The sequence below is a fragment of the Caretta caretta genome, chromosome 2, assembly GCF_965140235.1.
Source record: "Caretta caretta isolate rCarCar2 chromosome 2, rCarCar1.hap1, whole genome shotgun sequence".
Lineage (NCBI taxonomy): Eukaryota > Metazoa > Chordata > Testudines > Cheloniidae > Caretta > Caretta caretta.
Window position 1 is genome coordinate 82,915,100 of NC_134207.1, and position 117,904 is coordinate 83,033,003.

General features: G+C 39.6%; 1 protein-coding gene and 2 long non-coding RNA genes across 6 annotated transcripts; 2 read left to right on the forward strand and 1 right to left on the reverse strand.

The window, feature by feature from the left end:
* Positions 1-5,067: 5,067 nt before the first annotated feature.
* Positions 5,068-103,161, reverse strand: MIB1 (MIB E3 ubiquitin protein ligase 1). 3 transcript variants are annotated; one of them, XR_007355283.2, is made up of 22 exons: positions 102,549-103,160; positions 97,871-98,042; positions 93,013-93,142; positions 90,478-90,582; positions 85,034-85,100; positions 83,977-84,181; positions 81,592-81,775; positions 77,735-77,879; positions 75,238-75,371; positions 74,008-74,115; positions 73,668-73,865; positions 69,918-70,069; positions 44,626-44,758; positions 43,577-43,663; positions 31,835-31,996; positions 26,547-26,728; positions 23,997-24,189; positions 22,310-22,388; positions 20,177-20,290; positions 18,711-18,811; positions 11,322-11,527; positions 5,068-8,434 (listed from the first exon to the last, which is right to left on the reverse strand). XR_007355283.2 is itself a non-coding variant. In XM_048840447.2 (21 exons), exons 1-21 carry the CDS (start codon positions 102,775-102,777, stop codon positions 11,387-11,389), a joined length of 3,021 nt encoding a protein of 1,006 aa, XP_048696404.1. In that variant the 5' UTR covers positions 102,778-103,160; the 3' UTR covers positions 5,068-11,386. The 3 variants fall into 3 exon arrangements, 2 of the variants coding, with proteins under 2 accessions (XP_048696404.1, XP_048696405.1); XM_048840447.2 differs by having other exon boundaries at positions 5,068-11,527; XM_048840448.2 differs by lacking the exons at positions 5,068-8,434; positions 11,322-11,527 and adding an exon at positions 14,989-15,249 and having other exon boundaries at positions 102,549-103,161.
* On the forward strand, positions 20,884-23,772 carry LOC142071044 (uncharacterized). The gene is made up of 3 exons (XR_012666995.1): positions 20,884-21,276; positions 22,286-23,083; positions 23,364-23,772. It is a non-coding gene; the product is annotated as an uncharacterized LOC142071044 (long non-coding RNA).
* Positions 57,968-65,658, forward strand: LOC142071043 (uncharacterized). Of its 2 annotated transcripts, XR_012666994.1 has the most exons (3): positions 57,983-58,425; positions 58,535-58,632; positions 59,912-65,658. It is a non-coding gene; the product is annotated as an uncharacterized LOC142071043 (long non-coding RNA). The 2 variants fall into 2 exon arrangements; XR_012666993.1 differs by having other exon boundaries at positions 57,968-58,632.
* Positions 103,162-117,904: the final 14,743 nt, after the last annotated feature.

Here is a 117,904-nt window from a genome sequence, read left to right on the forward strand (position 1 = left end):
ATGTCGTTATAAGAGGAGGTACAGTGGGAAGTGGGAACTGCAGCCAGCCTATGGAAAGTCAGTCATTCCTACCTGATCCTCTTCACATCCCTCTGGAAGCAGCTATAGCAAAACTCAGTGGGATCTAGGTTTAGCCCTCTCTCAGGGGGCAGCGTTAACTTCTCTTCTACATACCACTGCCATTGAGATGGAGGGGGCGATGACAATCGTCATATTCTCAGGGGACTAAAAGTAGAATGAGTTCATAGTGGAGGGAAATCTCACTATATGCAATTCAGGAATTTCACATTTCACTATATGCAGTTTTAGAGTGAACTAATATGTAGAAAGAGGGTCCTACTCGCCCATACCAAGACACCTGGTCAGTCACACTCTGAGGCAGCTGGAAGCTGAAGATGCAAGGAAATGACTTTGAGAGGAAAGGAGTGAAAAATTCTGCTACCCATAGTGAACAGGTTGACAGAAGGAGGCAGAAATTGAGGAGTCTGGAGAAGGAGTTTAGAAGAACTGAAATAGGAGGATGGAGAGAAGGCAAGGAATAGAAAAGAAAATGGTGTAGCTCCCAGAGTTCTGAAGATCAGGAAGCCCTCTCTCAACTCACTGCACACAAAGAAGTATCTGAAGTAGATGCCTGTGCCAAACTGAAAACCTCTCACAATTAAACAGACTCAAGCACCTTTTTGAGAAATGACTTTGGTGTAAATTTTGGGAAATTCTCCTGGTAGCCTTGTCGTCTGGTCTGCTTGACTTCTTTCCATGGGATAGAGTGGTGCAAATGATAAGAGCATTCACTTGAAACAGCTGTCTCCAGGTGCCTTGCACGCCCAGAGAGACCTAGAGAATTTGGACATTCCTTCCACTGACTAGGCTGATATGGTTCAAAGCATGTTTAACCATTAGTGGTGTCACTATAGAATTGGAGGGGTGGAGGGAAATATTAATCAGGTCTAAGCCTCTATGAAGTTTTGGGATACTCTTTGGAACATACAGGACACAAATGCAGGAGAAACCGAAATCAAGTGTTCCCTTCTCCTATCCACTGGACAGTCTTGTTTGAATCTTATCTGCTCCAACTTCTTGCTTCTGAAAAAATATGTGCTAGACTAAATGAATATTTTAAGCTACAGCTAAAGGTAAACACTCCATTGGAACTTTGCCCTAATCAATAGTAACAATGTGCATGTCACATGGGAGTCAGAGGATAGACTATGGCTGCTTACTAGTCAGCAAATAAGTTAATTATACTTGCTCCTGCTTGGAGAATGGGACATGTGAAGGTCCAGTCCACCCATATTAATGCAATCATCATTACCCTTATACTTTGTTTGCTTTGTGATTATGACACAAAGATCTAAGGTTCTTGTCACAGTGGAGTGATGTTACTGACCCCTGGTGGAAAAAACACATTAGTACAGTCCAAATGTGTGCAATTTCCACCTAGAAAGTAAGTTCAGGTTTTAATTCAAGTTCACGGTTATCTCTTGCAGAATATTCGGCTTTTATTAAAAAAGGAAATCCTCCAAAACAGGCAATTTCAATTTCTTGTGATGTCCAAGGAGATGTTACATCCTCATAAGTGGATTTCCCAGTCTTGGACAGATTAGCACAAATTAAATGTCACACTAATCTGTGCATGGCAGGAGCAGCAAATTAAGTTTAAATGAATTCACATCACTATAAGTAGTTGCATTAAGTATGCAGTGGTAGAACAGTGAAAATTTTTGTAGCAATTCTGAACTGTTACTTTCTCAGTTGGCATTGCTCTTGATTTTTAAAGTACCATAAAACATTTCAGAGGGGTAGCTATGTTAGTCTGTATCAGCAAAAAGAATGAGGAGTACTTGTGGCATCTTAGAGACTAAAATTTATTTGAGCATAAGCTTTCGTGGGCTAAAACCCACTTTATCGGATGCATATAGTGGAAAATACAGTAGGAAGATACACACACACACACACACACACACACACACACACACACACACACACACACACACACACACACACACACACAGAGAGAACATGAAAAAATGGGTGTTGCCACACACTATAATGAGAGTGATCAATTAAGGTGAGCTATTATCAGCAGGAGAAAAAAACCTTTTGTAGTGATAATCAGGATGGCCCATTTCCAATAGTTGACAAGAAGGTGAGAGTAACGGGGGGGGGGGGGGGGGAAGGGGAAGGGGGAATAAACATGGGGAAATAGTTTTACTTTGTGTAATGACCCATCCACCCCCAGTCTTTATTCAAGCCTAATTTAATGGTGTCCAGTTTACAAATTAATTCCAATTCAGGGAGTCTCATTGGAGTCTGTTTTTGAAGTTTTTTGTTGTAATACTGTGACTTTTAGGTCTGTAATCAAGTGACCAGGGGGTTTGAAGTGTTCTCCGACTGGTTTTTGAAAGTTATAATTCTTGACATCTGATTTGTGTCCATTTATTCTTTTACATAGAGTCTGTCCGGTTTGGCCAATGTACATGGCAGAGGGGCATTGCTGGCACATGATGGCAAATATCACATTGGTAGATGTGCAGGTGAACGAGCCTCTGATAATGTGGCTGATGTGATTAGGTCCTATGATGGTGTACCCTGAATAGATATGTGGACAGAGTTGGAAATGGGCTTTGTTGCAAGGATAGATTCCTGGTTAGTGTTTTTGTTGTGAGGTTGCTGGTGAGTACTTGCTTCAGGTTGGGGGGCTGTCTGCAAGCAAGGACTGGCCTGTCTCCCAAGATCTGTGAGAGTGATAGGTCGTCCTTCAGGATAAGTTGTAGATCCTTGATGATGCGTTGGAGAGGTTTTAGTTGGGGGCTGAAGGTGACAGCTAGTGGCGTTCTGGTCCTTTTTTTTTGTTGGGCCTGTCCTGTAGTAGGTGACTTCTGGGTACTCTTCTGGCTCTGTCAATCGGTTTCTTCACTTCAGCAGGTGGATATTGTAGTAGTAAGAACACTTCAGTAAACGACAGTGGTTTCAGAACTAAAAAACCCCTGCTCTTCTAAAAATTAAGAACAAATTTAGGATTAAAGACAGATTTTTTTTCAAAGCCACTTGGAACCTTTGGACACATACTGCATCTAAATCCCCTGCACAGCTTTGAAAATCTCAGCCAAAATCTTTTAACATTAGCAAAACTACAAAGATGCTTTATTCTTAGAACAAACAAGAATCCCCAAGTCTAAGCTACCTCACTGGCTTGAACAGAGCGTGATGACAAGATCTGTTTTCCCCACCTCCCCCAATGTATTCTTCAGAACCTGTTGAATCTTTTTATAATGTAAGGAGCACTGTCCAAAAGGAAGTTCTTTCTGTTTTGCTCTTCTAATCCTGGAGACCTTTCATTCTTACTTTTAAGGAAGATCTTTCAGTTTATGCCCAGGTATGACTGTGAACTGAGTGACTGTGATCTTTTTCTTAAAAGGATTTTTAAAAACCCTTCGTTCCCAAAAGATAACAAAATATGTACCCCATCTTCAATTCTAATACAAAAATTTAACAGTGACCTCACATGCTTTTATATCAGTTATATCAATAGTTTAGTACATCTGACTGTCACATACTCCATGACGCTCCTGAGGTCACTGTTAAAGTTCTCCATTAGAGTGCAAATTTTAGGTACATACTGCTTTTTGTATCTGCTGGCAGAAAAAACCTTCTGGAATGTGTTATCAACAGTGTTGTACACAACATGGAGGGTGAATTGTCGTGACAAATCCCAAAGGGACCTTGTCTCTTTGCGGATAGAGCACTTTCCAGATTGATCTCACAGGACACCAGAATAGCCTTTTGCAAGGTTTCATTGGTCATTTTCACCTCAGCAGCTGAGACTCTTGACCATGTTGGCTACAAGGACAACTGACCAGATTGTCACAGGTGGTCAGCTAATACGAAGGTGCAAAGGAATGCACAAATCTTTTCCCTGATTTCCAGTCTTTTAAGGTTTTGAGTTGACAGGTGTTTATTGTCGCAACTTTAACTGCCATTAAACTGGTTTTTGGTTGCCAACTACCTAGGGATTTGTTTCGTTTGTTTTCTAATATGGCTTAGGTGTACCTCAGCGAATAGCTTCCCAGAGGCAGGAAGAAGGGGAGCTATACTGTGCTGCTGACGCTGATCCTATTTCAACCTCATGAAGAGCACGATGCAAGGACATGCCACTGTAAACTCTGTATAACTTTTAAACAGGGATAAAATGTTATTGAAAGTGCACCAATATCAACCCTCCACGTTTGCTAACCTGTCCGCTGGAAGCAACTGCCGTGAAGGATTTTGTCTCATTATTTACCTCCCAAAATACCCAGTAGCCTCTCAAACTTCCAGAAATTTGATATAGACAGAAGTGTCTGCATTACATAGGCAGGTCTGTAACATGGGCACAGGTCTGAGTTGATCACTTGGCAGAAGTATGAAAATGATCACCCTTAAAAGTGCTAAAACTGTGTAAGCTCATCTATGACAAACAAATGGGAGAACATATGAAAATTCTACTGCCTCTGTGCAGTAGTGTGCAAAGAGCTACAGAAAATGTGCATTTACACACAGATTTAAAATATGAAGAACATGATCAAGCCTTTTATTTCTCATGCATATGGCACACTCTAAAGAAACTCAGGAGAAGATATAACAAACCAGATGGTTACTTATATGAATATGTTATTCTAGTGCATTCCAAGTCAATTTCAGTCACTCCATGTTTTTCATGTTGCTGTAAATGCACTGTTCAGTGGTATATTTAAACAACTCTGGTTCTTTAAAACACAGTCTGGACAAGGAGCTTTCTTCCTATTATACAGCCATAGTGCCTAGCCTGCTTTATGATGTGAAATTCTAAAGCCCAGAAAAGATACCAAACATTTGCTTAGATTACATTCTCAAAGTATTTTAAAATTTTAACTTTTTGTTGGGGTCTAATGCCAATAAGATTTCTGATTTTCAAGAACGCTGTAATCAAATGAGCAGAAATGAGCTGCCTCTCCCTTTCTCATAACCTCTAACAACCTCTAATAGGTGTTAGTTCAGTGCAACAAGTGTAAGTCAAAGCTTGTTTAAAAAAAGTCAGAATGAGACTCATTATATCATAAGTTTTATTAACAATACGGTACATTAGCATTTGTTTTGAAAAGCTTAGGTCTTGCTAAGCAGTTTTAATCAATGCAATTATGTAAAGCTATTTGCAGTACAGAAATCAACTACATTCACACACACACACAACTTGAATTTAATCCAGTCAACAGTCATATCAAATCTACAATTTACCAAAAATACAAAGTTGATTTTCTAATAAAAGCAAAAAATGTTGTTGTGGTTCAGTAAAACCCATTTCTACTACAGAATAAGTTGCATCCATAACTAAGCTTGGGACAAAGAAAATACTTTCTAGGAGCCCAGAGTAAGACTTACACTTTCGTAACTATGAAATGCCATGCAAACTTGTTTATAAAAAGATTTGCTAGGTCTGAATTATTAAGCTAATTTTTGCGAGAAGTTGGTTTATAAAATGATTCTCCTTTCATACTAAAAATGTTATTATGTAGAATTTTCTATCCACCCTCTCCCCCAAAAGCTATTTGTCTGATTTGGAATACCATCCTCAGGCCCTATCACATTTGCTCTATTGATGTAGTTATCATAAACAAGACTTAACAAAAGCATAAAAAAGCTAAATCTGCTAACTTTCCTTTACAGAAAGACAAATAAATGGCATAAATGCAACACGTATGCTACATATACATTTATGCTGCATAAACCCAGTTTGTAGATTCATATGTACTTCCATTCTGTAAAGGATCTATGGCTGCTGCCAATTCAATTGTTCTATCAAGGCCACTATACAACCATTAAACCTCTAATATTCTCCAAGATGCACTGAAGAACATTTATGAATGTGTTTAAGTTGTTAAAAAGCCCTCATACTTACTGCAGCTATAGCTATAAAAATGGCACACAATAGAACTTTATAGACAACAGTATTTTACTCTGTGAACAAAACACATTCTGCATTGTAAAAGGAAAATAGTATATGAATTCCAGCAACTTAGGGAAGGGAAACAGGAATGTACAGTACTATGGGGAACGATACATTCCTCCTGTACATTATTTATACAGTCAGCAATAATCCTTTATGTCACATCTAGTCAGGCACCAAAACTGATGTATCAAAACTAAATTGTAGTGTTTAAGAAAACTCCCACTCCGTTCTAAAGGTAAAGAACAATTACTGTAGAACTGAACACTTTGACAGAAAAAAGGCAGAGTTACTAAAAGTAACATTGTAGTGGTCTGTAAGAACTTCATAACACAAGTTATGGTCCAGGCTCTACACAATTCACCAGCAACTACGAACAAAGCAAAATGTTAACTTTTGACATTTGCAATATTGTAGAGAAGCTCAGCGAGACCAATAACTCAAAGTAACTTTCTCAAACAATTTAGTGTTTACACTAGCCATAAATTGTAAGTAATACTGTTATAAATAAGTAGGGCATACCTTAGTAAAACTCCATCTCTAGGTAATATCTACACAGTATCAGTGAATATTCTTATCACAACATAAAGGCAATATCAAATCAGATTCTTTTTGAAAAGCTCGTTTCACAAATCTTTAGAACAAGATTAAAAACATTTTAAAGACTATGTTAACAAGGCACACAATTTTTCTATATTCCAATTTGGCCAAAGTTTATAGTTAAACTAGTTTTTGAAGGAATTTTCACATTTACAAAGTAACTTGTGTTTATTACCTTTCCAATTTAAATTTTTTTTGGGGGGGGGGGGTACCTATTCTTTCTTAAATGGGATTTTGTCCTCATCTAGAACTACTTAACTAGTATTTTAACAAAACATGAAAGTATGTAGCAGTGACTCAGATCCTGCAAAGTGCCAAATGCCTTGAATGTAGAGCAAGAGATATTGAATATCTTTAAGCAATGGGCCTGAAAAGTCATGGTACATAATTGGGGGGGAAAAGCTGGAAAGTTAAGTGATTAAGTTCTGACATCTTTAAGCTATTTAGCTTATTGTACAGACCCCTCAAATTTAAAATTAAGGTCTCTTCATAGTTCCTTTACAATACTATTGTGTATAGCAGCCATCTCTAATTTAATCTGATTACCATACAGAAAGGAAAGCTGTTCAAGCAAACTTTTGAACACCCAAATAATAAAAAACTTTTGCACTCAAATAATAAACTATAATGTAGATATCTTCTTGACTGTGTAACAAGAATACATTGAAGTTCCTCCAACCAATTGCATTCCCAAACAACTCTTAATATTGGGGCATTGTTCTAAGAATAAGAAAAGTGATATCTGAAATTCTCAAACACGTACATTAAATCCAATTGTCTGTTTACTGATTCTTTTTTCTTTTATCGAGTACTTGTTCCCGGTTTCAGTAAAATCTGTACAGTGATTCACTCACAGACATACACTGACCCATCCTCATCTTTCCCTACTTGCCATGACCCCCACCTATCTTCTGAGCCTATGATTGTTTTAAAACAGGAAAAAAAAAATAAAAGGTATCATATAGAAGTATGCAAGTATCATATAGAAGTATGCAAGCCTTTCAGACAATATCAGGCTGCAGACATACTGTTGCTAAGTAATGTGAATATACTGTATAAATATGGTCTGATACAGCTGGTTTCTTCAAAGCTACCTAAATCTTTAGCTTTAACATACATCACAATCTGAAGAGATAGTGTACAAGTCTAAACACCTATTTACATATGCTACAATGTTTTGGCAAACATTTCTTAAAATCAATTAAAAATCATATTGAAAGTACTATATCTGACTTCATAATGTCAATTGGGATAAACTCTCATCTGTAAACAGAATGCCAATACTAGCACCTTAAACAATAAGTGCTACAAAGTTAAACTGCTTAATTACTTATTTTAAAAAAGCAGTTGTCTAATTAAACTATTTGGCTTGACTTTGTGATAATATCCAGTTAAATTTTTGACATGGAATCATGCATGCAACACTGCTCAACCAAGTTGAATACAAAAAAAGAAATATATAATGAGAGGTCTGAATGTGTTGATAGGGACAAACCAGGGACCATGGTGTGGAAAGGACAGCTCTTGGAGCAGCACTTTTATTCACTTTATTTATATACATAGCCATAGATTTTATATATTTATGTCTTACAGCAGCTATAGTTTTGTAGCTGAGGAACTGTTGAAAAATATAAAGCCCACTGTGAACTGAACTCCTCTATCACCTACACACCTGACATCCGACTGAACTCCTCTATCACCTGACATCTGTGCTCTCCACAGATGAAGTACGCTCAGCATTTTTCTACCGGTTTTCTCCCCTGGATGCCTTGATTTAGTCCTTTAGGAAAATACTTAATGCCCAGTTAAATTCGGTTCAAGTATTAGTTGCATCATCAGATGGTAACACAGGATCAAATTAATTCAGACAACCTGAAAAGATCAGACACAAAAGACATGATAGAGGGTGAAATCCTGGTCCCAATGAAATGAGAACACCCACTACTGTAGTAGAGACAAGATTTAATTCAGACTATTTAAACAGCTGAACATTGCATGAAAAAATAGGATCTTACCACTGGCTTGTTCCAATGCTGAATGCAAACAACCCCCCCCCCAACAATTTACTTAAATATTATAAAAATATCGACTGCTATGTAGTAAGTAGTGCATTGAGCTACCATAATGGGGTTTTGAGTGAGAACTGCATTTACCAAGAGATCGTGCAGAAGTGGTGATTAACTGTTAATCAAGTACTTTGTACTGAGCCTTTATGGAGAGGCCTTTCTGAATAATTTAAGTACGAAACAGTGCTCAAAATGATTCTGCCCTGGGTTAAAGAAAACCATGTCAGAGACCTGAAACAAGAGAATGAAATTCATAGCAAGGGGTTCAGTGTTGCTCTGTATTAGACAGAACCAGTTCTTTTGGAGAAGGGTCAACAGGGGGACAAGAAGCCAAAGGGTCCTGCTGTGCAACACCAACCACAGAAGCCAGGTGACCCTTATGTCAAGGGAGAAAAAATCTGCAATGTATGCAGCATGGGCTACCACACCATTTCCCCAAAAACGTTGGAAAAATCATACCAGAATTATTCTGATTACACAAGAACACAGAATGTAAGAATTCTCTCAGACTGGAATTCAGAAACCTCAGCTAACCAGGCTGCAACTCCAAAAGTATATAAAATTCCTAGAGCTAAAGCAATTAAACCAGTTGTGGGACTGCTAAACTGAGGACAAGATTTACTGACAACCAAAGATTTTATTTAGAAGCTACTGGGATCTGCCTATTTTAGAATAGGGACTCAAAACACCAGGCAAAGCAGAAAGCTTTGTAGATGACCAAACACAGAGTGAGATATGATATATATATATGACTGCTGGAACATCAGAACAAAGAATACTGGATTGGATTGAGTTAAAAAGAGCAAGAAACATCTCTACCTGTTGGATCAGAAATTTTGGGGCATGGACTGTTTTGTCAGCTAATGCATTATGTATTGATTTTCTAAGAAACCACTGTAGAGTTTTCTTCTACCATACAGGTGTTCTAACTACATGATCAACACTTAAAAAGCATTGGTAAATTCTTCTGAGATTTTGGCTGAAGTGTGCAGAATTCCAAAGATCAACACAAGCTTATCACACACTTCAGAAGACCATGCATTGTGTAAGCACGTGACAGAAGACCATGCATTGTGTAAGCACGTGATTTTCCAGGTGAAGAATGCTGACTATGAATCACTTCATTCTCACCTTGATCTTCCCCAGACCAATTCCCACTTTCATGTCCCTGCCATGTGTAACAGGAGTTAAATGAAGGAGACCGGTGTTAGCTGCAAGTAAGGCACCTAACTGAATCCACTGTGTATTTCACAATCCTTGAAAGAAATTGTCCAAATCAAGGCTAAAAGACAACAAGCACTGATTTCATATTCTATTCAATCAGTAATTCAGGTAACTGCTGAATTGCTTTTATATGCCATCATTTGGCTGTAAGAGCTCCAAATTTAACTCCTTTCCTGAAATCCTGACTACAGTCCCACCACCAAAGCCTGAAGAACATTTGGATTGTGCTCTTACTCATGTTTTGGAGCTGCTGGTAGTAGTCAAAAAGCCAAGAGCATCTATAAGTGCAATACAAATCCTAGCTAACTCCGACAACCAGTTTCAAGTAACCTATAAACCCACTGACTTATCACCACTCCCTTGCTTAATATTAGCTATTAAATGGTCACTGCTGGGATTTGAAATTAATACTCCATTGCGATGAATGGGCAATATATAGTTTACCTCCTTTGCTGTTACTATTGTTTCCCTATATTTATTCTGTAAGACTGGTTTAATAGAAGACCACACTGATTTATGTAAAAAATGCAGTCTGCAACAGAAAAGATGATTTAAAGAACAGCTGATTTCTACAGAATCCAAAGGAAAAATATATCACCCAGTTTCCTTAGATCATGAGACCCATAATTTCCCTACTCTCTGGTTATACACTTGTTCCCCAAATATTTTAATCAACTACACTCTTTAGGTGTGAAATTGATAACTGATCTACACTTATTTTTCAAATACCTTGTAAAGAAAAACAATCAGTACTCTCCACTCACAATTCTATATATTAGGTTTTTTTGTTGACAGGATTAAGAAGTTCCTTATTTAGTTTAATTTGATTCTGTCAGACTGAAGTACAGGTTTGGGGGCATAACATTCCTAAAGCAAACTTGTGTTTCTTTCCACTGACATTCTCCTCTAAACCCACACTGAGCATGTAGGGCACATTACAGTCAAAGTTATCCACGTGGTTATATTCTGATGTCATCTTATAGGAATGGTATGGTCCTGAATACTACTTGGATATATTGTGCTGATTTTGCATTACTGTACCTTTCAAGACAATAGTACTATGAGGCATAACTTTCTCTGTCATTTGACAATTAAGCAAACGCTAAAGAGGTGTCAAACTTGAGCTAAAAAAATAAATATGTGAAAGCAACTGGCAGTACAAAATCTACATTACTTGATGGCTGATATTAAAGTCCATACATACATATAAAAACTTTAAAGATACCAAAACAGAAAATCAGGATTGTCCCTTTACACTTGGTGCTTTAATGGGGTGGGGAGGGGAAAGACTTGCTTTATTAAGTTAGCCTTATCTTAGCTGTCTCTTGATAGTACAACTAAAAGTTGACTGTTCAAATACTGTTTTCTTTTCTGGTGTGTTTAGTCTTTAAGCAATTACAACATAGCACATATGTATTGGAGTATTAGAAATGTTTTCATTAGAACCTTAAATTGCCTTTCAAACTTACAGAGATTTGATGACCAAAATGTACTGACAATTTGATAAGCTACAGATGACACTTGGTTTTATTGTTTAATACAAAAGGATTCTTCGTTCTATAGCCTTGCGGCATATAGGGCATTCACTCATTCGGTCTCCACAAAGCTGACATGTTCCGTGGCCACAGAGAAAGATCATATTCTTCAGACGATCCAAACAAACCGGGCACATGGTCTGTAAAAGATTTTGACAAGTTAGGTAGGGGAGAGCAATGGTGAGAAAAAAGTATCAAGTATGCATTCTATTAATTGTAGAAAATTTAATATATGCAACTGTTGAGTGAACAGAGATCACTGCGATAGAGAAACCAAGCCACAGAATGACAACAGATTCAATAACCTGCCTTTTGACATTAAATACAAAATAGAAAATTCACTATTTAATTTAATCCTCAGTTTAAAATATGTTTCATGAAGGGATAACAAGTGAATTTTTTCAACTCCTTCTCCACAAAATGAGAAAACCAACCCCACAGTAGCTTTCTACACAAATCTGATGGCATCATTTAAATTCACAGCAGAGTAAATAAGCAATTTTCAGTTGCATCCCCCTTTGGTTTCCTTTATACAATGTTAAGGAAACAGGGAAATCTACCAAGCACAGACATTTATGTATGTAATTCAATGAACAAATTATTTACCACCCATGCCTCAAATTTCTACCTACTCATTTACCTCTCTCTCTCTCTGTCTCTCTCTCTCACACACACACACACACACACACACACACACCTCTTGGACCCAGAAATAGTATGAATATGGTTTTACTTTAAAAAAAAGTTAACAGTCCCAACATACATGCTAAACACCATAGATGTGAACTGACTTTCAATTTTCTTCTTGGAAGTAATTTGCTCAATGATTTGGAATCTTAAGTAACTCAATATTTTCAGAAGCTTTACCAACAACAGGTAAGGTACCAGCTTTTTGAAGAAAAGGAACTGGTGTACTCCAATGTATGCTTTAATTCTGTACTTTCAATGTTAATTGTAAAGGAATAATCATTACTTGCATAGGACCATATCCTGCATGTGTTCTGTTTTTTAGAAATACAGATAACATCTGTGAAAATTTAATGTTTCAATGGAGGGCTGCTCAACTTATCTGAGCTTTTTACCCCTAACTCAGATCCACACAGCAACCCTTTAAAACCAGTTTTTACTATTGAACATAAAGTGAGGCCAATACCCAAAAGGATCTCTTACAACTGTTCACCATGAAAGTTTGTCCCTTAGAGAACCATCCTTGACTGTGCCTGCAGTGTCCTCCACCTATATCATATGCAAAAATTCAACTACAAGGCACATGTTTGTTCCTTCACCATAATCACATTAAAGTTTCATTTATAAATGGTTTATAAAGGGGTAATATATAAATAGATTTTTAATAAATAATCGATTGTTACAGATTGTTAGATCAACAGGTTGCTTATAACCACAACTTTTATCTACTGAGGAGTTTCTACTCATGTTCTTAAACTGACATCTATAGTGTACTTATAACCACCTGAGACACATACTAATGTCTGTAACATGCTTATAACTGAACAGATGTTGTAAACCCTTTATAAACCATGTATAATTGGACCCTTATTAACTGTGGCCCACATTTCAAATACAAATTTATTTCACCATCACCTTGCACTTGTGCACTGTTTTTTCTGATCTACTCTTTAAATCACTGCAGGTTTACCAAAGTAGTGTTACACCAGGGAAAGGTGTACATATCCAGAGTAGTGTCCACACAATGAAATGTAAAATTTAAGGCATGCCTTCTATGCAATCAACTAAATGCAGGGACAAACATTGTTTAGTAAACTCCTGGTTATCACGGCTCATGACTTCAACATGTTTACACAGAGTTTAAAATCAGAATTTGGCCAATTATCTCTTATTTCAATCCGTGTGAAATCACCGTATCTAAGGAGCTGCCAGAAGGTATCTTCTGGGTAGAGCTACACTGAAGTAAGAAACCTGTGGCATAGCCAGGACTGGCCTGGGTCAGTGAATTCAGACTCGCTGGGCTAAAAATTACAGTGTAGGGCTCAGGCTGGAACCCAGGCTCTGAAACCCTCTGGTAGGTCTCAGTGTCCAGGTCCCAGCCCAAACCCAAACACCTAACTGCAGTTTTTTAGCCCTGCAGCCCCAGCCTAATAAGCAATGAGACCTGAGCTCTGAGATTCATGCCAGAGGTTTTTTATTGCAGTGTTGACACACCCTCTGCCAGATAAGACCTTGAACTTTTTGAATGAATTTGCAATTATAAAAAATTATACATTCTCAACAAGCATATTTCATATTCAAATGTTGTCGGGGGTAGTATGGCATCACCATATCTATTCATGATTTTCAATAATTCAAAATGTATGTAATTTTCTTCCACTAAAGCACGGCAAGGGACTGATTGTAAATCAGTCCATCCACCCTCTTCCTCACCCAAGCCAAATCCTCACCTGGTACAACTAAGTATCATTCTTATAATTCATAGTATTGTAAAATCCGAAGTATGGGGAAATTCTTCATTAATTACTTATTAACATGAAATAGCTTTCCTGTGGTGACGGTACATAATTTAATAGTCCTAAAGTATCCCTTTTAGAAGGGATACAGGGTGTAAACCCTAAATTTCATCTTGCAAGAACAGAATTCAAGTCCTTCTCACTGTATGTTCTTTACTCCTATAGTTTGCTTTGGGGTCTGACTATATATCTTACAATTACAACAAAAAATCTGTTTCTCTCCAATATACTACAGAGTAATTTGAAAATATATATGCACATCATAGGACTCTATAAAAGTGTATTCAGCCTAAGCAATGGGGGTAAAAATTTTGTTTCATTTTGTTTACTCATTTCATTGCCGCACACAATTTAGAAGAAATTCCCTGGTGGCATCTCAAATCAGAAAATAGGTCTTTCTTCAATTGTATGGCAGCACGAGCAGATCGTCCAGATTCTTCCTGCTTATCATAAAAACGGTGAATATTTATTTGTAGAGACCAGTTTCGTTTCAGTGTCATACATGGTTTAGTTTATTTACCTTTACATGGCAGCAGCTTTAAGTAACTTTGCACAGAACGATCAACCTACCTGCCTGCTCTCCAACTGTACTCTAGTTACATGACTATCGGTGACTTACACCCTGCTTTGTAACAAGAAGAACAGCAAACAAATGGCAGATATTTTGACTATACTTTTAATTTGGCCTCATGCTTTGGCACCAAAATTTGATGTCTATCACCTCAACCCTATATGAATAAATTAGCTGGAGATCTTTTGGGGGAAACAAATGAAAATTCTGTGCCTGGAGAAAGTATTTGATTTCTTTTTATATATTATGTATTCTTGCTTCTGAAATACCACCATAAAGGCACCCAGTCAGTTCTAATCAGGTGTAATCCAGAGACAGAGTTAAGATAGTATGGAAAGGTCTTAGCAATAACATGAGATTGTCACTCAGGTATGATATTGCAAATAAGTCAATTTTAGCAGAATATTTTAGTTTTTGTCTGATATGGGTGTCATATTAGAACCTATAACAATCTTTTATTACTGATGACAGTATGTTTCCAGGCACAAGATACAGGTGCACAGTGACATTACAAAACTTTAATTTTAAATAAAAAGAAATGACATACGTATGGTGAAGGAACATATATAAGGTATTTATTACAGACAGATGAGGGCGATTACGTATGAAATGTGGTGGCGGGAACTGCAATCACAGTCAAAGATGGTTCACATTCAGGGAATCCCTGAAGAATGATGTGGTCATCGTGTGTGGACTTTGCTGACATCAGGCCTCGCTTCTGCTTGGCACCAGAAATTGTTTTAAAAGGTTGCTGCACTAATGTATTAGATTATCATTGAAGACATGAGTTGAAACGTAGGTATACCTGCTGAAAAGAACAAATAAGAAGTTTTAAGAACACATGAATACTGAATGTCACATTAGGAGTGCAGCTTTAAAGCAGAAAATGAAAAAAAATGTTTAAAATGGAACTCTGGGTATAACTTTAGGCACATATTTAAGGTACAACTGAAGAATCTTTTTTTATGAAAAATAGCAATTAACTAGAATCCGCCACCCATTAGCCCCTCTCACAACAGTATACAGAAAAGTCACCTAGAAGACAAATTAAAAGATTCCAAACAAGACAGGTTCAGCCAGTTCCCTAAGAAACAAATTACAATTTCAGACAAGCTAGATTTCAAGCAGAATCATTTCAACAAAGTAACTACTTGACATGGCAGTCAATTAGGATACGGTCAAAAACATCCTGCTGAGGAGCAAAGAGAATAGTTAAGTGACCATATTTTAATATCAGCCTAAAAATAGAGTACTGGGCAGTAAATGTACTGCAAAAATCCAGGCAATAGAGAATATTAAAAATTAAGAAGATTTTATTTTTGTTAAACACTATCAACTTTTTGATGACCAGAAAAGTAGAAAATCAACCCAACAAAATAAGACACTGTTCTACTCTCACTGATAAACGCATCTGAACTTCCTGTTGATGTAAAATCTTTTCTTAAGATGTGTGAAAAGAAATACAGAGGATGGTAGGGACTAATGTGTGTTTTGGAATACCGCTTCTGAATACAATATTTGAAGTAAAAAACTGAGATATAATCACTGAAGGGGAAATTTTTTTAAAAAATTGAACAGTTGTGCTCACACCAGTACACACATCTATTCATTGCTGGAATCAACTCACATTAATTTAAATAAAGCATTTAAATTTCTGCAGAAATATTTTTATAACCTTAAGCTCTGTAGAAGAGTTTTCATGGTTTTTTTTTTTTTTTTTTACACTTCCAATTAAACAGATTTTTGAATTTAAACTTCACATTTGTAATTGGAACACTTTACTGCTCAAGAACCAGAAAGTAAAAACAAACTAAATGTATTCTTACTGTCCAAAATGAATGAAATTAAAAAGAAAAATAATCAAAAGCAGATTTTTGAAAACATTTTCAGAGTTAATAGCCTCAAATGTTATTGGTGAGAAAGAAGTATAGTTTTTTAGTCTACCTGTCCTTATACAGACAGAGATTAGGTTGGAAACTGCTTTGAGTTGAACAACGATTTTCAATAATGAGGGTCTCAGCCAGTTGCCAGGGTGAGGGTAACAATTATTGATAGGTTTGTCTCTGAGGTTAACTGTGGTGGGGTGGTGTCCCACCCCCATGCCAGATTGGGCTTCAACAGGCCAGAGCGGCTGCGCAAGGCAGCAGCCAATCAGGGAGGGCCTGTTAGAGAGCTAATCAGGGCCAGTATTACAGCCAGCCAATCAGGGGTAGGCTAGGCCCTATATAAAGGCTGCCCAGGAAGGGAGCAGGTGGTCTCTCCCAGGCCTTCAGAGGGTGAAGGTCACTCTCCTGTGCGAGGAGACTAGCACCAGGGACAGTGCAGTGCTGGGCAGGCAGGGGGAGCAGAAGGGAACTCCCGCCCGGTACCTGCCAGGCTGTGGGCCCTGAGAAAAAGAGCCTCGTCAGTGCAAAGGGGCCGAAGGGGAAACGGCCCAGGAAGAGAGACGGACAAAGGGAGAGAAGGAGGGCAGGCAGGAAGGCTGCCACCAAATGGTCCCTGGGTTGGGACCCAGAGTAGAGGGCGGGCCTGGGTCCCCCCCTTCTCCCTTGCACTTCCACCTGGCTGTTAGGAGTGGCCATCACGGATTGCACTGGACCCCTGCCAAAAGGGGTCAGACTTTGGGGTGTGCTTGGCCATTGTGGCTGGGGTGAAGAGAAGGACTGCTGATAACACCAAACCCCCGGAAGGGAGTGAGACCAGAGCAGTGGGCACTGCCAGAGGGCAGCGTCCTGAAGAGGACGCCGCAAGCTGGGAGCAACGCGGGTCGAGACTCCAATCTAGGGTGAGAGACAGACAGGACACCACCAGCAGAGGGTGCTCCGCATGAACTGAGCTAATTTCCAGAGTGAACAGCAGGAGGCGCTGTGGTGGTGAGTCCCAACCCCGTCACATTAACATCTGACAGTACATCAGGTCTCAAATTTTCAAAGGCATTTACAGATGTGGCCCAGAACTAGGTGATTCAAAATCTTCTCTCTGAACTTTCAGGTAGGGCTGTCTGGATTAGCTCAGATACCAGCCATCTTTGAAGCATTATACACTACTCTAAATCCACAAGAGATAAAAAGACAATTTAAATGTGAATTAAGTTCTCATCAGTCTCTTCTATTCACCAAAACATTTCAACTGTGACAAATGTAGGACAGTACATCTTTAAAGGTAAATCTCCACTGCTGCTGAGCATGCTTCCCAGCAAAGGTATATAGACATACAAAAATTGCAGTGTAGCTGAAGGCGGGCAATGGTTCAGGACACATAATGTTGCATGATCCCAACAGACAGGAAGAAAAACAATTTTTGGGAGGGACTTTAAAGGGAGAGAAGGGGGAAAAATTTAATAATTCACCACACAAAATATTTGTCCTCCATGTTAATAAATATTTAATCTATTCTGTACAAAATATTAACACCTGGAGTTAAGAGATTTTTGGCTTTTGCATATTACAGAAGACAAAGAGAATAGTTGTTGCTTGTCTGAATCATTTCACATTAAGTAATTTAAAAAACAAGATTGGGGTTGTAGGTCACTATTTTAGCACTATTTAACACTTGCAAAGACATCCATATTTAATTTTTCTTTTGAAAGGCTAAATCTATCCAAGATTTTTATAATTTTCCTCCTTTTCCAAGCACAGAATTTAAAAAGCCTTATATTTAAGATATTGTAAAATCTATATAATAAAAGATTTATAATTACTGCATCTCAAAATTATGTATGCAATGTTTTACACCTATCAATATTTCATATTGTAGCCATACAGAAATATAATTCTCATTTGAGCGTGCTAATGCATTGGGACTGCACATCCTCCCTAACTGCCAACTAGTGTTCAAAAGTGGTTTGTTACTGAATAGGCAGGCTCACAACTCCTGCATCAGCTCAGTGCGTACAGTTTTGTGAAGAAAAATGCCCATATTTAATGAAGTTCTTTGAAAAAAATATCTTCACTGTACATCGTTATGAGGTCAAAAGATAGAGATAATATTCCTTGCCTCCCTTCATTCCTATATTTATTGTTTGGGTCACGTATGCCCGTTCAGTTACACTAAAATAGGTGGGTCAAGAAATGAAATGTCATTAAGAACACTGTATGCATAAAGTCAGATAAGTCACAAAAAACCTTTAGCCACACTAGAGCTCATCTTTACTTCATAGAACAAAAATGGCTTTGATTAATTAATCAAAAAATAAGAACTGAAGAGTTTAAACAGATTTCCCTTATTTTGTTTTGGTGTTCAATATAAAGGAACATGTGGCACTTTTACCTGTTCCTTTATGTCTTGTAACTGCTGCTGCAGCTTCTGTACATCTGCATTGACATTGGTGTTGTCCTTGTCTTTCTGTAAAACTGGAATGTTTCCACTTGCTAAAATGCAGAGGAGAGTAATATTAAAAGCCTAGAACACGTTATGCAGCACTTACAACATAAAGAATAATTACTTTTGTCTGCTAATCACAAAAATACTATTTCCATTTATCTGAATTATTGAAGCATTATTTCTAACAAATATATTTTGATAATCAAATTATATTTATTATGACTCACTAGAATTCCATTCCTGAACTAAAAGAATTTACTGGGAAGCTTTAATTACAGTTTTTGACAAATATTTCCCTCACTGTGGCAGTTAAAATGCTAGCAACTACCTGGAGCCCCGTCTATACGAATGCCTTCATGGTTGCTAACCACAAGTGATGCTCCACTGGTGAAAATTCTTGGGCAAAAAATCCCAGTGTCTATTGCTACATTGTTTGGTAATTCCAGACTGGGACTGAATCAATACTGCTAAAAATATCATGCAAATATTTGTCCAAATTGTTGAAAAAACTTGGTTTGGCTATGTTTCCACTTATTTCATATTCACTTTGTGAATGTTCAGGAATCAAGTTTACTGACAGAAACAGCAAGTTTAAAGTGGAAAGTTTCAAAAGGCAAATTTTGAATTTTTAAACTTGAATGTTCACATTGGAAATGTGATTCTGAGTTATGCTCATCCCGTCAGGGATCAAATATATCATGTAGCTATTCCAATTTAAATTAACCAACAGCTCAAATTTCAAGTATAAAATGAACCACACACAGACACACACTACAAAAAATTATTCATGTAACTTGAAATAACTCAGAACAATTTAATAAATTCAAGAAAATTATAAACTGTTTAAGAATTAGTCAAACAGAAAAAGGCAGAACTCACTGAATAATTCTGACATCGCAAGTTATTTGGACAGTTTTATTCTAGACAAAATGTTCTATTTCCCACTTCTACTGGGACTCCTCTAATTAGTCAAAGAGGCCAAGAAGTCAAGCTAACATTTGTAATTCGTGTGGGGCCATGTGCGTAAGTTTATTTGTGTATTTCAATTATATTCACTGGCAATTCTTAGACTTTGCTCCATGTGTCACATGGCTATATGGCCATGAAGTTCTGGAAGTTAAAGAGAAGGGTTCAAATCATCACTGACATATATACACACTTACAATGTTTCAGCTTCTGGTATCATGCTTCTTGGATATTGAAACAGCCCTTTTCAGACATGGTCTATGCTACAACAGCATCTACCACTATCCCATATAGCGAGTGACAAACAGTAGGTGGAAGGCTGACACAAAACTACTTTCTTTAAAACTTTCCTTCAAACGGATGATGTGAGGGATATACGGTCAACCCCCTTTTTTTTTCCAATGAAAGGAGAATGGAAGTATTAGAGAAAAAAGAAAAACACTCACAAATGTCATCAGTGGTATCTTCTGTACCTTTCCCTCCGCAACACATAATGAAAGGCACTCTCCGCTCAACCACTGCCCGGCACTGCACACACTTCTTCATCAGGCTTGCACAGTCTGGGAAAAGCAGAGAATTTACTCTCAGTAGCCTGCTAGTCTCTTTATTCTTGCTTCTGCGATTCTATCCATGAGTTTAATCAGTTCGTTTCATTTTATCCACAAATAGACTACAAAAAATGACATAATGTGTAGTTACAACACCAATGGCTGTGTTTGCAAAAAAATAATGTAAAAATAAGCACAAAGCCTATTCAAAAGTTAGTTAGGACCCAAAGAATCTATAAACAATACACTGCATGTGACCTACAAAAATTCATATGTTTGTCTTTTTTTATTTTAGTGCATTTTGAAAGAATAGATTTTTTTTCTGCAAGCAAACTTACTCTTTCAAGAGCAAGAAATCCACAATTTGGAATAAATACCACCTCATCTTTAATTACCTCTATTTTACAATGGTACTGCAGAATTTAAATGTAAGATCATGTGCATTTCTGAGATTTTTGATAATCATGGTGAAAATTAAGGACAGACTGGCAGTTTTTACTTCAGCTGCTTTCGTGACCTTATTAACAGTACTGGAATATTTTTTCTATTTTCCACTTAACCTTTTTAAAAAGCTATACCAAAGAAAGTGTATGAATGGGAAAACACCTACTTTCTCCCTCTATCTAAAAATATCCCTTGATTCACTTACATCCAATGGGCAAATGGGTATCAGTAATTACTACAAAAAAGATCAAACCCTTTGAAGGGTAAATCTGTATCTTTTGCTTACATTACAGGAGAAAGGCTGGAATTCTATAAGAAGACAATGATGTCACATGATTGCAGCAACACTGTACTGGGACCCAATGTAAGAGTTGTAAACAGTTCTCAGTGAGTGCTGGGGCACACATTAACCCTCTCACTCAGCAGACTTACTTTCCTTCCTCAAATGCGACAGGAAATAATCTGAAAAAACTCTTCCATGTTTAGAACCTTCACTTCCTAATACAAAGCAGATATTGGCAACATGCACTTCAATGATCACACCTTTCACCATGGTAATCTATCTTCTTGCTATCCACCTTCTGGGGAATTAACCGAAAAGCTCTCTTCCCCCACCCATGCTCTCTCCACTGCACACAATGCAAAGAGTCTGGAGCTGGATGCCTGTGAAGGTAGTGAATATGTCAGACCTGAGTCACATCAATGCAGTAGAGATAATGCCAGATTTCCTTAGCAAGATCAATTAAGCCACTGTTTATGGGGAGGACTACCTTCCCTCTCTTATGTAACTCCATAATGTCAACAAATAAATATTCTATAGACAACTGACCATCAGCAAAGCCACAGCAAGATGTCCCAAAAATTCTTGAAAGTTCTGGTGACAAAATGATCACTACATCCTCATCTTATTAAACAAAGGGGGGAAAGTTTCTGGAGGCTCCTTAAGTGTTTTCTTTCTCCTCATCGGTTTCTGTACCATACACATCACATCACATCAGAGTGATCTGTGTGGCAGCAGATTCTCTTTGCAAACATGCTCCATTCTAAATCTTTGGGGGAAAGACAGCTCTTGCTGGAATCTTTGTATGTGGTGTTAATGGAAGGTTTAGTCATAAATGTCTTTTAAAAAATTGTTTGGTTTCTATACCAATTAAAGTTTAATTATATTTACACCGCTAGATGCCCTCACAAAACTGTCAAAGGAATCACATGTGTTCTAAAGATCTCAAAAAAAAAAAAAATGAATGCTAATTTATTTACAGAAATGTACAACAGGACTCTGACTACCACAACTCAGTCAGAATAAAATAATGCAGGTAGGTGAAATAAATCTCCTCTCTCAGTTTTCCAGTTAAACAGCTACAGTTCTGTTATCTGTCCTCCAAATAATTAAACTTTATTACAGGCAGGTGGTTTTACTGCATTCCAAGTAACGTCAAAGCTCTGATTACCAGACCAAAGTCAATTTACTTGAATAGCCTGCAATTAAGTCAACGTTTTAAAAGAATTTTTAGTGACTATTTTTAACAGACATCTTTTGTTGCATGATCATTATTTTGAAAGGTATTACCTGCCAAGGCTACTTACTCTCACAAGCACACATGTGACCACAAGGCTGGAAGAGTACTGCTGCTTTCTTGTCTGAACATACCACGCATTCTTCAATCTGCAGAAAAGAACAGTAAGGAATAACACGGGAAAGATTCCTTTCCTTTTTGTATCTATTCAATTTATATCTATTTGCTTACTTCCACCCCTTAGCAGGGCAAAGGGAATTTAACAAGCTCTGCTTAGTGCCATGTTAGCTACAACAAAACTATTTAGGAAGAAAAAACAGAGTTGATTCGCCACCTAAAAGTGGGATTTAAATGGGAGATTACCATATCTGTATCCAGAAGTCCTAGCTGGCAATATTTATGCTCTTTGCATTACTGGTTATCTAGGAATTATAAATCATACCAGCTAGGAGAATAAGGCCACCAGGCTGGTACACACATTTTTCTTGGCTGTACGGTGCTCAATTAGTTTAGAAGGACTTTCTGCTGTAATCCAACAAAGTGGTATAGGACAGGATTTCTCAACTTTTCTCAAGGGTGAACCACATCTTAGAGAAATGGTCACACGGACCACCCATCTACTGATTCATGAATGCCCGGACCACCACTCCTCCCATTCATACAACATCCTTGTGACAACTAGAGCAACTACTTATGCAGAAAAGTAAAGTAATTGGTGTACTTTTTGCTTTCGTAACACACGTTAGCAACTGGAAACCTCCTTTGATCAACTCCCAGTGTGACAAGTGGTGGGGCTGTCTGGCTGATGGGGGAAGGGCACCCACAGAGACAACAGGAGGTGGAGGTAAGCTTTTCTGAACCACTCTCCACCATTTTAAAGCCCCTCCTCTCCTCCCTTCCCCCCCCCTTCAGGCTTACTAGTGGCATATGTTATCAGTTTGACACTCTGTATGCATGAGGTAGCTTGCTATATGTCATATTAAGGGAGGGGGGGTGATAGTTACAGCTATCGGGGGCACACCTGGGCTTTGAAGCAACTGCATGGTTTGCACTGTGCAGGTACCTTTGGATTTTGAAGTGACTGCATAAGCACGTAATATAACTGTTTTGTCTTCAATTCACAGGATTACACGTCCGGTGGCTGATCCTGGTACCATGGGCTACATTTCTCTCAACAGAGAGAAAATTAGGGGGTGGCGGGGGGATTTGGTTGATGCTCCCAGCACCACAGAAATCATGCACCTTTAATGTAAATATAGTGTAAGCCACACTTTGCTGGAAAAGGAGATTCGATTTACATGGAGGCCAAGGCATTTGTATGAGGCCTGATAGATCAGGCAGTGGTCTCCATGGAGTTGGGGCCATGGTACAAGACATTCTTGGTAGGCCTGGATGTGTCAGGATGCTCTGAATTTGAGCACTGAAAAGGTGGAAGACTGCTGACTAGTTTGGGTGGCTGTGGCTCCCCCCTTAAGATTACTACCTTTCGGAATTCTTATAATAAAGTTGCTGCCACTTCCCTAAGACAGATAATTCTTGTCTCTGTCCTCATTAACCCTGTCATTTGCAATGTGCAACAAGAAGCGATATCAGATAAATGCTGCACTCTGCTCTAACCACTGACAAACTAGACATGTGAGAGAAACCATGGCAGCTGAGACAGTGTAGTTTGTTAGTACAGTCAGTCTCTTCTTTTCACAAAAAAATCACAACTGCAGGAAGAATACAACGGGAATATTAAAAATTGTGTTAAGTACCTTTGTTCTGGACTGGACTTGCTCTTTACAGATGAGGCATTTCTTGACCCGTGGTGAGCAGAGGGAACAAGTAGCAATATGTCCACATGGGCCAAATAACGTATCTCTCTTCATGTCTGAACACACCATACATTCTTCTAAAGTTTCTGAGTCATTGCTGATCATAGACGGACTTCGAGAGCCAACCTGTCCACTAAAAAAAACACCTCATAGTCAGGCTTAAGGCAGCATTACAACTTTGTGCATATTCTGAAAACACTTTTGTAAATCATACTGTACTTCAAGCCCCGAGTCATTTTCTTATGTGTATTACTCATTCTAGTTTGTGCACAGATTGTATCACCCCTTCTGTTAACTTGTATGTAAAGCTGCTGAGGCATTTGGGGGTCAGTGTCATCAGTATGGAGATTACAGTTCTAATTTTACATGAGGTACAAGCAACGTAATTTTCTGGCTGACAGGAGCATAGCTACATGCTTGGATAAATCAATCTGCAGAAAAAGTTGAAAACAGTGGGTTGGAGACGCATCTAGAGAGTGTATGAGGAGAGAACACTTCTACTCCCATCTTTATGTCAATATTTATCTAGGCTTGGGGGCCCGATCGACAGCACCCGGGGTGGCGTGGCCAAAGCCAAAGCCTGATCCCCACTGCCCGGGGCAGGCAGGCCAAAGCCCAAGCCCAAGGGCTTCAGCCCCAGCAGGGAGCCTGCAACCTAAGCCCTGATGCCCTAAGGCTTTGGTCCCGGGTGGTGGGTCTCTGGCCCCAGCAAATCTAAGCCAGCCCTGGTAACTCCCTTAAAATGGGGTTGCGACCAGTGTTCCCTCTAATTTTTTACATCCATGTGCGGAATGAATTTTGTTATGTGAACCCATATGGAGGTATGTGACACACGTCACCTTCATATTGGTGCACATAACAAAATTCATGTGGTAGGGGTGGGGCCAAGGGATTCGGAGTGTGGGAAGGGGCTCAAGGCTGGGGCAGAGGGTTGGAGTCGGGTGAGGGCTCTGGCTGGGAGTGCAGACTCTGGGGTGGGGCTGAGGATGAGGGGTTCTGGAGGTGGTTCAGGGCTGGGCAGAGGGTTGAGTGCAGGGGATGAGGACTCCAGCTAGGGGTGAAGGCTCTGGAGTGGGGCCGGGGATGAGGTGTGGGGGGTGCAGGCTGCCCATTGGCTATGGTGGGGAGAGAGAACTCCCCCCAGCCCTCTCTCAGTGCAGTAGCTCAGGCCAAGGGACAGGTGCCTCTCCCTGGCTGCGGCAGTTCCAGTGAGGGTGGGCTGGGCTGAGGGAGGGGCTCCTCTCCTCGGCAGCTCCAGCAGACCTGGGCTGGGCTGAGGGAGGGGCACCTTTCCCCCAGCCACTGCAAGTCTGGGACACCTCGGCACTGGGGCTGGCCCAAGGGAGGAGCACCTCTCCCCCAGCCGCAGCAAATCCAAAGCAGCTTGGTGCTGGGGCCAGGCTGAGGGAGAGGCCCCTCTCCCCCAGCTGGGGCAACTCGGCGCTGGGGTCAGCAGGGAGGGGTGACTCTCCCCAAGCAGCGGCACCTCGGTGCTGGGGCCGAAGGGGCGGGGCGCCTCTCCCACAGCAGCGGCAGTTGGGGCTGGTGGAGAGGGGCGCCTGAACCCCTGCGCTGGGCTTAATAGGCAGCTGCGTGGCTGAACAGCTTAGAGGGAACATAGGTTGCAACCCACTTTGGGTTCCAGTCCCACAGTTTGAGAACAGCTGAACTAGGACTTTTTTTTTTCTATGCTGCTGCACACCCAGCAGAGGGAGCACATGTTAAACAAAACTTTACTTCCAGCGGGCTAACTACACCAATAAAGGTGCTTGTGCACAAACAAAATAGCCAAATGACTCATGTTCCACGCAGACAGGAAGGCTGAGAAGAAAATACCTGCCAAACCCGGGCAGACAATTTATAAGAAATTTCCTTTTCATTTTATTTAGAAATTTAAAAATCAGAATACGGAGATAAAAAATGTACAACTCAACAGAGATGGCTATATGGATCTGAGAATTAATGAAAGGAGCCTTTGACCTCTAAATCACTAATGTGAATCTAACCTGGACAAGCAGGAACTGGAAACTTACTATTTAATGGGTGGCTGATGGCATACATAAAATATTGAAGTCAGTCTACTTCCCAGAAGATAGCCTACTTCCATGCCCCACTATTTTTAAGTATCAGTACTTGATGCAGAGAAAGAACACTGAAAGGGCATGGATATAGAATTACTCTATAAGATGAGGAGGGACATGCTGCGCATGCCTCAAGCAGAACAGGGAAGCTTGCTCTGTACTGATGCTCATTTTGTACTTAATTCGTTGACCTCAGTTTCAACTAATTATTTTGTAAATAACATTCAAGACATATGCAGCAGAATATAACTACTTACCTTTATCTTGATTTTCAGTAGTCTATTATGACTAATAATTGAAAAAGAGACTTATTGGTTTTTTTTAATTCTACTTCAATTGATCTATCCCAAGGAAATGAAGACCTGTAAACAGGATGCTCAGAAATTCCATATTGTATTTATATACAAACCTGACTTTTTCTTTGTGACATTTAGCCAATGCTTTGCAGAGGCTAGGATCAGGGCAGAGGTCAAGAGGAGACTGACCCTTCTTATTACGAATACTGAGGTCAGCTCCGTTTGCTGCCAGAAAGCAGGCAATAGATGCTGCACTCTTCTTCTCTGCTCCTTGGGTACCAAGTCCCATTATTAACTGAAAGAAAGTAAATAGACAACTGACTTGAGATTCTCTATTTAAATACTTGAGAATATAGTCTTACTACTCAAGGAAAACAGACCATTTAACATGTGCACATATATAAGAATATATTTTCTAAATAGTAGTTTGATTATATCTGAGCATGCATTTTTAGCTTATCTGCAGTTCTAAGATGAAAATCATTGTACAATTACCCAATTTTCAACCAGATAAGTTCCCTGCACAGACTAATTCATTAAAGGCAACAACATCTAAGTATTCAAAACACAATGTAATCTCTGTGCACCTGTATTCTGGGGTTACAGAACCAGTGCTCTCCAAATCTAACCCTAACTCTGTCACAAAGCTTAATGGTAGCACATAATTCCCGTCAGTTTTCTTTATACCAGTTTTTCTAATTATCCTGCTTTGACCAAACAGTTAAGGGAAAGAATGTAAGGCCTTTTATCTAATGTGAGTGTGGATCCATTATGCCACCTTAAGCAAACTTCAGCCTTTCGATAATAAAGATCTTCTATAGATTTAAAACCTGCAGAGTAGGAACTAGAATAACACACAACCTAACATTGAAAATATGTCTATCCTGGAAGACTATGGACAGGTGGAGAACTAGAAGGATAACATCACAAGTACCAAGGAAGAAAAACAGCAGAAATGAAAGAGGAAGTGATTTCCCTTTCTACTGTGACACTTATTTTGAATTGAATAAAACATCAGTAAATTGGGAACTGAGTAAAACATGAAGGTCGCTATTATAACAAATACAATAACAGAACAATATTATATTATAAAACAGCCAGCTATGGAACACTTAATTTTAGTAAAATAAACTTTTCACATTAACAACTTCCACTATGAGCAATGGGAAAAGAAATAGGTGAATGTGCTCCATGAACATCAAGAGGGTTTTTGTTTGTTTTTTTGAGAACCTGCTGGCCACCGCATCATGTGGGGAAAACAAACCAAGACCCTTTACCTCAAAGTAGACTTACAGCATCCAGTGTAACTGTAGTCTTGCTTCTGCAATAGCTTAGTCAGTTGTAACATTTCATATCTTGATCACCATTTTACAGACACTGAAGTCACACTGAAGTCTCAAAGGACTGACAGCTTTAAAACTTTAATTTAACCTCAGTGCTACAGTGGAGCAAGAAATCATCTTTTCATTCTAAATATTTCGAAGATCTTTTAAATCTTAGATTCACTGTGTAATATGGGCTACAGAAGTCTCTGATGGCCCACATTCAAAAAAAAAAAAAGCAGCTATTGGATGATTTTAACAATGAAGTTACTAAAAATCAGATTTCTCAGATAAAAATCAAGAAATACAGATCTACTTTATGCAACTTAATGTTGTCTGTTAGCATTTAGTGGTCATTGTCCTAATGTGAGGGAGGATGTAATAATGTTGCAAACACTACTACTTAAAAGGCCAAATTCTGGGATTACAATTAATCTTCTTTCAAAGGTTTTAATCCAACTTCGGTATTCATATTACTATCCTACTTAAAGATATAATACAAATTCTTCATGAGATGGCCTTAAAACTCCAGTAAATACAATACAATAAAATTTGCATATATTTTACATGCGTGCACATAACTCCAACGGACTTGAATGGGAGCAATATACACTCATGAGGGTAGACTGTGAACCTAAAAAGGCTTGTTATTGAAACAATAATTTACAGTTAAATTTGGTTTTTAATAGTAGAGGAAATAAGAAAACACCAGCCTTCTGCTGTACCTAAACTATTTGATATTGTAACGTACATTAATTATTGTATATTAGCCTTATTTAGGCAATAACAGATGGGCATTGAGATGGCCTCCTTAGATTTGATACATTTCTGCAGGATTAACAATATCAAACAATATTTGGAGAATGATTCAAGATAGTTTCCAGGCATGCATTAGCTAGACTTCTCAAATGGGTACTGCTCTCATTATATGAAGTGGACAATTCAAGCAAGATTACAAAATCCTTGCATGTAAGCACCAGTCTCCTCCACATCCTGCATGCTTCCCAAATATTTCCTTTAGTTATGCAAAAGTTCTTCTTGTGACAAAGGATACATGTAAATATAAGTGGGAAAAGCCCAGACCCATGACTGACCTCAGTGGGAGCTGCTGCTGGTTGCTCACCACTTATTTAGGTGTTTAAATATGTATTTATGAGCTTAACTTTCAACCAAGATTTTAAAAAAAAAAAAAAAAAACCTTAAGTTCTGTTCTGACAATATATTACTTCCAAGTGAAGTACACAACTCAAAGAAATTGGAAGACTACGGAATACAATAGTTTGGCAACCCAACCTCTCTTAAGAATGACTTAACCAGGAAATCTTAAGATGAGGAGGAGAAGACTGGTAGCCAAGAAAGAAAGAAAGGGGGGAAAAAAAGCTTCAATTTCATGCAGATGCTGCCAGTGAAAAGGGGTGGTCACTGAAAAACCAATTCAATGCAGCGCTGAATCTGAGAAAGAACATTCATGTGTGTCACGCTTACTGTATGCTTACTTCAGATGTAACTTCTCAAACACAAAGCATTTTTAGTAACTTGTCACAAAGTTCATTTCAGACCACGGAACTGAAACTGACCCTTTATTGTTCTTTTATCCCACTTATTTAAGAGGAGTTCTGTGTAATACTGCTCCAACTTTTCCTTACATATGCCAATCACTTAGGAGGAACAGTAAATATTCATTAAAAAATAGTATTTCAAATCCTTCTATAGAACACTCAGGCAAGTATACTTCAACTGAGTTAAGAATGTGTATTTTTTCCTAATAGCCCTATTCATAACTTTTTGATCTTGACAGGTATGCCTGCTTGATACATCCAATTTTGCTTCCTTTTATTACTTGTACAGTGGTTACTATTAAAAAGTTATTAAGTATCACACAGATGATTTTCAGAGTTAACAGTTACATCCCTATCTTATTTATATAGGTTGGTACATTAGTAAATGTTGACTTTTTAATGATGTACAGTGAATTTAGAGTTTTGAATAGCTGCCTTTTTTCCTATAAAACTTTTGTTTAAATGAAACTGTCTCTGGAATATTATGTACAATTACAATAAAAAATGACTACGTAAAATAGGCACTTTGTTACTCAGCAAATCTGACCCTTTGGTATATTCTGAATCAAATATTTTAGCGACAGAAAATAGTTTTTACTTCTGTTTACATCTGTTAGCCCTACAGAGTCAACACAGACATGAATGTGATGTATGAATTCTACTCCTGGTTTCCGTAGCAACAAAAATTTTACTTCCAATTGCAAGGTAAAATTCAATCTTATACCAACAAAACCCTACTGTTTTAGCAGGGTTTACAGGAGTAACTGAGGGAGGAAATTCTGCTTTAATCAATCAAGAGAGGGAGTCGCAATTGGTGTACGTTTGGTCCCACAGATTCTTTATTAATAGAGGTGAAGTTGCATGATCAAGAAAGAATTCCACCCGACTTTCAGATCCCAGGTGAGTTAGCAGAACTGGCCATGGTGAAAAAAGCCAACTATTTTTAACTTTAAATTGAGCAAGTTTGAGCTAGAGTCACTGAGAAAAACATTGTTCTACTATACTGTCTAGAATGCTTTTCAAAGCAAAACTGAATTGTAATGTTATGATTTAAAACAAGAGTCAAGAATTTTGACTGAGGCACCCTATAATTACACTATGGCATGTTTACACATCACTCAGTGATGTGTTAAGCAGTATCTCTACAGATATGTGGATGTGTAGAAATATTTTATGCATCAAGTGCAATAAAAGCAAAAATTTCTGAAATGTAATGTACACACAATGACAAATATACACACACAATAGCAAACCAATGGTAACAAAATGATCATTTTAAAATGTGATTTGTTTTTAAAATCACCAAAGCACTTAACATTCAAAAAGGACTAGTCTATAAAATTTTTCTAAAATGAGGCAATATAGCAGTCAAGAGCATTTGACTTTTTAAAAGATGTGTCTAAGAAATAACTTAAAAAAAATTCATCTCTAGACAGAAGCATTGTGCGTCGTTTTTTTAATCAGGAAGAAGTGTAAGTCTCTCAATTAGAAGTTTAATTTAAATAACCTCCTTTGCCTTAATTATAACATCACTAGTAGGCGTAGTTATTATTCTTTGTACTAAGGTATGCCAGTTCAGTCTAAGAGGTGTGAAAAAACACCCCCCTGAGCGTTGCAAGTTTCAGCGCTGTAAAGTGCCAGTGTAGACAGCGCTCCCAGCGCTGGTACCTATTCCCCTTGTGGAGACAGCATTTTTAGAGCGTCGTGAGAGCTCTCCCAGCACTATGCTGCGACTACACGCGGCAGCGCTTTAATGTTGCCAGTGAAGACGTGCCTTTAGAAAGATCTCTCCTATTTCTCCATTTACTGTATATGGATTTACATCCTTGTAATAATATTTAAACTGCAATTTTATCACAATAAGATAGTTGCGTTATTTATCTCTTTCCCCTTCTCCCCAACATCAATGACCATCCTTAGTTTTCTGGGCATTAACAATTTAACTTTGATCCTTGTTTTTCATAGTTGGTGAGACACCAGCCGCATCAGAATGGACTTCTGAAATGAATTTGTCAGGACACAAATATAACTTACTAGGTAACATGATTAAGCTACAGCTAAATGCAAATAACCTGCATAATTTCTCTAAGTTTTAGAGCTAAAACACAAAACATAAAACATAATACATGAAAGCTACAAACAAAGCCATGCAAGATGTTAAATCAAAGCATATTTTATTCTTAATCTCTGTACTATATTACTGCTCATTTGTTTCTATTAAAAATAATTTCTTCCAAATTCCTGGAACTCATACAAGTTCACTACCAAAGACAAGTCTATGATAATATTTTTGGGCACACACACCTTTTTCTTTAAAACAGATGAGTTAATGAAATAATAATAATAAGCATAAAAAAGTGCATATGTAACAATTTGATTTTAATATGGCCCTGCAATTTGGTGAAGAATGTCTCTAAATAAATCTGTGCTGACAACAAGCAGTTCAACAGTACAGAATCTTCAGACTAGACTACAGAAAGAGGTGTACGGGAAAGAAAGTAATAAACAAATTTTATTTACTGTGTTCTTTGATGGCTCCCAAGCAGTATCTACCTTGCCCACATCTTGCATGTCTTGGAGCTGGCGAAGCTGTGACAAAGTATGATGCCTCAGGGCTTCATGTAGGGGAGTATCCCCATCTTTATCCTGAATATCCAGTTTAGCACCTGCACGGACTAAGAGCTGAAAGAGAAAGAATCTTATTTAGATAACACAAGGAAAACTACCAATATTGTTTTAAGGAAAAAAATGCAATGGAAAATCAGTTCTTTTAATTACCCTAAAAGGCCTGAAAATGATAAAGAAATTCTGATTATTTACCTTACAGTAATTGATCGAGACATGTTGTCCCTATGTGTATTCCACTTCAGGTGCAAACGCACTCAATACACCTGAGTACGGAAGACTTTACATTAGTAGTGTCTGATGGTCTGTGCTTGTGCCCTCTACCTCTGAGCTGAGGGCACAAGGGGCAGCAAGGACCAACCACCTCTCCAGTTCCTTCTCTATCACAAATCACTTTAGGAAAGAATCTGAAGTGGAGAGAAAGGAGAGTGGGTAATGGAATACACGTAGGGATTACACATCTCAAACTCCAGTTACCATAAGATAAGTAACCAGAATTTCTCTTCTATGTGATGGGCCCCAGGGTATACTCCACGTGAGGTGACTCTCGAACAGTATTCATTGAAGAGGACACAGGACCCCTGCTGTATCACAGACTGCAGGACTACTGTGCCAAAGGATGTGTCTGCTGACGAAGCTTGTATCAGGGCACAATGCGTAGTAAAGGTACAAGAGAGGCCCATATTGCCACACTACAGATACCCAGAAGGGGAACATCCAAAAGAGAATCTAGCCTGGGCTCTCACTGTCAGCTTATAGCAAAAGCAAGCTGCAATCTGAAATCCACTTAGAATGTCTTTGTGAGGAGATTGCTTCCCATTTAATCTGTTTAATAAAGGAGATAAAAAGCTTCAGAGATTTCCTGAAGGGTTTGTCCTCTATATGAGGAGCATCCAAAGAATGAGACTTCCTGTCTTCTCCAGTTGCATGAAGTTTTGGGCAGAAACCAGGTAGGCTATGATCTGATTTAATGGAATTTAGAGAGAGTCTTTCTAATGAATACAGGGTGCAGCCTGAAAAAGCCTTCTCCTTACAGAAAACTGTGTAGGGTGGGTCTGCCATAAGGGCCCCCAAGATCACCTACTCTTCTAGTGGACCGCAGTCACAAAGGCCATCTTTATAGACAGATGAAGAAAGGGGCAGGAAGCTAAAGATTCCAATGGAAGATTCATGAGCGCTGACAATATGAGATCAAGATCCTAAGTCAGCATAAGTTTCAATACCCAAGGAGAGGTTCTGGCAAGGCCTTCTACCAGAGGACGGAAAACATTAATCACTGCCAAGTGCATTCGCAGCAAGCTGTGAGACAGACCCAGTCATTTTAAAGAGGAGATAGTACAGAATGATAGGAATCTGTGAGACCTTTGGAAATATCAGATGATGCGGGGACCAGATAAAATTTTATTCCATTTTGCAGCGTACCACTTTCTTGTAGAGACTTTCTGCTATTATTGATGATGGATTGTACCACCTCTGAACATGACCTCTCTAAGCTTACTGTTCATCCAAATACTGGGCTTTTAGATTGAGGGATGCTGGGATTGGGATGGGAGATTTTTTTTTTGTCCTAAGTCAGCAGGTCCAACACAAATGGATTCATATGCACAGATAAGAAGCCATCTGAAAGGATGCTGCTGAAACAAAATTGCCTCAGAAAACAGGGTGCCACTTGGCCTACCGATGCTTTACCCTGCTTGATTTTCCTCAGAAATCAAGGTAAGACAGAAATGGGTGAGGAAATCATACATGAGCAGGTCTGAACACTGCACTAGGAAAAATGTCCCCCCAGGAGTTGTGCCCCAGAACTGCTCACAACCAGTAGGCCGGGTATTTCTTGTTCTCTCGGGACACAAAGAGGTCCCATGATGGGAATCCCCGCTGACAGAATATGCTCTGTACAACTGAGTCATGAAGTTTACACTTGTGGTCTCTGTGGAAGTGCCAACTGAGGCTGTCCACAGAAGTGTATATTATTACTGATAGGTGCACTGCCAAAAATGGTGATCTGGAGTCAGCTACACCTATTCCAGAGCTTGATCACTTCTATGCAAAGAGGCGTGGATCTTGCTTCTTCCTGTATGTTATATAATATACTGTAGTCACACCGTCCAACATGACCTGAATGTATAGGGCATGGATGAAGAGCAGGAACCTTTTGCAGGCTTTGTGTAGTGCTTGCAATTTGAGGAGATTGATGTGAAGCTTAGATTCTTACTGGGACCAAGCGTCTTGAGCCACAGTTTGTCCAGATGCATTTTCAATTCAGTAGGGAGGCATCCATAATTAGCTTCTTTGTGGTTGGAATGGGCTACAAAGGAAACCGCTATCCATACAGTTTCTCTGTCTTCCTACCAGGTGAAGGATGTCAGAACACTGGGAAATTGAGCAGAGACAGCCTGGGCAACAGAGTCTCAGAGAATAAACCGTCCATAAGCATGCCTGAAAACACCAAAGATGAAGCCCTGAAAAGGGGATTATTCTCCCATTTTTGAAAGGGAAAGGCAATGCCCTAGTGTGCCAATTGCCACAGCATCACTTTGCTTTCCATTCCAAGCAAACTGTTCATGCTGGTTCTTCTTGAGCATGTTAAGTCTGGTATAAGGAATCTATACCACCTACAGCAAGCTGCGTTTATGCCCGGCCAATCATCCACAGAACATATTTTTACCATTAGACAAACTGTTGAAAAAGCCTAAGAATTTTGGCCCAGGAAAGAGAAGGCATGCATATAGCCTTTATTGATTGAAAAGCTGCCTGACTGTTGATCATTGCTCCCTTGGGCTCTGCCTGCAAGCTGCTGGTGTGCCTGGCTAGCTCCTCAACCTTCTCATAGAGATGTACCATGAAAGTGAGAGCTGTGTTCACTGAGATGTCCAACTGCTTTGAATACAACAAACAACAACATCCATCAAGGGTGCATGGCTGTACCGATCTGTTCAACACAGTTATTGACCAAATGAGGGAAACCGTCACTAATTGCATATCAGAGTTGATATTGCATGACTTCTGCATAACAGACCTGGAATACACAGATGACTCAGCTATATTTACATCCCCACAAACTAATCTCATCAATGCCCTGAATATATTTATAGAATACGCAAGTAGGCTTGGTCTACTTGGAAGAAGACTGAACTGACAAAAGTGGCTGATGGACTTCTACCCCTACCCATAATAATCAATGGACAAGAAGTTGATTTCATTGAGTATCTTAGCTCTGTTGTCACCAAGGGAGGTTGCCTTGCTGACATGAAATATCAAATCAGCAAGCCTGTGGGTGTTATGCAGACTCTTTGGAAGCCTCCATGGCGTCAATGCCACATATCAACTCAGACTAAGATAGCATCTATCAAGCAGCAGTGGCTTCTGTCCTTTTATAAAGCTCTGAAATCCAGGCCACCACAGACACAAAAATGTGCCAGCTAGATGCTTTCAACATGAAACAGCAGTGATGTATTGAAGGCACATGGTGATTTCATCATGTTACACAAAAGGATGTCAGGTGTTGGACCAACCACCCTCCAAGTGTTTTCCCAAGTGACTCAAAGCTGGCTCAGGTGGCTTGGCCAGAGTCTATATCCATGCCAGCTTGATATGTTTGATCCAACAAAAGCTGGAGGGACAAGACCCCACAGGCTACCTCAGACACACTGGAGTGATGTCATGGCTTCCAACCTCATCCACATTATAGTCTTATTACGGAGCAGGCTACAACATTGGCAGGAGACCAGGCTCTCTGGACACGGGTGATCCAAAGGATTCTATGCTCCATGAGTGGGAAAATTAATGAACGGTGTCATATAGGTACAGGAGGCCACATGGCGTAAGAGGGGAAGGCAGCATCAGCATCACTGTCATCTGAGAGCTGAGTCGAAGCTGGATGATGAGGTCCCTCACAGCTTGGAATCTGTCCTGGTCTAACTATGCTGTGGCTGTAATCAAATCCAAAGTTGCTTCAATAAAGTCTATCGTTTGTGTGGCAATTAAAAGGGACTTTTCTTGTTTTACCTGGAGCCCTGAGGATTGAAGGAGGCTGAGAAGTGATAGGGTTGTTCATCATATATCTCAGTATGATCAACTTGTAACCAGCCAATCATCAAGGTAGGGAAATACTGGCAATGCAGGTAAGCTGTCACCACGGATAGCACCTTCTTGAAAACTCTAGGGCCTGTCAAAAAATGGAAGGGAAGAACTCTGCACTGGTAATGGTCTAGGCCCACTGTAAATCTCCTGTGTGCTGGGTGAATGTCTATCTGAAAATAGGAGTCCTTCAATCAAGAGCTGCAAGCCAGTCACCTTTGCTCTGAGAGGGAATTATAGAGATGATCATTCTGAATCTTGAAAAGCAAATGAACATACGCACTTCAGTCTCTAGAATGGGGTCTCCAGTCTCCAATCCTTTTGGGGATGAGGAAATACCTTGAATAAAAAAACCTTCCCACTATGCTGAGGAAGCTCTAGAGCTCCTAGCTGAAACAGGGAGTCTACCTCCTGTCTGAGCATCCTCTCTTGAGACGAGTTCATGAAGAGGGATGAGAGGAAGGGGGTTTTTATGGTAGGAATAGAGAGAAATTCTACTGTATAGCTGATGACAATGATTTCTAGGACTCGTCACCAGGGAGAAACAGGCGAGACAGTCACTGAATGGAGAGTGGATGCTGGGTGATATGGGAACTTTGTTTGTAGCTCTTGAGGGTCCCATCAACAGGGTTTCTTGGCAGAAGACTGGGGAGAGAACAATGGAAGGATCTTCTCTCAGCTGCACTGCCCACTCTGGCACTTTCTGGGAGGCTTGTAAGGCTTTGGTGGTAAAAAGGCAGAGGACCAGGGTACTGTTTAAATGGTGGTGATTTGGAGCATTTTCTCTGAGGTGCTGTCACATGTATACCCAAGGAGCAAAGGGTTGCATGAGAATCCTTAAGGATATGCAGTGACTTATTCGTTTTGTCACTGAGCAGACCGTCACTCCTGAAGGGGAAATGCTCTGCCATAGCTTGAATAATCTTGGAAAACCCCAAGGACTGGACCCATGAAGTCTGAAGTAGTGTCAACTGCAACTACTGAACCTGCAAGAGTGAGAGGGTGCCCAAGACACCGTGGAACCTTTTTCAGGGCTAATCTTGCATCACAATACGGCCAGTGTAGCCAATGTCTTCGTTTCAAGCTCACCAGAGAAGTGCGAGTTCTCAGAATTCCACACGGGGAGCCAATGGTACCGGATGCCTAGTAACGCCTCAAATGGCCAACAATACTGGAGAATGACAGCCCAATGATGTGGGTACATCCCTAGTGATTACCAGTTCTGAGTGTATTGGTGAATCCAGGTCAGCATACACAGCCAGGTCATCGAGGATATGATATCCAACCCCTGATGATGGGGAGTGGCAGGGAAGGTGGAGCCACTGTGCAATCACTAACTAGGAAGACCCAAGCAGGCCATGCAGCACTTGAAGGCGAGATCTAGGGCATGCTAAGTATCCCAAATGGTGGAGTTATTGAGGGAAATCCCCCAGACCCCTACTAATAATATCTAACTCACTAAAAACTATCTAAAAGTGTTTATTTACAGAAAAATAAGTCAGAGCAGGATTGCTTGTAAAGCTGCAGACACTGAACAGGTTCCTTCTGGTACCATGGACAATACCAAGGAACTGGACAGGTGATTGGTCTGTGCCACCCATTGTGATCTCAATTCAAAGGACAGGGAAGCAGGGGGCACAGGCATGGGCCGATGGATAATGCTGATGAAAAATCTCCCAGTCTCAGGCTATATCTATGCTACAAACTACAGATGTGATTCACAGATCGCATACACATGCTAGCTTGATGAGAGCTAATGCGAGACTGTGTATGTGAACTGGGAATCACACCTCTAGTTTGTAGTGTAGATGTAGCCTCACACACATGAAGTGCACATGTGCCTCGAGTGGAATATGCGTAAGGACAACCACTTGGAGGACTTTATTTTACTGTAATTTAAATAGAATATTCACATTTCATTCTGTATTTTCCAGGCTTTGTACTCCAATTCCAATTAGGATTTTAGTTATATTCAATTGCTCTATGTTTTATTTCAGCATGAACTTGATTTCAAGCTGTATTTTGATGGGGAGCTAGGATAAAAACCATGCCAGAAGACCCACACCATGCTTTTTAAGACTTGAGAGATATCCTACATGTAAACAGTGCAACACTACAGAAGCAATATATCAGAAATAAAGGAAGGCTAACAAGGTGAATCTCCAAATGGTTTCCATAAAATTGTTCAGAATTATTACATTTTTACATGATATGTATCTTTATACCATAAGAAAGTTACGATAGCCTCAAAATCAACAGAGCAATTAAATGTGTGCATACGTCTATCATTATTCAGCAAAGCACTTAAGCACCTGCTTAAAGTTAAGGAAACACTTAAACCCCATTGAAGGCAGTGAGATTTAAGTATCTTTTTTAAGTTAAACAGGTGCTTAAGTGTTTTGCTGAACAGAAATGGACTGCTGAATCAGCCCCTCTATGATTAAGGAGTACAATTATATCCTGCACTGAGGCTTGAAAAGTGGAAAGTGCAAGTGGAAAGTTTCCTTAGTGAGCATGTAGCCTAAAGCCATCACTCTACACAGAATGCAAGGTTTCGTTTAAATTTTTTTCTTCGTAACAGTTTTCTAGTGAAGTCATAAGCATACATGTGATACATATCAGTCTAACACACATTTCCAAAGTAAATCCAAATAAAATCAAACTCTAAGAAAAGAAATGATAAAAATAACGAAGATATCCCATATCATTAGCAACTTATACTGGCATTGTACATTATAAAACAACCAACTGCTGAAGAACTGAAAAATTCACCATTATATCTCCTGACAATACTTAAAAATTCTTTACTCTTAAAGAAATTAAGTTGCTAGCCAATATGCTTGTGAAGATAACTGTCAAATATGAGTTGATGCAGCACTACTTTCCCTAGTCCACAGATAGATCACAACAGCAGTGTGAAAAACAAGATGGTCAGTTTCATCGCTGCTATTAAAAAAAATCTGTTAGCAGTTAAAATGTCAAAATATAAACTTCAGACTTCTAAGAACTGGCAAAAACCATGAGTAGCAGCAGAGGCAAAAAGACCCCAGAAAGCAGAGATATGAGGAGGAGCAAGAGGAACAACCCTCCCCTCCAGCAGCCACGATACTCTTTGAGAGGAGTCTGGTAGCAGACAATCCCCCACCATAAAACACAAGAGCCAGAAGGGTCTAGAGTAGGGGTGGCCAACCTGTGGCTCCAGAGCCACATAGGGCTCTTCCAAAGTTAATATGCGGCTCCTTGTATAGGCATCAACTCCAGGGCTGGAGCTACAGGCACCAGCTTTCCAACATGCCAGGGGGTGCTCACTGCTCAACTCCTGGCTCTGCCGCAGGCCCTGTCCCCATTCCACCCCTTCCCACACCTTCCCCGAGCCTGCCGTGCCCTCACTCCTCCCCCTCTGAGCCTCTGCAAGCCACAAAACAGCTGACTGGGAGGTGTGGAGAGGGAAAGGGAGGCACTGATCAGCGGGGCTGCCAGTGGGCAGCAGGTGCTGGGAGCAGAGGAGGGGGGCTGTTGACCTATTACTGATGGGGGGCTGTTGACTTATTACTCCGGCTCTTTGGCAATGTACATTGGTAAATTCTGGCTCCTTCTGAGGCTCAGGTTGGTCACCCCGGTCTAGAGGAAAAGACACCAAACAAATAAAGCTCCTTTCTCCCTTCCAGACCCCGGAGCAATTTGGAACTTAAATTTCCTCAGGACCTAATAGCCAGAAAACGATGTACAAGACTGCCCTTCCTATCCGCAAAGCAAGGTCCAGGGACAGCAGCCAGGTAAAAAACCCTAGCACCTTCCCCTTTACTCAGCAAATGGTGTTAGACAGGCTTCTCAATGGGTTACCTCTGGACCTCACAAGTGAGTCCCATTCCTCCTTTCCTTGTTTTCCTTCCCAGTAGCCAGTGACTGGTATGTTTTTCTCAAGCTACTGTTCCCAAATGAGGGGGACAACCTGCAAGTTCCACTTGTAGAAGTTTCTCTTTAGTAACTGTTGGGTTCTGCTCTCCTTCCTTGCAGAACGGGTAGAAGTAAGCCCTCTATGACACCAAACATCCTGAAAACTGCATGGATCTCGGGGCAACAATGGAAACCCAAATCTCTGCACAACAGCCTAACCTACCCTTTCCCATGACAACAGGGCTCTTAAAAGAACCATACTACCCTTAACTTCTACTTCATAGATGCATAAGGCTACAACTTTGGAAGGAACCCAATAGGAATTAATAATTTTGATTCATGGGAGCCAATATATTCTTTGCATGGCTGAGTAAGTTATTTTAGGATTTTTAGTTAATCCAGCTTTGAGGTGTGGATGCTCTTCTAGGGTTCCATTTCCACATTCTTGGACATAAGCACTCCAATCTGATACACCACATACTACTAGTTCTTCAACATGCCTATTCTCCTGCTCATCTTTTAGATTAGCATTGTGCCCACAAAGTATCATGCCAGCTCTAAAAGGGCACACAGGCTCACCAAATATAAATTTAGAATAGCCTGAAGAATGCAAGTGACATTGATTCTATGAAAAATATTCTTCTGGGGGCAAGAAGTTCCAGATATAGGGCCATATCATATGCTTCACTGCAATGGGATCACATCTGTCAACACTTATGGGTAAGAAAAAATATTTTCTAATAACGATAAATACAAGTACAAGCAAGACAGACAATATTTACCACTCATCACAAGATATTTTTAAGAAAAAAAAAAGAAAGAAAAGAAAGCTAGTTACGTAGGTTAGGTTATACGAATAATGGAGAAGCTCACATGCATCAAGTGTTCTCTGCATTGCCTGTGTCCATCTTATTGATGTACTATGGATTTTTATGGTCCAAAAAATGGTGTCCAGATATCACATTTATACAGGTTATCTACTCAATCTTCAGTTTGGTCCAGTAGATGATCTGCCTAACTAAAATTTCCACTGCAGTTTCAACAAAAAAGTATTCTTCCTACCTGTCCTAAATTAGTATTGCATTTCTCCCTGGAAGTGACAGCATTTCAGTAAAGTTTGAAAAGTACTATATAAAATTGAAGTAATTACCCTATATGCTAAATATCATTGTTCTAACTGGATTTTAATAATGATGGAAGCTCTGCATCATTCACCCTTGGGAGCGATGAAGTTTTCCTAAACGGGTGCCATCAACTCTCATTTCAACAAGCAGTTTTGGGCACACATGATTTAAAAGGTAATCTTCCAAATATGACCCGAGTCTGAACAGGTGCAGTATTATTTTATTAAATCAAAACAGCTGGGAATAGCTCCAGCGCCTCTGTTGCTGCTCATGGCTTTACCCAGGTGCAGAGTGAAAACTGCACCTATTCAGAACACTAAACAGCTGTGAAATGGACAAGAATCAGGTCACAGCCTTTGGGAAAAGTGGCAATACAGGTATTTTTCATCCTGGTCAATAGGCTTAGCTCTCTAGCCTAGTAGGTGTTGGGTAAATTTTCATAATCCTGGTTATTGCGACCCTATTTTGGGAATCATGAATATTACTGTTTACTACCAAGGCCTGATTTTCAAATTAGGCCTCTGTTTGTGGTTATAACTGTGTTTGCACTGCATTATCAGAAAAAAGTATTTACAAATGGCAAGCACAAAATGGTAGATATTCACAACGCACACAAAATTGTGCCCCAACAGGATGTTCAATATGAAAAAAATAAAACTTTAACTTGTTTCTTTGGCTATTAGGAGACAAACTTTTATCATGAGTGTTAACCTGAATAATTTCACTATCCATCTATTGGCTCTGTGAAGTCTGAACAAGCTGTGACAATAAGTATTCCAGTCTTTTTTGTTTTAGTTTTATCTAGCAAAGAAATGCTACTTGTGAAAAATCACAGATTGGAAATCATAGAATCATAGAATGTAAGGGTTGGAAGGGACCCCAGAAGGTCATCTAGTCCAACCCCCTGCTCGAAGCAGGACCAATTCCCAGTTAAATCATCCCAGCCAGGGCTTTGTCAAGCCTGACCTTAAAAACCTCTAAGGAAGGAGGAAGGAGGACACTCCATGTCCAAATCTGACATCTGTAGTAGTTTCTCCTTCACAACCTTCATCTCTCATTCTCCCTTTCCTCCCCGATTCTTGTCACATTGTGGGTTTGTACCCTCCGCAAACTGCAGACTACAGGTCCCCGCAGAGGACATAACCACAGAACTTAAGGTCTCAAAGTGACATTCCACCTAGCAGAGATTACTGTTTAAGAGGTCAGAGACACAAACTTAGCACCTTATATATAAGCTAACATTAAACATACTTAGTTACTTTTAATTTTAAATGGCTTTACAAAAATCATTTGTAATGTATATACTAGTAGTGCCAAGAGACCACAGTATGGACTGGACTCCCACCGTGGAAGGTATTATATAAAACACACAAGCCCTGCCCTGAGGGAGCTAGCATCTAAGACAACCAGAGACATATGAAGAGATGGGGACGAGGAAGGATGTGACAAATGAGATGGTAGTGGCCTGATGGATTTGAAGGAGGTGTTGTGTGTTTAAGGAACAGAATGGAAGAAAGCACTGAGACTGTTGTGGGAGAAGAATGAAGAGACCTCTTTGAACAGTAAGATTATCCAATTAACTCAAAGGGTAGCAAACAGCATGATAGAGAAAACGTGTGTGTTCATTAATATAAAATTATTTAATTAATAAGTTGGCAGTAATAATCTGTGAACTAGCTCAGGAACAGTGTTTCGGAGGAGGGTGGGGGGTTGCCAGCATGCATACATGGAACATGAAAGTAAAAATGGTTATGGAAGAAGTAAACAAATGGCATCTCTAGCAGAGCAGAAGTGGAGGGAACATAACCACCAACAAGGTGAATAAGTACACAGAGGAAAAATTACATAAGGCCCTGAAGGCCATCATAATAAGCTTGAACTTGATGCAGTGAATAAGGGGAGTCACTGGGATTTTGAAAGAGAAGATGGTAAAAAAAACCTGTAAGAAGGTATTTTTAGCAACTGCATTTTGAGTGAACTGGAGAAAGATGATGCAAATGTCAGAGAGGCCAAAGAAATGGCGGTTACCATAATCAAGGTGGGAGATAAAGACACGGATGAAAGAGTTTCAGCTGTGTGGACAGAAAGAAGAATCTGGATCTGTTATGCTAGTTATGTAAAGAAATTAATGCTTTTCTGCATCCAAGCATGCACTTCTAAACCTTAAGTGGTAGACAAATACATGATTGATACTAAATGTATCTTTCAACCTTGCTGCCTCACAAAACATGTTTCTTGATTGGTTGATACTAGAAATTATTTCTTGTATAGAAAGCCCAATGAAAGTAAGACACAATTAAAGTATCTGTCACCATAAGAGCATAAGTGGATGGGGTATTTCCTTTGTCACTAAGTATGCCAAGAAGGTTTAAATAAAGTTGATCTAAATTCAGGATACATCTTAATTATTCTTAAAGGCTAAAACAAGTGGTTATACTAGTATAAATAAGGCTCTTGAATTCCACCTTCTGTTAATGACTAAAGTCACATTGAACAGAATAAAGCTAACCCACATAGCTTATTACAGATATCTTACCCTAACTATTTGTGTGTGCTGTCGTTCAACGGCAAGGTGCAATGCAGTCTGCTGGTTGACATTCTGGATATCCAGGTTAGCATTGCCCTGAAAAAGACGTTAAGAATGTCAGATTTCAACAGTAAATCTAGAAGTAAGGTAGCTAATTAGAGCAAATAACAGAAAAGTAAGAAATAGAGTAATAGAAAATAGAAAAGTAATAGAAAATAGAGAAGTAAGGTAGCTAATTAGAGCAAATTCTGAATGTGATACCTCCTTGATTTGGGAGATTAGAAAAAATTACCAGGGTCAATTTTTCTAGTGCACTAAGCTTCCATCTAGGCATTGATATGAAGTAGCTAGCTTTCAGAGGTGTTTAGCACCCAACAGCAACTCCAGATCCCTAAATGGGAGATGCCCTTTTTTGAAAATACAGTCTCAATTTTAAGTACAGAGAACTTTTGAAAATTTGTCCCTACATGTTTAATTTATGGGATTAAGTTAAGGAATGTAAAACCATTCTCTAAATTGAAAACCAAGAACCTCACAATTATAAGTAGAATAAAGGGGAGAAGGTTGAAGGCTTCGATTAATAGCTTTTAAACTTTAACTGAAAAAACTATAATTAGTGAATCCTTAAATTATAAATAAATGATTCATCCTCAGTCACCTCATTTAATAGGCTCAACATTCTTAACCCTACAATTGTACATTCAGGATGCTATTGAACTGCCTGCTGGATTGTCCAACTGGACTGTGAAAGAGGGAAGAGAAAACATTGATGATCATTGTTAAATTAATTATAATGATTTTTTAAATTACTCACTGCACAATTTCCAAGTTGCTGACTCTAAAGGGTTAAATTTGTTTAGGAAAGTACTGGAGCAATTTCATCTCTCTGCACCTCTTACAACTAAGCCAATATAATAATGATCCCAGGGGCAAACTTGGCACATAGCGAAGGGAATGCAGCCCAATGCTATCTCAGCTGCTTTGGCAAGGCATCTGCTTCAATAAGGTTAATCAAAGACATGTGACATATTTCAATCCTCCTGAGAGGAAAGCCTTACCTGATGCACCAAGAGTTCAGCCACTTCCACGTGATTATTGAGTGCTGCCAAATGTAAGGCAGTATAGCCGTCATCCTTCTTCTCATCCACAATCCATGGCCGTGGTAGCTTGGACAGCAATACACGCATTGCACTGAAATAATTATAGAAGGGTGTTACAGGAACATGGGCAGAGATATCTGTTGAATAATAACTGAACTACAACACAGAATCACAAATATATTATTCGTATATCAGAACTATAAACAAGTCACTAAGTTCAACTAGCAAATTTTAGAAGTGTATAAAAAAAGTATACTGAAGAGCTTTAAACATAAAAATCCCGAATTAAGCTGCTTGACTTAAAAGGCAAACACCAATAGCAAGAAAATGTATTCTGTAAAACATCTGAAGAGTTATGGAGCCAGCTTAAATTTTTCTTCTGAAAGATCTAAGAGCAACTGCAATTACATGAAGCTAAAATACTTATTTTCTTTGATAGACATACATAAACCTTCCCCTTTCCAAAAATTTAATGTAATTCTATTTGAAAATATCAGTATCTTCTTTCATTTAATTACAAATAAGCGAGTTTTGTTGCATTATGCCACTTTAAAATCTCAGATTTTAAGACTTGACTAGGCTCATTATGACTCAGAAGGGAATGATGACAGCCTCTCACTGAGAAAGATCCTAAGTGCTGAGGTAAAATGGGGAATAATTCAGACAAATAAAAACAAATGAAATTATAGGTTGAGTATTAATGCAATATACGTATTGTCATAATAATCAGGACCAGCGGTCGAACTACCTCAATATCCTATCTTACAGTAGCCAGTACTAAATGTGTGAGACGGTTGTGAAGAAGCTCGTGATAGTTTAATGAGGTTTTGATAACATTTTCAAGTTTGTGAGAATATAGCAGTTGCCTTTTTAAAATAGTTTCTATTTGACACTATTTGTGACTAGACTCCAGGCAATTCTTCAAAGTAACCCCAACCTGTATCATACATGAATACCATTACTGGATTGACTAGCTTTTGAAACATACTAGATATGTACTTTTGAAACTATACACAGATATCATAACACACTGAACTCATAAGGCTCATACCTGAAGCTGACATTTTTTACTGTGATTATTCTAACCCTAATAATAGTATTTTAAACTAACATAACTATGTTAATTATAGTAATGTTATTCCATAACAAGTGTTTTTAGAGCCAGTGTATCTAGAAGTGATGACACTGAAACTGAAGCTGCATTGCTGGGGGGGAGGGAACAATTCACCAGTATAGAATATCATTTGTTCTCTCTATCAAATTTCTGTCCCATGTCAACCTCTTATAGAATCACAGAATTGTAAGACTGGAAGGGACCTTGAGGTCATCTAGTCCAGTCCCCTGCACTCATGCCAGGACTAAGCATTATCTATCTAGGCCATCCCTGACAGGTCTAACCTGCCCTTAAAAATCTCCAATGATAGAGATTCCACAACCTCCCGAGGCAATTTATTTCAGTGCTTAACCACCCTGACAATTAGGAAGTTTTTCCTAATGTCCAGCTTAAACTGCCCTTGCTGCAATTTAAGCCCATTGCTTCTTTTCCTATCCTCAGAGGTTAAGGAGAACAATTTTTCTCCCTCCTCCTTGCAACAACCTTTTATGTACTTGAAAACTGTTATCGTGTCCCTGTTATTATGGTTAGAACATTCATGCTGCTCACATACCACCCAGTCTGCTCCACTCCACCAGATTGACATTGCATATCTTTCCCCTCTTAACACACAGGATTCAGTGGTAGCACAACGTGATGCAGCCAAATGTCAACACTTTTTGCTGACTCGTTCTTTAAAATAAAGGTAGTGAGTAAAACTGATCTTGATTTTAATTTTTTATTTTTAAAGTTAGCTGTGTTGGGCTCCACCTAAAGGAAACCCCACTCCTATTTTTAGGGATAAACATCAATCTCTACTGATATTTGCTTACTATGTCATCACCAGATAGACTGGATTAGCAGAAGACCCAAGATCTGAGTTTGGGAGCTGGATGGGGTGCACACTTCTCCCTCCCTCTAGCATGGGCTAGCCAAACGGGTGTGTGTGAGAGAGAATCACTCCTGCCCCCAAAATAGGGTGGGGAGACTGTTCAAGAAGGCCAAGTAGAATTAGGGAAGCTCTGCTGCCTGGGAATTCAGAGCCAGCAGCAATGAAGCCACATAGCTTAATGAGCTCCCTCACTCTTCTCCCTGTATGGCTACGTGTAGTAGCCTGCAGCATTAGCCTCAATTCTGCTTCCACTTCTCTCCTTACCCAGGCCCAGGGGACTCATCATCCTCCACCTGAAGCAAGAAATTGGGGAGGAAGGACCACTTGGATTCCTTGTAGTGACAAATCAGACACCTACAGAACAAATTAACTCAAATCGGTAGAATGGAGTATGTCAGTAGAACAGGCAAAACTTGCCACACTGGACTCACTTTGAGCTCCAAAGCAGCACTCTCCCCATTGTCCACTTTACTGATTTAGTTCTAGGGTGGAGTAGGAATAAATTGCCCCATATCCTCTCGCTGTCTTGTCTTTGGGAATGGTATCTGGAGAACTGCCCCTATAGACACCAAAGATCATCTAACAGCTGTGGCTTCTAGAAGCAGCAGTAACTGCTAGAATCTTGTGTTCAGGCAGTCTCTGCTGACGTTGCCCCATTCCCTCCCACCTGTCGAGACTGTATGCATCTCGTAGGCTGCCATGCAAAGTAGACATTGGTTGCCACACTCTGAAATTCAAATAGCTTTCTTAACCCTGCAAAATGGAGATCTAGGCTCTTCTAGATGTTTCATATAATGGACCCTTCCACAATGAACCTCCTGGCCTTTTGTATTTAAACAAACAGCACTCCTGTAAGGAATTCTAGCTGAGAGGCACAGTGGAAAGCAATGCTCAGACGCTTAACCACATCACATACTCACGGATTTACTTCAGACAGAAAACAATAACAAACGTAAGTTTCTTGATGAAACTGGAAAAATGTCGGTACCAACGATACCAAACAATCTTTTTTGTCTTGGTCGGGGCTCACTGTGGCTCTCTTCTTAGAAGCCTTGCGAGGTGGCTCATGGTTGTCTTCCTAGGCCCGGGCATGTCTTCACTGGCAACGTTAAAGCACTGCCATGGCTTGTGTAGTCGCAGCATAGCCTTGGAAAAGAGCCAACACACCTACAGTGGAGCACCCACAGGGACACTACTCGAAGAAGAATGTATGTTTCCTGTAGCATTTAACTATGTGTTTAAAGTCCATTTAAGTGGAGATGTCCACAGACATGAGAAATTTTAGTTGTCAAAATTACACTTAAGGCTTTAATAGATTACATTTTTCAGTCTCTGTCAATTTATGAGATACCAATTGTTGTAGGAACACGGGATTTGAGGGATGTGCCATTTTATTAGAATACAAAATTAAAATAGGAGCATAGTGTGATACTCAACCATCTATTGTGGGAACTGTATTTCTTTTGGCTAGGTTAATCCTGGATTTCATGTCAAAGATACACGCAATCCAGTGTTGTTGTAGCCGTGTTAGTCCCAGGATATTAGAGAAACTAGAAGAAGTAAGAGACAAGGTGGGTGGGACCTGAAGATAGCCCTATGTAAGCTCAAAAGCTTGTCTCTCTCACCAATAGAAGTTGGTCCAATACAAGATATTACCTCACCCACTTTGTATTTCGAAGATATGCACAGTCAGCTAAAAAAATAAGCAAAAAGCAAAAATAAATTGATGAGCTACCTCTCCTGCTAAACACATACTAAGAGAAACCCAAGTAATTGCTATGTAAGCCTAGTCTAGATACTGGTACTACTTACTAGCTCATGCTGAGCATTCTTTAGTTTGGATGGACAATGGGCCCCACAAATACAATTCTAAAGAATTCTTATTTTTCCTCAATGTTCAGCTACACTCTAGTTCTAATTTTAACTGTTATACTATTTAACTTCCAAAATAAAGACACTGACAGAAAATGGGGGTTTTCACAAAAACGAGTTTTTCCACAAGTTAAAAATAAATGTCTCCATGGATTTTCCGTTTTTTGATGAAAAGTTAAGGGTTTTTTTGCTAGGAAGAAAACATTTTCTGGATCAGTTCTACTAAGAGCCTTATCAGATTTCCTGAGCCTTGGCAAACAGATATCCCGGAAGTAGATTTTTAATATGGGAATATTAGTGTTCAACATTCAAGTCACAAGCTCATTTTCACAAACAGGAAGCAATGAAGGACTTCCTATCTCCCTGTGGCTCAATCATTTTTAGGGAGCAGAAAAACGAAGGACTGCTGCAAACAGATCCAGATAAGCAATCACAGTTGGAGTACCAAATACAAATAGCTTGATCAGGAAAGATCATTTTTTATTTAAGCTCCATACCTCACAAACCACCCAAGCACCACCTTTTCAGCTGCCAACTATGAACTCAGGCTGTTTGGATCCCTTCCCCTCCTCTTGTCAGTCAGCTCAACACATCAACTCTTTATACAAGTGGCCAGTAAGGAATGTTGCAAAGATTTTTTCTTTTTCCTCCATGACATTGAAATCCATCCATTTCCGAGTCCTCAGAACACTTATTTTTTCAATTAGAGTTAACTACCACATTCATTTCAAGGGCAATGAAAAGACAGTTTTCTTAGACTACTTGTAGAAAGTGAGTTGTACATGAAGAATTCAACTTCAAGCACGGAATTATATTTATAAGCACAATTCTGTATGAGAAAGCCTGGCTGAGGTGCAGGCAGGAGCAAATACTGGGACAGAGTAGTGGACAAACATATATATCAATCTTTCCTTCACATTATATTTGACAGTTTCACAATTATTTAGTTTAAGAAAAAACTAAGTTAGTTTAAGTTTTTAACTAATCTTTAAGTGAATTAGGGAAAAAATCCAATTATGCAATATTGTGGGTGGGGACTGAAGAACTCCAAAATCAGGAAATTCCAAGTTACAGTTCTCACAACCGTAACTTGGCGAGATAGTGCACTCAGCCCACAAATGAAATCAACTGTCACTTCACAAAGACCCTGGCTACTGAGTAATGAGCAGCTCTGACTGGCTCAGAAGGGATTCTATTCCAGCCCTTTTTGTCCGTAGGAATGGCAAATGTAAGGTGTGTGATTTGAGAGATTGAAGGGTGGTTGGATAAAAGCAGAAAAAAATTGAGGGGTACATTCTTAATCTTCAACAGGGGCACTAAGGAACCCTCAATACACCACTTTCGGAAAAGTAGGAACAAAGTTTTGGAACAAAGTTATTATGCCTACAAGAAGTGAACAAACAATACATACATGTTTTACATTTATTTTATTCATTTAAAAAAAGATTTTTATATACACCATGCTGTGCGTTAGCTGTTAAGTAACAATCTTACTGTTGTTACTCCTGTCACTCCTCCTTCAGCCCATCCCCACTGTTTTGTTGCCCCAAACCTCCAAAGTATCATATCTGAAGTTAGACTAAGCTCCTTGGTGACTATGTCTTACTATCTTGTGAACTGCCTAACACACCTGTGTGCTGTAAAATACATACTGAATAGGTTTCTATTGTGTAATGAAAATTATAGCATCCAACATTTATGGTTAATAGCAGGTGAGATACTTCTACTTTGCTGCTCTTAGTGAACAACTTGCAGGTGCAGCTGTACCTCTAGGTGGATTCCATCCCTGCAGGGACAGGTTGGAGGATAGCATCTCAGGATTTCTTTCAGCCAGCACTAAGCAGTTGGGTGAGAGGATGGAGTTAAGAAGGATGTATGACAAAACCCCTTGAATCTTGCAAATATTTCAGCCAGAATGGCAAATTCTATCGTATTTCCAGTGGTTCTATTACCTTTCCTAATCACAATTTAATGTAGCTCCCCTTGTCCCATAAGTCCCCTTGTCCCATAAATCATACTACTTTAGCTTGTTGGACTTTATACCGCTCCTACCAAAATTCTAACCAGTAGCTGGTCACCATTCAGAACAGTATTAACTTGGACAGCCACGTGTTATACTAGAAGGCAACATAATTTCGATGAATAAATGTTACTTTCCTTTTACGCAACAGTTGTTTCAGCATTCAATTTTCAAAGTAGTAATGAAAACAGCCAACTTTTATTACTGCATTTACCAGGAACATAATCCTTACGTATATAAAACCTTGTTTTCATATCTCACACTTGCAAAACACACAAAGTATTCTCCTAAATACTGTTTTATAGAGTAACAAATCTAGTAATAACCATAAACAAAGTTAGCTTGTGAAGTATTTTATACAGCCTTCAGTATTTTCAACCTGTGTCCGTTATACTGCTCATGTAAAATTTTTGAAGATTCTAGATAAGATTTTTCAATGCCTTAAAATACTAAATTCATACCATCCTCAACTAAAATTGCATTTAAAGATTATTACAGCACTAACGTACATTAAGAACATAAGACCTGCCATACTAGATCAGATCATGGCCCATCTTGGGTAGTATCCTGTCTTTGACAGCAGCCAGTACCAGAGCGTCCAGTGGAGTGTAGAGAACAGGGCAATTATGGGGTGATCCACACTATCTTCCACTCCAAACTTCTGTTAATGAGAGGTTTAGGGTCACCCCAACCGTGGGGTTGCATTCCTGACCATCTTGACTATTAATCACTGATGGACCTATCCTCCATGAATGTATGGAGTGTGGCTGTAGCTATGTTGGTCCCAGGATATGAGAGAGACAAAATGGGTGAGGTAATATCTTTTATTAGACCAACTTCTGTTGGTAAGAGAGAACGCTTTCAAGCTACAAAGAGTTCCATGTGATTAGTTGTGCCTTGTGTGAAAAAAGTACTTCCTCTTGTTTGTATTAAACTTGCTGTCTGTTAATTTCATTGGGTGACCCATGGTTTTTTATTTTCTCTTTCACACTTCTCTATTCACTTTTTCCACACCATTTGTGATTTTATAGACCTGTATCATATTACTCCCTCCCCAGTTGTTTCTTTTTTAAACTGAACAGCCCTATTGTTTTTAGTCTGTCCTCATATGGAAGCCGTTCTATATTCTTAATTATCTTTATCACTCTCCTCTTAACCTTTTCCAGGTCCACTATATCTTTTTTGAGAAGGGGCGACCTAATACTTCCTAACATACTGTTAGCCTTTTTTACCCCTTCTGCACACTGTGTGGAAATTTTCAGAGAACTATCCACGGTGACTCCAAGATCTCTTACTTGAGTGGTAATAGCTAATTTAAAACCCATAACTGTATATGTGGTATTATTTTTTCCAATGTGCATTACTTTGCACCTATCAAGGTTGCATTTTACCTGCCATTTTGTTGCCCAGTCATATAACACAGTTATGCTTTAGTGTATAAAAACATCCTCACTTTTTTTCATGGTCTGTGTGTATAAAAACATCCTCACTGTATTTTCCACTTTATGCATCCGATGAAGTGAGCTGTAGCTCACGAAAGCTTATGCTTAAATAAATTGGTTAGTCTCTAAGGTGCCACAAGTACTCCTTTTCTTTTTGCGAATACAGACTAACACAGCTGTTACTCTGAAACCTGGCTTTAGTGTTTGTCAGCAGGGACCCTATTTATAATTAAGGTTGAGTTGAAGTTTCCATTGTAAGCCTCCTTTTTCAGTTGGCTCAACTTTCTAAAATTCTTTCTAGTCTGAAATTTTCCAGACTTGATTACAATATGGTTATTTTAAATGAAATCTTTAGCAAAATTAGATCAGCCGCTTTTGAGTAACAAAAACATGAAGAAAACCTACCATGATTTTCTCACATGTTCCAAACACAGACAGCTCAATTGGACAACTCAAAATTGGCCAAAGCTAGAAACCTCAAACATGGCCTGTTTTACAGTCCACACTGAGAAAGAGCGAGCTACTTAATATTTTTCAATTTTCTGGTGTATAAAATATTCATTTGTACAAATTTTTCTTAGAAGTCTTTTTGATCTCCTTCCTCTGAAGGATCAGTGATGGCCACAGATGGAGATGAAACATTGGATGGTTATGGCCAGGGCTCTGAGAGGGCACCAAGCTTCCTCTCTCAGATGCTTGGCTGGCTGGTTCTTGCTGACATTCACAGGGTTTAACTGATCACCATATGCAGGTCAGGAAGAAATTTGGCAGTGCCATTAGAACAGTTTCACCATCCTCTGCAGTGTGTGGGTACGTGTCACTTGCCAAGATTATCTGGATATATCCGACTTAATCATTTCTCTGCCATTATGGGGGCCTTGGTGATCCTTCCTTTTATTTGCCTGTGGCACATAATAGTCTAGTTTCCTGTGGGCTGTAAAACACTGGTCTAATTTTAGTTGTTGGGTTGAGTATGCAGGTGCTGGGCAATGCTAGTGGCCTTCAATATACAAGAGGGTAGACTAGATGATTTGGTGGTCCCTTCTGGACTTAAACTCTATGATTTAGACCATGTCTACAACTTACAAGCTTACAGGGGCACAGTTGTATCAATACAGCTGTGTTGTTGTAAGAGCGCTCATGTACTATGTAGCCAAGTTATACTGATAGGAGAGAGCTTTTCCATCGACATAACAAAACCAGTTCAACAAGCAGCGGTAGCTATGTCAGCAGGAGAGCGTCTCCTGTCCACACAGCACACGAGCACTTATGCCGACAAAACTTATGTTGCTCAGGAGGGTGTTTTTTCCACACCCGAGCAGCAGAAGTTTTGACAAGGTAAGTGATAGTGTAGACATGGGTTTAGTCATTTTTCCAATTTAACCTCGTGCTATCTACTATAACTCGTTAATATTTTCTGAATTTTGGATTAAAATTCAAATATCCAATTCCAAAAAAGGAATGAATGTTTGCAGAAATTTCATTTCTTTTTTAACCAACTATACAGAGCGGGCCAAAGCTTTCAGAATTTCCAAGTTTCGGTGAGAAAGATCGTGATTTGGAGGGAGTGAGAAAACTAGAGAAAAACTCTAGTTTTTTTTTTTTTTTCGTAAGGGCAAGAACCTCATGAAAATGAAACCTACTCCCCACCTGTTTAGCATGGCTCTAACAATTTCAACATATTGCATCTTCTGCAATATCAATCAACAGATAAATATTGCTTAAACACAGTTTTTAGCTACAGACTTTTTGGTAGTGTTTATCAACTGTATATGAGCATGTCACATACAGTAATGAATTCATTATTCACACCCTCTGAGGTAAGGAAGTATCTCCACTTTCTAGATGGAGAACTAAGGCAGAGATATTAAGTGTTTTACCCAGTGTCGTACAGGAAGTCTGTGACAGGGTATGCATACCCCCTACTGAGCCGGAAGGGATTAACCCCACACTATGGGTGGAGGAAGTCCCACCCCTCAGCCTGTACTGGGCATGCTCCAAATGCTATGCTAATATAAAAGGGGGCAGCCCGGCTCAGTCTGGTCTGACCATCAGAGAGGAAGGACCTTTGGCTGAAGCTCCAGCTGAGGAGCCGTCACAGCCCTTGCCTGCGGGAGCCGGAGATCTGAAGATCCGGACCGGAGATCTGTGGCCATTGGAGTCCCAGGGAGTTACCTGCACCGAGGTGCCAGGAGACTCCGCTGCCCCATGGACTGCAGCTTCAGGAAGAGCAGTAGGATGTGACCCAGGAAGGTTGAGCGAGGAAGGGTATCTCGTACCCGTGCAAGGTCAGAATGTTTCGGTGGGATTCCCTGCTGACCCAGTGGCGGACCATTCCGCCACTGTTAAGGCCCTGGGTCGGGGCCCAGTGGAGTCGGGTGGTCCCAGACTACCACTCTCCTGGTGATGGTCCCCCAGGTACTGGCCACTAGGCCACACTGCCCCATATCTGAGGGCTGCCTTATTGACTCTGGCCACTAGGCCATGCTGCTCTATACCCGAGGGCTGCTGCTTAGACCCTAATCATAGAATCACAGAACATCAGGGCTGGAAGGGACCTCAGGAGGTCATCTTGTCCAACCCCCTGCTCAAAGCAGGACCATCCCCAACTAAATCATCCCAGCCAGGGCTTTGTCAAGACTGACCTTAAAAACTTCTAAGGAAGAAGATTCCACCACCTCCCTAGGTAATGCATTCCACTGTTTCACCACCCTCCTAGTGAAAAAGTTTTTCCTAATATCCAGCCTAAACCTCCCCAACTGCAACTTGAGACCATTACTCCTTGTTCTGTCATCTGCTACCACTGAGAACAGTCTAGAGCCATCCTCTTTGGAACCCCCTTTCAGCTAGTTGAAAGCAGCTATCAAATCCCCCCTCATTCTTCTCTTCCACAGACTAAACAATCCCAGTTCCCTCAGCCTCTCCTCATAAGTCATGTGTTCCAGACCCCTAATCATTTTTGTTGCCCTCCGCTGGACTCTTTACAATTTTTCCACATCCTTCTTGTAGTGTGGGGCTCAAAACTGGACACAGTACTCCAGATGAGGCCTCACCAATGTCGAATAGAGGGGAACGATCACGTCCCTCGATCTGCTGGCAATGCCTACTCATACAGCCCAAAATGCCATTGGCCTTCTTGGCAACAAGGGCACACTGTTGACTCATATCCAGCGTCTCGTCCACTGTAACCCCTAGGTCCTTTTCTGCAGAACTGCTGCCGAGCCATTTGGTCCCTAGTCTGTAGCGGTGCATGGGATTCTTCCGTCCTAAGTGCAGGACTCTGCACTTGTCCTTGTTGAACCTCATCAGATTTCTTTTGGCCCAATCCTCTAATTTGTCTAGGTCCCTCTGTATCCTATCCCTACCCTCCATATCTACCTCTCCTCCCAGTTTCGTGTCATCTGCAAACTTGCTGAGGGTGCAATCCACACCATCCTCCAGATCATTTATGAAGATATTGAACAAAACCGGCCCCAGGACCGACCCTTGGGGCACTCCACTTGATACCGGCTGCCAACTAGACTTGGAGCCATTGATCACTACCCGTTGAGCCCGACAATCTAGCCAGCTTTCTATCCACCTTATAGTCCACTCATCCAGCCCAAACTTCTTTAACTTGCTGGCAAGAATACTGTGGGAGACAGTGTCAAAAGCTTTGCTAAAGTCAAGCAACACCACGTCCACTGCTTTCCCCTCATCCACAGAGCCAGTTATCTCGTCACAGAAGGCAATTAGATTAGTCAAGCATGACTTGCCCTTGGTGAATCCATGCTGACTGTTCCTGATCACTTTCCTCTCCTCTAAGTGCTTCAGAATTGATTCCTTGAGGACCTACCTGCTCCATGATTTTTCCAAGGACTGAGGTGAGGCTGACTGGCCTGTAGTTCCCAGGATCCTCCTTCCCTTTTTTAAAGATGGGCACTACATTAACCTTTTTCCAGTCGTCCAGGACTTCGCCCGATCGCCTTGAATCTCATTGTGGCAAGACCCAAGGTAGTCTGGTAGGCTGTAACCACAGTATCAGCACACACCCTGCCCACCCCAACAAGGGACAGGGCATGCATACACCGCCACAAAATCTGACTGACATTGGAAGAGACCCCAGATCTCCTGATTCAAAGTCACATACTTTACCAAAGGCATCCTTCCTCTCTGGTTAAGGTTCTAAAAGAAGATGGAGAGTAGGGGAATATTCTCTTTCACGAATGACAAAACCTCCCAATAATTTATTTACATTTTGAGGTCTATCATAAGGAAAAGGACTAAAGACTTGTATGAATGAAAGATTAGATCTCCAATCATTTTACACTCCGTATTAAACTTGTCAGAATGATGAGTCACAGCAATGTTCCTATTTAAAATGTTAATAACTTTTCAGCTTTGATTAATCAAGTAATCTTTGGTATCATGCACTGGATCTCGGAGAACTGAAAACTAAAATCTAGGTTCTCTTTTTTTTATTTATGTGAAAGTTCTTAAAAAAAACTTTTAGGATACACTTGTTTAGGGTGTTATCTTTCAAGAACCCCTTGTACAATTTTGTTCAAATTTGGTAGAAATATATATTCGCCCTAGGCCTAATCTACTAATTTGGAGGCCTCTGTGACATGTGGATTTTGAAAGAGGTGAGGGGAAAGACACTGGGTTTATAATGAAAAGCTCAGATGAAGCCTCAGCTACGGAATAGGATGTTGCTGCACAATGTGATGAATTCAAGTTACACTCCAAGGAGCAAAGAAAGGGGAGGGCCTCAGGAAATATTGGTCTCTTCCAGTCAATCTTTTGCATCTCAACCCTTCTATCTTGAAAATACTGTAACTCAATTTATTAAAAGCAACACTTATGTATATCAGGATGAGGTAATGATGGAGTGGTTTCTTATATTTATGGAGCTAGGTTTAATCCTAAACATTGAATTGTTTGGTTATATTTGGCATTTACTCTTTTCTTCCTGCTGGCAAAAGTATTCATGCTGCACCTGAGTGCATATAACGGTTTCCCAAAGAACCATAAAGCATATTCTTCCAAAGCGATTTTTGTCTAGAAAGACACAGGAAGTCTTAACTGAGTTATTTTGGTTTTACTTACTACTGTCTGTGGTACTTAAATGAAGATGGTCAGCAGTTATTCCTAGCTATTCTCTTCTGGAGCAAATAACTGTTCCATATTAAAATTCAAAAATTAGTTTTCAGATTCTGAAAGTATAGCAACTGTATTTGTTAAAAGAGAGTTTATATGAATGGAAATGAAATCTGCAGAATGAATATTTTTTAAATTTCTTCACCAAGAAACATTTTAAGATTTTCCAAAATACAGGCACTCTGCTTGTTAGTAGTTTTTTAAAAAGCAAATTTATGCAGATTAGTATTATAAACACATTACATAATGATCATTTGTTTATTAATAAAGCACAAATATTTTCCATTTGCCAAACCATTTCTTATTTTGCTCGGAACAGGCAAAGAGCACAAAACTTATCTGTCAAATAAAATGTAAGGTTTCTAGAAAAAAACTTAAAACTAGTTATATAATTAAACTACAAGGCCACTTAGGCCTGAGGCTAAAAAGCCTATTGTTATTCACAGCACTTTTGACTGATCAAGGAATCAGGTTACACAATCTTTTTGTGGCAGCAGAGGGATATTTATGATTTCATATCTGCCTAAAGACCCTATCTTGCTACTACCAGAGCTTTTTCTTTTTGCTCCGCAGTGTTTCTAAGTATAGTGACAGCCACATCAGGCTTTACTAGTAGCAGTGCATGCTCAGTGAAAATCTGGGAAATATAAGTGGAAACATGAGAGACGGCTTTATTTGGCAGTGCTAAAAAAATATCAGGACAAATGGCTAAACAGTGTTGGGACAGCAGGATGAATAATCAATGAGCAGAGAGCAAGATAGAGGCTCCCTCAGAGTCTGGATCGACAATCGACAGCTGAGAGATTATTTTTTGCAATGGTTGACTAAATATGGTCAGGGAAGAGAGAGGCACAAGAGAGCCTGTTTGCCTGGGAGTGCATGTTTCAAATGCTTAGCTGCCTATAAAGCTGTAACAGTTTTGCTCATGCCCGCTGAGTGGGAAATACAGTTAGTTTCTTCTACCGTGTGCATGTGGGAGCCCTGACCTCACAAACAGACTTGACCTCTGGAGATGGAAAGTAGCTTCAACACAGATCTGCCTATAGTTAAGCCTGGAAACTTAACCTCAAGCAAGAACACATGCAGTGCAATATCTAAGGAGCTGGAAGAAATCTCTTTTTTTTGGTCACTCCAACTTTTTCTCTGATTATTTTTATCTGCCAATGGGCTGAGTTCACCATCCCAGGGCTTCCTAGCATCTTTCCTTGGACACTTAATTCTTAGCCCAGCAGCCACAAGGTATTCATTTCTACGCAACATCATCCATATTTTATCAACCCAAGAAAGGTAGCAGCACCAAGTAAGCTTCACTGTTCACACTATTTTGCTTTGAAGTTTTATCTATTTAAGGTGGTAAGGTACTGTATTCACTGACACTTCCCCCCTACTCCCCCTCGCATATAATGAAGAGCTGAATCAGACGGAACACTCAGGATGAGATGGCTGCTGCTGATGTATCTTTCTAGGTCATTACCTCTCTTCCAGCTGCATGATACTAAGCTTACAGGTAATGGAACAACAGGAGGCCTGTGTTATTCTGCACATTTAAAGGATACCTATGACTTTCTGCATGTTTAACTATTATTTACTAGATTGTTTTTATTGTTATACTCGTACCTCTATGCTGGGCACAGCTTAATTTCAGTGTGTTAAAGTATCAAACATTTGTAGTGTAAAGAGCAGGCTTAGCGAAAACTCTAGTCCAAATTTCACAGCAGATACAGGACAGATCTTTTATCAGATATGCTTTGGTAGTGTACTGCCATGCAATGATTTCAAAAAATCAAAATGACTTAATTTTAGTGAAAAGCATCACCTTACCTTACAAATCACAACTAACTCAAACATTTTAAAACTGTTTTTAAAAAAGTCAATAGTACAGTAATTCACTGCTTAGCTCCAAAATATATTTGTTGGATTTTTACTGATCTACCTTAGATGTACAAGAAAACAACCCATTTTAAACCTAGAATGTGCGTGCTGTAATTCTAATGCTGCATTGCTGTTTCTCCTTGTAGTTCTGTGCTAGCTACTGCCACACTCTGATTTGCTCTCTATCAGCTGCACTAGCTTTTTGTCATGGGCTGCAGAAATTTTTACTTCCACTGCTCTCCCCTTTTCTCGGGGCTATTAAATTTACTAATTTTTAAGCTTATTTCAAATTAGCGTTTCTAACACGGGAAAGACAAAGGTTACTCTTACTATAACGGACACCAACTTTTTTTTTTTTAAAAAAACACCTACTAACTATAAATTAGGTACTCAATCTACTTCTGGCAGCTCTTTAAAGGTCACACCCTGCCAGCACACTGCATGTTTACTGGTCATTAAAAGCTGATCATGTACCTCTGAACCACAGAATGTGATGAAAGGGGATAAAATTCAATTTAAAGAGGTGAACATTTATCATTTATGTAAACTGGCATTGATATTGCAAGCCTGAAAAAGATTCTGCGACTGAAGCAGGTGAGCGACTACACAAACTCAAAAAAACTATTCTAGAAGTGCTGAATAAGCACTAGCTATCACATATGACCTATGGCCCGCTAAAAGCCCAAATCCTGCCACAATAGTTTTTTTAAAAATTCAATGTCATCATCTTTTCAATTAGCAGGATCATCAGCATTGTGGGAGGGTCTTTTTTGTTTTTGTTTTTTTTTTGTTTTAAGTCTGGATCTGCAGTAGAAAGAGATACTAGACCTGGGGGGAAGGATTTTTTGAGTGGGGGGAAAGGGGTGAAGGTTATTTCCTTCCATCATATTAGATGAGTTTATACTTCCCTTCAGGATACTAAATGCAATCTGTATACCAGCATGGAAATCTGGCAGAAGACTCAAAGAAAACTGAAGTTCTTATGGTGGACTACAATTATCCATTCCAGGAAAGTACTTTGCAAAGCCACCCATCAATGACAGCTCTACCTTCAAAACTGGCCAGCCAGAATGAACACCAAGAGACAACAAAAATCTGGATAAGTGCTTCAAATGTCCATGTCATCACGGAACATGGAACTGTAATACACTTTAAGTCACTTTGCAGGTAAATTGCATTGTAAAGTTCAGTCTTAGTAAAAAAGTTAGCTTATAACAAGTTTATTACAAGATTGTTCTTTTAAAGAAATGACAACAGGCATTCTGCATCTTCTAACAAGGAAAGGAACGAAAAAGCAAAATACTTTCAGATTCATTTGACAGATAGCTGAGCAACTATATGTATTCCTGCCCAGAGTACATACTTCTTTATGTACCCATATGAACATACAATGCTATGGAATGTAAAGAAGTATGTATTTTTGGCAGGCACTGAACAACCAGTAAGAGGAAACTAAACTGCAGCTGGAAGAAACAGGTTTCCTATTGTTTGAATGACTTTCATGTGGCAAATTAACTTGGTATGGGTCAGATGACACTTGCTACTGCCAAAGTAAAATCACTTATTGCTTATGAATCATGAAACATTATCCCAAGACACTTATTTAGAGGGTGGGTAGAGAAAGTTCTGTTATTGGTTGTAGATAAGTTATGAACAAAAACTTCAGGGTTTTTGTTTATAAATTCAAAATATAAGTTTGGAAATGCAAACAGTCACACCAGAACACTCTGGATAAAATATATAATCTATCTGCAAAACTGATTGTCAATCTTATACAGGATAATCTTTTGTACCCTAACTTTATTCAACTAAAACAGACTTTTTTAAAGATTATCTGAAGAAATGAGGCATGTGATTTAAAAAAAAAAAAATCTTAAGTCTGCAGACCATGCTCTGATTCCAAAATTAAGTTTACCTAATAATTCATAGACACTGAGTCTATGGAGTCTACCGAGTAATTAACACCGTTGTAAGAAACTGCTTGGCAGTTCGTCTTTGATTTAGCAAACACAAGAGAAAAATGTTTTCAAAATAATTTTAAATTACCATATACAAATTCTAATACTTTAGACACACAAGTCTGGTGTTTCTCCAAATCAACCCTTATTAAACTCACTGAGAGCTTGGATGGAATAAACTGCAGTGTCAGGTTCATGCATGTAAAGTGACAATGCAGAGATTTCTAGGCCACAGCTGCCAGTCAGCGGATTAAGGCTAATGACAGATTACAAAACAAAAACACAGGAATGACAGAACACAGGATTCCTATATTTTTCTGAAAATTGTAGTCTAATTTTAACAAAATTGGTTAAGCAATTCTGAATTACATATTAAATTATCCAATTTATACTGCTGCTCCTTCAACTCTTCACCTAAAATTTCAGTTTTAAATTATGAAACCCTTAATTTGGTAAGATGAAATTGTAAAAACTATATGAAAAGTAAGAAAGGTGAAGCTGTCAACAGAAGCATGCCATTTATTTATTTCTAAAATTAATGTTAACTAAAACACACGAACATATTCAGGCTCTGACTAAAATCACTCAACACAAAGAAATTTTTAAGTAACGAATGACTTGTGCTGCACCTAATCATGTATAGATATTACACGAGAATCCGAACAGTAATCCTTGCATATCATATATGCTTGTCGTAACAGGCACAATTGGCCCAGATTAAAGAATAAAGATTCTGAGTCCACTCGTTTTTTTATTTTAATATTTTAAAATTCTGGGATAATTTTTTGTGTCAGGAAAGGAAAATCTCAAATGTAAGAGATCCAATGGATAATTATGCCTTCAAAAATATTAATTTATTGGATACGTGTGCCATTTTTCAAATGAAATGTTTTTTAATCACTACAAAATACCAAAAATTATTAGGTATCACCAGATATTTTTTACAAACAAGTATTGAGCTGGAACTGTAGAATTACACTTATATAAAAAGGAATCAAAGTAATGTAACTGTAGTCATAAGGTAATTTTTAATAAATTGGTCTGAAAGTTATTTTCCACATGATCAAATACCTTGGAATGCAGCCTGTATAGAACTCCAACCTCCAAATTACAAGCTGTTTTATAATGGAAAAAAGCTGAACTATCAGCAACTCTACTGGGTTTCGTAATGCTGTTTAGCTTCTAGGCTCGTAACTGACAGATTTACAGACTGAGAGCCAAATTCACTATTGGAGTAAGTGGACACAACTTCATTTACTTCTCTGAAGCTTTCCTTCTTATGCCAGCAATTGATATGTAGGTTTCAGTCTACATATCTGACTATCTTTACTAAAGATCAAACTTATTGTGACAGGCTCTTTATAGCGAGCCACTGATGCTGAATCCTCTCTTGCTAGGCCATAATAAGACAGCAGTTCTACTATGAAACAAAATGACAGTTCTCAGAGAGATATAAAAGTTAAAATTATATATTGACATGGCTTCTTGCTAGCTCATGTTAACATATCTCTAAGAATATACTCAGTCACTCTAAAATGTCACATCCATCACTTAGGTCAGCTGTTCAATTTTAACTGAGCACATGCTGAACTCTGGGCATCTGCTGACACTGTTGTAACTCAAATATTTCAACTGTGTGACTGACAGGGATAACAGATGCTGACATTATCAAATGCTACACTGCTGTTTTCCATGGCCATTTTTTTGCCCCGATATGGCCAGTACATGAAACTGTATTGCCATCCAAAAGCACACTTGAGCAGCTGGATCTGTAACACAGCTCCTGTATAACCGGTAAAAATAGAAGCCACTTTTATAGCTGTCTTTAATGCTTAAGTTCAAATGACGCACCTGCTAGGATTCTATTAGGATAGATGGTGTAAAAAATATATTTACATAAATTTCATCACTAGATTTCACAACAAACAGATGAAGACTACACTTGACAGGAGCATTATTAGTGCATGGTTTGAACTAATGTCTCCCTGGCAAAGCTTAAAAAAACCCCACAGGTCTTCAAATGCAATATTTGTCTGTTTAGTGTATCTATTGCAGTTTACCAGCACAAATTACCTTTAAGAAAATGCATGAAATAGAAGCACGTTTAACTCTACTTATAAAAGATATGTAGTGTGTTAAGGAACCTTTCACCTAAAAGGGCTTTAGATAAAGAAAATTCCAGATTGATAACATCAGGTGTTTGTACAGAAAGAGAAAGGAAGTGTAAACAGAAAAAAATTCCAGTCTACTATAGTGTATATATGGGAATTCCTAAAGTGAACGCAAAGCAGAAATGTACCAAAATGAATTAAAAGCACTTGACATTTATAAGAGAGAGGCTACAATACTCCTCTTTCCACAACCTAATCTGTTACTTGTGCTAATCAACTATTGTACTAAAGCAGCAGCAAGATATAACGCGGGGGCGGGGGGGGGGGGGGCGCGTGGCGAGACAGGAAGAGTGTTGCTTTCTCCAGTGCAATTTAATTTAATGAGTAAAAGGAATAAATATAAGTGGCGCTATACATAAATCCAAACACGACTCCAAAATTAATCAAAAGAAAAAACTTTTAACACTGCAACTGTACTTTAACATGAGGCTAACCCATAGTTACAAATTGTGCCTACAAAGGTGCTAGAAGACAGAACAGATTGGTAAATTGTATAAGGCATTCTGGGGTAAATGTTTCCTTCCTGCCCTCCCTCCAAAAATGACTTAAGTTAAATCTTCAATTACTTTAAAAATCAAAAGCGAAGTGTCAATAAGTATAACATTTATGGCTGAAAAATGTGTGTACTTTTAAAATTGTACATGTACAGTTAAAAAACCCAGCTGTATCGTTATAAAAAGTTACAGCCTTCCTGCACTCCAATGCTTTGCTAAAGCTGGTAAAATGGAACCAAATCACCTCTTCAATGGATTTGGTCCCCTTCAACCAGCTGTAGCTATGCATTGATCACGACAGGATATCAACTATTTTCAATAATGGACTTAACACTTGTATAATGGCAACTTTGAACATGCTTCAACTATTCTGGACAGATTAAATGCACACTGTCAACAGAAAGAAACAAATGTGAAAGTATGGTATTCAGTTATACTTCAGGATGTCCCAAAGGCTGTATTTCTAGATAAACATTTAATTGTGGAATTACTTGTGTTTCGCTTTCTGTTCTTATTTAGTAAAAAAAATGGTACCAATGGTAATTTCTATAAGAAAAGAATTAGGCATTCAAATAAATTGATTGTTCAGTCATGTATTGCTTCCTGGTTTTTCTAAAGGTTTCTCCCTCCTGCTTTAAAAACACATACAAAGGGAGGGGGGAGAGGGGGAAATGTACTCTATCATCATATTTATTCTGCTTCACAGATAATCTTTTTCTAACAATATTGTACTAGAGAGGAAATTCCTCAGGGTAGCAACTGTATTTGCATTTTGTACATGTTGAGAATATTATTTACAATTAACAGCTAATAAATTTGTCACTGACCTTGATGCTACACTCTAATTCGCTACCTAATCGCAGGTCTAACCCTGAGAGATTATATTCCCTCCCCACTCACATTTAGAAAAGTCTTCTGTGAAAGCATTTTTGGAACTTATTTCTATACTTTAATACCTTCTTTAAGCGAATGTCTTTTATGTTCAGCTTCCCAAATTGGATCACATGCACTTACTGAATTAAGTGCAAATACCAAGTCAAGATAATTTTCATCCTTTTAGAAAAATTACTAAAATATTAGCACTTCCCTTACACCCAACCTATTGCCCTGGCAACTTAGTCATCCAAATATGTCTGAGAATAACACCCCCTCCCCCGCGAAGTACTCCTGTAATTCTTACGCTAAACATACTTTTGACAAATCCCATTTCTCTATTCCACACCAACAACCAGTTCAGTACCTCACCCATATATAACATGAATTCACCCAATACAAATACCAAAACAGATAATAGCAAAAGGATTTCCAACACCATTTTAAAGACATGTATAATCTCCCAAATTGTAATTACTAGTTTATGAACAAATTAGTCTCTGCAGCAAAACATATGCCATACAATACTAAAGAAAAGTATTTGAAAAGTGCATCTAACTGTGAGACATTCAGCTTCTGTTCCCACTTAAAGCTAAACTATACTAAAATTATAACTTTGAATTATTCCTTTGATGAACTGGTAATATGGATGCCCAACAAAGGATGGTAATCTGTACAGCCATTACTTAAGAAGTTCTTTTGTGCAAAAAGACTATTCAATTTAAGATGTTAATTCCACTATTCTTTAAGTTTTATTCCCAAGACAGAATGCAGAATCAAGACGGTTGCGGCTATGGGGACAAGTGCACTCACTCACTCTTCACAGCTACATTCTTTAGCTCAAAATATTTGAAGCAACAGAAGATTTCTGGACAAGTTAAATATAACCATGATTATGGTAATTTGGAAAATATATGATTGACCCGTAATATATACTCAAGTCCTATTTTTGTTTCTATTTGGTTCTTGTAAAAGCTGGTTAATGTAAGAAATGGACATATCTCAAAATTAGAGAAATGTCTTTACAACTTTGATCGATGGGGTTCATTATCTTTAGGGTTAAAAGGCTGAAGCTAATGAGTTTGTAACAATGTGGTCTATTTAGGTGGACTCAAAAATTGTAACAAGGTTCTCTGTTAAATAAAAATGAAATTTCTACACATTTCCTCCATCTATCTTGAACATAATTGATTCTTCTTACTCAGCAATTCCTTTAAGCATCAAGTATATCTATGGCACATACGTAATAAGGTCTACTGTATTGCATACATTTTACATTCTACTATAAAAGCCAAGAAAACTGTTATTCTACACTGATTGTTCTTTCATACATGTACACACATAGGGGTAAAATATCCTACTTGTTACAATAATTAAAACTCAAGCATTAGGATGCTGATTATTGACCGTAATCAACATATGATCATTAAGACACACTTACTGTATCCGCACAAGCACACTTTCATAGAAGGACAAATGCGGAGAAAAAAATTCTGAATTATCTAAAACTATAAACCAGTTAACTATTTACTGCCTTGTTTTAATTTAATATTTTCTACTTAATATCCAAAAATCAATTAAACATTTAGTGATTTTTCAGATTGTTAATTAAAACAAAACATTAGAAAGAAGGCATTGGGAAATAAGCAATGATCAAATTAAAAACTGAAATGGCAATATATTAAAACTTTGCAATTCAACATAATTCAATGTGCTAGATATAATAGACTAATAATATCAACAAAGTTGAACCACGTTTACCTCAATGATTTATCTCCAGTGACCAAATTTGCACGAGGTTTTGTGAGAGCTAGGCTAAAGGTAAAGCATCTGGCAGTGTATTGCTCTGTTAACTTAATGGTCTCTAGAGTCGTAGCATAAAACAGCTTGTTAGTTGATTGGTTTATTTTGGGGGGGAGAGGGGTTATCTTTGCTTGAGTTTCAGCCACGATGCTCACTGGCACTCTTGGTGTGCTAGAATGTATGAGCCACAATGTGCATTAGTTCCAGGCCCCTACTTGCAGGTGAATGCCAAAAGAGAGGTGCTAAGGCCATTGCTGGAGACCAACTTTTAAAAAAGGCCGTTAAACCTTTATTCAAACAAACAACATTGCTTTACTGATACATCAACTATCACAAATCTCCTGGGGGGGAGAGAAGAGACTGAGTCATGACAGAACTCTTCCAGAAACTTCTAAGAGTCCTTAGCTGTCTGACCCCATCTCCATACCATCCTGGAGTCTCCCCATATGAGAGAAAAACACAATAGTTGTGGTTGGGAACAATCTTGGAGTCAAATGTCTATGACAAGTCTTTTAGAACAACTGCCTTCAATACTACTGACAAGGTGTTGACACACTTGAAGATTCTAGTAGAGTTTACACAGTTACTCTTAACGAGGTCTGCCTGCTGTTTATTAGTAGGACTAGCAACCTCTCAAAGTGGAATGTAGGGGGGTAGTAGACACCCAGCTGCTTCTGGATGCCCACTTGGCAAGAGTCTAGGGATCTCTTGCCATCATCCATCTAATCTTAATAGTAAGCGTTGCTGTATAATCCAAGCACTTCTGAAGTAAATTAAATCTATCTAAATTTGGCAAGAGGTTTGGGTCCTTTTGTGATGTGGTCTTCACACTTACTCATGAGACCTTGTCACCTTGAGTCTGGATTACTGCAGTATTCTCCACACAAGTCTATAGCTTCAAGATATGTGAAAATTACAGATAATCTAGTAAAACACCAAGATCTCACACGACACCACGGGAACTCATGAGGTGCAAAGACGGCACTAGCTTTAAATTTACTTCCAGTTAATGTGCTGGTTTTGACTTATAAAGCCTTAAATAGTTTATGTTCCTTCTATTTAACAAACTGCCACTCTATATATGATACAACACAGCAGTTAAGAACGAAGTTTTAACTGGAAGGAGACTAGCAAGAGGGGCAATGAAACGGACAACCAATAGTGGAAGTTTGTGACTGCTGCAGACAAAACTGCACCTGGGACTACACAAACCACTCTGGCAAGAGATGAGGGGCCATGAAAATTTCATAACAAAATGCAAACCTCATGAGATTTTCTCTTAATTTCTTCTCGTATCAGTGTGGAAAATACTCACCCACTCATACATTTTTGTATGAAATAATGAAACTATTTCTTCGATACGTTAAGAAAGAAGGAAAAAAGAAAATGAGATTAAAACGAAAACCACTTAGGAGGTATTCAGTTATATAAATATATATATATGAGAGCCATACAAGCACCTCAGTTACCTACATAAATCTACCCTTTCCTTTTCAGTCACAATAGTATCCAGGTACCACCACAGGGTTCAATCAATCACTTATACCTGGAATATATTCCCACCTCTCAATCACTGTTCTTAAGCTTGTTACTGCAGGAATGCTTCTATGAAATGTGGGTTTGCACCACACTCTGAGAACTGTCAGAGTAGAGCTCATTTGGATCTACTGTGGGGTGATGACACACTGGGTTCCATCATGGAAGAGAAGGATTCCAACTTCTAAAATTTTCCCCTGGGATCAGACAGCTTCAGTGGCCCAATAAGCAGTTAGTCTCAATGAGTAAGAGTGGTCTTGACCCCAAATACAGGGAATCTAATCTTGAGGTGAATAACATATGGACCACAGTCACTAGACAGGGTCCTCAGAGCAAGAGCCATTGAATCCTGGCAAGCTGGAGACAGAAGTTGGTATTTTTGGCTACTGCTGCTACCTAGATAACAAGGAGCACTGATTAATCTAGTAAAATAACACTGCTTCAGACTCTGTCTGAAAGGCAAGTGCCTTCAAATGAGTGCAGCTATTGTGTTGCTAGTGTCTTGATTAGCTCCTTGAAGCGTTTCCTATCTTAGATACTATGGTGATGAGTGCTGTAGAAAAAAATTGAGTGTAATTTTTCCTATTCTTCATAACATCATTTCCACTGGATTAAAGTGTAGTTCCATTCAACACAACTAAAAATGTTACTATGTGCTTCTGTGTTTATTATGTGTGTCTGATTCCATAAGGACACTACAAATTACAAGTAAATATTTTCTTAACCGCCAGTCATGAAAATGTAAGAGTTAAAAGTCAGTCGTGGTTCTCTTCCCATGTATTAGCCACAAAAATTAGTAAAGATTCTACAGGCCAAGCAATACCCACAATTACATGTGCAACTCCATTAGCTTTTCTGTTACTAAACAATCCATTACCTTTCAGCTCAAACAAGCAATGAAATAAAAATATTAACACTTCATTTATTCATAAAATGCTGCTTTAGTTGCATGCAAATGACATCACATTTTCCATTATATTTGCACTTAATGCTAATGAAAGTGCTGGACTGAAACTCTGGACAATGTAATTTATCCATAAATAAATCTCCACGAGCAGTGACAGTGAAAGCTTTCCAAACAGCTTAAATCATGCAAAAAAGCCAACTACTAAAATTATATACAAATGAAGATTTTAGAAAAAATGTGTAGTTACTGAACACAACAAAATATGGTTACAAGTCAACAATTAAAGAGTTGACAGTAAATTACTGTTACGCATAGGTCAAAAAAATTATAAACCTATATTACATTATTACTTGAAAAATAGTAACTTAAGATCAAAGACTCAAGACAGGAATGTGATAATCACACAAGGGGACAGAGTTAAGGTTACACATGGAACCACAACCATGACATTCTCATATCTGAAAGCCTAATATTCCCTCAAAGTACTTTTTATGAAATTTCCTAGGCAAAATATTTTAATTAAATTAATTAATTTTAATTAAATTAATTAAATTAATTAATTAGGCCAGGACAGCCTTTGATTCACTCTGAGCATACCTTGAACTATTAGAAGCTCATGTGAGAACACAATTAACCATGCAAATCACTGTGCTCCTATGGAGCCCTTGCTCACTGCACAATTTCAGAAATACCCACATTCCCAAGTATATTTATCTACCATACATGCAGGCACAACCCAACCAATAAAAATATCTCTATTTCAGTTACTGTGCATGTGCAAAATGCAGTTTTCAAAGCCTCCTAACTCCCAAATCTCAAATTTTCACTGAAATACTCAATGGCTCTTCTTCATAAAGGTTCGTTCCATTCAAAATTTCAACTTTCTACCCTCAGGTTAATGGATGTATACAAAAAAAAGTTTTTTAAAATGATTGGGAGAGCATCTCCTTCCCCTCACCACATAGCCAACCATCTCACTCTTCCTTTTCATACTCAATAGCTGAACCATTTTAACAAAGTCTCTCTCCAAAATTTCATTTTTGGATAAAAATCTGGCTTGCAACATTTCAGTATAATAAATCTACTATAAAAGTTACAGCAATACCAGAATGTTTTTCTAATTTTTCCTCCTTTAATCAAACATCATGAACTAAACACTAAAGATAACAAGACTTTACCTGGGATTCCCTCTTAGTGCAGCATGATGGAGAGCATTAAATCCATTATTGTTTGTAATAGTAACATCTGCCCCAGCTTCTAACAGTACAGCCAGGATGTCATCACGCTTTTTACTTATCGCATCATGAAGCGGAGTATCTCCTTCAGAATCCTAAAAATAGAAATTATTTTCTTCAGCTTCCACATTTACCTATTTAAAAAGGAAATTTATGGGAAAAGAAGGTCTCACATGTCACTATAGGAACTAATGAGATGCAAATACAAGATAACTTTTAATACCATTTTCCAGCACTTACAATTATAACTTCAGTCCAGGCTGCACACTTATACTGCTTTTTGGTCAAAATAGTTTTTGGTGAAGTTTAATCACAGAACAAGGACAGTCTGAAGGAGAAGTTAATATATACGTATTTATTTATTAATTGTACTACCATAGCATCAGGGACCAGGACACCACACTACTAGACACTACACAAACATAAAACCACAAAATACAGAACAGACTGTCACTACCTCAATGAGCCCACAATCTAAATGTAAGACAGGAAGGGAAGTAGAAGGAAACAATGAGACAATATTAATCAGCATGATAGGTAACTGTCTCAGCACATCAGTGGCCCACTTCACAAGCTTTAAGTAGGTAACATGGCAGAATACAGTTTTAGGGAGGAATTTGGAGGAGGTAGCTTTGCAGCTGTTTATGGGGAGCTCCTGCCCCAATAGCAAGGGGCACCACATGAGAAAGCATGGAGGTGCTTTTTTGAAAAATTAACAAGGGGGTGATTGAGGCTGGAATTATTGGCCTAGCAGAGGCGGGAGCTGACATCTCAGTAGTGAATGAGAGATGATAGGTAGGAAGAGGGTAGGACATCAAGGGCCTCGAAAATGAAGACATGTTGTTTATGTTTGATACAATAGAGAGGAGGGAGCCAGTGGAGGGATGCAAAGACAGGCAACATCTCAAAGCAACACATTAGGAGAAAGACATTTGCAGCGGCATTCTGAGTAGATATGATTGGGGCAAGAATGCAACATCAACACCAGGGAAAAGAATGCTGCAATGATTGAGACATGAGTTTATCAGAGTCAGCTCAAAAGTTTTTTTACTGTGTGGATGGGTAGGAAAGGCTATATCTGAGACATGTTATGCAGAAAAAAAAATCAAGATTTACACATAGGCTGAATGTGAGGACGTACAGAAAGGTCTGAATCAAAGACGACTCCCAGGTTACAGGCCTGAGCAATAGGATGGTTGTGTTGACCACACTGAGTGAAAGAAAGAAGTAGGGAGAAAGGAAATTAAGAGCTCTGTTATAGTCATGTTGAGCTTTAGCTGTCTGCTGAATATCCATGAGGAGATGTCAGAGAGACGCACAGATCTCAGTCTAGACAGACTCAGATCTGGAGTAGAGGTAGATCTGTGTAATCTGCACACAACGAAGAGCTATGCACATTTTTCAAGTATGTAGGCAATTTGTAGTTCAGTATCACCTACAAAGGTCATTAACTGCCATTTTTTCTGCATGTATTTGCTATAAAAAGTGTCATGCATCACAAAAAAGTTAGACATTAAAGCAATTCTTTAAGTTCAAGATTTATAAAAATTCAAATGTCTACTAGCATAAATTTCAAATATATACATAAGTTTAGTCATGTTTGAGACATAATTGCCATACAAAAATTCAAGCTAAAACCTCCTCTAATAAAAATAATATGAACAAAGCAGATCAATGAAAAACGTGCACCCCTCAGGATAGTTAAACTTGTACAAGGTTGTCTTCTTAATGAAGCAAAAGGACAGATTTCATAGGGCAACATTAAATTTTGTAAATAATTTATGGCTAGTACCAACCAGACAATACATGGTTTAAAGGTGCCAGAAATTTTTCAGCACACACCTGACCAAAGAATTTATATTCACTTTTTAGCTTGCCAGGGTTTTAGTTTTGAAAAGTCCAAATTAAAGAAAAAATATACCATTACTCCAAAAGTGAAACAACTTGTGCATAATTTGTTCAAAAACCCAACAATTCAAATTAAAAATAAGTGTTCTATAATGTCTGAAGTAGGAAAATGTGTTTAGTTGAGTTCACTGTGCTGCTGCACAGACACATTCTCAGGATTCATACTTCTGGGTGAAATCTTGCCCCTACTGAAGTCACCAGGAGTTTTGCAATTGACTTCAGATGGGCCAGGATTTCATCACTAGTGCTTATCAATTAGCAGCACACGTCAGCATAGTGTAAAAAGGATCCCTTAGAACTTTTACTGTGGGAATAGCAGACACCAAAATTGAAATATCTGCCAAATTTGGCAGACATCCTGCACTGGCCCACCAAAATGAAATGATATAGTTTACTCATTCCAACTAATCAGATTTCTTGAGCTTATTGTAGGTAGACTAAATTGTTTTCCTTTGTGCAGTGGGTTGGCTTGAGAGTTAAAGAACATGCCAGTTAGCTACAGCCAAGTCCGAACCCCAAATGCCTTCTGCATTCTCATCCATCTCAGTGAAATCAATTGCTTAACTGAATCTGCATTAGATGTCTCTTCAGATGTGCAGAATCTGACAATGTATTACTGTCACAGGGATTTTCTGATTTTCATTGGCTCTGGCTGGTATAATTTCATAGATTCATTGAGTTTGTTGCCAGAAGGGATCAGTAGATATAGTCCAGCCTCCTTTATATCACAGGCCATTTGAATTTCACTGAATTGTCCCTATGACTGAACCAAATAGAACAGGCTGGTTGTTATATCCAACGCTTATAGAAACTGGGGTCTGGATTAAAGTTAGCTACCTGAGACTCTACTTCAGTAAGATGGAAGTAATACTTGTAAATAATACCTCAGCCCTTGTAAGATGGAAGTAGGCAGCCAGGAGGAAATAAACTGAGAAAATAGCAATTGCTACATTATCTGCTTTAAGAAAGTTCTCACCTCTTCTTTCCCAGGTGCACAAATAGGAAAAACGGGTGGAGTTTGAAGCACAAGGATATCCAGATGGCAACAGTAAGTGTGTGTTGTATCATTCATATTTGCCTAAGGCTTTACAACCTTTTCTTTCAGATGTTGACCTCAGCACATTTATCCATCTTTTTTCATCTTTAGCTTTACATGTGCAATGCACTGTGCATGCAGCTATGCTGAAGCTTCAGCTCAGACAGAATGTAGCTGCCTGCTTATTTAGAAGTGTGGTTTTATTTGTTCATTTTTGAGGCAGTATTTCTCCCTTTTGCAGCACCGTTTCCACTAGTTTCCAATTAGTTTACAGAGGCAGTTTTTCCTCCTTGTGTAATATCATAGCAGCAGAGGCTCTATATAACACACTGCATGTTTGAATGGAAGTCTGGTGGCAGACATACTGTCTGATGGATTCAACTCTGGACGTTGTTTTCTACCTTTTTCTGACAGTCTAAATCTGATGGCCTTCAGGTCATGCTGCAAAGCCTCTCTTACCAGATTACATATGTGGGAAAAGATAAGGGGTGCTGACTGGATGAAGAGAGTTAATCTGCATGTTAAACAAACATATTTGTACATTGACCCAATCTATATAGGCTTAAAATATTATACACATGCCTAGAGCAAGAGAGGTGCATTTTAAATCTCAATATGAAATACAGAAAACAATTCAATGCATCAGCCTTAAAAGAAAGATTTATACATCTACATGCAGCTTGCATATACCATACTTGCATAAATCTTACAGTCTGAAGACAAAAAATGAAAGTCAAAATTTGTTTTACCTGGAGACTAGGATGACAGCCAAAGTCCAGCAAGGTCTTTACAACTTGTAAATGACCTTTGTTAACAGCAATATGAAGTGGAGTCTGTCTGCGTTTGTTGCGAGCATTCAAATCTGCACTGCCTCTGTGCAAAACCTCTATCACAGCACCTTCATCTCCAAAAGCTGCATGGTGAACAGCCCTGTCTCCATCTTTGTCCTAAAGTGTAAACATTGATTTAAAACAAATTCCTTTTGTACTACAAAATTATAAAAGGCTTACTTTAAAATGACCAATTAAGGGATCTTTATTGCATTTCCACCATTAGAGAAAAGCCAGTCCATATTTTAAATTAAATTACCTCCGCTTCCACATCCACATTCTGTTTCAGAAGTAATTTCAAAATGTCAACATGTCCATTCTGACTGGCTGCTTGCATAGCTGTGTGTCCAGCACACTGCCCATTCACCTGAAAGTATATTAAGAATGAGAAGTTAACTTACAGTGTACATCAATACATACACATGAACATCAGATATTTACTACCAGTAATATCAGCAAATATCCGTGTTATAAAAACTGTTTATTGTGAAACTTTCATTTCACCTGCACTCTGCCTAAATCATCTCCATCAGGGCTAACATACCAAACATCAGAGCAGCTTTCAAATAATGGAAAAAGAAAAGTCAAGACCATATTTGGGGACAGTACAATCTATTAGGCCTTTTCCATCTCTACACTTCTTATTCATTAGCAAGAATGAAGAAATAACATTATTCTGATTTTTACTTATGCCAAAGTTTAATATTAAATTGCTAGCTTGAAGATTTTAGTCAGGCTGCTGCAAAAGTGGACTCTTAAAGAGAATCAGGTTTCTTGGAAGGGAATCAGTTGTATTCTGCAGAATTTATTTTTCCCCTAATTTATGGTAGGGGACTTATAGCCATGCATGTAGACTCCTTTTTATTGCTTGTACAAATCTGAACTAATTTAAAAATCAAATTAACATTTAAGGCCAGTGATGACCAACCTCTGGACCTCAAAAGCAAATGCATTAAAAAGAAAATATGTATTTGATTGGGAACTGAAACACATTCTAAATCAAGCTGAGCCCTATGATTCTTAAGTGTTTTGACTATAGGAAGGAGGAAGAAGCTTCTTCACTGTCCTGCAAGAACATCAGGAAGAACAAGCTAGCAGCTCGATTGGCTCAGCAGTCTAGGGAAGTGCCTGATGAGGATGGTTCTCCCTACCCCACAAAGCCACTCAGGAGATAAGAGAAGTTAAGGACAGCCACCATTTACGACTACTCAATTCTCTACTTCAACCCTACTTAGAGTAGCTTGAAGGCTGCTCTAATTCATGCCAGGTGGCATATGGCACAAAAAAATATGTTCACTGTGGATGGCTGCAACACAGTGGTTTCTAGCCCCTTCCCTACCTCCAGAGGCTATGGAGCAGAGGGACAGGAACCAGCTATGCCAGCTCTCTGTACACGGGGGATTCATCCATGCAAGGGGAATCCCTAGCAGAGGATTTGGGATTTCTTGCGTTTCCTGTGCGTTAGAAATCACACACAAAAGACACTCACATCCACATCCGGTCTCTTTAGCAAATCTTCCACTTTAGCTACATCTCCATTAGCAGCAGCTTTAACAAGTTCTTCATTGAGGTCCCCAGATTCTTGTGTTTCGAACAGTTTCTTCAAAAGTTGAGACAATCTCTCTACAGATATCAAACAAAGCATGTAAGATCACAACTCCAAACAGAGAACAACAAATTTGGCTGTTTTTCCTATCTGAAGAGACTTACACAAGTAGCTGTTCAATTTATGACTTAGTATAGCACTTCAGCACTACAAAGCTCTAACTCACTGACATCAGTTTCTCATCAGTTCAGAAACTTCAAATTTACTCAAAGATGATCAGTTTCACTCTACAGTTAGGATTCCTGTCTGATTGGCTTTGACAACACAAATAGATGGGACTAGGACTTAGAGGAAAAATGTTAATGATTTACAGGCCGGTGTATTGGATTTCTGCTTTTTTAGAGGAAGTTAACTAAAAATACAGACTTTCCTCCAGGGCTTTACGCACAAAGTGACATGCCAGCTGTACAGTTCATCTTACAGCTACCGCAGCCCTACTGGACAGGCCCAACGAAGAAAATAACACAACACTACTAGCTGTCACCTTCAGCCCCCAACTAAAACCTCTCCAGCACACCATCAAAGATCTACGACCTATCCTGAAAAACGATCCCTCACTCTCACAGATCTTGGGAGACAGACCAGTCCTCGCTTACAGACAGCCCCCCAACCTGAAGCAAATACTCACCAGCAACCACACACCACGCAACAAAAACACTAACCCAGGAACCTATCCTTGCAACAAAGCCCATTGCCAACTCTGTCCGCATATTTATTCAAGTGACACTATCATAGGACCTAATCACATTAGCCATGCCGTCAGGGGCTCGTTCACCTGCACATCTACCACTGTGATATATGCCATCATGTGCCAGCAATGCCCCTCTGCCATGTACACTGGCCAAACCGGACAGTCTCTATGCAAAAGAATAAATAGACACAAATCTGACATCAGGAATCATAACATTCAAAAACCAGTAGGAGAAGACTTCAACCTCTCTGGCCACTCAGTAAAAGACTTAAGGGTGGCAATTTTACAACAGAAAAGCTTCAAAAACAGACTCCAACGAGAAACTGCTGAGCTTGAATTAATATGCAAACTAGATACCAGTAACTTGGGTCTGAATAGAGAGTGGGAGTGGCTGGGTCATTACACATATTGAATCTATTTCCCATGTTAACTATCCTCACACCTTCTTGTCAACTGTCTAAATGGGCCATCTTGATTATCACTTCAAAAGTTTTTTTGTCCTGATAATAGCTCATCTTAATTAATTAGCCTCTTACAGTTTGTATGGCAACTTCCACCTTCCCTCTGTGTGTGTGTGTATATATATATATATATCCGCTTACTATATGTTCCATTCTATGCATCCAATGAAGTGGGCTGTAACCCCCGAAAGCTTATGCTCTAATAAATCTGTTAGTCTCTAAGGTGCCACAAGTACTCCTGTTCTTTTTGCAGCCCTACTGTATCTCTCGCAGGAAATTTTTATGTATTAGGGGAACTGAACTTAGCATTCATCTATAGGAGACAATGGGAGAAAGTATGAGAACTACCCAGAATGTTTTTGAGGCATCAAAGCCAAATATGGCTAGGAGAGGAGACTCAAGGCATGCCCAAAGCAGAAAGCACAGGTTTAATAATAAAGAAGTTTCTCAGAAGTCCATCTCGAAATAAAGAACAGTATGGAGAAGATAGATTGGGTACTTCTATTCTTCCTGCCTCATAATGAAGGTTAAAATTTTGTCACTGTTATTTTTAGTAAAAGTAATGGACAGGTCATGGACAATAAACAAAAATTCACAGAAGCCCGTGACCTGGCTGTGACTTTTACTTTAAAAAAAAGGGGGGGGCACCCCTAACTGTGAGGGAAGGGGGACTAACAGCTCCAGAACACCCACTGCCCCAGGGCACCAGGCTGAAGACGAAGCAGAAAATGTCATGGAGGTCTCTGAAAGTCACGGAATCCATTTTACATCTTTACCTCACTCCCACCTATCATCTCTTGATTGTAAGCTTTCGGAGCAGACACTATTATATATTTTTGCAGTGCTTAGCACAATAGGACTCCAATCCTGACTCAGGGCCGTTAGGCACTATTTCTTTGTATTCTGATAAACAGTGCTTTAGATTTTTAGCTAATAGAGGTGAAGATTACTTTTTTGAGAAGTGGATTATCCCACATCTGCCTACTACAAGGTTTCTTGTACTTTCCTCTAAAGCAAGATACTGGACTAGATGGACAACAGGTACAATCCAGCATGGAAATTCTTTTGCAATAGGAGTATTCCCCAGCCCTCAGTAGGAACTACTTTCCTGGAGATTATTATTCTTGCTTCATATAGGCGCCATACCAATATTTATCATCAATTTTTTTTAAGTTTACACAATTTTATTTATCAAAACCACACATTCCTAAATAGTACACAAACTTACCACCAGATGCATTGCTTATAGCCGATCCTGCTGATGCTACCTTTGAGACAGCTGCTGGATTGTATGTCCAAGAGGTTCCACAAACCTCTACCTTTAAGTCACTGTCTGAATAAATCTGCTGGACACGGCCAACTTTACCTAAAGTCTATATTAAGGAAAAGGAAGAGACCAAGTAAAGATATTTAGATGTTAACATATTACAGCATATGGGCAGTTTTATAAAGTAAAAGGGTTTCTGAAACCCCACTTTAACATCAGTAACATCTTCACCTTAATTCTAACAGGCTGAGTTATAGGCTAGACGGATTGTTAAACTGAGTCTACGCTGCCAAGTGGGGCTTTCCACAGAATCATACTAGCTCAATTTACCTAATTCAACTGAAAAAAGTACATTTTTTTCCTTGTCTAGACAAGTCCTAAATGTCACCCCAACTCCAATAATTTGAAGGTTTAACCATTTCCAAGTGTAATTAAAAATACCATAGCAACATATAGGGCCAGCCCACATTTTGGTACCTGAGGCGAGGAGCTCAAATGACACCCCCATGCCCCCCTCACTTGGGCCAAAACTCTGAAAGGTCTCAATTCTGCCTTCTTCCTGTTCTACTCCTCTCATGGTACTGCTTTGCTGCCTACCCCAATAAAGGAGAACTAACAACTTAAAATGCCTTCTTCAAAAATTTTAAGTAACACTTAACTTTCAAAAGCCTGAACAGCAAATGTAACTTTTCTTGTCTGCATAGTAAACACTGGCATTTTTATCTGTTTGAATAATCAAAGTGGTCCTTCCCGTGCCTTCTTGGTTGCAAAGATTTGAACTGCTTCCTGAAGGTCCACAGTCTGGGCCAGCTCATGCTCTGTTGAGATGGCTGCAAGGCCGACCAGCCTCTTCTGTGTCATTGTGGAGCGTAGATATGTTTTTATTAACTTCAGCTTGAAGAAGCTGCGTTCTCCACTGGCAACGGTTACAGGAAGTGTTAGAATTATACGAAAAGCAACAAAAGCATTTGGAAAGAGGGTGGTCATCTTATTTGTGAAAATATATTCCAGAACAGCCTTTAGAGTTGATCCTGCTGAAATCTATCTTGAAAAGGCTTTCAGTTCATCACCTAAATCACTCACATCAATATCGCGCATGTCATCTATCATGTGTCAACACTGTCTAGTGCCCTGCATTGCTGGTGTAGGTCTTCTTCAGATACAGTGAGGAGTTTTGGAATATCATACAACATCCCAAATATACTGCTGTGTTCCTTGAGCTTCATGAAACGTTCTTCAACTGACTGTATTGCACAATCTAGCACCTGGTTAAAGAATTTAACTTTGAATTGTTGTTTCGGGTCTCTTATGGGATTATCCCACGCCTCATAATCAAAATGTCGTCTTCTTCGGTGACTCTTGTATTCTTGAATGGGTGGGAAAATAGCTTCAGTGTCAAGTTCCTCTACCAACTTCTGTGCACTCTTCAGAACATTTTGAAATCCCTCAACTGACCGGTAAGACTGTAGGTATGACTTTGCTTTGTCCAGTTGTTCCATTGCTCCAGATATATCAAGGTCAACACCTTGGAGTCTCTTGCTTACAACATTTATTTCAAATAGTACGTCATGCCACAACACTAAGCCACACAGAAATTTGAAGTTATGCATGTTTCTGGTGATTCCATTTCTCTCTGCCACTGTTCTCCCACAACAGTTCCTGTCATAGCATTAGCCTCCATAATGGCAACTATGGCATCATCTATCTTCCCAATTTGGTGTTTGATAGGCTTTATCGCCTCCACTCAACTTTCCCATTGTGTGGCACTCAGTGGTTTCAGTGTCAGAGAGGATGTTCCCAGATGTTGCTTCAAAATTTGCCATCAATGAGTTGAGGCAGAGAAAAATACACAGTTGATTTGAACTACATTAAAAAATTCAGCAGCCTCGCTAGAGGCTGATGCTGCATCACTGACCACCAACTTCAATGAATGAGAACTGCCTGGGACAAAAAAAAAAACTTGCAGGTTTAACTCTCAGATCCGTTTCTGCACTCCTCTGTTCTTTCCTCTCATGTTGGCACCATTATCGTAGCCCTGAGCTCTCATGTCAGCTATCGCAATTCCTGTATCTTCCAACTTTTTAAGAAGCACATTTGATGATACTATGCGAGCTGGTATGACAATGTCAATAAATTCTAGAAAATGTCCCTGCAATGGTGACTGTCAGAGAGCATTTTCACTAGGTTTTGTTGCTGTTACAAAAGGCACCATTAAAATCATTTGTTCCGTATGGCTGATGTCAGGCGTGCAGTCCAGAATAACAGAGTAATATCTTGCTGACTTCAGATCTGCCACAATCTTCAGTTCAACTTTTGTTGCCAGTAACTGTATGATGTCATTTTGAATTGTTTTTCCAAGGTAGTGGTGTGTCTACATTTCTTGGGTGGTGACTCTTCTTAGATGCTCCTGGAGTACAGCATCAAACCTCAGCCATCAGCTCCACAATTTTAAGGATGTTTGGCACATACAGCTGATCTGAAGTCCCACGCAGTGCTAGGTTTGGGGTAGCAAGCATGCTCACAATGGCAATGAGCCTTTTCAGAACATTTTGCTAGTAAAGAGACTCTGATGCAATCTTCTCTTGATGCTGATCATCTATGGTGGCCTTTAACCTTAGTCTCATTTCAAGCTCTTTCCACCTATGGAATGCTCTCTGGTGATTTGCTGCCTTCTCACGGCATGCCAGATTTCTAGCCAGATTTTTCCAGTCCTTTGTTCCTGTAGAACCCAATGTGGCTGGAACATTAGACTGGAAGAGTTTGCAACAAAAACAATATGCAACATTCTGGGTTTTTGAGTACATAAGCCATGGCCTCTCCACATTGTCACCATTGGGGATTTCACACCAGTAATGTGTTGCATGGAAACTTCTATTTTCATTGTCTTTGGGGAACACAAAGTCCCTCAGGCTACTGCTCAAGTGGGTCCACAGTCCTGGATCATCCAGACTTAAGGAACTAAACTCAGCAACAGCTGTTTCTTGCGCCTCCACCACACTCTTCTCTGATCTACACTTTTCTTCAGGAATGTGTATGGTTACATCCATTTGAGATGGAGATATGGATGTTGCAGTAGCTGCCAGGTGACCTGCACTCTGACTAACTGGAAGATCAGGCATCTCCTCACATCCTCACTGGCGCCAGAAGACTCACCGTGAACATTTGTGTTTATGTATCTCAGGAGAGCTCCTTCCTGCTTAGATAGAAAAGTTTCCTTTACTTTCTTTTTCTGAATGCTGCCCCAGAGGGGCGTTTTCTTCTTTCACTCATGACTGCTGTTCTGTGCCAGCTATAGGGTCTCTCAACATTCAACTGAAGGGGACAAATACGCAGGCTGGTAACAGGGCCTGAGCAAGGGAAGATATCAGCCTCTTAAGGGCCTAACTGGCTCCTACTACTTCAGTTGACTGCCTTTTCTCCTCAAGTGGGTTTAGGGAAAGAGCAAGAAACAGGACGCTCCCTGAGAAGCTAGTGTTAATCAGTCCAGGCTCCTGGGGGTACTAGAGACGTACAGAGGAGGAGGAGCCTCTTATCTCTCCCTGCAGCTCCTGCTGCTTTCTGTTATTCCCTCTCACCTTTTCTCCTGCCTGCCTGTTATATCTCTTGTGCCCTCCTTCCTCCAGCACAGCACTCCACCTTCTCTCTGCATCTACAGCAGAGAGAATACATATGCACCAGCAGCAGACAAAATTTTCTACACTCTGGGCCCTAGCGGCACCCCACCCAAACCCAGTCTGGCACCTGAGGCGGCCGCCTCAGTTCACCTCATGGTAAGGCCAGCCCTGCCAACATACCATTGTATGTACACACATACTTACAGGGAGCATTGCTTCAGCCCATTCTCCATGACCTCTCTGAAGAAGCTTGATTCGTTCTAAATCATAACAAACTTGAACGAGGTCACCCACTTGAAACTGTGAGGTACCTCCTTCTGCACCTTGAGCAGCATCTCCACTTCGGACAACATTGGCTTTGGTGAGAACAGCTGGATTAAATGTCCACCTAGAAAATAATATATTTCAAATTAATGATCTTTTCTTTTTTAATATAAAAAGTGGGGGCTATATTTTAAAAGGTTACTTGTTGCCTTAAATTGTGCTTTTGTGCCCAGAAATTTTTGTGATTGGACACTATGGCTTAGCTGCTTTTAATCCCTTCCACTTAGTTTACCAGCTGGTGGTTGCAAGGATAATCTTCTGAGAGGTGCACCTGAAGCAGTCAGAACATTCCCATGGTTGGTTCTTGCAGCCTAAGGGAAAAAGCTGCCAGCCATAAAATGGCAGCTGTGTTGTGACTGTGTTTTGGTTTGTTTGTTTGGGGAGGGGGGTGTGTGGACTTATTACCTAGGGCAGGGATTAGTGGCCTGAGAGTCTGGCATTCCTCTCAAAATACAGGATAACTGATAAGGATGGATTGCTCTGGCAAGAATTGATAGGGAAAGGAGAGGGCTTGGAATCTAAATACAGGGTTTTCTTCTTTCCTCAGAGACGGGGATGGACAGATAGAAATATGCTATTTCAACCAGATGTACGGCCTGCAGCCCGACATTTGGTTATTTTGATTTGTACCATGCAATGTATTGGTTTGTGTGCACTTAGTTCGTGTTATGCTAGTTTACATTCACTTAAAAAAGCAGCACATGACTAAGACAAACATGTGCGTCCAGAGCTATTTTTCTGCAGCTGGTCCATGTGTGTCTAGTACCACAACCCCAGAAAACCAAAAGCAGATTTTGTAATCAAACTGTTGCTTAAAAGGTTACTATGGTAGGAAATGCATTTGTTCTCAATTAAGTGCCTAACACTTTTGAGCACTATACAATTCTCTTTCCATTCACTTTTGTTTTAGAAATATGGAGGTTTCTTATTTTGGAGAAATATAAAGATTATAAATATATACGTTTGTGTAAGAAACCTCTATATTTCAATGAACAAGTTACAGGTTGGCTTTTAATATCATCACACAAAGTATATTGTCTAAAAAATCATGAGACTGGAGGATTTACACCATTTCTCCCTTCAACTAAATGGTTTGCTGAAAGACGGCTGCCTAAAAGTTGAGAAAACTTATTAAAAACAAAACCCAAATAACTAGCTATTGTAACTTAATGTAACTACACAAACATATTCAGGTTGAGAAAAGTAAGTGATCACTTTCAGCTACGCATGTTTTTCCTTATGCTTTTTACTACATTAACAAACTAGGAAGGCAATGCATGCTCACATAGCAGAAAAGCAATATCCTCTAGAGCTTAGGCATTCATGATCAGAACCACTTACGCCTCACTCTCCTTTGTAAAAGCAGCATCTTCAGAAAGCAAGAACCTGTTCAAACCCAAGAGGCGATAAAATTTGCAGCTTGGATTAACAATTTGGAAGAGAAACAAGGATAGGAAGTACAACACTGAGTAGATGGGCTCTGCTGTGAAATCTCATAACAATAAATTTAAGCATCTCGGAGTATATTTATTCTGCAAGGCTATTTATCTTTACTGTTTTGTTCCAAACATAAAACTAAGTATACTTTTATAGTATAGATCTGTTGAAATTACTGGGAGTCTTAATTTGTTCTCCAGTGGTCACATTTGGCAATACATATTATATATGAAACAAGGGATTGTCTGCCTTCATGCTGGACATAACTATCACATTAGCCTCTACTGTATGGTAGTACACTAGTTCTCAAAAAATGCTCCCTAAGGACACAGCCAAAAGAAATAAACACTACTGAGAGCTATATGCAATCATGTTTTCATGGTTAGTGCATGGAGCTGTGAAATATTCATATTGTGAAATTTTTGGAAGTAACCATTTTAATTACTTAGAGAATTAATAACTTTAATAAATACAATTATCTGACAGACAACATACATTAAAATAAAACTCAAAGGGACATTTTAGAAAAAAAGACCTCATATCATAAACACCATGAATATTTAACTGAAGGCAGGTTAAAGGTGAGAAAATTGCAAATAATCTCTTTCCCATCAAAACCTCTCACACATGCTATAAAGATTATCATCATTGGGATGTGGCAGATGGGAACCCCTTATTACACAAGCCAGGAAGAAGACAGAAACTCTTATTTGGATGGTGGGATGTCGTGAGAACCAAAGAAGGGTAAAAAAAAAAATTTTCAAGCCCTGCAACTTGTGAAGTTAAAGGAAGTCTGTCATAGGAAAGGTTTGAGAATATGTAACAAACCTGTTGCCGCTTGGATACTGTACTACTATGTCATGATCTTCATCAATGCCACAAACTGTGCCAGTGGTGGTTAAGGTCTCAAACATGCCATCGGTCCATCCCCCATGACCATGCTGCAAAGACTGTACAATTTCTAAATCAAGGTCAATGTTTACCAGATCACCAATCTGCAGCCCACCAGGATTCCTGTTACCATTTTGCTCACCTGAAATTGAATGAAAAACAAGAACACGAAATATACAAATCAACATCGGTAAGTGCAATAAAGGTAACTTCAAGAAGATATCTAACACCTGCCAAGTGCCCAGTTTTAAAGATCTGCTGCTTGGCACATTCCCTTCCCTCTTAAGTCAAGGTTTACATATGTTGTCTACTATATATACTAAGGAACTTCTGCACCAAACCTCACTAGACCTTATCTTTTAACTCACCTACACCTCAAAAACCAAACTACTCAAAAACAAAACTGCAGCTACTTTTGTAATAAAGACAACCATATACCACCACGCAGCTTAGATACTAGAGTGGTGAGTTCAATGTATAGAATATGTATAGAACCTATATAGAATAGCTCACAACCTATGTAACAAAATAAGCCAGTACGACTAATTATAGATATTTAGTTAGAAACTTGAATGCTGATGACTTCATGTTTACAGATCTGCAATACTGCATTAAAATGATGTTTAAACCATTCTACAAAACTGTGCAATTATCTTTCGCTATTAAGAGAAACATGTAAAAGCTGAGCACATGTAAGCCAGAAACATTAACTAGACAGCCAACTTTAACAACTTACCAGCTACATATTTGGTATACTGTTTGACAAACATATCTACAGACAGTTGAAACATATCAGTTAAGATACCAGTTATCATTGCAGCATTTAACCATGGTAATGCACAGAAATGCCACCATTCAAATCTCAATTATTTGTGCATCCCACTAAGGAACGTTGATTAACTTTGGTTCAGTTCTCAAACTTAAATACTGACTTGGGACACTGAAATGTTTCTGTTTACTTAAAACTATCTATTTCTTTCCTTCTCCAACTCACCTAGCACAGGACAATGGTCCCTGTAGAAAGAGCCTCCTTTGGCATCCTGAACACATTTCAGGTCAGACTAAAGAAAGATATTTAGACAATTTTAGTTTTAACAGAGTGAACTTGCAGGTTGACATAAATCTGTGAAATCAGAACAGAAATACACTGAAATATTAGAGGTTGAAAAGCTCATGCATACAAAAATAAATGCATTACGCCAATTCCGAATGCAAAGAAAATTTCAAATATTTTCCAAAATTGTAACCCATCTATTTCTACTACCTATTCCTTTAAGGTAGGGCTGGGCATTGATAGGATTTGATAAATGTTACCAGTATTATCAAATGCTTTAAATTTAAGGCTCAAATTAACGCTTTTAGGATCTAATAAACTACAATGACCAAGAAACCTCATATTCATAATTGCTATTAGAATTGCACAGAGACGCTTTAAACTGTTTCACATTACCTTTCTTTAAAAAAAAAAAAAAAAAAAAAAAGGCAATCAATACAAGCAGAGGAAGAACACAAAATTAACACTACAGAATTCACGAATGTCTGAATACCATACTGGACATGATAGCCTTGCCTGTGCAGCATCAGCTTGGGTAAGGATGTGTCAGTGTTGCCATTATAAAGCCTATACATTTTTTGTTTAAGATGTTTATGACATTCATTTTAACTTATTATAGAGTCAAACCTGACTTCTAACTTCTGGGCCCTGGAGAATATCAGAAAAAGCAGAATAAAAGGGTATTTTGGTTGCTTTCAGAATTCTGTGTTTAACTAAAATCAGATTTTTTTTCTTTAAAAAGTTCTACTGGCTATTTCTCCAAAAGGGCCTCTTCCATAACATGAAAAAAATTAAATGTGAAGAACAGCTACTGTATAAACCCAATTAAAAGTTCTCATAATTTCCCCTTCATTTAGCTTCTGCATATCCCCTAATCCAAATTGCTGCCATCTGGTGTTACTCTTTATGGAACACAATTCCCATCAGGCAAAGGTCATTCTATGTTTATGGGGATGGGAAGAGAAAACTGATTGGGCAATGCAATTCAGACTATAGTAATGGGAGAAAGACAACAAAAGAACAGGTGGTGGAAGATATATAAGCTAAACGTGCTTTCATAAAGGCTGTATCTCATTCTCCCGCTTCCCCAGGCCTCTTGCAATGAGACTATTCTCTAGCAAGAGAGATGAACTGAAATCCATTCATGCCTCTCCTGATCCTTAAGTTAGTGACAAATATAATGCTTACAACCCTTTAAACACACAATACCACCTCCTAGCCACTACTATCTCTAGGCGCTAGAAACAGTATGATTTGAATCCTTCTCTCGAATAAATTCTTAGCTTCCTAAAGCTATATGCCACTATTTAATAATGATACTATATATACATCCACGAGAACAGATGCCAGTATAAGCATATATTCATTTTTAAAACTGCACCAAATTTTGTACTCCTACAGCTCCTCTGATACAATGGTCAGTACAGAATATCTGTACTACAGAGTCCACAAAAAGATTTGATTTCAAGATTTCATGCACTTTACTAGGATTTTATATGGTAAATATATACATATAATAGTCTGTTTTATACACTTGCGTTCACTGCACACTACAGTGCGTAACTTGGTCAGTATTTTAGAGAATCTGGTATTGTACTTGCAGAAGCAAGCCAGCTTTCCAATATGTATGGCTTATTCTTGGATAGATAACCTTTAATATATATGTATTCTAAGTAAGCAAAATTTCAGATTGTATCAGACTACAGCAATTCTCTCAATGTTCTGTCAACATAACAAGGAATATTCAAGTCAAAACCAATAGAACGATCATCTTCCCTCTTCTTTATATTATGCTTAACCAATGCTGTTCAAAATTCCACTCCTCCTTTCGCTCAAGGATTTTTCCTGATTACCAGGATAATAAAAATATTGATACTTCGTGCACCAAAGGACAGGTAGTAGATTTTTTTTTCTTGAAGTAGTAACTAACAATTTTCTACCACTGATTTAAAGGGCAGCCTATTAAAACTAATTCTATTTTTAACTTAATCCTAAAAGACACACAACTTGAATGAAGCAGTAACAATGGTCAACCCACCAGTACCTCACTATAGTTGTTCATGCCACGGAATCATGCCAAAACTTAGTACTGACACTAAACTTTAGAAAGATGGCTATTTAAAAACAAGAAATGAGGCTGATCACCCCATGTCAAAAATGACAGCAGAAACAAGTGTTCAGAGATAACTGTCAAAAATAATTAGAATCAATAAGTGTCTGCTGTATCAGGAAAGACTGAAAATATTGGGACTGTTTAGAGAAAAGATGGAGGTACACCAAGTAATGAATGATATGGAGAAGGTGTATCAGACACTCCACGCTACCCTCTTCTCTCTCTACAAGAACAAGGAGCTTTTCAATGAAACTGAAAGACAGCGAATTTAAAACAGGTAAAAGGAAATATATTTACCAGAATGCATAATTAATACATAGAATTCATTGCCACTTGATGTTGAAGCCAAGAGTTTAGCAGGTTTCAAAAAAAAGGATTTATATGGCAAAAGAAGCCAAGAACATTAGATAGGATTAAAAACCCGTATGCTTCAGGCAGTATGCCAACCGCAACTGTTAAGATGAAAACACCCCTATGAAAAGTTTCCATAATTGTCCACTGCATGGTTTCTTGCAACTCCCTCTTAAAGGATCAGGTTTGATCAGTGCCAGGGACAAGTTACTGGAGTGGACAGGCCACTGGACTGATCCATGAAGCGGTTTCCTCTACTATAGTGTACTACCCTAATTCTGTGCATGAAATTCTCCAGCAATGTCCTAGATGTAATGACAGATTTCTCTTATTCAAAAAATTAACTGTGTCAAAAAGCTTTGTTTTTAATCCTCTTAGAGAATTCTGATCTACTACTTTAAGGTAACCCACAATGTGTCTGGATGAACAGGCCTCAAATGGCAGTCAGGAAGAGAAAAAGTACAAAATAATGCCCAAAGGAAAACAAGGGCAATGGATCCTTTCAGTTTCCTTCACCCTCTCAGCACTGTAACTATTCAAATCTTGCTGGCAAATACCCCACACAGAGATAACTTACAGAGAACTCTGACATTAATGGATGTTAAACCTAAGTTATTTCTTCCAAACTCTCCACAGTTAAGGGGAAGGCCCTTCGTAATGAAAAGAAAGAAAAGGGGGAAGCTAGAACGAACACTGAAGAAATGCAAACAATCTTTAAAGTTATTTAGCAAAGGAAATTTGGTAGCTGAGTGAATAAGTGAATTCCCAAGGCATAAGATCTATTTTAGAAATGTGTAGGTTTAAAGCACCCTATAGCGGTAACATGTTTGTAACATGTTACAGGCTCTAATTTGCTTTTGGATCCAAACAAAATGTTTAAAATCTTTTAGCAACCATGGTCAGTTAACCACATTTCACCTCTGCCAGTGAGCTAAGATGGCAGATGGCTGTGTTCCTTTAACCAGCACCATATTGTCTGAGTGCAGGCCTTCTTCCCCCCAGTTGCATGCAGCAGAGTCCACCACACTGTGCTGCACCCAGTGCTGTTAATGCTTTTCTGAACACATCCTTTTAGCAGTCGATCACTTCCCTAGGCACCATCGGATAACTGCCCTAATTATCCCAAAATTAACATATAAATATGCAAAAACAACAGGAGGACTAGCGGCACCTTAGAGACTAACCAATTTATTTGAGCATAAACTTTCGTGAGCTACAGAATTCAGAATGCATCCGATGAAGTGAGCTGTAGCTCATGAAAGCTGATGCTCAAATAAATTGGTTAGTCTCTAAGGTGCCACAAGTACTCCTTTTCTTTTTGCGAATACAGACTAATACGGCTGCTACTCTGAAACCTATCATATAAATATGGTGTAGCTGGTAGGTGTGGATACACAAAGGTGGCTGTGATGGCAGCACTAAACCATATTTCTTGGTATCTTAAGTGATCATGTCCACTTTCTGGTCACAAAATTATAATTAAAACTTGTAACACGGACAGTGCCCGTTTGCTGCAGACAATGTTGAAGCCTCAGTTCTGTTTCCATCCACAATTATGTCTGATAAACACAAACACTTTGAAACAAATAGTAAGTTACTGAAGAAACTGATTTACAGCAAGTTTTAAATGTAGTGTCAAAAATAAACTGTCAATATGGAAAATTAAAGCACATTTGATATAAAAATGCCAATGCACAGGTTTTTTTTAATCAAAGCTTCTTTGTAAAAATGGGTTACTATTCTTTATTAAATGGCTGATCAAACATCTCTGGTTTGTATAAGATAGTATCTATCAAAGAGGCTTCCACGTACTAAACCATTCTATTTATGGTTGGGTTATTAAGAGCTCTAATATCCATTTAGCCGATATTCTACGAATATTGATAATTCCCCCAATTATAAATATTCCCCTTTGAGATTATGAACCTGTTCAGTCAAGTAAGAGGTATAATCAGATTAAAATCAGATGGAGAAGTAACAAAGTGCTATATTTTGATTTTGTCCTAAATTAAACTAGACTTTATCCTGGAAGTGCTGATATGGTGCAAAATTTACTATTTTTACAAAAGCTGCTTTGTCATCCTGTTAAATGTAATTCTTGTTGCAGGAATATGATAGGACATTCTAATATAAGTTAGTATATCTCCTCTCTGCAATATATAACCAAGAAAAAAAATTAACAGAAATGATGCAATGATAATGCTCATTAATATGTCTCAGCAGTTGACAATCAAGTAAACTTTGTTGGCTCACACTAGGGTAAGAGCACATAAAAAGGAAACAAAGATATCAACAGAAGTCTCATGACCAAACCTGACCCACTTTTTGTGGTCTTGTTATACTCTAAAAGTTGTAAAATCAAAATGAGAAACTTCATGCTAAAGTCTGAAACACAATAACTCCAAAGTAGGAAAAAAATACTCAAACTATCTGAAAATGTTTTGAGTGTTCTTCACAGTGAAAATTAAATGACAACTGAAAGACTTGCAGTGTTCTAGTCTCGACATTTGGCATTGCGGAGATTTTCAAAAAACAAGTTCTGAGGCATTAAAGAAAAAGTCAGGGCCTTTTAAGGAAGTTTATAAATAAATATTTCTATTTTTTACCAATTCTAATTGAAGTAAAACATTAATGCTAGGAGGCAAATTGCATTTGCAAATGTAAATATCTGTTATATTCAGGCAGAAGCTAGCTCTAAAGTTTAAATGATTTGCACCGATGTTTAATAAAGTCTCAGATCAGACTTCCTTCCTAATGCATATTCATGATCCATCCAGCTGTATTCACAATAAACTGATTAACAGCATGCAAACAGACAGAAGGATATCACAAAAGGAGAATAAAAGCACAGCATAAGCTATTCTTACTACCCTCTCCCCCCCTCCAAGTATTTTACCCTTTGTGTTGCTTTACTCCTTACCATGCCCTCAAAGCCAACTCTATAAAGATTTTTAGCGCCATTGTCCCATAAAACATATGCTGCACTGTGTGGGCTTGATGCACTCCAGTCCTGGATTTCAGTTACCTATTGAATTTAAAAATAGATAAATGTGTTACAAGAGTTTAGCAACATATTTTGAACTTTAAACTTCCTCTACCACTTCTACCTATAGTTAAAAGCATGATATAGCAGGGTTTACTTAAGCTTTTTTTTTTTAAAACCAGAACTCCAGGTCCCCCAACTCCATTTTATCATTTTCTACCAAAACCAACGTTCATACACCTTAATTAATGCTATCCCTAGGAAATAAACATCCAGATTGCCAGTTCCATAAGATACATATTTTTCAAGTAAACTGGTTTAAAAATGGTAGAGAAGTACAAAATGAAATTTACTGGTTTACAACGCTTTTACAAGTCCTTTGTAGTTGTTACTAGAAAAAACACAACTCACTGAAAATACCAAAAATGGCAACAACTTATTCTCAGCACTTGTTTTTGTTTTAAGCTACTTTGGTTACATCAGGCTGGTGGCCTGCAGGTAGCAGTCTGTATTATATGACCCAATTTTAATTCTAATCCCAGTCTTTAAATACTAGGACAGAAGGGGAGTGAAAGATGAAAAGATTGGGTCTTTGTATTTTTTCTTTGCATTTCTGAAATACTGATGCCATGTAACAAATGCAACCCTGAAGAGGCATCCATAACACACAAGCATCTTTTTGAATGTATTGTCTTCATTGTCTTTCTCCTAACACTTATCCAAACGCCTCTCTCACTATTTGCTGTCTCCCTCTTTTCTTAGACCCCATCCTGAAAATATTTGTTCCTTTGCTTTTCTTTAAGCATGAAAATAGTCCCACTAGTTAAAGTTAAGTGAACAAGTGTTTGCAGGAGAAGGACCTAAAGTGTGTGAGCTCTTCAGAGCAGTAATGCCACCTTTGCTTTGTAACATGCCATAGTCATATATGGTGTTATGTAATTAAGCCACTCATCTCCAGATGCGTTACCATGGCTACAACACCCATAATTACTACCACTGGAAAAAGAAGAAATATTTCTATTTTTCAGGTTTCATGGGGAAAATGACTATTCAATATTTAATTAAGTTCCCATTTATTGCTTGTAACTTCCTCTGTGTAGATCTTTCATATATCAATGATTTATTTTAAATCGTTTTAAAAAATAGGAAAATGTAATGGGAAAAAACACAAAAATTGTCAGGGAGATCTAGTCTGAAGGTGCAGTATCTGAAACTCCTTTTAACTTATGTTTTAAAAATTGGATTTCAAGTTTGTTGTTTCCCTTTAGTAATCACCAGATCCCCAAATAGCTAATTCCAGATTGTATATAGATTTTTCATAATACAAGAATACACAGTAACTATGCTTGCACAGCAAAATATTTTATTTAAATTATGTTTAGACAGCAAAATAAATTTGATTCAATGCATCATTTCACTAAAATAATAAAAGTTACTCATTTTCTATAATCTCTCTTATGTATGTTAAAGAAATTGTATTATGCCTTACTTCCCGTCTAAAATCCACATTTATATCAAGTTCTTCTGGGCATATAATTAATTCTCCTGCATATTTTCTACGGTTTCTGTTTCCTAGAGCCATGATTTGTCAATTAACAGAACTGCATCTGATTTTATATTAAGTTCTAACATGCTGAAGAGGTCTTTATTCCAAGACATCAGGCTAGCACATAAAACTATTTCATGAACAAGTCAGTAATGTAGTACCTCCAACTAAAGAACTTCCAGAATTGTCTAAACTCCAAAAAAGCCAAAATCTAATAAAACTGGAAGATCCCCCAAAACAACAGATTACAAAGTAGAAACCTGTTAAGTAAGCACTTAAATTTTAAAATAACCTGCTGAGCCAGTGATATACAGAACAACTTGGTTTGTCTGATAGCAGTGAAGAGAAAGCAAAATTCCTTGTTGTAAAGGCTCATTGAGTGGGTATGTCTGAGAATGTTAGTTTTTACATGAACTCCTGAATGATCCTAAAGCTCACCCAGAATCTTTATTTTTATGAACATTCCAAAAACAGGGAATTCAGGTAATCTGCAAGTCTCATATTTTCAATTTTGATCATTTAAGCTCAAGACTACATTCTATAAGAGTGGTTCTCAAACTTTTGTACCGGTGACCCCTTCACACAGCAAGCCTCTAAGTGTGACACCCTCCCCCGCCATAAATTAAAACACTTTTAAAAAATATTTAACACCATTATAAATGCTGGAGGTGAAGTGGGATTTGGAATGGAGGCTGCAGCTCACAACCTCCCATGTAATAACTTCAGAACCCCCTCAGGGATCATGACCCCCAGTTTGAAAACGCCTGTTCTATAATAACTTACAGCAGTATAAGTGGTACCCCTTTAAAACAAATGCTTTAATGGTAAACAACATTAAGTTTCAGAAGTTTACAGCAATGTAATCTAAACAGCTGTTACCCATAAGTAATATGTGATGTATTTTCTTAAGCCATTTTCATTTTTACCTTCCCCCTACGTCCATTGCCACCATCTTGATCTTCCCATTGCCAATCAACTCCTCGTACCACCCTGGCACCTGCAAAGATTCCTCTTGCTGTAATTTTCTTTGATTTACGACGAGACTCTAACAGCACCCTAAAGTTAAAAATTAAATGACACGTTAATAAAAGCAACTCACAAGAGGTCCTGAAATGGAGCATTTAACCAACACTTAACATTACTGAACATTAAAAGATCCTTCAAAATGAAAAGAACTAGGAAATGCAGGGTTGAGTGAGTAAGTTCATCTTTATGAGAAAGCTCAGCACATTGTATTGAAAATTCAGCATTCTGAAAAATCACATGGTGAAAAGCTCTTCTTTCCATTTCTAAATTTTACTTTTTTGCCATTAATATTTTAAGTAATATTAAGATTATTGGTTTGTATCTCCAGGGTTCCTGGTAGCATCATATTGCCAAAACACTAAAATGTATTAACACCTACATATGGGTATTATCAGAATTGTTAAAGTCAGTAAAGCAGAATGCAAACTCATTTATAAACAATGTATTTTTTCCCGTCAGGGCCAGCTCTAAGCAAATTTCAACATCTACGTAAATCTATATTTTCCCCTAATTCTGTATCCTCTTTATTCTGATAGTTATTGTGACACCCTGGCACCCCCCATATTCATCATTGTCATATAATTATGGTATGTTTTGTACAAAGTATGCGTTATGAGGTATCATTCTAAAAGTCTTGATCTGTTGAATGTTAATATCCTGTTGGATTGTATGTGCTATCGTATGTGAAGTTATGAAGTTTTGCTACGTGTCTGTTAAAGATGTTGTGAAGTTGGAAGCACCCACAACAAGCCTTTCAGGTACCACAATGAAGAAGCTAGACAATGCTAATAGCACATCAACAAAGACAATGGCCACGGAAAAGGCTTGCCCTCACCAGGGGATGCTTCAGACAGCCTCTGGATAATGGCTGCCATGACTCATCAAGCATGCACGGGCATGTGACCAGACCACATGATTACTGAACTCCATTTTGATACATGTATTTTTCCAAAAACTGGGCTGGGAACTTGGCTTGGAACAAAAAGGGTTCCCGCTATATGGAAGAAACTATAAAAGGAGGAAGTGACATCACCAAGAGGTCTCACTCCCTCTACAACTCAACACCTGGACACACCTACTTTGATCTGTCTGCGGTCACTTACAATCACTCAAAAGCTATATTTCTGTAGTTAATAAATCTATTTTATATTTTTTTTTTTACCTAAAACAGCGTGGGGTGAGTGAAGTGTTTGGGGAAAAATCTCAGCTCAGTTAACAAAGGCTTTGTGCTTATTCCTCTCCACATCGATGGAAGGGACGGACTGGGTAATAACTCTCATATACTGGTCACGTTCTTGACCAGGGCAGGACAATATAGCTCTGGCATCCTAGGCTGGGGATATTTTGGCTGAAGCCTCTCTATTGTTAGTTCACGCATTCATATACACAGTTGGGTGTGGCCCCTGCCTGTGGATGATGGTGTGAGTGCAAGCTTGGAAGGCTTTGCACCTTGTCACAACATCAGAGTGTGAGGAGGGAACCCAGACTGGTAAAACAGAGGGCTCAGTTGTACTCCAGTTCCAGATGGCACCCCGGGTGGCAGGACCCATCACAGTTATATTTTGGTATCAGGCTATTATTCCCCCTTGCTTTCATATTGGAGGTCATTTGACAATTTTTTTTCCTTCCTATTGCACATTTTGGAATCTTTCACTCAATATTTCAACTCGTCTTCCATCACTCTTATTTGTCTGTAGTGCACTTCTCAAAATCTCGTCTCCAGCCCACCCTCAATTTTCTGCAGAATGTAAGTTATATGTCCCCAGTGGATCTGCCTGAACAGGGTACTTCCTTGACTGCAAGTGGAGGTAGGTGTTGGATCATATTAAAGAAGTTCTGTATTAAAATCACAAATGAGTTCAATTCCCCATAGTTTAAATTCCAGGGTATCACTAATTAAGAGGTCTCTTGGTTTTTGGTACTGTTTCTCTCCCTCTATGTGTGAAAATTGCAAGCTGCTAATTGTGTTAGTACATTCTAAGACAGAGTCTGTTCTCAAAGCAATTCACACAGAGAGAGACTCAAAGCAATACTCTAACAACAGAAACAGCACCCAGAGACTCCCCACCCTTTTGTTGTATTAACAATTGTGATTAAAATAGAGATAGAGGATGTATGTGGATGGATGCTTGGTGTGGATAATAACTGAATGATCAGGGAGGTGCCAGCCTAAGAATCCAGTGTCCATCGGCTGAAGAAGGCGTCAAGTGGAAATAACCACCCAACAGCCTCAAGAATGAGAGAACCAAAGAACAAGATGACATCTAGCAGCACGGAGCCGTCAGGAATGTCTCATCTGCTGATTGATTCAGCAACAGCATGATGAAGCAATTCCCATAGACTGGCATAGGAAGAAATTCCTATAAAAATGGACTCTAGAAAGTGAGAACTTTGGGGTCTGATTCTACAAACCAACTTCCAGGAGCATCAGATTAGCATCTGACAAGGCCCTGCTCCCTCCTCATGTCCAGGCCACCTGGCCAGTGGCTTGGCCTGAGCAACTCTAAGGCTGGTAACTATGATAACAACCTTGCAGAACGTGTGCGTGTGTAAATATGAGATTGAATGGAATGTTATAACAATAACTAACTGCTTACTATGATTCTTTCTGTATTCACAATGAATGTGGTATTTTGCCTTTTCACCTTTAATAAGATCCTGCTGGTTTTTAATTTATTGGTATAACATAGGGACAGACGTGAACAGGTAAAATTAAAATTTTCTCTGAAGAGTCACTATTCTGAATGCCCATACTCCCCTACTCTGTTCCCTAAAAGTCACGATGGCACGAAGTCCGAGATTTTTGGCAGACAAAGCATATCTTTAATCTAAGCAGAACTGTAGATTTCTCCTCTCCACCCCCACTGCCCCGCAACCATTTTAGGAAGAGAATAAAATTCTTCTGCCGAATTTATCACAGTCAGCAGATGAGGAGCCACAGAAGGAATAAGCTGCTATTGCAAACTATGCAAACAGCAGATCAAGTGATTAGTGATTTCTTCTACTTTTTCTGTCCAGCGAATGAATGAGAGTGACGGACTCCATAAAGAGATGTTTTGTTTGGAACAGGATTTTAGCCTTCTGTCAAAAAATTTTTAAAATGTCTACAAAACTGAGAGATTTATCAATGGTAGATTTGACATCATGCAGTTCATTATACTATTCTGGACTCATGAATTAAATTGGCTGAGCTCTCAGCTTACCTTCACCCACTAATGGAATATCTCTAAACACTTACCCCTTTCGAACCTTCCCCCAAATTCCACGGCAAAAAAAAGTTACATATTTTCAGTTTATTTTTCACAGCTAAAGTGGCTCCAACAGCAACAGGTTTCTTGAAGCTAACACATCCTTTCTGTGTATATGAGCGGCATCATCAAGGCAGAAGTCAAACTGGGCTACAGGAAGAAGCTAAGGGGATGAGCACTAAGAGCGCATAAGTATATGGTGAGCCTATGGATTGCTATCACTGCTTACCTCGGAAAACAAGACGAAAAGGGCATGTGCTGAAACAGACTAACTCATAGAAACATTTTGGCTACATCAAATACCTCTTTTTAAAAGGGACTGGAAAGTTCAACTATCAAGCAATATAAAAACAACAAGGAGTACTTGTGGCACCTTAGAGACTAACAAATTTATCTGGGCATAAGATTTCGTGGGCTAATAAATAAATAATAAATTTGTTAGTCTCTAATCTGCCACAGATACTCCTCGTTGTTTTTGCTGATACAGACTAACACAGCTACCACTCTGAAGTAATATAAAGAAGACCATTCTGCCTATCAGTGCAATGGGATTTTAAACAGAAGCAGATTTGAAAAAAAAATATTTGTATAGAAATCAATTTCTCTTCCAGGTCACTTTCTGTGTTCTATTAAATATTATTAAAGACCTGTGTTTGAAAAAGACATCTTCCCCTCCATGACCCAACTTATCCTTTATGCCTCATATTCCAGCGAAGTCATAATTCTGTTTCTAATTCAGCTATCCTGTTGACATTATGTATTTTGGTGCCTATATACTACAGTGGTACAAACATCAGAAATGCACAGATAGGTGAATTGTTAATAAAGCAATTACTTTTGGCATTTAAGTGGTCATGGTTAGGCTTCAAAGATAAGTGAACAGAAAAGTACACTGCGAACTCTACTGGACAGTTTGGAAGCTCAAATTTCATGTCTCTCCAAATGTATACCTGCTATGTGAAAGCTCAGGTACGAAAACACTATACTTAATGTGTATTTGTTTCAGAAAATATATGAAAAACAGTCTCAGTCTTTCACAGAAAGAATGACGACTTTTCATGGACATTACTTGTATATGAAACTTTTTCTTTCACGAAGAAATACACTGTTCTGCCTTCTTTCCCTATCACAACCAGAAGTACAGCTAGTGAATTAGGACTCTGACACAGTAATAATACAGAATGCTGTAAGAAAAAAAAGAAATACTGAGTTTGAGACACCATAATACTCAGCACCTACATAACGATTTTAATCGTAATTCTCAAAGCATTTAACAAAGGGAAAGTACCATATTCCCATTTTACAGAAAGAAAGCATGACACAGAGGTTAAGTGACTTGTCTAAGGCTGCAAAATAAATCAGTGGCAGAATCAGGAACAGAATCTGTGTCTTGAGCAAATATGTTATATCGCTTAACTTACAGTAACCAAATGAGCAGTTAGACAAAGTATGTATCTACAATAAATTATTTCCTGTATTTAAACTCAGGAAAAAAAAAAACACATTTTACCTTTCACTTCCTGGTGTGGTTATTCTATAAAAACGATGCCTCAAGTGATGTTTGTCCCCATGATAACAGACTGTGCATAGGTCATAATTTGTGCATTCAGCACATTTCCATCTGATGCCAATGATTGGTTGCTGTCGACAAGTATCACACATAGTCCCATCATGCTTGATACCTATGAAAACAAGAATGTAACACCAGTATGATTTTTAAAAATACTATTTAGATCTTTATTGCCATTAAAAATTAAATTAAATGTGTTATCAAAGAATACTTGAGCAAGCAGGTTCACTAGGGGCAACCATATTAGCCCATGCCAATCAAGGAATTATGGATAGGGGAAGAGGTTTGGGGACTATCCTTCATCTTTCTGGTTGCTAGTCCATGGCTGAAAGGTCCTTCCCTTCTCAACAATTAAATATATATTACTGACCACATTTATTTTTTCCCAGCTACATACTCAATACAGATATTCTAAGAGGAAAGATAATGAAGTTTCCCTTAACTTCTAGAGATTAAATTGTCAGAAATCCCCATCAAAAATACTAATCTCTTGGGGAGTTTTAACTGTCAGGCTAATTCTCTACTAATGGCTCAATAAGGAACTGTAACAACTACTGTGCAGTGACACAGTCTATGTTAAGGATCTAACAGTTGATGTTTTAGTCTGATTTATATTTAACAGCCGCAGGACAACAAAGGACCTTAAATTCTGTCCATCTATATTTTTAACCACAGTTTGAAAAATGTACTTGCCTGTGATCAGTAGGAAGCTCTCATGGACAACTGCTATTATTCAATAGAATCTATGCTTTGATTTTTAAAAAATTAAGTTGCTAGCTCTTTTGGTTATTAAGGTAACTTGCAAACCTGAACCACGTGCGAACCGCTGGAGCGTTGTTTCCTAAGTCTGCCAAAAGAGAGCTCCAAAGCCTCTCCATATGCTCATAGCTTTTCCAAGCTATAGCAGAGTAAGAACCAAGCAGGCCTAAAAGTTTTCACTGCTGCTGTTCAGAACCCTGTGAACAGCAGTGAAATGCAGAAGAATCTAGTCAGCTTCACTCTGCTGCTGTTAGGAAAGTTATGAGCACCAGAAGCGATAAGCAGTGGTGCTATTCAGTGGTCAGGACAACGCAAAAATGGATGCTAGACAAGGGTTATAGTAGCAGAGAATCCGCCCCAGCTACCCAGCCTTGAGACAACTAGGCATCTCTGACATTAGAGAGGAAACAGACAAAAAAATAAAAGGTTCCTTCTCTTGTCCAGAAGGAACAGTGGTTTGGAAGTGAGGGCTTCAAATTTATCAGCTACCTACTAGCTAGATGCTGATTTGAAAGATGGAACCCTCGTGCAAAGTGGCCACAGTGGTAGGAACCAGTACTCCTTTTCCAACAGCTTGAGGGAAAGGGACCGCGAAGGGGAGGAAGAGAACTGCCTTCCCACCTGGCCACTGCTCCGAAACAAATATCCTCTCACCCCATCTTTTGTCATTCTTTGCCTATAAAGATATATGGCAAACATCTAAGCTTGCGTGTGAAGATTCCCCCAGACCAGGAACAGTGGAAAACAGTCATAAGGCTGCCTTCTGAGGACCCCCTTGTACGCCCAGGTATAGTAGGCAGTCCAGAAGGAACAGTGGTTTGGAAGTGAGGGCTTCAAATTTTGGGCTTGCTTTACTGCAGAATTAACTTGAACCCTATCTATACACAAAAACCCTTAACTCAAGTATGGCAGTGCTCTTAACCTTAGTTGGCTGGCCCGTCGAGGGGTACAGGTTAAAGCTCAACTTAGCACAATTCATCAGGTGCTAACACAACTACTTTGTGTAGTTCAACTTATTTCAAAGTATGGTGCTCTCACTGGAAGTAGGCTAACCTGCGAGGAGTTAACTCAAATTATCTACACTTGATTGAATTCTGCAGTGAAGACATAACCTCAGACACACTGTCAACTCAAATTTTCTTAAAATTTAAAAAATATCCAGTTTCTGATACAGCCCCATTCAAACAATATGTCCCACTTGGGCTTTTCCCCCCCTTCTTTTCCATCCCTTCCCTCTACCCCCCCACCCCACACTTTTTTCTTTTTTTTTCTCTCTCTTAGAAAGGAAGGTTTTTCTGTTCCTTTGCTGATGTTTATAGTGGTCTTTTCAGTAAGGAACTTTAGATAAGCTATTACCAGCAGGAGAGTGGGTTTGGGGGGGGGGGTGAGAAAACCTGGATTTGTGCTGGAAATGGCCCAACTTGATTATCATACACATTGTAAGGAGAGTGATCACTTTAGATAAGCTATTACCAGCAGGAGAGTGGGGTGGGAGGAGGTATTTTTTCATGCTTTGTGTGTATATAAAAAGATCTTCTACACTTTCCACGGTATGCATCCGATGAAGTGAGCTGTAGCTCACGAAAGCTTATGCTCAAATAAACTGGTTAGTCTCTAAGGTGCCACAAGTACTCCTTTTCTTTTTGTGAATACAGACTAACATGGCTGTTACTCTGAAACCTCCTTTTGTGGATTCCTTCTCACTTGCCACTCTAACAGTACTAAGGTGCTGATTCCCAAATTCTAACACCCCCCTCCCCAATTTCTTGCTGTTGTTTGTATTACAATAGTACTTAAACACCACAACTGAGATCAAGGCCCCCTTGTGCTAGACAACAGACAATTACACAGTGAGAAAGAGCTTCATCTACATAAGACAAGAAGCCAGCATAGAGGTGACATGACTTACCCAAGCAAGGTCACACAGCAGGACAGTGACAAAACACATTAGAACCTAAAGGTCCAGAGTCCTAATGCTGTGTCCTCTCTATTAGACTATACTACCTCCCCGCTGCATCCCCTTCTTTCCAAATTTCTATCGCTTCCACAAAAGGAACTGTGACATGAAGAAGAGATTTACCACTCAACCCCAACTCCAGCTACCCCCTGGCTCCCCATACAGGTGTTCTATGAAGAGGAGACATCCATTAGCCTAAAACTCAGAAACAACAACTCCCCTAACTCCTCTTTTATTGCAAACACCCTCATGTGGAGCCTGACATGAAGCAAAAATATGAGCTTATCCCAAACAAGTGCAGAAGAATGCTGTCATCAGGCTAATACATGAGACAGAAATAAATACTATCTACAAGTTAAGTCAAAAATACAAAAACTGAAAAATAGCAAAAAAAATGGTGAAAACCTCCATAGTCACTTGCAACTACAGTAGCTAAGAACTTTCAGATACATTTCAAGTTGACAATACTCCTTTGAAGTCTATACACTGGATCAAGAACAGCAGGCATTTAAGGTACCAACCCTGCAGACACATGCAAATACTTAATTTTAAGCAGGAGCAGGCCCACAGGTTTCAGTAGGATCATTCATGTGAATGAAGTTAACCACAAGCATAAACATTTGCAAAATCAGGATCCAAGACTGAAACACACACACACTCTCTTTCCTTATTGTTTCTGTAACAATTCAAAAAAATTTTCAGCTTACGTTTCTAAACCATATCCCTACTGAATACTCAGTCCAATCCTACCACAGCAAAAGGATATGTAGAGAAGAACAGTGCCACATTTAGAATCATGGGTATCCATCTCAAGTGTTCAATATGACTAAAGTTTTTTCTCTATTGCACATTTGTATTAACAATTTTAATAAGTTCTGTGTTTCTGTATCTTATGAAGTCTGCTAAAGAAATTAACAAACATCATAAGCTTTCTACATCATTTTTCTTTGTATCTATAATTTGGACCAGTGGCCTTCTCCTCCTCCCATTCATTTTCTCTTCTCAAGGCAAAATGCAAATATGAGACATGAAATGAAAACACTAGGAATTCCAATAAATCTGACCAATTATCCTTCCTCTGAACCAATCCTGTCAGGTAAGCTTATGCCCAAATTTTAATTTAAAAAAGAAGGGAAAAAAAAGAAAAGAAGAGCCCACTAGAATTTTTCTTTTTCTGAAAGTTTAAATGAAAACAGGGGTTTTGGCTTTTGTTAGCCTGAACATTCCCTGTAGTATTTACACCACCAAATTGGCCGCATAGTGTCAGTGCAGGAGAACATGAGAGTTAAACCAACAGCTCTAGACTCATTGTCCAAGTTGAGTAAATTCAAAGCATAAACAGATAAGCAAATTTTAAAAACTTAATTATTTTAACTGAGTGTTAACATTCTCTGGCTGTTTCCAAAGTAGAAATAAAGTGTAATGTAAGTAAGATATGTTTTAAATTAGCTGATGAGTTTAGCTCTAACAAAGGGCTGCTGCCAGACATCTTGCTGCCCTCAATACAAAGTGACTGAACCAGTTTGAGAGATTTTTAGAATAAAAAGTAAAGATGAAAGAAATCTTGGGTCCCACCGCCTCCCTCCAACCCCACCCATTCCTGCAGAAGAACTGTTCCCTATTGTACATTTACTAACGCTTTATCTAATCACGATTTAAAAGTCCACAACAGAGACGTCCAGGCTACTTCCCCTACAGCCTACAACGCCCCGCGGCTGAAGTTCATCCCATCAGTTCCAGCGGGAGGATTTCGGACCCTGGAGAGGAAAAGAGAAAGAAACCACTGGTCCAGTCCACAGCACCCCCGCTCTGACCGAGCACCCCAGCCCCTCCTGCCCCTTGCCCAAACGGGGCGAGAAAGAAGGGAGCGCCCTGCCCCGCTCCGCGGCCGGGCGCCCTTACCGGTGGGGGCGCTGTCCAGGATGCGCAGGTCGTAGGCCCCCGAGCAGCGGTAATTGGCCGCGGTGCCGTTGTCCCAAACCACCACCACCTCCTCGGGGCTCTCGAAGCTGCGCACGGTGCCCACGTGGCCCTCGCCGCCGTCCTGCTTCCCCCACTTCCAGTCCGGGCCCCGCGCCACCCGGGCCCCGACCCCCTCCACCATCACGCGGTTGTTCCGGGCGCTGCTCATGCCGGGGCCGCTCCTCGCGCACGGTGGAAGGAGGCGGGGGCCCGGCGGGAGGCCCGGCCACGGGGAGCGTCTCCGCGGGGGCTGCACTGGGGGAGGGGAGCGGGGCCTCTCCGCTTGGCCGGGGCAGCCGGCCGGTCGCTCTGCAGGGCGGCGGGGGCAGGATGCGGGTCGGCGCAGGCTCTGGCTCTCCCCCCGGGTCCCCGCGTTGGGCGCTCCTGGCTCGAGCCGCTCGCCACTCGTCTACACGTCCCGGGGGCAGGAGCGAGCCTGACGCTGCCTCATCCACTACATCCGGGCACCTCGGCGACCGGGAGCCGGGGGGCGGGGAGATAGCGAGACCACCATCGCCGCCTCATCCTCTGGCCAGGAACACACACGGCGCATGCGCGGCCGCCTGGCCTGCCCCTCGCGGCGCATGCGCGTCTGAGGCCCCTGTGCCTGAAAGGAGAACGGTGCCACGCAGGAGCGGGACGCTCATCAGCGCCACCTAGGGAGAGGAGTCGAGCGTTGCACACGGCATTGGGGGGGTTGGGCGGCGCGTGGACCGCCCTGGCTTCAGTCTATTGGCAGGATGGGCACCACCTCAACCTCTTTGATGCAGTATCATGCACATCCACTGCTCTCTGTGGAGCTTTACATTTGCTGCGGGTAGTAAAAGTCCTCGTTCCCAAAGCGGGGCCTCTAGCCAGTACACATACGTAATAAAATAGTGGTGCCTTGCACCCCCCTGCAGCTGGATATTTTTAAGTTTCCCCTAATTTTCTTAGAAGAGGATTCACATGGTTTTGGGACCATGGCAGCCGGCTTCGCCCTGCCAGCATCTGCCTCTACAGCTATACTGATTTCAGACAGGACAGCATGGAGCTGCTACCAGGCAGTTATGGGCATTGGAGGGAGGAGCAGGGGAAGAGGGTAGGGCACAGTCAAGAGGAAAGCATATACTGTCCCTGCAAGTAAATGTCACTGTAGTGGGAGGAAAGGGAAACCATGGGGAATGGGGGGGGGAGGAGAATGGTGAGCTGTGGGAAGGAACATTGTTTTCAAGGGATGATTTTTCAAATCAGCCAACTGTCTGGGGCAATTTGATTCTCACCTTCTAAAAATAAAATAACCTAAAATTCCTCAACATGCCCATCAACCTATCCACTGACTGCGGGGAGGGTTGTCTAATGGCAGCAGGACCCTGCTTATTAGGAGGACTGTTCCTGGCAAAAATGGTCACATGTTGTCAACTATGCTTTGGGAGAGAGAGAAAGCAGAGTGAAACCGGGAAAAAGAAATAAGGGGAGAGATCAGAGGCAAATGGAGGAGAGGGAAAGAAGGTGAAAGAGAACAGAGAGGGAGCTTGGAAAAAAATACGGTGAAAGAACTGCAAAGACAGCGAGAGAAGGAGAAATAATAGCTTTGAGAGAGAGGCAGAGAAAAGGAGAAGACACCTGTGCAAGATGTAATGTAAGGAGTGCTGGGGATAGAGAGACTCAAGTGTAGATACTGTACATCGGAAATGGGGGCTTGAGAACAACAGATTTAATTGGATGAGGTTGACAAACTCCATTAAGGAAATGTAGAAGGCTATGAGGACCCACTCTCCTTTACTATCACAGCATGCAAATATAGGAATTGCCTTTTGTGTAGTTATTTGTATCAGAATATTGGGATCAGGAATACAAAACATATTGCTTCCCCCTTGCGAGGGTTTCTTCCAGATCTTTAATGGCTTTGAACTCACATTTGCCCTCATACTATGAAACTCGTGTTCAAAGCAAGATTAAAATAGAGAAAAGATGAAGATTATATGAGATCATCACTGTGAGAAGATGAATTTTTTCACAGCTGCTTGATTACAGGCTCAGGAAATGTCCTTTTTTTTCTTTTTACTCACATTTTATGACAAGTCTAATAGGCAACGAAGAGCATGACAATCCACTAAATAAAAAGTTCACTAGCTTTTTTGGCATAGGACCCTGTGCAGGGGATACCAAATAGAAGGAATACTTCACCACAGCCTTAATGTTGAACACCTATCAGAATTTCCATGCATAGTTAGGGCCAAATCTCTAAAGGCAATGGAACCCTGCCATTCCATTATGCAGTTAAAGTAGACTGAGGTGTGGCCTGACAGGATTCTACGTATCCCATGCTCACTTTGGAGTTCTAGCTCTGCAGCAGTGCAGAAGGCGGAGTTGTGTGCGTGTTGGAGGAGTGGCAGGACAGAGGAGGCAATGGAGCTAGTGCCTTTGTAAACCCCAAGGTAGGTGGGGATGCAGCAGGCACGACAGCCCAGAAGCTATCATAGTAGCTATGCTAAGGGTTCAGACACTGAGGGGAAAAGGAGTATGTACCCTCACCCAACTCGGGCCCACCATGAAGTTCCCCTGCGCAAAACCCCGACTTTGCGCAAAGATCTAGAATATGGCTCTTAATAAATCTCCACACGCACATATTTCACTCTAAAGATTATTCTTGGGTTTCCTTTAATTCCACACATGCCATGTTGATGTTTATCCATCTTAAAAAATGTTTCCCCCTTCAATTCTAATAAGAAATCAAATTGTGATTGACAGAAGATATAACTAAAAGAAGACTGACTGATGTTGTCTCATTGTTCTTGTCTGTCCTTACAAGGATTTGCTATGCTGAGTATTAAGCATCCTAGGCAGGATTAAGTGATTAGGCAGAAGAGAAAAATAACTGCTAAAAGGTAGCTGTGCTTGCCTCATAACTAGGTTATTATTTCCCTTTCTGTACTTCCTTTACACACCAGCGGTAGAAGAGCTTATGAAAGCATTTCCTGACTTTTCTTGCAAACAGCTTTCTCACAGTATAGCACAGTAGTGACACAAAACTTCTAAACAACTATAGCACTGATCCCATTAGTCACTGTTTCCTCCACCATACCAAGACCCCAAAGTATTTGCTCATAAGGAATATCTTCTTTAATATGAAAATGTATCCTCTGTGCATCCATTCCCTATCACAGAGTTTGATTTCCACTTCTTCAGTGGAAGTCTTAAAAGATTAACATGTATCATGCCAGGAAGGTGTGTCATTCTTAAACTGCTTGGATGTCTTTATGCTGAGAGTGAATTTTGCTTGTACCAAGCTTATTATGTTAGTATGTGGCGTTTTGCAGCCATTCAGCCAGAACGGTACATAAATTCATAAGAGTTGTGAATGGCAAATTACCAGAACATTTTCTCTTTCCAACTGTGGGTCTTTGATGTACTGAGGATCCATTGATGGCCCTAGGATCATAATTTTCTCATTTATTCATTCTACTTTTTAGATATTGATTATCAGCAAGCGTAGAGCTGGTGTTCCTTGCTGAGGATGATCTAAAACACATACTTTTTATTACCCTTTGGCTAAAATTGTTGAGGAGGTCTTCCTTGTGCCTGAGTGAGAGGAGTTCAGTGCTTTTAAATAATAGTGTCCCTTCCAAATCTTGGTCCTGAAAAGATGAGTACTCATGTTAACAAAAGAACTGATGTGGTGGGATGTTTTGTTTTTAATACAATTCTTGGGTTAACAAGATTAAGCTGCAAAAAGTATGGACAAATTCTGGTTTCAAGGAATGAGCTATCCATAGCACATAATTAGATATGACAGGTGTAGAGGCTGTGTGAGGAAAGACCCCTGGGAGGTAACAAGTATGATGATGTCTCAACGATCCTTAGGACAAGAGAACACACCTAGATAGAGACCAGTCATAGGGAAGTGGCTTACAGGGTACCCCCTTGTGGCCTCAGGGTGACCACACCAGCAGCCCCGACATCTATTTCCCTCTTCCAGAGTCCCCAGTAACTCCACACAAGCTTTCTAAACATAAATAACCCATTGATAGGTTAATTACAAGAGTCCCACAACCATAGTCCACAATTTCCCAGCAAAACCCAAACACTACATTCAAGGTCCAACAGTCTATAAAAAGCAAATACAGCTCTGCCATTTCTCACCATGTCCCAGCTCTCTGGTACAGTTCCAGTATCTCACCCCACCTAGACTCTCAGATACAGTGCTGCATCTCTCACCACATCTCACCCCAGCCCCTCTAGCTGGGGTGCATCTCTGCCCTGCTTCATTCTCAGGGTTGGTTCTAGCTCTTGCCAGGACACATTAGCAGGCTCACCCCTGATCTCATCATTATCCCCTAGCCTTCAGCCCCTTGGGATCTCCAGCTTCATCTCGCTGGCTGAGAGAGCTAGCAGACATCTCCCTCTTCTGCTATCAGCCTTCTGCCCTCTCTGGCCATGGCTCTCTGGCCTGGGGAAATTTGTAGGTGACCCCTTGACTGCCTTCTCCTTTCATCAGCCTGATTTGGCTCCACTCCGGAGCTCTCACCACTCCCTTCTTCAGCTCTCAGCCCAGCTCTGTTTCTGAACTCTGACCCTCTCTCTAGACTCTAAGTTCTGGCCTTTCCTTTGCCTTTAGGCTCGCTCTCATCTGTAAGTCCCAAGTGCAGCCCTGCCCTCCCCATTTCACCAATCGACCATGCACTTGGACTGGGATAGGAGAGCTGGGCTCAGTTTCATTTAAGGGGCCAGATACCCTGTTAAGAGAGAACTGAAACTATGCCAAATGTGCTTATCCTGTGAAAAGCAGGAGTCAATACTTTTAACTGGAATCACAATAAGGACCTTTTCAACCTTCTCCCTTATGGCTTCACTGCCTCTCTTCCCACACTAAACAAAATGCAGATTCTCAAATATCTATGAAAATGTCACTTTAGTCACTTTCTGTTTCTTATTGCATTGAATTCATATTTTTCATCTTTATACTCAAGGTCCTATGTACACCTCCGCCCGCTCACCTCTTTGCTCTTGTTCTCTTTTATTTACTTTTTCATGTCCGGCTGTGCCCCTACCTTTCCCTCTTTCTTTCCAAGTCAGGTCCTTGAATAGCCCCCATCTCTCTGTGAGCCAATTAACCTTCAAATTCCTCTCAAAATTCACTTCTTTTGGTTAACGTTCTATTACTAATCTCTACTCTAATGATCTCTCCTCTGGCTGGTATCAAAGAAAGAAAAATATGAAACAGAACTATTAAGTGATCAGTTAAAAAAAAAGTTCTCCCAAAAACTATTCCCTTCCCCTCCCTCTGTTGAGTCTTCTTAAAGCTACACCAAACACGTTCCTCACATGTTCTTGTCAACTGCTGGAAATGGCCCATCTTGATTATCACTACAAAAAGATTTTTTTCTCTCCTGCTGGTAATAGTTCACCTTAACTGATCACTCTCATTATAGTGTGTATGGTAACACGCATTGTTTCATGTTCTCTGTGTATATAAAATCTTCCTGCTGTATTTTCCACTGCATGCATCCAATGAAGTGGGCTGTAGCCCACGAAAGCTTATGCTCAAATAACTTTCTTAGTCTCTAAGGTGCCACAAGTACTCCTGTTCTTTTTGCAGATACAGACTAACATGGCTGCTACTCTGAAACCTGTCATTGGACAGTTCAGATTCCATCCAGTAGATGGCACAGACTAGTCACTGTTATGTGGGGAGAAAAAACACTTCTGGAAAAACTACAGGGGACAAGCTCTCCAGGGTTCCTCCTGTGGAGGCAGGTTCAGTGGCAGCCCCCAAATCTCACTGATTCCCCAGGATCTGCAAGAAGCACAGGACCTCCCTCTTTGGATCCCAAATCTCCTCTCCTCCCCCAGGGCTCCTTAGCAACACAACCATTGTAAAGTGGCTGCAGTGCAAACGTGAATTCCCCCACTTAGTGAAAGATTTGGCTGAGTTTGCTGAAAGATTTATAAATGTACATGCAATCGGACAAAGACTAACATCTGGGGAAGCTCCCAAATATAATTTATACCATCCAGTGTATGAAATACTCTCCTGGTATGCTGATTTTGGGATAGGATTACATGACTAACTGAAAGGCTAAAACTTCTGATTCTTTTGTCAAATCAAGACGTCGTTTTGAGGCCTATCTTATCCAGTGAACCTTCCGTAGAAAAGCAGTGCCCTTTAAAAGGCACCGTTTAATCCAGACATTGCTATTAGTTTTTATTATTCTGTTTTCTGGGGTTATGTATGTGTGGATTGTAGGTGAGACTCTAGCCTTGTGTGTTACACTTTACAAAGAAAGGGTGTTTAGTCTCCCAATTAAGTTCTGGACACACTTCGGTTTTAAAGAACTCCTATAAAAACAGTTATTACCTTTTTAGAAGCACTGAGCGTGATCCTTCAAACACATTTACTTGAGTAGTCATTGGTTACATGACTAGTATCATTGCAGTCAGTTACGACTATCTGTTTAAAGCAGAAATGCCCCAACTTGTTCCACTGAAGGCTGCAGACACAACTATTCAAGAGCTGAGGACATAAAATGGAATAGGTGGTAGCTGTCCTGTCTTAAATACACAGATGCAGCCTATAGAAATGTTATGAGCTGGATGAAACCTCAGTTGAGTCACTGAGATTGAAGGATGTAACTGGACTTTGTCCGATTGTATGTACATTTATAAATCTTTCAGCAAACTCAGCCAAATGCAAGATCTTTCACTAAGTGGGGGAATTCACGGTTGCACTGCAGCCACTTTACCGGCACAGGACCTCCCTCTTCGGATCCCAGATCTCCTCTCCTCCCCCGGGGCTCCTTAGCAACCATTGCCAACTGGGACCTGCAGTCTTCTCAGGCCCCATCTCTATTTTAAGAATTATGGGGAGCCTAGAGCTGGTTAGGAGAAATAAATTCCCATGACAACAATTGATACAAAACAAAATTGTTTTAGCCAAAGACTCTCTACCAATTCTTTTGTTTGAGGGCAAGGGTTGAAATGTCAAAAACAAACAAACAAAAAACAAACACTGAAAGTTTTTGATGGTTCAGGTGGAAAATTTTGCCCAGCTAAAATTTCGTCTTTTTGATCAACTAAAATTTTTTTAATCAGAAATGGACATTAAAAATTGCAACCAGCTGTAGGGCAGTCATGGCTTCCTCTGTAGGCCACATTTAATCTATCTGTGGTTTAAAATACAGCAGAGCCTTATTATTCCTCAGGCTTTGCTGCCTTCCTGTGGCCATATATAGTCATTCATTAAAGCCATGATATGTATATATTTGACTAAAAGAAAAGGAGTACTAGTGGCACCTTAGAGACTAACCAATTTATTTGAGCATAAGCTTTCGTGAGCTACAGCTCACTTCATCGGATGCATTCAGTGGAAAATACAGTGAGGAGATTTATATACACACAGAACATGAAAAAATGGGTGTTATCATACACACTGTAAGGAGAGTGATCACTTAAGATGAGCTATAACTAGCAGGAGAGCTGGGCGGGGGGGAGGAGGGAAGAAAACCTTTTGTAGTGATAATCAAGGTGGGCCATTTCCAGCAGTTAACAGGAACATCTGAGGAGCAGTGGGGGGGAGGGGGAATAAACATGGGGAAATAGTTTTACTTTGTGTAATGACACAACCACTCCCAGTCTCTATTCAAGCCTAAGTTAATTGTATCCAGTTTGCAAATTAATTCCAATTCAGCAGTCTCTTGTTGGAGTCTGTTTTTGAAGTCTTTTTGTTGTAATATTGCGACCGTTAGGTCTGTAATTGAGTGACCAGAGAAATTGAAGTGTTCTCCGACTGATTTATGAATGTTATAATTCTTGACATCTGATTTGTGTCCATTTATTCTTTTACGTAGAGACTGTCCAGTTTGACCAATGTACATGGCAGAGGGGCATTGCTGGCACATGATGGCATATATCACATTGGTAGATGTGCAGGTGAACGAGCCTCTGATAGTGTGGCTGATATGATTAGGCCCTATGATGGTGTCCCCTGAATAGATATGTGGACACAGTTGGCAATGGACTTTGTTGCAAGGATAGGTTCCTGGGTTAGTGGTTCTGTTGTGTGGTATGTGGTTGCTGGTGAGTATTTGCTTCAGGTTGGGGGGCTGTCTGTAGGCAAGGACTGGCCTGTCTCCCAAGATTTGTGAGAGTGATGGGTCGTCCTTCAGGATAGGTTGTAGATCCTTGATGATGCGTTGGAGAGGTTTTAGTTGGGGGCTGAAAGTGATGGCTAGTGGCATTCTGTTATTTTCTTTGTTGGACCTGTCCTGTAGCAGGTGACTTCTGGGTACTCTTCTGGCTCTGTCAATTTGTTTCTTCACTTCAGCAGATGGGTATTGTAGTTGTAAGAATGCTTGATAGAGATCTTGTAGGTGTTTGTCTCTGTCTGAGGGGTTGGAGCAAATGCGGTTGTATCGTAGAGCTTGGCTGTAGACGATGGATCATGTGGTGTGGTCTGGGTAAAAGCTGGAGGCATATAGGTAGGAATAGCGGTCAGTAGGTTTCCGGTATAGGGTGGTGTTTATGTGACCATCGTTTATTAGCACCGTAGTATCCAGGAAGTGGATCTCTTGTGTGGACTGGTCCAGGCTGAGGTTGACGGTGGGATGGAAATTGTTGAAATCATGGTGGAATTCCTCAAGGGCTTCTTTTCCATGGGTCCAGATGATGAAGATGTCATCAATATGCGCAAGTAGAGTAGGGGCATTAGAGGATGAGAGCTGAGGAAGCGTTGTTCTAAGTCAGCCATAAAAATGTTGGCATACTGTGGGGCCATGCGAGTACCCATAGCAGTGCCGCTGACTTGAAGGTATACATTGTCCCCAAATGTGAAATAGTTATGGGTGAGGACAAAGTCACAAAGTTCAGCCACCAGGTTTGCTGTGACGTTATCGGGGATACTGTTCCTGACTGCTTGTAATCCATCTTTGTGTGGAATGTTGGTGTAGAGGGCTTCTACATCCATAGTGGCCAGGATGGTGTTTTCAGGAAGATCACCGATGGATTGTAGTTTCCTCAGGAAGTCAGTGGTGTCTCGAAGATAGCTGGGAGTGCTGGTAGCTTAGGGCCTGAGGAGGGAGTCTACATAGACAGCCAATCCTGCTGTCAGGGTGCCAATGCCTGAGATGATGGGGCATCCAGGATTTCCAGGTTTATGGATCTTGGGTAGCAGATAGAATACCCCCGGTCGGAGTTCCAGGGGTGTGTCTGTGCAGATTTGTTCTTGTGCTTTTTCAGGGAGTTTCTTGAGCAAATGCTGTAGTTTCTTTTGGTAACCCTCAGTGGGATCAGAGGGTAATGGCTTGTAGAAAGTGATGTTGGAGAGCTGACTTTTGCACTTTGTTTCAGTTTCACCCTCTTTATTACAAGTCATGTAGACACTGTCTGCCTCAGCTTCCCCATGCAATGTGGGCTAAAAATGCTTTTCTATCTTTGTGAAGTACTTTAAAATCTATTAGTTAAAAGCACTACATAAGTGCTAAATGATATGGTAAATTTCATTTATTGAACTATAAAGGAACACTATCTCAGTCAGTGGCAAGGATAAACTATTATTACACCTTTTCAAACCTCAGCATAAGAATACCAATACTCTGCCTGGCTAATCCTGTTCTTTCCCACACAAACTAAAGTCACAATCACTTACGGTACAGTCAGTTGATAATGGCCATAAAGGAGCTGCTATTTTTCTGGCCATAACAGGTGGCCACAAAATGCAATGTAATTAATATGGACAAATTCTGAGTCCTTATCTACATGATCATTTTTCTTAAATCTCTCACTTTTGCACTTCCAGAAGTGGGAGTGGGAGTGTAGACAGGCTCTCAGCATTTTAACCACCAAGTCATCTAATCTTATCTCAATGAAAAAGTGGCTAGGATCCCAGTTTAGCAGGGTGTTTAAGCATATGCTTAGTACCACTGATGTTTTTAAAGTTACACAGGTAATTCAGGCCTAAAACACCAGCCTGTCTACACAAGTGTTCCCACCTTTGCCATTCCAGTGGAACTGCAATAGTGGGAGATTGTACAAAAAATGCTAGTGAAGACAAGGTCACAGGGACCATTAAGGCAGGTAACCGTGGCTCATGAGACTCTTAGAATGGTTTTCTTTCTTATTTGCTTTGAAACTCTACCTCTAGAGAGCTATTGATCTACCTCTAGAGAGCTATGCCTCCTGCAAACCCATCTCTCTCACTCTCACACACACACAAACAGAAACAAGATGGCAGCTGCAGCTGTGCTCTTTAAATAGGCAACAGAAAATGATGCAAAGTGGGCCAGATTGAGGGGAAGAATAATGAATTCTTAGATCCTAATCTGGAGTAGACTTGGGAGTTTGGGCTCCCACCTCAGGCAGGCACATCTTTAGAATCCAAAAATTGGGATCCTCTCACAGGTCAAGTGGATTTTATAACCATTTACTAGGCTGATCTATATTATATGCTGAGGAGAAAAATCTTAATGAAGTGTGAAGGCTGAAATTTTAAGTCACAAGACAGACAAAAAGTCAGAGTTAAGAGTCCTCTAATAATCTAGTGCAACGCAATAGGGTCAGCTGCCTGAGTGTGACCAGATTGCAGGTGTGAAAAATCAGGATGGGGGGAGAGGGGAGAATATGAGTCCATATTAAAAAAAGCCCCAAATATCGTGACTGTCCCTATAAAATCGGCACATCTGGTCACCCTAGCTGCCCCCCAGCACCTCCTCATAGCCAGGGGTGGCTCTGCCATACCCTGCATCAGCTATCCCCTTTTTCATGGCTCCTTAAATAAACTCTGCCAGTCCAGAGTCTGTAGAACATTCCCTTTGGGCCTAATTTATTTATAACCAATTCCACACACTCAATCCTGGGGCTTCTCCCAGGAGAGAAGCCTTCTCTCCTGTGCACCTCTGCCAGGCCTTCCCGCCTTTTGGTAGTCTTCCCTTGCTTTTGGTAGGTGACTCCCAGCCCTCCATGGCTAGAGTCTTTTTCCCCTGTCATCTCAACCTCAGTCCTGGGGCTTTTCCCAGGAGAGAATCTAACTCAAGTTCCAGCTTCACTCTGGTTCTTCCCTTCTTTTGGCAGGCCTAGACCTCCCAGACCTACCTGGTGAGAAGTTTTTGGTCCCTGAAGTCTGAGACTCTCATGAAACGTTCTATGCAATGCAGCCTGGAGGAGCCTTCTAACTCTCGATAGCTTCACTCTGCTACAACTTCTTCTTCCTGGTTCCCGTTCCCCTCTGGCTCTTTACAGAGACCAGCTGCCCTCTCCAGAGTCTATTAATGAGGTTCAAGTGGCCTGAACCAGTTTCCTCTTGGGTCCCAGTCCACCCAGTGACGTATACACAATAGCACATACACCAGCTTTCTCTATTTGTAAATTACTTTATTCTCTGTGCTGCCGTACAAGTTCTTCGTGCAGCCTAGTAATCCAATGTATTTTAGTAGAGTTCAAAGTTATGTACCAATTAAATGCTTTCAAATATTATGCAGTAGGGTTTTGTTACATTTTCATACAACACGTGCATCTATGCTTATACAGGAAAAAGTGCACTTCCTTAAATTAGAGAGAAGCATGGTCCAATCAGGGGACTGGCATCCAGGAACTCAGTTCTTCTCTGTATCTGTTTCCCCATCTCTAAAAGTGATAGTAATTTGTACCTACATAACTCACAGGGGTAAAGTCAGAATCTATTAGTTCGTGTTCCTGAAGTGCTTTGAAGAGCTAAGATCAGTGGCCGGCTACAGCAAGGTATTCAAGCATGTACTTAAAAGTGCCTGAGGACTGCCATTGCCATGTGCTCAAAGTTAAGCATGTCCATATGGGCTTTCCTGGATCAGGCCCCATATAAGTACTAAATAATATCTGACAAACAATGGCTTAGTTGCTATGAAATCATCTGTTAAAGTAATGATGAACTTTGAGGAAGCCAAGCATACACAATAATCTTAATTTTTTTAATGTTTTAACATAAACAATTGAAGTCTCAACCTTGACATTACATTAATGTAAGTTTTAATAGATTAGTATCTTAGATTTCATACATACCAGGTGTGGTTATTTGGATATGCATTTATGAACAAATGCTCCTACAAATTCCCTAAAACACACACCTTAATGCATGTTGCTGAATTTTTATGAGTTATACACTGCATACCCTTAACATATATATGTGTGTATACACACACACACACCTCATTCAAGATTACACAAAAAGTTTTATAAGTAGTTTTCATAGCTATCATGCAAAAGGAAATCTAGACCATTTTTTCGGTGGAAAAAAATCTCCTTGTGTGAAATCCTGACTCCACTGATGTCAATGGCCAAGCTACCATTGACTTTAATGAAGCCAGAATTTCACTGTTTGCTTTGAGATGTTTTTTAAATAACTAAAAGTTTTATAAAACAGTATAATATGTTCTGTTTCTGCGCTTAATTTAAGCATGCAACTTTTCAGACAAAAAATTGAGATATTTATAAGGGAATAAAAATAGGGGAGTTTAAATGGAAGTGTTACATCAACTGTAGCTATAGACAAGGGTCTATGTACTCCACAGCAAACTTAAGCCACATTCTATGGGAAAGTCCCTAGATTCTGTGGCAGTCTGGTAAAAATTGTCAAAGTTCTGTGGCAGTTTCAGATAATTTTTTTAAATGGTTGTTTTAATTGGATTAGAGATGAATATGAGAAATATAGCCAATGCAGTAGTTCATTTTTATACTAATTTAGTTTAGTTTATGCTGTCTCACATTGTCAGTAGGCCACAATTTGTCATCTTTAGGTTTCAGAATTATCAAATTCATGGGGGAGTTCCTCCATCTCTGAATTATTGTTTCATGCTGTCTTTAAATTCAGGAAGGCACCACTGAATTGGTTTGTACTCAGGTCACCTTTTGGAGGTAATCTTCAGAACTATAAGGGCTAGAAATGACATTTTGATCATATTCCTGTGGCAAGAAGTGGATTTTGCAGCAAGTTCCACAGTACTGAGGAATATTCTAGCATTTCTGCAGCTTAGCATTTGCTCAGGAAGTAGCAAACACAAACCTTCTCAGAAAGATCAACATTTACTAATAGAGTGGGGGCACTTCAAACAAACATGGCTGATATCAGCCTGGTATATACCACAGAATTTTACCGTTTTAACATGATTGTGAACAGTTACGTTAGATGACACGATGCAGAGACCAGACACGATGCAAAAACCAGTACAAATAGTGTTCGGCATCATGTCACCTAAAATGATTAAACAGTGGCCTAAGCTAGGTTTAATGACAATTAGCTCACATGATGCTGAATGTAATTTATCCTCTATCCTCCCAGGGTCCCAGAGGTCAGGCTCCAGCACAAGCCCAAACATCGACACAGCAATTTTTCAGCCCCAGAGCCTGAGCGTTACAAGCCCAAGTCAGCTGACCCAGGCCAACCATGTGCACAGGTGCCGACTTTCCAAAGTGCCAGAAGGTGCTCAATCCCTGGCTCTGCCCCATGCCCCGTCGGCCCCTACCCCGCCCCTTCCCACAAGGCCCCACCCCTGCCCCACCTCTTCCCGCCCCACCCGCACCCCGCTTCTTTTCGCACAGTTCCTCCCCCTCCCCTGAACGCGCCACATCCTCGCTCCTCCCCTCCAGAGCCTCCTGCGTGCCACGAAACAGCTGATTGCAACGGGTGGGAGGCACTGGGAGGAAGTGGGAGGTGCTGATCTGCCTGGCCGCCAGCTGGCGGGAGGCACTGGAGGGAGGGAGCTGATAGGAGGGCTGCCGGTGGGTGCTCAGCACCCACCATTTTTTCCACATGGGTGCTCCAGCCCCTGAGTGTCTTCCAGGGTAAACAAGACTTGAATGATAAGCAGAAAAGCACCCTCTTTTAATTTAATGTTAAAAACTTTCAGAACTTCTTCACAAAGAAACAGAGTGCATAAGCCTAATTTTCCCTTTAAGCATTTCATACTTTTGCAGCAATTTAGTGTCCCATTCAGAATCGCAGTGAGAGCAAAGAACTTGCAAAATTCCTGTCATGCTACAAACGATTTGCTCTCAGATGCTTTTTTTGGGCAGTCTCTTGCTGTTCTTCCTCAGTCCCTCTTCCTCACTAGACTCTTCTCACTTCTTCATTTTGCAAGTAATTCTTCCCACAAGCCTCTTCAACTATCCACTATGGCCAGCTGGCCTGTCCATTGGTGGCCATGACTACAGATCATGCCAAAGCTGCCTCTCAAATTTCCTCCCCTACTCAGGCTGTTGCTTCAACTCCTCCTTTTCCAGACACCCTGATTCTCCTGTCACTGTTCCAGTTCTCCCCTCAGACTGCTGCTCCCCACCAGCCTCTTCCTTCAAGATGGTTTCTCAGCTCCAATAGCCACCTGATTTTCCTCTGAAAAAAGAAACTAGTACAAAAGGAATTAGCTAGGCTCCCTCCACCCACAAGATCATTATTTCTGTAATTGGAGACCTTCTCTAATCCAAAAACCCAATAATTCTCCCCAAAGCCCCCCATCATCACATAACCACTTTGCAGCAAAAATAGCAGAGCACCGAAGTGAGGTCTTTTTAAATTACTTTTACAAAACAACTAGTTACAGAGGAGACTAGACAAACAATAGGTTGAGTAAGCTGTTTGAATAACATGGTTTAGAGACAAGCATACAAAATCAAAGAAAAATCTATGGCTTCCCTCTAAATCCGTTAAAGCTAGGTTGATCCAATAGGTATCTAAGGAATGGAGGGCAAAGAGCATTGTAAATGTAGCAAGTATCTTTGGAATTTTGGACTCTGCTCCTTTGAAAAAGCTATAAGCAAAGTTCACACCGGGTTCCCCTCTCTCCCTCCCTCCCCTCCCCCAACTCTAGTGTCTCTTGGAATTGGGTACATAGGAACAAGAAGTGGTCTGTTCTCTTGTATCTCCGAGAAGATATCAGAGGATTACTAGAAGACTTAAACGGGCTATGTACAAAGAAACATTGTATGGAAGAACAGTTACTGGCACACCTACTACTGTCACTTCACAGGGTCTTAGAGTCCAAGCCCAAATATCTGTACTGCAATTAAACAGTCCCTTAACCTGAGCCCCACAAGTCCAAATCAGCTGGCACAGGCCAGCCACAGGGTTTTAATTGCAGTGTGATCATACCCAGTGTGTCACAGCTAAAAAGAAGAAGGAACAGATTGTTTAGCATAAGTAGTTAATACACATTTTGAGGGACCATTCAACATGACGTGGCCCATGAAGATTCATGTTTTTAAATCTTACAAAATCAGTTCAGCCCTCTTGCCAATGTATGGCCCTGTATAAGTGAGAGATTACTAGTTACTATTACTGTCTGAATATACACATG

What these genes read in the sequence shown, in the direction of transcription:
- MIB1 (XM_048840447.2), bottom strand. Translation starts at nt 102,777, where the DNA reads ATGAGCAGCGCCCGGAACAACCGCGTGATGGTGGAGGGGGTCGGGGCC. An exon ending in TATAAGCAATGCATCTGGTG is followed by an intron (nt 75,372 to 77,734) that starts GTAAGTTTGTGT and finishes TGATATCTGTAG; the next exon opens with AGAGATTGTCTCAACTTTTG. An exon ending in GGGAGCCATCAAAGAACACA is followed by an intron (nt 26,729 to 31,834) that starts GTAAATAAAATT and finishes ACTTTCTTTCAG; the next exon opens with TTAATAATGGGACTTGGTAC.